Source organism: Anolis sagrei, chromosome Y (assembly GCF_037176765.1).
Source record: "Anolis sagrei isolate rAnoSag1 chromosome Y, rAnoSag1.mat, whole genome shotgun sequence".
NCBI lineage: Eukaryota > Metazoa > Chordata > Lepidosauria > Squamata > Dactyloidae > Anolis > Anolis sagrei.
In genome coordinates, this window is record NC_090035.1 from 71293334 (window position 1) to 71437512 (window position 144179).

Genomic DNA, 144179 nt, shown 5'->3' on the forward strand with positions numbered 1-144179 from the left:
CCACTTTGGAGAGATAAATAATAATAATAATAATAATAATAATAATAATAACTCCTCTGGGACTTTTGAATTCTGACAGATAGTGTTTGGAGCACAATACTCAAGTCCAAACACCTGGAGGGCCCAGGTTTGCCCATGCCTGCTCTAACTGGACTAACCAACAAGACTATCCCTTATAATAAATATCCCTTATAATATATCCCTGGGACTATCCCTTATAATAAAGTCTAGCAGACAGGCACATTGGGCAAAATAATAATAATAATAATAATAATAATAATTATTATTATTATTATTATTATTTGAAACACAACTATATTAGTACACAGCAAGCAAGATCACTATGCTGGATGTTGGACTGGATCACACGTTGGACACTTCTCAAGTGTTTAGGACTGTGCAATGTATCGGCGAATAATGCGTGCAGATCTGAGTAGGGTGGCCTTCTGCAGCTGACAGATTGTAATTTTATCAGCGCCGATTGTGTTTAAGTGCAGGCCAAGGTCTTTAGGCACTGCACCCAGTGTGCCAATCACCACTGAGACCACCTTTACTGGCTTGTGCCAGACTCTTTGCATATTGTGTCAGCTTTTCCAGTTGCTTCTCTTTAATCCTGCTTTCGCCTGGGATTGCAACATTGATGATCCAAACTTTGTTTTTTACCACGAGGTCGGGAGTATTGTGCTCCAAAACTCTGTCAGTCTGAATTCGGAAGTCCCAGAGTAGTTTGATTTGTTCATTTTCTGTAACTTTTTCAGGTTTGTGATCCCACCAGTTCTTTGTCGAAGGCAGATGGTATTTGTGACACAAGTTCCAATGAATTATCTGAGCAATGGTGTTATGTCTCTGCTTATAGTCTGTCTGTGCAATGATGATGATGATGATGATGATTATTATTATTATTTGAAACACAACTAGATGATCCATACTTTGTTTTTTAACACAATCGTGAGGTCAGGAGTGTTGTGCTCTGAAACGTCAGGAAAAAATGCCTCTAGAACATGGCCATATAGCCCGAAAAAACCCACAAGAACCTAGTTGTGCTCTGAATTCGGAAGTCCCGGAGTAGTTTATTGTGTTCATTTTTTGTAACTTATTGTTGTTATTTCTCCTTGTGGCCTCCTGCTCATCCTCCTGCTGATTTACAACCATGCTAAAAACTACAAGACTTTAGTCATAGTACATTTTTAGCTGCACTGTAATGGTTTGAATGTTGGACTCCGACTCCGGAGACCAGGGTTCGGATCCCTCCTCTGCCATGGAAACCCATTGGGTGACCTTGGGCAAACCCCACTCTCTGAGACTCAAAGGAAAGCAAGAGCAAACCCTGCCATGAAAACCCTGCAATAGGGTCACAGTGGGTCGGAAATGCCCTGAAGGCACACAACAACAAAGCGGCCCCGGGTCCCTTGACAGGCAAAAGACGGAGTATAAATGGAATAAATAAGCACAAAGAGACAGGGAGCTGGCTAATAAGGCACTGCGCCCTGAGGGAAAGACCAGCAACACAATCTCCTCGCATCCGAGAAGTCTGAAGCCCAGATGAAACAAAATATAATAACAGCAAATGCCTTCCGCAGAAAAGACGCTACAGGATAGATATAACCTTCCGGTTGTGTTGCCTTTTACTAAACCGGATATCTTTGGAATATTTCTGCCTGTCCCCAAAAGCAAACCAATGAATCTCCAGCAAAATATTCAAAGCCTGATTCCCTTATGATGTCTGGACAAAGCTCCAGAGCAAACCCTCCATATCTCAGGAGTCGTTCCGCAGCTTCTTTGGCAAAAGGATGCAGAGAGTCCGCCACCGCAGCAGCTGTATCTTTCTAGAGCTAATTGGGCCTTGTTAGCGGCCACTAATAATTGCCGTTTCTTTCCCAACTTCCTGTCGGTTTCTGCCAAAGTCTAGGAAGCCATGAACTCGGCTGGCCTTCGGAGTCCAGACGCCGGAGCAGAACAATGGCTCTGCTGGAGTCGGGGAGACCAGAGACGCATGCAATCTCTCTCAATCTCTCGCTTCAATCACAACAGCTTTGGAAGTACGAGAAGAAGGAGACTGTTCCTCTGGGCACATGCAGAATACGTTTTTTCCTCCATTGACTCCTGGGGAAACACAGCCAGAATCCACAAACATCAGCCAAGGAAGAAAGAGTACTTGGCAAGGGGAGGTTACTCTTCTTAGAGCAGTGTTTCTCAACCTTACTAATGCCGCGACCCCTTAAAACAGCTCCTAATGTTGTGGTGACCCCCAACCATAATATTATTTTCATTACTACTTCATAACTGGAATTTTGCTACTGTTATGAATCACAATGTAAATATCTGATATGCAGATGTATTTTAATTGACTGGACCAAATTTGACACAAATACCCAGTACACCCAAATTTGACTACTGGTGGGGTTGGGGGGATTGATTTTGTCATTTGGGAGTTGTAGTTGCTGGGATTTATAGTTCACCTACAATCAACAAGCATTCTGGACTCTACCAACAATGGAATTTAATCAAACTTGGCACACAGAACTCCCATGACGAACAGAAAATACTGAAATTACTAGGAAGACTGCATATTATACAGTTACAGTATGACCCAGGTATCCACACAGGATACATTCCAAGGCACCGAACCCTCATAGATTTCCTGCTTCTTGGCAGAATGGGGTTGGGTTGGATGGCCCACAAGATCTCTTCCAGCTTTAGGATTCAATGATGCTTTATGATCCAGGAAGACCTAGGAAGACTGCTGGATACTAGCAAACCATATATTTTGAAACTGTGGATACTGGCAAATCCTATATCTTAAAACTGTGGATACTAGCAAACCCTGTATTTTGAAACTGTGGATACTAGCAAACCCTATATTTTGAAACTGTGGATACTAGCAAACCCTATATTTTGAAACTGTGGATACTAGCAAACCCTATACTTTGAAACTGTGGATACTAGCAAACCCTATATTTCGAAACTCTGGAGACTAGCAAACCCTATATTTTGAAACTCTGGATACTAGCAAACCCTATATTTTGAAACTGTGGATACTAGCAAACCCTATATTTTGAAACTCTGGATACTAGCAAACCCTATATTTTGAAACTGTGGATACTAGCAAACCCTATACTTTGAAACTGTGGATACTAGCAAACCCTATATTTTGAAACTGTGGATACTAGCAAACCCTATATTTTGAAACTCTGGATACTAGCAAACCCTATATTTTGAAACTGTGGATACTAGCAAACCCTATATTTTGAAACTCTGGATACTAGCAAACCCCATATTTTGAAACTGTGGATACTAGCAAACTCTATATTTTGAAACTGTGGATACTAGCAAATCCCATATTTTGAAACTGTGGATACTAGCAAACTCTATATTTTGAAACTCTGGATACTAGCAAACCCCATATTTTGAAACTCTGGATACTAGCAAACCCCATATTTTGAAACTCTGGACACTAGCAAACCCTATATTTTGAAACTGTAGATACTAGCAAACCCTATATTTTGAAACTCTGGATACTAGCAAACCCTATATTTGGAAACTGTGGACACTAGCAAACTCTATATTTTGAAACTGTGGATACCAGCAAACCCTATATTTTGAAACTCTGGATACTAGCAAACCCTATATTTGGAAACTGTGGACACTAGCAAACCCTGTATTTTGAAACTGTGGATACCAGCAAACCCTATATTTTGAAACTCTGGATACTAGCAAACTCTATATTTTGAAACTCTGGATAGTAGCAAACCCTACATTTTGAAACTGTGGATACTTGTAAACCCTATATTTTGAAACTGTGGATACTAGCAAACCCTTATATTTTGGAACTGTGGATACTAGCAAACCCTATATTTTGAAACTGTAGATACTAGCAAACCCTATATTTTGAAACTGTGGATAGTAGCAAACCCCATATTTTGAAACTCTGGATACCTGCAAATTATCTATTTTGAAACTTTGGATTTTAGCAAACCCTATATTTTGTCTATAGTTTGGGGCAGAAGCATACAAAATAATAAAACTGGGCAATTTGGAGAAGCCCACAAAGACTTCCAGGGTGGAAGATTCTTTGGAGTGTGGATAAGTGAAACCGTGGATACCGAGTCCATGGGTAAAGGGACTGCACTGTGTAGCACTCTGAGGCTAATTTTACTGCCATGGTTCCATCCTATGGAATCATGAGATCTGGTTTTTTTTTTGCAAAAGACTTAGAATTCTCCATCAGTGAGATGTAGTGAACCAACAAACTTGAAATTCCAGGATTCCATAGTTTCAAAGGTGGTATGAAGGGTAAACATTGTGCAATGTTAATGCTTAAACCAGGCCTGGGCAAACTTGGGCCCTCCAGGTGTTTTGGACTTAAACTCCCACCATTCCTAACAGCCTCAGGGACCCCCCCCCCCAACCCACTTAAGCTGTATATAAATGGTTAGGAAACAAGGTAGACCATTGATTTGCCAGAAGGTAACACTATTTCTACTGCTACTAAACACATAAATGGTGAAATATAATGTATCCTTAGATGTATGGATCAAACTTAGTCAATACCTATTAATTTGCTTGTTAATTTGTATACATTTGTGTTACAAATTGACCGTCATTGACTGGAGCGATACATATAATTTTGCTGTTACAGCCAGCCTTCCATATCCACAGATTCTGTATCCACGGGTTCAACTACCAGACTACAGTGCATCTACATCAGCCATGGGCAAACTTGGGCCCTCCAGATATTTTGGACTTCAACTCCCACCATTCCTAACAGCCTCAGGCCCCTTCCTTTTCCGCTTAAGCGGCTGAGGGGGAAAAGGAAGGTGCCTGAGGCTGTTAGGAATGATGGGAGTTGAAGTCCAAAACACCTGGAGGGCCCAAGTTTGCCCAGGCCTGGTCTATAGTAAAGGTTTCCCCTGACATTAAGTCTAGTTGTGTCCGACGCTTGGAGGTGGTGCTCATCTCCATTTCTAAGCTGAAGAGCTGACAATGTCCATAGCCACCTCCAAGGTCATGTGGTCAGCATGGCTGCATGGAGTACCATTACCTTCCTGCAAAAGCAGTACCTATTGGTGTACTCACTTTTGCATGTTTTCAAACTGCTATATTGGCAGAAGCTGGGGATAACAGCCAGAGCTCACCCTGCTCCCCAGATTCGAACCACCAACCTTTCGGTCAGCAAGTTCAGCAACTCAGCGGTTTAATCTACTGCACCACGAGGGGGCTCATACATACATAAATGCCTGGTCTATAAATCTATAAATTGTATTGCTTTTACTGTTAGCCACTTTGGATCTCTTTTTTAAAAGACAGATAAATCAAGATAATAATAAGGAGGAGGAGGGGGGGGGGGAGCTGATTCTGACAGCCCAAGAAGAAGCCATTCGAACCAATGCCATCAAAGCCAGAATTGAAAAGTTGACAACAGATCCCAAAGGTAGACTCTGCAAGGAAGCAGATGAAACAATAGATCACATCCTCAGATGCTGCAAGAAGATCGCGCAGACAGACTACAAGCAGAGGCACAACACTGTTGCTCAGATTATCTATTGGAACTTGTGCCACAAATACCATCTGCCTGCGACAAAGAACAGGTGGGATCACAAGCCTGAAAAAGTTACAGAAAATGAACACTCTGGGACTTCCAAATTCAGAATGACAGAGTTTTGGAGCACTATACTCCTGACCTCACAATCGTGTTAAAAAACAAAGTATGGATTGCCGATGTTGCAATCCCAGGTGACAGCAGGATTGAAGAGAAACAATGGGAAAAGATGACACGATATGAGGATTTAAAGATCAAACTGCAAAGACTCTGGCACAAGCCAGCCAAGGTGGTCCCAGTGGTGATTGGCATACTGGGTGCGTTGCCTAAAGACCTTGGCCTGCACTTAAACACAATTGGCACTGACAAAATTGCCGTCTGCCAGCTGTAGAAGGCCAACTTACTGGCATCTGCACACATTATTCGCCGATACATCACACAGTCTTAGACACTTGGGAAGTCGTGTGACCCAATACAACAACCAGCAGAGTGCTGTGGACTCATCTTGTTGTGTTTCAAATAATAATAATAATAATAATAATAATAATAATAATGTGTTTGGGTTGTTGCAGTTTTTTTCGGGCTATATGGCCATGTTCTAGAGGCATTCTCTCCTGACGTTTCACCTGCATCTATGGCAAGCATCCTCACTATCTTTAAGGATGCTTGCCATAGATGCAGGCAAAACGTCAGGAGAGAATGCCTCTAGAACATGGCCATATAGCTAAAAAAAAAAAAAACCTACAACAACCCAGTGATTCCGGCCATGAAAGCCTTCAGCAATACAATGTCTTTATCACAGACAAACAAATACAATACCATTAAAATCCATATATCAAGATATGCACAACCAAGACACCAATACAAATTAAATTTGCCCAGGCCTGCCTTAGACTATAAGTCCTTCACATACAGAACAAACAAGCAAGTACATATCAACTCAATTCTCTCCAAAATAGAGCAAGGGGAAGCGGCTCAGCACCAACCCAAGACGCTCTTAAAAAGTCAAAAGGAAATAAATGAGATGCCAGTGAAGGGTCAGCCTCTTTGGCTGGCACTCACTCTTTAGGGGGGACTCATTCAGGCCCCCCATTTTCGCCCTGCAAACCTCTCCGCTTTCTTTTAACGCTCTGCCAAGGAGAGGAGCCAAGCTCTGCTCCAAACTCCCACTCACTTGCTCAATCTCCTCCCCGATGATCCATCACAATCCTGGCTGGGTTTTGGGCAGCTCCAATCATTCCAAAGGGTTTTATTTTATTTTATTTTTCCTCCCTTTCTGGCTGCCAAGCCAGGAAACTTCGGAAGCCAGGCACTCAGTCAAGCTCTTGGGGAAGCCTCCAAAAATACCAGAGAAAACACTGACGTGGGAGGAAGAAAAGGAGGCCTCCTTAGCATTATTCACCTTTGAATGTGGGGGGCATTTTTGTTTTTTCTTCGCAGGAGCAACTTGAGAAACTGCAAGTCGCTTCTGGTGTGAGAGAATTGGCTGTCTGCAAGGACGTTGTCCAGGGGACGCCCAAATGTTTTGATGTTTCACCATCCTTGTGGGAGGCTTCTCTCATGTCTCCATGAGGCCTCCTTAGAATTATTTGCCTTTGAATATGGGGGGAAATTTTGTTTTTTCATGTCAGGAGCCACTTGAGAAACTGCAAGTCGCTTCTGGTGTGAGAGAATTAGCTGTCTGCAAGGACGTTGCCCAGAGGACACCCAAATGTTTTGATGTTTCACCATCCTTGTGGGAGGCTTCTCTCATGTCCCCACATGGAGAGCTGGAGCTGACAGAGGAAGCTCATCCATGCTCTCCATGAGGCCTCCTTAGCATTATTCACCTTTGAATATGGAGGGAAATTTTGTTTTTTTCGTGTCAGGAGCGACTTGAGAAACTGCAAGTTGTTTCTGGTGTCAGATAATTGGCTGTCTGCAAGAACCTTGCCCAGGGGATGCCCGGATGTTGAATGTTTTTACCACTCTTGTGGGAGGCTTCTCTCATGTCCCCACATGGGAAGCTAGAGCTGAGACCGGAGCTCACCCCACTGTCGCTGTTGAGGTTCGAATCCGGGAAAGCGGATTCCTGGATTTGAACCTCCACCATGTTGGTCTTCAATCCTGCCAGCACAAGGTTTTAATCCATTGTGGCACCAGGAGCTTGGTTGATCGATTATTATTATTATTATTATTATTATTATTATGTTATTATTAGGAGCCACGGTGGCACAATGGGTTAAACCCTTGTGCTGGCTGAACTGCTGACCTGAAGGTCAGGTGGTTTGAATCTGTGGGATGAGCTCCTGTCTGTCAGCTCCAGCTTCCCATGCAGGGACATGAGAGAAGCCTCCCACAGGATGGTAACACATCCAGGCATCCCCTGAGCAACGTCTCTCTAGACAGCCAATTTTCTCACATCAGAAGTGACTTGCAGTTTCTCAAGTCACTTCTGACATGATTTTTAAAAAATACTATTATTATATTTATTTATGCCTCATTTTTTCTCTCCACGAGGAGACTCAAAGTGACTTCTAGGAAAAACAAAGGGGATACAACTATTGGTTGACTCTCACCGCTAAAATAGTTTTACTAGTTTGGGAAAAGTAAGGAGGTACCACTATTTATTGTTTAAAGAAAATCGGTGTGGTCAGTCTGAGAAAAGTAAAGGGATATCACTATTTGTTGCCCCCCTCCAAAAAAGTTGCAACCGAAAGGAAGAAACCATGAAAATGAACAAAATCTGGTTACCAGTATTTAAAAAACCTCTACAATCTAGACATTAAATAAAGAGCAACACTCAAAAAGCTGGGGAATTTCAGACAATAATCAATCAGGGCCAGCTAACACTTCCCAACAAAGGATTCAACCAGGCAGCAACCAGCTAGGCTTTGAAGCTGCGAGGCCATTAAATGCTAATCAAGGTGGCCAATTGAAACATTCACACCTGTTTCAAGAAGTCAAGAGATATATAAACCCCATTTTCCTAGTTTCCAACAGACCTCACAACTTCTAGGACGCCTGCCATAGATGCAGGAGAAACACCAGGAGAGAATGCTTCTGGAACATCCACAGTCAAAGCACACAATCATTGCAAAAATTTATATTAAAATTTGATCTGAAAGCTGATCTTTGAAAAGTAAAGGGGGTCCCATTATTCTTTGCTTTCTCTCCCCCCCCCCCCCCCCCTTTGAACACCAGTTTGGTCAATTTGTGAAAAGTCAGAGGGAGTACCTGATTTTATTTATGTGGGGAAGAATAAGTGGGCATCATTATTTGGTGTGCCTCCCCCCCCCCCAAATTTGGCTATTCTGGGGGAAGTAAGGGGGTACCATTACTACTAAGGGGAAAGTAAAGGGATGCTATTATTATTATGGGAAAAGTAGCAGGGTATAAATATTATTATTATTATTATTATTAGGAAAGGAAGGGGGTACCATTATTATTATGGGGAAAGTGACAGGGTACAAATATGATTATTATGGGGAAAGTAAAGAGGTACCCTTATTATGCTGGGGAAAATAAGGGGGTACCACTATTATTAGTGAAAATGATGAGGTGTTATTATTCTGGGGGAAAGTAAAGGGTATCATTATTATTCTGGGGGAACGTAAGGGGGTGCAATCATTATTACTATGGGGCAAGGAAGGGGTTCCATTAATATTATTGTTGTTGTTGTTATTGGGAAAGTAAAGGAGTGGTATTATTATTGTGGGGAAAGGAAGGGGGTGCAATTATTATTATTATGGGGCCAGGAAGGGGGTTCCATTATTATCTTTGTTATTATTATTGAGAAAGTAAAGCGGTGGGATTATTATTATTGTGGAGAAATGAAGGGGGTACCATTATTATTATTATTATTGTTGTTATTGGGAAAGTAAGGGGGTGTAATTCATATTATTATGGGGAAAGTAAGGGGGTGCAATTATTATTATTATGGGATAAGGAAAGGGGTACCATTATTATTATGGGGAATATAAGGGGGGGCATTATTATTATTATTATGGGGTAAGGTAGGGGGTACCACTATTATTATGGGGAAAGTAAGGGGTACCATTAATATTATGGGAAAAGGAAGAGGGTATTATTATTATTATTATTAGGAAAGTAAGGGGGTGCAATTACTATTATTATTATTATTATGGGGTAAGGTAGGGGATACCATTATTATTATTATGGGGAAAGTAAGGGGGTGCAATTATTATTATTATTATTATTATTATGGGGAAAGTAAGGGGTACAATTATTATTCTGGTGAAAAATAAGGGGGTGCCATTAATATTATGGGAAAAGCAAGAGGGTATTATTATTATTATTATTATTATTATTATTATTGGGAAAGTAAAGGGTACCCTTATTATGCTAGGGAAAGTAGGGGGTACAATTATTATTAGTGAAAGTGACAAGGTATTATTATTATTATTATTATTCTGGGGAAAAGGAAGGGGTACCATTATTATTATTATTACTGAAAGTGACAAGGTATTATTATTATTATTATTATTATTATTATTATTCAGGGGGAAAGGAAGGGGTACCATTATTATTATTATTATTATTATTATTATTATTAGGAAGGTAAGGGGGTACCATTACTACTCTGTGGAAAGTAAGGAGTTGCAATTATTATTATTCTGGGGAAAGGAATGGGGTGCAATTATTATTATTATTATTATTATTATCCATGCCCTCCCTCCAGAAACAATTCAACATCTTGGGAAAGTAAAGAGGGCATGACTTCTCTTTGCACCCCTAAAAAACCCCCAAGCTTGGCCTGTTTGTGGGAAGCAGAAGGATGCCTCTCTTTGCTGCCCCCCTGAACTGCCCCCCTCAGTATCCGTCCTATTCCTTGCATTCTGGGTGGGGCTGGTTCTGGAAAAGCAAGCAGAGAGGGTCTGTTTTGGGTTGTGTATGTGTGTGTGTGAGGATAGCCACCCTCAGAAGAAACCAAGCCCTTTCCGGGCGGATCTTGGAAGGGAGGAATGGGGGGGGGGTTATGGGAGATGCCTAGAAAGGGTCGATCAAAGGCAAATGGAAGGGAAGATGGGGAGGGGGGGAAGGAAAGGCCTCTCCCCATCTTCCCTTCCATTTGCGTTGGATCCCCCAAAAGAGAGGCCTCAGACAGAGAGAAGACCTTTCCCCCTCCTCCTCCTCCTGCTTCCCAAAAAGACATCCTTGCATTGAATCAAGGAATGGCATGGCTTTCCTTCCTCACCGGGATCCAGCGGGGCGCCCCTTCCTCCTCTTCCTCCTCCTCCTGCTCCTCCTCTTCTGGGCCGGGCAGCATCCACCTCTGGGAGCCCCCAAGGCCCGGATCCCTTCCTCGGGGCCTCGCCCTCCACCACCGCTTTCCGCGGGCTCCCCGTCTTGGCTGGCGAGGCGCCTCCTGCTCTCGCTGCTCCTCCTGCTGCTGCTGCTGCTCCTCTCGATGCCGCTTGGGTTTTTTTTCTCCCGGGAAAAATATCCCTTAGCCACGCCCTATGCAAATCAAGCCACGCCCACACCGCCTCTGGATCAAAAGCAGCCCCGCATCTCCTATTCCTCCAATATGCAAAATATCTATGCTAGCCACGCCCCCTTTTCCGGACTCGAGCCTCCTATTGGTTCCCTGCTGCTTAATATTCCACAACCGCATGCCCCGCCTTCCGAGAACCTACATATGCAAATAAGGACACGCCCACTCCGCCTCGGGATCAAAAGCAGCCCCGCGTCTCCTATTCCTCCAATATGCAAAATATCTATTCCAGCCACGCCCCCTTTTCCGGACTCAACCCTCCTATTGGTTCCCTGGTGCTTAATATTCCACAACCGCATGCCCCTATTCCTCCAGTATGCAAAATATCTCTCCCAGCCACGCCCCTCTTTTCCGGATTCGAGTCTCCTATTGGTTCTCTGCTGTTTAATATTCCACAACCGCATGCCCCGCCTTTCTAGAAAACTACATATGCAAATAAAGCCACGCCCACTCTGCCTCTGGATCAGCAGTAGCCCCGCGTCTCCTCCTCCTCCTCCAGTATGCAAAATATCTATGTCAGCCACGCCTTCTATTCCCAGACTCGAGCCTCCTATTGGTTCCCTGCTGGTTAATATTGCAGGACTGAGACGTCAACTGCTTTCCCCTCTTACAAAAAAAAAACTCAGCCCCGCCCCTAGCGTGCTATTGGACAGCCTCGTTCGAATATGTAAATAACTCTTATCACCATTGGACAGCCTCGTTCGGATATGTAAATAGCTCCATCAGCTTTCCCTTCTCCTACATCAGCTCTTGACATCATGATCCAAGGAGCTCTCCCTTTGTGGCAGGACTGCTGATCCAAAGATTGGTGGTTCGAATCCGAGAAGCAGGGTGAGCTCCCGTCTGTCAGCTCCAGCTTCTCATGTAGGGACATGAGAAAAGCCTCCTATGGTAAATTATCCAGGCGTCCCCTGAGCAATATGCTGACTGAAAGGTCTGCAGTTCATATCCAAGGAGTGGAGTGAGCTCTGGTCTGTCAGCTCCAGCTTCTCATGCAGGGACCTGAAAGAAGCCTCCCACAGGATGGTAAACTATCCAGGGAATGTGCTGATTGAAAGGTTGGGGGTTGAAATTCGAGGAGCAGGGTGAGCTCCCATCTGTCAACCCTAGCTTCTCATACAGGGACATGAGAGAAGCCCCCCACAGGATAGTAAAACATCCAGGCATCACCTGGGCAACGTCCTTGAAGACTGCTGACCAAAAGGTCGGTGGTTTGAATAGAAGGAGCAGGGTGAGCTCCTGTCTGTCAGCTACAGCTTCTCATGCAGGGACCTGAGTGAAGCCTCACACAGTATGGTAAAACATCCGGGCATCATCTGGGCAACTTCCTTGCAGACTGCTGATCAAAAGGTCGATGGTTCGAAACCAAGGAGTGGAGTGATCTCCCATCTGTCGTCAGCTCCACCTTCTCATGCTGAGACCTGAGAGAAGCCTCCCACAGGATAGTAAAACATTCAGATATCCCCTGGGCAACGTCCTTGCAGACTGCTGACCAAAAGATCGGTGGTTTGAATCCAAGGAGCGGGATGAGCTCCCGTCTGTCAGCTCCAGCTTCCCAAGCAGGGACATGATAGAAGCCTCCCTCAGGATGGTAAAACATCCAGGCATCACCTGGGCAACATTTTTGCATACTGCTGACCGAAAGGTCAGTGGTTCGAATCCAAGGAGTGGGGTGAGCTCCCATCTGTCAGCTCCAGCTTCTCGTGCAGAGACCTGAGAGAAGCCCCCCACAGGATAGTAAAACATCAAGACATCCCCTGGGCAACGTCTTTGCAGACTGCAGACCAAAAGGTCAGTGCTTCGAATCCAAGGAGTGGAGTGTGCTCCTGTCTGTCAGCTCCAACTTCTCATGCAGGGACATGAGAGAAGCCTCCCACAAGTATGGTAATACATCTGGGGGTCCCCTGGCCAGAATGTCCAACTCTCTCACATGAGAAGCGACTTGCAGTATCTCAAGTCAAGGAGCAGGGTGAGCTCCTGTCTGTCAGCTCCAGCTTCTCATGCAGTAACCTGAAAGAAGCCTCCCACAGGACAGTAGAACATCCAGGCGTACCCAGGGCAATGTCCTTGCAGACGGCCAACTCTCTCACACCAGAAGCGACTTGCAGTTTCTCAAGTCAATGTGACACCCCCCCCCCCCAAAAAAACAACAAACCAGGCCCTGATGGAAGAATCTCTGTGCGAGAGAACTATCTTGACAATATTATCTGTTTTAGTTCGTGGTGTTTTTCATTTAATGTATTTTTGTATTTCAAAGTTTTTTTTATTTTTAGGCCCCAGCTACTGTGGCCGATGCAGAAGATGATGTTTAATGGCATGACTCGGTGTCTCTCCTTGGAAAAGCACCAGGGCCCTGCCTCCCGTGACATCACAAAGTCCCTAAATCTCAGCTTTTGGCCCTGAAATCTCAAGGCTGGGAGAGGCCTGACCTAGTGCCCTTGTTGATGGGACAGCAGATGGCCGGCAGGAGATCACGAGGATAAAATAACAGCGGTACGATCAAAAAGCAAATTGTTTTCTCTGTTGGAAATATGCACCACATGATGCCCAGTGCAGGACTCTTTACTATCAACCGTGGAAGTCAAAACAAAGCAACGGCTCTTGCTGAAAAGGCAATGCCTGCAATGGATGCAGAATGAATGGGAAAACCAGGCTAGAGCAGTGTTTGTCAACCTTCGTAATGCTGGGACCCCTTAATACAGTCATGCTGTGGTGACCCCCAACCATAACATTATTTTCATTGCTACCTCATAACTGTAATTTTGCTACTGTTATGAATCATAGTGTAAATATCGGATATGCAGGATGTATTTTCATTCACAAATCCCCAATATGCCTGAATTTGAATACTAGTGGGGTTGGGAGGGATTGGTTTTGTCATTTGGGAGTTGTAGGTAGGTAGTCCCCTGACATTAAGTCCAGTCATGTCTGACTCTGGGGTGTGGTGCTCATCTCCATTTCTAAGCTGAAGAGCCAGCGTTGTCCATAGATACCTCCAAGGTCATGTGGCCGGCATGACTGCATGGAGCGCCGTTACCTTCCCGCCGGAGCAGTACCTATTGATCTACTCACATTTGCATGTTTTCGAACTGCTAGGTTGGCAGAAGCTAGGGCTGACAGCAGAAGCTCACACCGCTCCCCGGAATCGAACCTGCGACCTTTCGATCAACAAGCTCAGCAGCTCAGTGCTTTAACCCACTGCGCCACTAATGGGAGTTGTAGTTGCTGGGATTTATAGTTCACCTACAATCGAAGAGCACTCTGAGCTCCACTAACGATGGAATTGAACCAAACTTGGCAAACAGAATTCCCATGACCAGTAGAAAATACTGGAAGGGTTTGGTGGACATTGACCTTGAGTTTGGGAGTTGTAGCTCACCTACACCCAGAGAGCACTATGGAGTTGTAGTTGCTAGGATTGATTTGGCACAAACAACCGATACACGCAAATTTAAATACTGGTGGGGTTGGGGGGACTGATTTTGTAATTTGGGAGTTGTAGTTGCTGGGATTTATAGTTCACCTACAATCAAAGATGATTCTGAACTCCACCAACATTGGAATTGAACCAAACTTGGCAAACAGAACTTCCATGACCAACAGAAAATACTAGAAGGGTTTGGTGTGCATTGACCTTGAGTTTGGGAGTTGTAGTTCACCTATACTGTGGAGTTGTCGTTGCTAGGATTGATTTGGCACAAATACCCAATACACCCAAATTTGAATACTGGTGGAGTTGGAGGGATTGATTTTGTAATTTGGGAGTTGTGGTTGCTGGGATTTATAGTTCGCCTACAATCAAAGAGCATTCTGACCTCCAGTAACGATGGAATTGAACCAATCTTGGCACACAGAGCTCCCATGACCAACAGAAAATACTGGAAGGGTTTGGTGTGCATTGACCTTGAGTTTGGAAGTTGTAGTTCACCTACACCCAGAGAGCACTGTGGAGTTGTAGTTGCTAGGATTGATTTGGCACAAACACCCGATACACCCAAATTTGAATACTAGTGGAGTTGGAGGGATTGATTTTGTAATTTGGGAGTTGTAGTTGCTGGGATTTATAGTTCACCTACAATCAAAGAGCATTCTGAACCCCATTAACGATGGAATTAAAGCAATCTTGGTGTAACGTGGGAGAGAGGACAGACAGGGCAGGCAATATACCACGGGGGCCGTATACCAGGACCTTGGATATCCCACCTCTGTCTACATAGAACATATATGTATATATGTACTTGTGAAGCAATGAGGCAGTACAGGGAGAGTGAAGAATCACAAACTCAGTGACTTGTAGTTCATGCTTAGAACACACTTTCTAGGGGGTTGGACTGGATGGCCCATGAGGTCTCTTCCAACTCTATGATTCTATGACTCTGTGGCACCTTTATTGATATGTGTTTGTTACAGGATGCAATCTTTATATGTCTTCTAAGTATAACCCAAACCTTGGTTATACAATGGTTGGTAGGTTGGCTAATTGATTTACTAGTTAACCATCTCTCTTGACCATGCTCAAAGCCACCCATATCCCAGTTTTCCCAAGTGTGCCCAAACACCCCTAATAGTAATATAGATTTCCATCCTGGGCTACCCAAAGCCTTATCTCTCACCCTCTAAGGGCCCTTCCAGACAGGCCCTATATCCCAGGATCTGATCCCAGGTTTTCTGCTTTAAACTGGATTGTATGAGTCCACACTACCAGATAATCTGGGATAAACAGAAAAAACCTGGGATCAGATCCTGGGATGTAGGGACTGTCTGGAAGGGCCCTTGGATAAGATTTCTAATGTTATAGTATTCCGATTGCAATGCAAATGCTACTCCCTTGCTTGTTCTAACTTGCATTTTGTATGTATTGTATTTTGTATGTATTGCATTATCAAAACAGTTAAAGCAAATCTGCCCGGGGGGGGGGGGGGCACTCAATTGACAATGGTTCCAAGTAGGAAAATGGGGATAGGAGGAGGAAGAGGTAATTGGGAGGAATGATAATCGTTTTCAGATATTTTCAGTACAAAAACATGCCCTCCTTTTTTGGGAACTGCGGTTCTGTTTTCTGGAAAAGCATCCTTAGATTAAAACCAGCTGCTGGAGGCTTGCCAAGGAGAGAGGGAGGCTGGATCTGGACCTATACCTAGGTAGCTGCTATAGCAAAATATAGGGCCCTTACTGCCCTATACTTTGCTATACTGCCATTTAATCTAGATTGGCCATTCCCTGCCACACGTTGCTGTGGACCAGTCTGCTGATCTGGAAAATGTTGGTTTCTAATATATGTCATTTCTTTATACTTTATACTTGATGTAGAGATTCCCTGCTTGGCCTACTCTGGAACATGTAACATAGAATTGTCCTTGTTTAGGGGTCCCTTTCAAATCTATGATACTATATCTCTCTCTGTGTGTGAATCATATCTATCTATATCTATGGCTGGATGGCTCTTTGTCAGGAGGGCTTTGATTATGTTTTCTTGCCCTGGTGAAGGAAGCTGGACTGGGTGGCCTTAAGTATTTTCTTTTGGTCACAGGGATTCTGTGTGGGAGGTTTGCCCCAATTCTATCGGTAGGGTTCAGAATGCTCTCTGATTGTAGGTGAACTATAAATCCCAGTAACTACAATTCCCAAATGTCAAAGTCTATTCCCCCCCAAACTCCATCTTGTTCATATTTGGGCATATGGAATATCCGTGCCAAGTTTGGTCCAGATCCATCATTGTTTGAGCCCATAGTGCTCTCTAGATGTAGGTGAACTACAACTCCCAAACTCAGGGTCAATGCCCACCAACCCCTTCTGGTGTTTTCTGTTGGTCATGGGAGTCCTGTGTGCCACTTTTGGTTCAATTCCATCATGGATGGAGTTCAGAATGCTCTTTGATTGTAGGTCAACTATAGATCCCAGCAACTACAACTCCCAAATGACAAAATATTTTTTTTAGTGATGGTCACTCTTTGGATTTGTAGGTGTCTTGTGTCCAAATTTGGCGGCAATTCGTCCAATGGTTTTTGAGTTCTGTTAATCCCACAAACGAACATTACATTTTTATTTATATAGATTATCAAATAATCCACATTACCTGCTTTGAACTGGATTATATGAGTCTACACAAATATATAAAGATAAAGGTTTCCTCTTGGCATTAATCTAGTCGTGTCCAACTCAGGGGGGTGATGCTCATCTCCATTTAATAAACCAAAGAGCCGGTGTTGTTCATAGACACCTCCTAGGTCATGTGGTCAGTATGACAGCACGGAGTGCCTTTACCTTACCGCCAAAGTGGTACATATTGATCTACTCACATTTGCATGTTTTCGAACTGCTAGGTTGACAGAAGCTGGGGCTGACAGCAGGAGCTCACCCCGCTCACCTTTCGGTCAGCAAGTTCAACAGCTCAGCAGCTAACAGCAAAAAGTGGCTAACAGTAAAAGCAATATAATTTATATTTGTACAGACCAGGCAAGGGCAAACTTGCCTTGTTAGGAATTGTGGGAGTTGAAGTCCAAAACAAAGTCCAAAGGTTGCCCATGCCTGGTATAGACACACACACACTATAATACTATGTTGTACCCTGCCTCTAGCCATAGGGAGAGATGGGTAATAAATTATTATTATTATTATTATTATTATTATTATTAAATAGAATATGAGTTTGTTTGTTTTTTCCCTATGTCTGGGGACTTTGGGGACCCACTACTTTAAAGATAGACTATGGAAGTGGAATTCTGTCAACATCTGGAAGCCCATCCCTAATGGGGCAGTGAGATTGCCATAAATGACATCATGGAAATAGCTGGCAGCCCCTAGAACAGCTGGATGCTTAAATTCTAAATCCAGGGAGGAGTCCTCGCCCAGATGGGATTAATGTACGAACGGAGGATCCGGTGGGGATTAATGCCTTGCGGCACTCAAAGGAAAAGCCTCGAGGGATCAGACACATGGCTGGGGAAAAACACTGGAGATTTTGAGCAGCAGCACCCATCTCAAGCCATATGGGAGCAGTAAACCCCAAAGGCCACTAGTTTTTGGGGACATAAAGGGATTGGGAGAGGAGCAAGTGCAAGGCAGTCATGCATCTGGATGAGCAGAACATTAGGATCTGTAATATGTGGGACAGGGGATGCTCAGTGCATTGGCATGTTTACAAAAATTCCACATCGACACAGCAACGCAAGGCAGGGTATTGAATTGAATCATATTTTTTCTCGGTGAATCTATGTTCGTAACAATACTTTGATTTATTGTCGAAGGCTTTCATGGTCAGAATCACTGGGTTGTTGTAGGTTTTTCCGGGCTATATGGCCATGTTCTGGAGGCATTTTCTCCTGACGTTTCACCTGCATCTATGGCAAGCATCCTCAGAGGTAGTGAGGTCTGTTGGAAGTAGGAAAATGGGTTTATATATCTGTGGAATGACCAGGGTGAGACAAAGCACTTTTGTCTGCTGGAGCTAGGTGTGAATGTTTCAACTGACTACCTTGATTAGCTTTTAATGGCTTGGAAGTGCCTGGGGGGAATCTTTTGTTGAGAGTGAATTGATGTGCCTGATTGTTAACTCTCTGTTGTTTTGCTGTGGTAATTTTTGAGTTTTTAAATACTGGTAGCCAGATTTTGTTCATCTTCATGTTTTCCTCCTTTCTGTTGAAATTGTCCACATGCTTGTGGATTTCAATGGCTTCTCTGTGTAGTCTGACATGGTGGTTATGAGAGTGGTCCAGCATTTCTGTGTTCTCGAATAATATGCTGTGTCCAGGCTGGTTCATCAGGTGCTCTGGTATGGCTGACTTCTCTGGTTGAAGTAGTCTGCAGTGCCTTTCATGTTCCTTGATTCGTGTTTGGGCGCTGCGTTTGGTGGCCCCTATGTAGACTTGTCCACAGCTTAAAAAACTCAAAAATTACCACAGCAAAACAACAGAGAGTAAACAATCAGCCACATCAAATCACTCTCAACAAAACATTCCCCCAGGCACTTCCAAGCCATTAAATGCTAATCAAGGTGGTCAGTTGAAACATTCACACCCAGCTACAGCAGACAAAAGTCCTTTGTCCCACCCTGGTCATTCCACAGATATATAAACCCAATTTTCCTAGTTCCAACAGACCTCACTACCTCTGAGGATGCTTGCCATAGATGCAGGCAAAACGTCAGGAGAAAATGCCTCCAGAACATGGCCATATAGCCCGGAAAAACCTCCAACAATACTTTGATTTACTATCTCATTTGTTTCCTATGAGACTGAGCCACAGCAAAGGGTAGTTGAGTATAGCTAATCATCATCATCATCATAATCATAATAATAAAGCATTGCATGGACATTCCTTGACAAAATTGAAGGAAAGGTTGATAAGGAGAAGACCTGGTTATGGCTCATGAATGGAACACTCTTCAGGAGACAGAAGGCCTGATTCTTGCAGCCCAGGACTCGGAGCAAGCCATCCAAACAAATGCAATTAAAGCCAGGATTGAAAAATCAGCGTATGACCCAAAATGCAGACTGTGCAAGGAAGCTGATGAAACCATGGATCATATCCTCAGCTGTTGCAAGAAAATTGCACAGACGGACTACAAACAAAGACACAACTCTGTGGCCCAAATGATTCACTGGAACGTATGTCACAAAGACCATCTACCAGCAGTAAAGAATTGGTGGGATCATAAACCCGCAAAGGTAGTGAAAGATGAACATGCAAAAATACTGTGGGACTTTCGAATCCAGACTGACAATGTTTTAGAACACAGTACACCAGACATCCTGATTGTAGAAAAGAAAAAAGTTTGGATTCTTGATGTTGCCGTACCGGATGACAGTCGAATTGAGGAAAAACAACAGGAAAAACTCAGCCATTATCAGGACCTCAAAATCGAACTGCAAAGGCTCTGGCGTAAACCAGTACAGGTGGTTCCAGTGGTCATCGGCACACTGGGTGCCATGCCAAAAGATCTCAGTAGGCATTTGAACTCAACACACATTGACAAAATCAAGATCTGTCAACTGCAAAAGGCCACCTTACTTGGATCTGCGCGCATCATTAAAAAATACATCACACAGTCCTAGATGCTTGGGAAGTGTTTAACTTGTGATTTTGTGATACGAAATCCAGCATATATATCTCGTTTGCTGTGACATACTGTGTTTTTGTCATTAAAATAATAATAATAATAATAATAATAACAACAACAACAACAACAACAACAATAACCAGTAAAGGTGGTCCCAGTGATGATCAGCACACTGGGTGCAGTGCCTAAAGACCTTGGCCTGCACTTAAGCACAATTGGCGCTGACAAAATCACAATCTGTCAGCTGCAAAAGGCCACCCTACTCGGATCTGCACACATTATTTGGCGATACATCACACAGTCCTAGACATTTGGGAAGTGTCCGACGTGTGATCCAATACAACAGCCAGCAGAATGATCTTGTTTGCTGTGGACTCATCTTGTTGTCTTTCAAATAATAATTATTATTATTGTTATTACAGCATATAGATCTTATTTGCTGAGACATACTGTGTTTTTGTGTCAATAATAATAATAATAATAATAATTTATTTATATTCTGCCCTCTGTCCCCAAGGGGACTCAGAGCATAATATATTTGTTAGCGGTCGGCCATCCAGGTACAGTCTACAGCTAGCTCTGCTTAGCTTCCAAAATCAGATGAGATCTGATGCCTTTTAAAGTATTTAGGTAATGTTGGGGCAGGAATAAGGTCCTAAATAGAAATGCTAAGAAAACGAAGGGCAGGGGAGCAGACCAAGGCTGTTAGGGTATATTAAAGAGCTTAGGGGTGTCTTAACACTTATTTCACTTATCACAGCATGCCAAAGCCTTTAAAACGCTTGGCGAGATAGTCCAGAACAAAGTGCTTGGATAGATAATGGCAAGGGTTGGAATCGTGCCACCCTCCAGATGTTCCTGGGGAGGGCAACTTTTTGCCTCCTTCACCACTGATTATATGCTGCTACGGATGATGGGAGTTGCAGTCCAACAGCATCTAGAGCAGAGCTTTCCAAACATTTCATGTGGGTGACACACTTTTTAGACATGCATCATTTCATGCTGGCAGGACTGCTGACAAAAAGGTCTGTGGTTCGAATCTGGGGAGTGGGGTGAGCTCCCGTCTGTCAGCTCCAGCTTCTCATACTGGGACATGAGAGAAGCCTCCCACAGGATAGTAAAACACCCAGGCATCCCCTGGGCAACATCCTTGCAGACGGGCAATTCTCTCACACCAGAAGCAACTTGCAGTTTCTCAAGTTGCTCCTAACACACGCACAAAACCAAAAAAACCCCCCAAGACTTGGCTAACTTCAGCCCTCCAGGTGTTTTGGATTTCAACTCCCACAATTCCTAACAGCCTACCGGCTGTTAGGAATTGTGGGAGTTGAAGTCCAAAACACCTGGAGGGCCGAAGTTTGCCCATACCAGTGCTAGACTTTTTTAAAGTTACTTTTTGGACTACATCTCCCAGACTCCTCTTAGGCAGCACTCCCCTCTTCCCGTCCTCCCCTTAAACTTGGCAATTGGAAGAGAACTGGGAACTCCGAGTGCCGGGGTTTCATATTGATCACCACACATTAAACGTTCTTTGCCCTAAATACATTCCCCATTGATCAGCACTCTAGGTCTCCAGATTATCTGCCAACTGTGCAATATTGTTCAGTGACTACTGTTTGCATGAGAAAGCGGCATTACAGGGGGGAGATTGGATCACACTGCCAGCTGAATGCCAATCAGGTACCCAATAGGCATTTAATGCATCCTAGAAGTGCAAAGATGGCAAGAGATGGAAGGGCTAAGAAAAGGCAGAGCTTCATCAGCTGTTTTGGATCTCATCTAAGAGCGGGAAGTGGGATATAATAATAATGATGATGATGTACAAGAATTATTATTATTATTATTATTATTATTATTATTATTATTATATCCCACTTCCTGCTCTTAGATGAGATCCAAAACAGCTGATGAAGCTCTGCCTTGTAATAATTCTTGTACATTTATTATTATTATTATTATTATTATTATTATTATTATTAGATACACAATAAGATTAGTACACAGCAAACAAGATAAATATGCTGGCTTTTGTATTCAATCACTCATCGGACACTTCCCAAGTGTCTAGGACTGTGTGATGTATCGGCGAATAATGCATGCAGATGCGAGTAGCCTTTTGCTGCTGACAGATGGTAATTTTCTCTATGCCAATTATTTTTAAGTGCAGGCCAAGGTCTTTAGGAGCACCCAGTGTGCCAGTTACCACTACGTCCACCTTCACTGGCTTGTGCCAGAGTCTTTACAGTTCGATCTTTAAATCCTCATATTGTGTAAGCTTTTCCAGTTGTTTCTCTTTAATTCTTCTGGTCGCTTCTGTACCTGACGTCCGCCGGGAAGTAGCAGCCAATAGTGAAAGGACCAAGGCAGAGACTTCTCCAGCTCATCCCCTTTTGGGTATCAGCCAGCACGTCAACGACTTAAATCTAGAAATAGTTTTATAAGATCTACAAAGACACTTGCTGGAACACCTCAGCAAGCGAGAGTCCAAAAGTGGCAGGCTCAAACCCAGCACCTCAATCCGTGGGGTGATACCAGATGAGAGACTCCCTCCTGGGCGCACAGAAGACTGGGCGACTTGGAAGGCGCTGAACAGACTGCGCTGTGGCACCACGAGATGCAGAGCCAACCTCAAGAAATGGGGCTACAAAGTAGAATCCACGACATGCGAGTGTGGAGAAGAGCAAACCACTGACCACCTGCTGCAATGCACCCTGAGCCCGGCCACAGTCACAATGGAGGACCTTCTTGCAGCAACACCAGAGGCACTCCAAGTGGCCAGATACTGGTCAAAGGACATTGAATCAACTACCAAACTCGCAAATTTTGTATTTTGACTGTCTGTTTTGTTCTGTTAGAAATGTAATACAATTGACTGGTTGCCCTGACACGACAAATAAATAAATCTTCAATTCTGCTGTCGCTGGGATTGCAACATCGACGATCCATACTTGTTATTTCCCCCACAATCGTGAGGTCAGAAGTATTGTGTTCCAAAACTCTGTCAGTCTGAATTCAGAAGTCCCAGAGTAGTTTGATGTGTTCATTTTGTGTAACCTTTTCAGGCTTGTGATCCCACCAGTTTTTGTTCCAGGCAGATGGTATTTGTGGCATAAGTTCCAATGGATCATCTGAGCAACGGTATTATGCCTCTGCTTGTAGTCCATCTGCATAATCTTCTTGCAGCAACTGAGTATGTGATCCATAGTTTCGTCTGATTTCTTGCAGAGTCAACACTTTGAATCTGTCACTGATTTTTCAAGTTGTTCCAATGGCTTGTTCTTGGACTGTAAGTTCCATTTGTGAGCCACATCCATGTTTTTTCCTTGTCGATTTTACTCTCAATTTTTCCCAGGAACTGTCCATGGAGAGCCTTCTTTGGTCAGTTTTCTCTTTTGCTCTGTATTGTATTTTAACAGTATTCACTTTTTGCCTTTTGCACTTTAAGCAGTTTTCTACTATTGACTATTATAAATGTTGGCTCTTGACTGCCTTTCACATAATCTGCCAGTGCATGTTTCTCTTCTTCTATCGTTTGTTTCACTTGCAGAAACGCTCTGCCTCCTGATTTTTCGGTCAGGTCGTCTGTCGACATCACTACATGGATACCTTGAGTAGTGGATTGTCATAAGTTTTCTTGTTTTTCAGTCCATTATTATTATTATTATTATTCAATTATTATTATTATTATTATTATTATTCATGCCCAGACTTAATTTTGAAATTTTATACTACTACATTTGGCCTGGCCATAGGTTTTTAAATGCATGTGTGTGACTGCTTATAGTTTATTGTTATGTGATTTATATTAATTGTATTGTATTGATTGTTTTGTTATTGCTTTTGTCTATTGATATACTGTGGGCTTGGCCTCATGTAAGCCGCACCGAGTCCCTTGGAGAGATGGTAGCAGGGTATAAACAAAGATTATTATTATTATTATTATTATTATTATTATTAGACTTTTTACTAGTATAATTGAACACATCTATTAGCAGACCTGAATGGGGTGCTTTAATATTAAAAATATGGAAATGTCACTATTACCCTGCCAGTTTTAAGCATGAATTTTAAACTCGTGTCCTTTGTTTAATATCTGTTTTGCATATTTTAATATGTAAAGTAAAGGTAAAGGTTTCCCCTTGACATTAAGTCTAGTCGTGTCCCACTCTGGTGGGTGGTGCTCATCTCCATTTCTAAGTCGAAGAGCCAGCGTTGTCCGTAGACACGTCCAAAGTCATGTGGCCAGCATGAATGCCTGGCATGCCGTTACCTTCCTGCAGAAGCGATACCTATTGATCTACTCACATTTGCATGTTTTCGAACTGCTAGATTGGCTAACAGAGGGAGCTCACCCTTCTCCCAAGATTCAAACCGCCAACCTTTGGGTAAGCAAGTTCAGCAGCTCAGCAGAAATACATTTTAATATGTATCTTTTATAGAAATATATTTTAATATGTGTGTTTGCAGCATTTTTTACAAACATGTTTATATGTTTTCATTATTCCATAACCCACCTTGAGCCCTGAGGAGAGGCAGGTATGAAATTAATAATAATAATAATAATAATAATAATAATAATAATAGCAACAACACATAATCCTGATATTCAGATTAGGCTAAAAATGAGGATGGAAGAAGTTCAAGACTGAGCTGCAAATACATTTGTGCACATCAATTTCCAAGCAATTGTTATTATCTTGCTTATTACCAGCCCGTTTCCTTTCCTAGAAGCAAATGGTAAAGCATTGCGCATCCAGTGAAAGTATTTTCAGCCACACTGGGGTTCTGTCGTTGGAGTTGCCTGGAACAGGATTGGGCATAGCTAAGTGTGGGCCAGTGTGCTCTGCCAACCGAGGCCCTTTGGGCTTCTTCTCTTTTAGCAAAATGGATAAATGCATGAATAATTGAACCTTTGCAGTATTGATTGACACGTGCCTGCCATTAGCTTCGGCAGAAACCAAGCCAATGCTTTTACAATGCATCCGTGGCCTTACGAAACCAATCTGCCTTTTTTTTGCTTGGAAAAAGGACAAATCCAAGCAGGGAAATTTGTTGTGACACATGCTGGATGATGGCCATCATGACAGAGGACGAAGGCAGTAGAAGCCTGGTGAAGATAATGCAAGAAAGCAACTCTTGGGCTATGGACACTCACACTGGAAGCAGACTGCATTAAAATTAATGGCACACATTACCAAGCATCTATGCAGGAGCAACAGCATCTAAAAGGTTTCCAACCCATCTTTCAGATCCCACAAAAAAGGAATATAAAAGGGTTGAATGAAAAGTAATGCCTCCACCTTTGTAACTCCTCCACAGATGGCAATACTGGTATGCTGCAGGTACTGGCTTGTTCAGTAGACTCTCCTCTACAGTTCCATTTTGGCGGGAAGCCTTAGCATTGAACGGTTGTGTTGTTAAAGTGCAAAGTATGGAACCCTGCACAGATGGTTGGTCAATGCAATTTAAGCAACGTGCAGTCATTGAATTCTTAACAGCAGAAGGTGTTACCTCAACATCTTTAAACTTACTCATCCAATGACGCTCAGTACTCACATCAACACAATCACCATAAACAGCTTGCATTCTCTGATGAATCTCCTTTGGAGTGACACCTTCTGCTGTCAAGATAATATGCTGTGTCCAGGTTGGTTCATCGTGGCTGATTAAGGCCATGATTAAAAACTCGGAACCAATCCCTTTTGGGAGGCAGGAGAGACCTTCAGTTTGCTCTAAGACAGTGGTACTCAACCTTCCTAAGGACTCCTTAATACAGTTCCTCATAGAAACATAGAATCAAAGAGTTGGAAGAGACCTCATGGGCCATCCAGTCCAACCCCCTGCCAAGAAGCAGGAATATTGCATTCAAATCACTCCTGACAGATGGCCATCCAGTCTCTGTTTAAAAGCTTCCAAAGAAGGAGCCTCCACCACACTCCAGGGCAGAGAGTTCCACTGCTGAACGGCTCTCACAGTCAGGAAGTTCTTCCTCATGTTCAGATGGAATCTCCTCTCTTGTAGTTTGAAGCCATTGTTCCACGTCCTAGTCTCCAGGGAAGCAGAAAACAAGCTTGCTCCCTCCTCCCTGTGGCTTCCTCTCACATATTTATACATGGCTATCATATCTCCTCTCAGCCTTCTCTTCTTCAGGCTAAACATGCCCAGCTCCTTAAGCCGCTCCTCATAGGGCTTGTTCTCCAAACCCTTGATCATTTTAGTTGCCCTCCTCTGGACACATTCCAGCTTGTCAATATCTCTTCAATTGTGGTGCCCAGAGTTGTTGTGGCGACCCCACAACAGCTACTTTATAACTGTCATTTTGCTACTTAAGAATCGGAATGTAAAAATCGGATAAGCAAAATGTATTTTCATTCATTGGACCAAATTTGGCACAAATACCCGATATGCCCACATTTGAATACTGGTGGGCTTGATTTTCTTTTGGGAGTTGTAGTTGCTGGGATTTATAGTTCACTTACAATCAAAGAGCATTCTGAACTCCACCAATGATGGAATTGAACCAAACTTGGTACACAGAACTCCCATGACTCACAGAAAATACTAGAAGGGTCTGGTGGGTTTGGGAGTTGTAGTTTACCTACATCCAGAGAAGGCACTGTGGACTCAAACAATGATGGATCTGGACCAAACTTGGCACGCATACTCAATATGCCTAAATGTGAACACTGGTGGAGTTTGAGGAAAATCCAACGTGCCGTTTGGTAGTTGTAGTTGCTGGGATTTATAGTTCACCTACAATCATAAAGCATTCTGAATCCCACCAATGATAGAATGGGGCCAAATGTCTCACACTGAACCCCCATGACCAACAGAAAATGCTGTTATCTGATAGTCTTTGGCGACCCCTCTGACACCACCTTGTGACCCACCCCAGGGGTCCCGACCCCCAGGTTGAGAAACAGTGCTCTATGAGTAGAAATAAGATGTTGTATAACATGATCCTGGAGGATGCGGTGCAAAGGCAAAACTGCAGGTCTACCATCTGGAATGGTAATTACAACAACAACAACAACAACAATAATAATCTTTATTTAATACCCCGCCACCATCTCCCCAATGGGGACTCAAGGCGGCTTACATGAGGCCAAGCCCAGCAGCATATTACAATAAAATAAAACCAAAACACAATAGCAACACAATAAAATACATGATGTGAAACTAGTAGAAGTAAACCAGGATCCAAACCGAGCCAGTTTTGCCTCTCAAGAACTCAGAATGTTGGCCTTTCTTCTGCTCATTCAGTACAAGAGGGGATGCAATGGAAGTTTGCAAAGATCAAAGGGGAAAGCTATGTGCGAGACTGATGCATTCAAGTGTAGGTTCTAGGTCCGCACTGATGTTCACATTGGAAAACCCCGCAGCTACATCACTTCTTTCCCCACATTCAGGGCTCGCACATCAATTGAGCTATTAATTTATTTTGTTTTCCGTTTGGGCAGAGGGGCTGGACGCCCGCAATCTGTCGCCACCCACCCTGAAATAATAAAAAATCGAATGCCCACATTTCCCGATGGTTAAGCATCGGAGCCACAAAACTGGGCAGAAACAGGAAGCCCTCCCACCAGGCGGGAAGGGTGCTTTTAAAACAAGGTTAAATCGAACAGCGGTCCACTTCCAGGATTGCGTGGAGTCAGGCACACGCCCTGCAATGTAAACATCCCAAAACAGCAACTCAGCTTTCCTCCGCCCACCCACCTTTCCTCTTCAGCCAATTTGCCCTATAAGAAACCTCCCTTTAGCTTCTCCAGATCTCTGTTTCAGTGCTAGGGAAGCCAAATTATTATTTAACTACCAATTGATGTAGATACCATATGTACAATTGGTATTGAGTTTTTGCTGCAAGGATAGCGCCCCATCGCATTCACTACTATTAAAACCTTTGATCTGGCTATCCCTTACCGCCAACCCATAATGTTATAGGAACAAAGTTTAAAAAGAGAGAGGAGGAGAATTGCATCCTTAAGCAGCACTACTCATGAACAGCTTGCTGACCATGGGCTCTGCATTCTTTCCTACACACTTTTTGACCACATCCTGCTGAACTTGCAACAATCTACTCCATAAGTAATAGCTTATCATATTCTATCCATGTTGTTGATCTCCTAGTTGAGCGCCCAACATTGGCCTGGAGATACAGGGAAGCCAAGAGCTCTAAAAGGGCTGCTGTGAGTTTTCTAGACTGTATGGCCATGTTCCAGAAGCATTCTCTCCTGATGTTTCGCCCGCATCTATGGCAGGTATCCTCAGAGGTTGTGAGGTACATTGGAAACTAAGCAAGGGAAGTTTATATATATGGTGTTGGAACATGTAAAGAAATCAGTTAGTGTGTGTTAACTGTAAAATAAGATGCACGAAACTGGTCGGGCTATGCCAGGGAGCTGGCTGAGCCTGGGACTTTTGGATACTGTTACATTTTTCAGGCTTGAGCTATGCAAGTCCTTGTAGATAAGTAGTGAGACAAAGAGAGACAGTTTGCTCTTGCTTCATGAGCTGCAGGAGGAAGATTTTCCACATGTACAATGAAAGGCCATTTTAAACCTCTCATGAAAGGATGATGCAACCGATCACATGAGTGTAAATATGCTGTTCTGAATTACAAAGAGTAAACTACTTGGTTTATTTTTCTTTCCCTGGCAAGGCACTGTGTGGACTCATCAAATGTGAACTACACGTAGTTTATTATACATTACGCCATATGTGGTAGATCCAGGGTGGCAGAAAAACTCTTGTTTGTTGGAGGCAAGTGTGGATGTTACAATTAATCACCGTGATTAGCATTGCAAAGCCTTAACCAGTATTTTAAAAAAACTCTAAAATTAAGACAGTGCATAAAGAACCACCCTCTAAAAACAGGGGAATTCCAAACATGAAACAATCAGGGCCAGCTAACACCTCCCAACAAAGGATTCCCCCAGGCAGCAACCACCCAGGGCTTGAAGTTGCAAGGCTTTGCAGTGCTAATCAAGGTGATTAATTGTAACATTCGGACTTGTCTCCAAAAGAAGAGTTCTTTCTCCCTCCCTGGACCTTCCACAGATATATAAGCCTCCCTTAATTAGTTTCCAATATACCTCACAACGTCTGAGGATGCCAGCCATAGATGTGGGCAAAACGTCAGGAGAGAATGCTTCCGGAACACAGCCATACAGCCCGGGAAATTCACAGCACCCCAGTGATTCCAGCCATGAAAGCCTTCGACAATACGTCAGGAGAGAATGCTTCTAGAATATGACCACACAACCCGAAAAACCAAAAACAACCCTACGACAACAGTCCTAAAAGGTCCGAGAAAAGACCTCTGGCCTAGCCTGCAAAAGATGGAGGGTCTTCCTGGCTGCTCTTTGGTGCAATCAGCAGTCCTGCAAATCAGATTCATTTCTGAGCTTATTTAAACCATTTGCTTGGGAACGGGAAGTTTGAAAACAAGAAGGCCATCCATTCTCTTTGTCGATCCCACCTCCATATTTCTTTCCTCTATGGCTCAGTGGACTGAACTGCATGTTGTGGCACCATTCACGTAACACAAGAAAGAATAAAGGGTGCCTGGTCCCATTCCCTCCCCCCCCCTCCACCTGCATATTTTGTCCCAATGCATCCACCCTTTATCTACATATATCCCTACCCCAAAGGCAAATGTAAGCTGGGGCTGGAGAGGCAATGGGAAGACACAAAGGATGAGCAGAACTGTCCAATGTTGAGCTAGACGCAGTAAGATTTCATCTCTAAAGATGGAGAGAATATCCATTGTCCACACATTAATATCAGGAAGACATCACAGCACCAACCGAGAGAGTGTAGGAGAGCAACACAGTAGACAGGGATAAAGTTCTCTTGGTTCAAGAGAGGTCCCAGGAGCTTTGAACAGTAAAAATAAAAAAAGGTAAAAGTGGATAAGACAGCAAATGCCAAGGCAGCCCAGAATCCAGTCCTGGAGTGTGTCAAGTCAGCAATTGGTACAAAAAGGGACTGGTGGGGAGAGATTCTGCACCACAATCGACACAATCTACTGTAGGATCAGGCCCAACTATTAGGCTCCATCTCAGTGCGGCAGAAATATTTTTTTCCAATAATCCATTTGAGTATAGCAACATATCACAGCCACAAAGCTGCTGTTTTGCACTATGACCCTTCCGCCAATGCGGCACCTCGTCCTCGTGCAACGTATTGGGCATAGGCCTCTTCGAACATCTCGCGGCAAGGGATGATGGCTCCAAGGCGGGCGCAGATGAGGAAGGAGCCGGCCATCTTGCGGTGCAGGGAGTAGCTCTCCTCCGGTGGAGGGCTCAGGCGGTGCTTCAGCATCACTGGGACGAGGTCCTGGATGCCCCGGGTGGTGTTCTGGGTGCCAAAGTTGAAGGGACCGTGGGTGGAGAAGGCCTCCCCCAGAATCATCACGGCATCCACGTGCGCCTCCTCAAACACCTGGAGAGAACAGGGAAGTCACAATTCCAACCACAGCTTGCAAGGGACACTTTGGGGAAGACTACGCATCCCAGGTCATGGAGATCAACTTTTAACCTGAGATCCTACACCACTGAGATACAAGTATAGTTTTACATAAGGAGTGAGCAAATTAAAGCATGTAGGACTCCAATGTTTTCCTCAAATGCACCCTACGAAGTGTCAGGGACCCTTTTTTCCTTCAGTGCCTTCAGTGATTGAATGTAAGATTCTCCCTGACCACACTTTGCACATAAACCATCTAGGAATTTAAGATCGTCTGGGGAGGCCCTGCTTTCAATCCCATCTGGCAGGGACGAGAGACAGGGCCTTCTCAGTGGTGGCCCCTCGGCTGTGGTACTCCCTCCCTAGGGATATTATATCGGCCCCCTCCCTCCTGACCTTCCGAAAAAAAGTAAAAACCTGGCTCTTTGAACAAGCCTTTGGAAATGCAGTGCAATAGACAAACATGGAATTCTGTAAGGTGCACTTTATTTTATGGGTTGTGCAATGAAATCCTTCCTCATTCCTGGAGCCTTCTCCTTATAAGTTACACTGTCCTATCTGCCAGTGTTTTTAAATTTTTTTATAATTTTATCCATACATCTGGCCCCGCCTAGTATAATTTCCTGTGTTTTTAATGCTTGATTTTATATTGTTGTGTTGTATATTATTTTGATTTTGCATTTTATGTATTTTGCTTGTTTTACTGTGTCTTGTGTTATTGCTTGTATTGTATTGATGGGCATGGCCTCATGTAAGCCACACCGAGTCCCCCTGGGGAGATGGAACAGGGTATAAATAAAGCTTTATTATTTATTATTATTACTTCCCTTGCTTAAAAGGAAAACTGAAGACACAGGTTCACAGCTTGGGAGTGATCCTGGATTCATGGCTGAGCCTGGAATCTCAGGTCTTGGCGGTGACCCAGGGAGCATTTGCACAGTTAAAGCTTGTGCCAGCTGCGCCCATACCTTGGGAGGCCTGACTTGGCCACAGTAGTCCACACTCTGGTTACATCCCACATAGACTACTGCAATGCACTCTACATGGGGTTGCCTTTGAAGACTGTTCAGAAGCTTCAAATGGTCCAGTGGGCAGCAACCAGGTTGCTAACTGGAGCACTGCTCAGGCAACATACAACTCCTCTGTTGCACCAACTCCACTGGCTGCCAGTTTGCTACTGGGCACAGTTCAAAGTGCTGGCTTTAGCCTATAAAGTCCTAAATGGTTCCGGCCCAGCTTACCTGTCCGAATGTATCTCTCCCTATAAACCATCTAGGAATTTAAGATTGTCTGAGGAGGCCCTGCTCCCGATCCGGCCTTCTTCGAAGGCGTGTTTGGAGGGGACAAGAGACAGGGCCTTCTCAGTGGTGGCTCCTCAACTGTGGTGGCCCCTCAAATCCCTATAGATATTCGATTGGCTCCCTCCCTCCTAACCTTCCAAAAAAAAAAGGATTGTTGTTGCTGCTGTGTGCTTTCAAGTCATTTCAGACTTAGGTTGACCCTGAGCGAGGACCGGGTAAATGATCTTGGAGGGCCGTATCTGTCCCCCGGGCCTTAGTTTGAGGACCCCTGGCTTGGACAATGCTACTGGAAAATGATATTAACAGGAAGACACTGGTTATTATATGTTTTAATGTTTTTTGCATGGATTTTATAATGTTGTTTTAAATGTTTTAACTGTATATTGTGGATTGTTCTGGCATCGAATTGCTGCCAATTTGTACCCCCGCCGTGAGTCGCCTTCGGGTTTGAGAAAGGCGGGATAGAAATATAGTAAATAAATAAAAAGGGTTATTTGTGCCATTTTATCTGTTTGGCTTCTTTTGTACCTTTTAGGGAGGTTTGAGGGGAACAAGGAGGCAAACTGCAGCCTTTTCCCATGTTTGGGGGAAATTGGGCTGGTCTGGAAGCAAGAAATTGTTTGAAAAACAGCCTGAAAAAATCTTTGGGAGTCTGAGGGAATCTCATGGATTGGGCCTAAGGTTCTCAGAAAATGAATTTGTTCAACCTCTGCATTCACAGTGAGTGCACAATGACTCTCCAGAACTGAAGACAGATGTTCCTCATCAGAAAAAGTATTCAACCGCTACGACAGGCGAATTTATACAAGTGGAAGACACTAATAAGATTCCGGTCATTGTCATTAAAAAAACATTTCCAAATTCTGGTTGCAATGCATTGTCAAGCCATAGCTTTAAACCACAAACCAACTTCCCATACTGGAAATGTTTTTTTAATCCCCCCCCCCCCAACCAAAATATATTCCATTGGTAACACATGTTTACATGATTCCCCCTCTTTCTCCCTCCCTCCCCTCCCTGGGAACAGTTTGCAATTTTTGCTGTATTTATTACGATTGTTCGATCATGACGATAATCTTGTTTCATTCCTTATATTTATCTTCCCCTTTATTCTGTAAATTAAGTCTTTCCATTTTGTCTCCCATGACTTTCTGATTTGGCTCATCCTGTAGTTACTTTTCCTTTCTCTAATGTAGTCTAGGAGGAGGTAGGCTGCTAAATATTTATACCATGTTTTTGTGTCCCATTTCTTTTGGTCCTTCCAGCCTAAATCAATTGAGGCTTTAATTGCATCTAACATGGAATTTATTAATCCTTCCCATTCTTTAGATCCCCTTTTGCCTTCGGTTTTCTGGAGGAAAAAATGTTACTGCCTCTGCAGAGCCCTCCATTCCACCTATAAGGACTTCTGCATCATCTGCATATAAATTATTTTTATTTCTTCTAAGGGTTCTATCGCTAGGGCGAAGAGTAGTGGAGAGAAAAGGCAGCCTTGTTTGGTTCCATGCTGCAAATGTGATGAGTGAGGAGCATGCAAGGATCGCATCTGTTAAAAACATGAATATGACTTCTTGTGGGGAAGCCACTGAGAAGTTGCAACTAGTTACCCTCCTCCCACATGGACTCGAAATCGTAAACCATGTCAGAGCCATTTTTCTTATAAAAATTAATCTGTACCCACAAGCATTCTATACGCTTCCAATCAACATTCCTGCTCCTCCTCAAACTCAATAAAGTTTAATGATCTGTCACAATACTGGCCTCTCTTGAAAGTTTGGCCAAGTCATTTTTTTCATGATACGATCCACAAAAGTCGCACCAATCCCGAAGCCATCCAAATTGGGATGTTTGGGAAGAATAATATGGGAACACACCCTGGGCCTTAGAGTGATAATCCAGGGGCAAAAGGAATTCCTGGGGGCTTTTTGACGTTACAAAATTACATTGCTCTCATTCCACATCAATGACGCAGTTCTATCCTACGGAATCCGAGGATTTGCAATTTAGGGATATATACTTAGAACCCTCATTTGGAGAACTCTAAGGCCTTCTCAGACCCCAAGAACCTCTTTGATGCAGCTATGGCTGTGAAGCAACCTTTGGTTCTATCCTATAGAATCCTGGGATTTGCAGTTTAGGAATTTTTTACCTTTCTCATCCAGAGCGCACTAGGGCCTCACGAAACTATAAATCCCCAGACGTCATAAAAATTAAAGTGGAATCACAATGCTATGATTATAAGAGCCCTGGGGGAACATCAATGCTATTGAAAAGACAAGGGAGTATATTTACGGGCTTTGTAAACACAACTGAGCTTTGGATTTCCATCCCCATTCCATGATGGAATGACTTGAGCTTCTCAGTTTATGCAGGACCTTGGGAAGCTATCCTCAGCAAACCTCACTTCTCTACTCTGAAAAATGGGGAGGCTAATAAAGGTAAAGGTTTCCCCTTGACATTAAGTCCAGTCGTGTCCGACTCTGGGGGGTGGTGCTCCTCTCCATTTCTAAGCCGAAGAGCCGGCATTGTCTCTAGACACCTCCAAGGTCATGTAGCCAGCATGACTGCAATGAGTGCTGTTACCTTCCCACCAAGGCGGTACCTATTAATCTACTCATGTTTTGGAACTTCTAGATTGGCAGAAGCTGGGGCTAACAGCAGGAGCTCATCCCGCTCCCCGGATTCGAACTGCTGACATTTCAGTCAGCAAGTTCAGCAGCTCAGTGGTTTAACCCTCTGAGCCATTGGGGGATGCTACTATCACCATATTTCACAGTCTTCATATATTAGGACAGCTGAGTTGAAAATAATATTATAAACATCTCTAAAAACTTGGTGCGTCTTAGAATCACAAGTGTATCTTGTTCATCTGTTGCTATTTTTCATGTGGTTTGTTTACAGTTAGGGTGGGGTGGGTTATTTTTTTCTTAGTCTAATTTTTACAGCATTGAATGTTTACTGATATTTGTTGTTAACCTCCCTGAGTTCCCTTGGGGAATAGGGCGGGATATAAATAAAACTTTATTATTATATTATTATGGTACTATTATGTATTTTTGGTGGTAGTATTGAAATTAGGGTGTGTCTTACAATCAATGGCGTCTTACAATTAAAGAAATATGGCCTAATCAAAACAGACCTTAGGATTTATATAATAATAATAATAATAATAATAATAATAATAATTTATATTCCACCCTATCATTCATTCTTATGGATGGCTATAGCTCAGGCATGGGCTGTTAGGAATTGTGGGAGTTAAAGTCCAAAACACCTGGAGGACCGAAGTTTGCCCACACCTGCTCTAGCTTAACATAACCACAGAACAGATCCCAGAAGGTGGTGCTGTTCTATCTAACCATATCAGATACTGGCCAGAGAAGGAAGTCTGTGGCCACTTGCCTTTCGAAAAATTGACAATTCCTGAAGAAAGGCCTTCTCGATGTCACTGAACTTTAACTTTCAGCCTTCTTCACTACTGGGATTCCTGGGAACCAAAGGTCACCAAGTTCTGGAGCATTACACAATTCACACCCTGTTCTAGATTACTCCTGCAATCACGCGCACCGTGTGACAAATATACATAGCCTGGACTGAACAAGGGTCTTGAAAGGCTCTGCGAAAGAGAGGCACAGATGTTCCTAAATCAATAGGATTTTAGATTGTTTTAAGGGGATCATAAATTTCTCCAAACAAGTTGGAAAGGTGTTGATATTAAAAGGAGATATGCTTATGAGAAGAATAACTGCAACCATTACACTTTTTCCCCGTGTCAGGAGAGATGTGAGAAACTGTCCCCTCTGGTGTACACTAATTTAAGGGGATAGTAACATGCAGTATGTTAGGCAGTGGTGGTGTAAATGAGACTCTACCTTCTCTTGAATCCTGCAGCTATCTTGTTGCCAGGCCATACCCCTTCCCTTGGCAGAGTTTCTTCCCAATCTCTGGCAAAGCAGACTTCATCATCCATTAGGCTCAGATGCACTTACCTTGGTCTCAAACCCTGTCATGAATTTAAGGTCTTTGGATTTCTGGAGGACTTTGGCCCTGTCCCCATCAGCAGCTGCTCTCACCACCTGGTCACACAAGAAAAGAATTTGGTCATGTACAGATACTCCTCTAAATCAGCGGTTCTCAAAGTGTGCTCCATTGAACCTTTTTCCCTTGGCCTCCTTGTCTCCAAAAGCTGTTTTTCCTCACTCCCCTTGCTGCCCAGATCCTTTATGTATTATTGTCTGCATGTGGCACTTGGAGCTCTTCTGTGTGCTGCCCTGAGTCCCTTTGGGGAGATGGTGGCAGGGTACAAATAAAGATTATTATTATTATTTTACTGACACAAAAACATGGTATGTCACAGCAAACAAGATATATGTGCTGGATTATATCACAAAATCACAAGTCAAACACTTCCCAAGTGTTTAACACTGGGTGATGTATTTTCAAATGATGCGCGCAGATCCAAGTAAGGTGGCTTTTTGCAGTTGACAGATCGTGATTTTGTCAATGTTTATTGTTTCCAAATTCTGGCTGAGATCTTTTGACACAGCACCCAGTGTGCCGATGACCACTGGGACTACCTGTACTGGTTGATGCCAGAGCCTTTGCAGTTCGATTTTGAGGTCTTGATAATGGCTGGGTTTTTCCTGTTGTTTTTCCTCAATGCGACTGTCACCTGGTATGGCAACATCAACAGTCCAAACTTTTTTCTTTTCTACAATCGTGTCTGGTGTTTTGTGTTCCAAAACTTATTTAGTCTGGATTCAAAAGTCCCACAGTATTTTTGCGTGTTCATTTTCCACTACCTTTGCAGGTTTATGATCCCACCAGTTCTTTACTACTGGCAGGTGGTATTATTATTATTATTATAAATATTATTATTAACCTGTCCGAATGGATTCTCGCCTATGAACCATCAAGGTTGTTATGATCTTCTGCTCTCGGTCCCATCACCTTCGCAATCGTGGCTGGTGGGGATAAGAGACAGTGCCTTCTCAGTGGTGGCCCCTCGGCTGTGGAACTCTCTCCCGACAGAGATTAGATCTGCCCCCTCCCTCCTGACTTTCAGAAAGATGGTAAAATCTTGGCTCTGGAACTTAGCATTCTCAGATTGATGATCGAATCAATAACTGTTGACCACAAGGCAGATGGTGGTGAATTTGTGATTTACCTTGACGAATTGGCTTTATGTAATTCTTGATCTGTATTTTAATGTGTTTTAATGTATTAATGTACTATGATGTTATTATGTTTTAGTTTATTTGTATATTGATTCTCTGTTGTTAGCCGGCCTGAGTCCCTCCTTGGAGGTTGAGAAGACCGGATTATAAAAGCTCTAAATAAATAAATAAAATTTCCCCCCTAGCCTTTTTTGCTTCCATTGAACATGCAGGGGCAGGATAGATGGAAGTAGCAAAGATAGCAAATTGGGCAGTGAATGCAGTTTCCCTCCTGTGTTCAAAAATCTGTGAAGACTAAAGATGAAGCTTCTCTCTTCCTTATTGCAAACCATCAGCTTTCCTGCCCCACCTGGGCATAAATTTAGCACTTACCTCAATGTAATCATCGGTGAACTCCTTGCTGAAGTCTCGACTGGCCCCAAAGTCCAACAGAGTAACCTGGAAAGAGCATGGTGTTAGACATGTCACTAGCATTACATGGAGCTGCAGGGAGGAGGGATTCGAGTCTCATAAACTCAAGGGAAAGGGCTCTTCTTCTCACTGTCAAACCTTGTGCCTCTTAGCATCATAGAAGAAATTAGACCAGTTTGGATCGGTTTGCATGAAACGGAATTCAAACAGCTCCTGGAGACACAGGCGAAGGATGTGTGAGCAGATCTGGAAAGAGGAAAAGACAGACTGAATGACCCTTCAGCATGGCCTGGAAGGAGTTGGCAATCCCTTTAGAGTAGGCATGAGCAAACTTTGGCCCTCCAGGCGTTTTGGACTTCCTAACAGCCAGTGGCCAAAGTTTGCCCATGCCTGCTCTAGAGTAATTTCACAAGCAGCAGTCTATTATATTCAATATAATTATATTATAATATAGTACTACTACTAATAATATGATATTATAATTATATATTTTATATTACACGTAATATTACTAATAACATTACAGTATAATGGAATAGTACAATATAGTAATATATAATACTAATATTGTGCTATGCCAATAATCTAATATTTTGTGTTTACATATTACTTGTAAGCCACTCTGAGTCCCCTTCAGCATATAAATGCCATAAATAAATAATAAATATTCAGTTTCTCACCTCATTACGGACCTCCTGGTCGAGAGCCTGGCACTGGTCAAGGGGGACCCCGTCAATCAGCTCCATAGATAAGACCCTCCTAGTGGAGAGCTCATTAATCACCTTTGGCACCTCAAAGAAGGGGTCTCCTTCCAAAAGCTGCCTGTAGAAAAAAAATAGTGGTCAAGAAGCCTTCAGCAAGGAAACCACATAGTCCTATATCCCAGAATATCAAGGCAGAAAATCCCACAATATGAACTGAGTTATCTGAGTCCACACTCAGATAATGTGGGATTTTCTGTCTTGATATTATGGAATATAGGGCTGTGTGGAAGGCCCCTGAGGCCCTTTCTACACTGCTATATAACCCAGGTTATAATCCAGTCCAAAGCAGATAATCTTTATTTTATATGGTATTGTTAAAGGGATTTTAGACTGCATCTCCGTTGAAGGGAAGCGAAGGACTCAGACAAAGCGCGCATTAGAGTATCTGCTTTGAACTGGATTATATGTCAGTGTAGACTCATATAAACCAGTTCAAGGCAGATAATTTGTATTTTATATGGCAGTGTAGAAGAGGCTTTAGATGGCAACGGAGTGCAAGGAGAGTTAAGGACTGAGACAAAGCAGATACTCCATCAGATTATTTACTTTGAACTGTATTATATGGCAGTGTAGACTCATGTAAGCCGCCCTGAACCCCTTCGGAGAGATGGTGGCGGGGTATAAATAAAGCTTTATTATTATTATTATTATTATTATTATTATTATTATTTAATCCAGTTCAAAGCAAATAATCTGTAATTTATATGACAGTGTAGAAGAGGCTTTAGACTCCAAATCAATGCAAGGGAAGTGAAGGACCGAAACAAAAAAGACAATAATTATCAAAACAGGTAATTCACATTATCTGCTTTGAACTGGATTATATGAGCCTACACTGCCTTGAATTGGATTATATGGCAGTGTAGACTCATATAATCCAGTTCAAAGCAGATAATGGGATTTACCTGTTTTGATAATTATATGGCAGTGTAAAGGGGGCCTTAGTCTCTTCTCAAAACTGGGCAAAGCTGAGGAAGTGAAAATGGTGCCATATTACGAAAAGAGGAAAGGTTGGAAAGGCGAGATCTCATCCAGAGAGACGTAGAAGGAGTTTGGAAAAACAAAGCTTATAGGTCTATGAGACTGGACAAGTAATTATTCAGGAGTAGATCTTAAATGGAGAAGAAGTTAAGAATTATTTTGAGAAATATGAAGGAAGCATCCCAGAGGGAAAGAAAAACCCCATGGATCCTAGAGATTTGTTCTTGGCTACCTGAACCTCCTGGCACAGTCAGCTTCCCGTTCATAGTCACATTCCCATTCCAGCTCCTTCTGCAGGACTTGCAGAGTGTTGTCTGCAAAGAGACCTAGAGGAGGAAGAATATGCTTCCATGAGGTGAGAAGTCTTAGTAGTTGACTATTTTCCTTTGCAGAATAAAGCTAGTGCAAAAGCTCCATATACTTCCAGTTTTACAGGCATAATAATAATAGGGAAAGGTTTCCCCTTGACATTAAGTCCAATCATGTCCAACTCTAGAGAGTGGTGCTCATAGATGTAGGCAAAATGTCAGGAGAGAATGTTTCTAGAACACGGCCATACAGCCCGAAAAACCTACAACAGCCCAGTGATTCTGGCCATGAAAATTTTGACAGTATTTTCTGTTGGTCAAGGGGATTCTATGTGGGAAGTTTGACCCAATTGTATTGTTGGTGGGGTTCAGAATGTTCTTTGATTTTAGGTGAACTATAAATCCCAGCAACTGCAACTCCCAAATGTCAAGGTCTATTTTCCCCAAACTTCACCAGTGTTCACATTTGGGCGTATCGGGAATTTGTGACAAGTTTGGTCCAGATCCATCATTGCTTGAGTTCACAGTGGATGTAGGTGAACTAGAACTCCAAAACTCAAGGTCAATGCCCACCAAACCCTTCCAGTATTTTCTGGAATATCATGGGAGTTCTGTGTGTCAAGTTTGGTTCATTTCCATGGTTGGTAGAGTTCAGAATGCTCTTTTGATTGTGGGTGAAATATAAATCCCAGCAACTACAACTCCCAAATGAGAAAAAATGTATGGGGTATTTGTGCCAAATTTGGTCCAGTGACTGAAAATACATCTTGCATATCAGATATTTATATGATGATGCATAACAGTAGCAAAATGATAAGTTATGAAGTAGCAACGAAAACAATTTTATGGTTGGGGATCACCACAACATGAGGAACCTTATTAAGGGGTCACGGCACTAGGAAGGTTGAGACACACTGCTCTAGGATGTAAGGACCCCAGCAGATTAATGGGGTCCAACCTGAGTAGATCCCTGTCTGGATAAAATAGTTTTCGCAATGCAACAACTCTCATGGCCACAAGAAGCTACAGGATGTTTCCAAACTCCTCCCAATCTTTTCCTTCCCACTCACAGACCACAGGTATTACCTTCGGGGAGTGCGACACTCATCTTGAGGACTGAGAGAAGGTTATCCACATCACTTCGGATACTCTGAGCAATACCTGGATACTGCAGGGAAAGGTAGAGAGAAAAATACCTCTTTACACCAGGACTGGCTAAACTGTCTGCTCAAAGGGACATAGAATAATGGTCTTTGGACTTCAGGCATGTAGCCAGTGTCTTTTCCCACCAACCTCCACTTTGCAGAGCAGTGGTTCTCCACCTGTGGGTCCCCAGGTGTTTTGGCCTATAACTCCCAGAAATCCCAGCAAGTTCACCAGCTGTTAGGATTTCTGGGAGTTGAAGGTCAAAACATCTAAGATACAGAATGGGGGATGCATGGCTCGAGAGCATACGTGTAAAAAAGATCCTCATGGACAACAAGTTAAACATGAGCCAACAATGTGATGCGGCAGCAAAAGAAGCCAATGGGATTTTGGCCTGCATCAATAGGAGTATAGTGTCCAGATCTAGGGAAGTCATGCTCCCCATGCTCTATTCTGCCTTGGTTAGACCACACCTGGAATATTGTGTCCAATTCAGGGCACTACAACTGAAAACAGATATTGACAAGCTGGAATGTGTCCAGAGGAGGATGACAAAAATGATTAAGGGTCTGGAGAACAAGCCCTATGAGGAGCGGCTTAAAGAGCTGGGCATGTTTAGACTGAAGAAGAGAAGGCTGAGAGGAGACATGATAGCCATGTATAAATACGTGAGAGTGAGTCATAGGGAGGAGGGAGCAAGCTTGTTTTCTGCTGCCCTGGAGACTAGGACGCGGAACAACGGCTTCAAACTACAAGAAAGGAGATTCCATCTGAACATTAGGAAGAACTTCCTGACTGTGAGAGCTGTTCAGCAGTGGAACTCTCGGCCCAGAGAGTGTGGTAGAGGCTCCTTCTTTGGAAGCTTTTAAACAGAGGCTGGACAAAGCACCATCTGTCGGGGGTGCTTTGAATGCAATTTTCCTGCTTCTTTGGCAGGAGGTTGGACTGGATGGCCCATGAGGTCTCTTCCAATTCTATGATCTGGGGACCTATAGGTTGAGAACCACTGCCATAGAGAATTGGGGTGTTCTAGACTGTGCACGTATCCAGCCCTCCCAATTCCTTCCCAACTCAGCCTTACCTGGATCTTCATTGCCATTTCCGTCCCATCCTTCAACACTGCAAGGTGCACCTGTCCAATGGAGGCGGCTGCAAAAGGCGTTTCCTCAAATGAGGCCACTTTGTCCCGCCAGTCAGCACCTAGTTCTTCCACCAGCACCCCCTGGAAAGCCAGAAGAAGAGAACCTCAAACAGGGCACCATTCAGAAAGAGCCACTACAACGTATATCAGACTAAGGGCACCACAACTATTTATTTACTGTATTTTTTTTACCCTGCTCTATCTCATCCGCTGGACTCAGAGCAACTTGGTGGTACAGTGTTCCCTCACTTATTATTCTTAGTGTTATGTTCCAGGACCACCCGTGAAAAGTGAAAATCCACAAAGTAGGGATGCTATCTATCTATCTATCTATCTATCTACACACACATACATGTAAATATATATGTAGTAAGAGGGCACAGGAAGACAGTTACATCTTGTCTCCTGTGTTATGCTATTAATATAATATAATATATTGCATATACTGTATATACTCGAGTATAAGCCTAGTTTTTCAGCCCTTTATTTAGGCTGAAAAAGTCCCATTTGGCTTATACTCGAGTCAATATTACTTATTATTTAATTCTATTATTATTGTTATTATTTTACTCTATTATTATTACATTGATTATTTTACTTTATTATTGTTATTATTACATTTATTACTTTACTCTATTATTACTGTTATTATTACATTTTTATTACTTTACTCTGTTATTATTACATTTATTATTTTACTCTTTTAGTACTGAAAGGATGTGCAAACATATTTACACTGAAAAAGGTTGGTATCATGGTTTAATCAGAGTTGGACAGTCTTATCTTAAATTACAGTTTTATGTAAATATTCAAAAACATGTAACCTACTAATGCCTCAATTAATGTCATAGTATTGGAATCTATTTTTATTTTGGAATTTACCAGTAGCTGTTGCATTTCCCATCTTCGGCTTACACTCAAATCAATATGTTTTCCCAGTTTATTGTGGTAAAATTAGGTGCCTTGGCTTATATTTGGGTCGACTTATACTCGAGTATATACGGTACATATAATATTTATGATATTATAATGTAATGTTCCAGAACCACCCACGAAAAGTGAAAATCCATGAAGTAGGGACGCTATCTATCAATCTATACACACACAAACACATGTATATATACGAAGAGAGGGGGCCCAGGAAGGCAGTTCCATCTTGTCTCCTGTGTTATGCTATTAATATAATATAATATATTGTATATACATTTAATATTTATGATATTATAATGTAATACAATATAATACTACTAATAATAATATGATATTATAATTATATATTTTATATTATATGTAATATTACTTATAATATTACAATACAATGGTATAATACAATATAGTAATATATAATACTGATATTGTGCTACGCTAGTAATATAATATATTGTATGTATATTTATCTTGTAAGCCGCTCTGAGTCCTCTTCGGGGACTGAAAGGGTTTGGTGGGCACTGACCTTGAGTTTTGGAGTTGTTGTTCACCTACATCCAGGGAACACTGTGGACTCAAACAAAGATGGATCTGGACCAAACTTGGCATGAATACTCAATATGCTCAAATGTGAACACTGGTGGAGTTTGGGGAAAATAGACCTTGACATTTGGGAGTTGTCGTTGCTGGGATTTATATCAAAGAGCATTCTGAAGTCCACCAATGCTGGAATTGAACCAATCTTGGCACTCAGACCTCCCATGACCAACAAAAAATACTGTGTTGTTGAAAGCTTTCATGGCCAGAATCACTGAGTTGTTGTAGATTTTTCAGGCTGTATAGCCATATTCTAGAAGCATTCTCTCCTGATGTTTCGCCTGCATCTATGGCAGGCATCTTCTGAGGATGCCTGCCATAAATGCAGGTGAAACGTCAGGAGAGAATGTTTCTAGAATATGGCCATACAGCCCGAAAAACCTACAACAACCCAGAAAATACTGTGTTCTCTGATGGTCTTTGGTGACCCCGCTGACACCCCCATCACGACCCCCACAGGAGTCCTGACCCCCAGGATGAGAAACTAAATCAGCAATCCAAATTGTGCTCGGTAGCAAATTGGCAGCCAGTGGAGCTGACACAGCAGGAGAGTTGTATGTTCCCTATGTGCTACTTCAGTGAGCAGCCTGGTAGCTGCTCGTTGGACTAGTTGAAGCTTCTGAACATTTAGCTCTTCTATGTCAGAGGGGACATTCCGGAGCAATTGTGTCAACTGCCTTAGTCATCTCCCCATTCCACAGAGTGACCGAAGCATTGACAGGATCACCTACTGAGGTGGCGGGAAATTCCCCAAGAGCCATCCCAAACTATGACAATTGCTTTGAGGCTGAACATAAGGATGTTCTGAGGCTATACAGAATAACTTCCCAGCAGTAGGCAGAATAACTTCCCGGCAGTGGCCTTAACACTAGCATTTTCTCCTGTGTGCACAAACTTCCTGATTATTGGTCTCTTTTCTTCTCCCTCCATGCCTTGCCAAGGACCAGGATACAATGGCATGTATCCAAAGGTAACCACATCCTGCTTCTATGCTGTACATGACCACAGCAGCCATTCTCAACTCTCACAACGTGCCTTCATGCAACCCCGCCCACAGCTGTGACATGAGATGGCCTACCCTCCCTAAATAAGCACACATGAGTGACGCACCGTCATCTGAGAGGGCGGCATGAAGTCTGCACTCTGGCGCACACGCTCGAAGATTCGCTGCAGCTGAGGACTGATGAAGCTGTTGTCTGTGGGGAGAAGGGTTAAGTGGGATAAGTGGATATTCTGACCATCACTTGTTTTACTGGAATGCAGGTGCACCATCTCCAAGAGATGGCAAGATGGGTTGAGTCATCAGTTTTGTTTTTGTTTTGTTTTTTCAGGTCAGGAGCAAATTGAGAAACTGCAAGTCACTTCTGGTGTGAGAGAACTGACCATCTGCAAGGACGTTGCCCGGGGGGGATGCTAGAATGTTTTGATGGTTTACCATCCTTGTGGGAAGCTCCCGCATGGGGAGATGGAGCTGACAGAGGGAGCTCATCCATGCTGTCCCCAGATTTGAACCTCCGACCTGTCGGTCTTCAGTCCTGCATGCACAAGGGTTTAACCCATTGCGTCATCGGGGGCTCGTATCAATAAGATAGGATAGAAGAAGAATCACCAAATTAAAATCACTACTGACCAAAAGGTCATGAGTTCAAAGTCAGCCCGGGTTGGAGTAAGCTCCTGACCATTTGTCTAGCTCACTGTCACCTTTGCAGCCCGAAAGTTGCATCTGTCAAGTAGGAAATTTAGGTACTGCTTATGCGAGGAGGCTACTTTAACTAATTTACAACACCAGAAAACTCTCCAGCAGCATGCAAAAGAATGAGGAAGTACTCTATCAGTGTCACAAGTGGATGGTGAAATGAGAGCTCCCCTGGTGGCTGGAATTTGAATCATACCCTCATCAAGCTAGAAAGTTAAATAGCCTTTGTGTGTCTGTCTATATATGTTGTGTGTCTGTGGCATTGAATGTTTGCCACGTATATGTGCATTGTGATCCACTCTGAGTCCCCTGCAGGGTGAGAAGAGTGAAATATAAATACTGCAAATAAATAAATAAACCAATCTGCTCTAGCGAGACAAAATGTAACACCATTTTGTTCCTGTGTCATATCATTTCCTAACTGGTTCTATCATAAAAACATGGGGAAAAGTTATGAAAATGTAAAAACTTTGTAGGACATCCTACAGCACATTTTGCTATAGTTTTCCAATGAATATTTCAACCAATTGAACATAGTTTGTGTCAGCAACAAAAACAAAGTTTCTGGAGTATAACAACTACATTCAATGTAAATACTGCTCAATTAAACAGGAAATAACACTCTCAAACCAGGAACAGATTTTTTTCAAATGCAGGTAATGGCTACCCTCTTATCCTACCCTGTCTGGCAGACATCTCACATTGAGAGTCAGAGAAAAACTCTGGACAAACAAGCCTGGATTTCGGAATTTATTCTCATATGAAGGTCAGACCCTGAATCAATTTGTTTCCAGTAGTCTCCTGTATGGAATCACAGGAAGGTATGGAGGAAGAGACGAAAGAGGACGAAGGAAAGGTTCAGTTCATACCTTGAATGCTAAGCATCTGTCCAATCTTGAGGGCTGCCCCACGCATCTTGCAGAGAGTATCCACAATCCGCTCCGCATTGGCCTCTGATAGGAAGGGGCTGGATTCTAATAAGCTGCCATCTGCAGAGATAATTTGTGGAAGATAGGTAGAGTCTGAAGCAAGGTAGCAAACACCTGCCAGGCCCATCAGCATTGCCAGAACTCTTGGTGGCATTTGATTCTTTCTAGAGCAGGGGCTTTTGCTTCCCATTTCTTTTGTTGTTATTCATTCGTTCAGTCGTTTCAGACTCTTCATGACCTCAAGGACCAGCCCACGCCAGAGCTCCCTGTCGGCTGCCACCACCCCCAGCTCCTTCAAAGTCAATCCAGTCACTTCAAGGATGCCATCCATCCATCTTGCCCTTGGTCGGCCCCTCTTCCTTTTTCCTTCCATTTTCCCCAGCATAAATGTCTTCTCTAAGCTTTCCGATTTCCTTACCTTTGGATTTTTGCTCCCCATTAAAAGAGTTCTTTGCCACTTCCACCAAGGCTCCAAGTCCCAAACCCACAGCCAAACCTAAAAATAAAGGATCGGATTAGAAGATAGTCTGGCTACTTGGGTCCTACTTGGGTCCTCAGGAGAACAAAGCAGCTGGTGTGGCCAAGAAGTTACTCCACAGTTGGAGACCCAAAAGCATTGATTTCAGCACCCCTCCAGCACCAAGTTGATTTGTTTGTTAATGTACGAGGGTTGAATGAAAAGTAATGCCTCCCCCTTTGTTACTTGGGTTTGGATGGGAATATTTTAATAAATCAAATGCAGAAATAATCCTTAGAATGTGCTCTTTAACTACCACTATTTACTTTTCCACATAATCACCATACAATTGTATACATTTCTGCCAACAATGAACAAGTTTTCTGAAGCTGTCACGGAAGAAGTTGATACTCTGTTTTTGCAACCAGCGTCTCACAGTTCTCTCATCCTGGGTACCCATCGTGCACAGATCTTCCGATAGCCAAGCAAAGCAATAATGTGGCCCACACGTTCTTGTGAAATGCCAATTATGCTTGAAATTTCTGAGTGATATGACGATCGTCCTGAATCAATCTGTCAACCTTTTGCTTGTGAAACCTGGTGGGTGCTACCACAGGACATCTAACTCTTTATTTGTCACACAAGTCAGATGTTCCCACCTCAACATCTTTAACCTCACTCGCTCAGTGACACAGTCCTCACATCAACACAATCACCATAAAGAGCTTGCATTTTCTGATGAATCTCCTTTGGGGTGACACCTTCTGCTGTCAAGAATTCAATGACTGCACGTTGCTTAAGTCGCATTGACCGACCGTCTGCACAGGGTTCCATACTTTGCACTTTAACAACACAATTGTTCAATGCTAAGGCTTCCAGCCAAAATGGAACTGTAGAGGAAAGTCTAATGAACAAGCCAATACATGCCGCATACCAGTACTGCCATCTGTTGAGTGGTTTACGAAGGTGGAGGCATTACTTTTCATTCAACCCTCGTAGTTTAGACCTCAATGGAGGTGGATGCAGTATGCTTTTGGACTTCAATAGAAACAGATGTCTTTTTGACTTATGCAAGAACAGTTACTACATATTTGCTTTGAGAAGCAGTGAGTACAATTATACAGTTGGGACTTTCTTTATATGCTTAAATAGTTTGGAGTATGGACTATTGATTGAAAATGATGCCTTGTGTTCTCAATACAGAGAAACGACATCCTATCTGTAACTGAACTTTAATAGGAAATGTGTCTATATGCTGAATTAATTCAAGACGTTTATGAGTAAACAAGATATTTTACTTTTAAAAGAAGACTTTTGCTTTTGTCTCTGAGTGCATATTTTTAAACTAAGAGGTTTCAACATTAACCCCTCTCGCATGCGCACATACATGCACATGCTCATCCTCAACTGCTCACACCACAAACCTCACCTCCAAAGTTTGCAAACCGCCCGACGCGTGTAACTGGCACTTTCCGCTCCCGGGCTCTCTCACTAAGCTATGGAATAAAGCAGAAATGAAAGAAACAGAAATCAAAGCCAAGCAGATGCCAGAGAGAGACACCTGTTTGGGAGCTTCCCAGAGGCAACTGCCCAGCAATAGAAACACAATGTGAGGCAGGACAGACATGCCTCTATTCTGCCTTGGTTAGACCACACCTGGAATACTGTGTCCAATTCTGGGCACCACAATTGAAGAGAGATATTGACAAGCTGGAATGTGTCCAGAGGAGGGTGACTAAAATAATCAAGGGTCTGGAGAACAAGCCCTATGAGGAGCGGCTGAAAGAGCTGGGCATGTTTAGCCTGAAGAAGAGAAGGCTGAGAGGAGACATCATGAGGTCCATATATAAATATGTGAGGGGAAGTCTCAGGGAGGAGGGAGCAAGCTTGTTTTCTGCTGCCCTGGAGACTAGGATGCGGAGCAATGGCATCAAATGGTAGGAAAGACGATTCCACCTGAACATTAGGAAGAACTTTCTGACTGTGAGAACTGTTCAGCAGTGGAACTCTCTATCCAAAAGTGTGGTGGAGGCTCCTTCTTTGGAGGCTTTTAAACAGAGGCTGGATGGCCATCTGTTGGGGGTGCTTTGACCACGATTTTCCTGCTTCTTGGCAGGGCGTTGGACTGGATGGACCATGAGGTCTCTTCCAACTCTATGATTCTATTATTCTCTGCCTTCATTCTAACCAAAAGGTAAGTGATGATTTCAAATATTATTCCAGCTCTGATCCAAACAGAAAATTAATTGTTTGGGATACAGATACCACACTTAGTCAGTCCTTATTCTGAGTTTGCATTTAAAGATGCTCTTTTCTTGTTGCTGATTCCAGAATTGCACTCCTGACAGACTCCCCAACCAAAATGCTACTTATATAAGAAAAATTATAGTTTACGGGGAAGAGGCATCGTCTTAGTACACGTCCCTTCCGGCCCACTGGACTGACATTTGCAAAAGCATAGTAGCCTGCTCAGCCACATTCTTCCACTGTCTACAGTCAGTTGGGAAATGGGTGGCGTAATGGAATCAAGCCTCAAGGAGAGGCAGGTAATAACATTTTTATTTATTATTATTCATTATGCAAGAAATAAGCCTTACCTTCTGTCTCACTTTTACCATGCTCTCCGGGTCTTTCTTAGAACGAGATTCCCTGGCTTTCTGGATGTCCTCCTTTGTCAGGCCTCGGGATGATGCAGTCTGGTGAATCAGACGGGGATGCCCTAAACTGGGACCAGCTGACCACCCTGAAGGGTTTGTGATAGGGCTTCTTTCCCATATTGAGCATTTCCCCTGGCAAGGAACACTTTCTTTTTGGAGAGATGCCGACTGCTCCTGAGAGTCCTGTAGAGAAACAAACCACTGCCTGTCAGTTTATATTACAGATATCCTGCTCAGAAGCCCCACTACTTTCCAACCCCATCAATGGCTTTAGGAGCAAAGAAAGAGCCAAATCCAGGGCTGACACCACTCAGGTATACGTGTCCTACCCATTGCCAAACAACAAGGGTTGAATGAAAAGTAATGCCTCCACCTTCGTAACTCCTCAACAGATGGCAGTATTTGTATGCAGCAAGTACTGGCTTGTTCAGTAGACTCTCCTCTACAGTTCAATTTTGGCAGGAAGCCTTAACATTGAACAGTTGTGTTGTTAAAGTGCGAAGTATGGAACCCTGTGCAGACGGTCGGTCAATGCAATTTCAGCAACGTGCAGTCATTGAATTCTTGACAGCAGAAGGTGTCACCCCAAAAGAGATTTATCAGGGAATGCAAGCTGTTTATGGTGATTGTGTTGGTGTGAGTACTGTGCGTCGTTGTGCAAGTAAGTTTAAAGATGTTGAGGTGGGAACATCTGACAAAGAGTTGGACGTCCTGTGACAGCAACCACCGAGTTTCACAAGCAAAAGGTTGACAGATTGATTCAGGACAATCGTCGTATCACTCAGAGAGAAATTTCAAGCATAACCAGCATTTTACAAGAACGTGTGGGTCACATTATTGCTTGGCTTGGCTATCAGAAGATCTGTGCATGATGGGTTGCGGAAACAGAGTGTTAACTTATTCCGTGACGGCTTCAGAAAACTTGTTCATTGTTGGCAGAAATGTATCCAATTGTCTGGTGATTATGTGGAAAAGTGAATAGTGGCAGTTAAAGAGCACATTCTAAGGATTATTTCTGCGTCTAATTTATCAAAATATTCCCATCCAAACCTAAGTAACCAAGGTGGAGGCATTTCTTTTGGAGAGGAGGAGGCGTATTTGCTGTGGGATGGTTTTGCTTTCGTTTCTGCTGGATCTAATCTATTCCAGAAGGATGGCATGGAACAACAGCTGTGAGGCTTCAGGTAGGCTGATCTTGCACACCCCTTTCGATCCAAGGTGGTCCTTTAGGCTCTGAACATTTCCACGAAGAGCCACATCATCATCTTCATAAGATGGCATTCAGTGGTGGCTAGTAAAGCAGGGGCAAACTGCATTAACACAACAGTGTAGATCAGTGGTTCTCAACCTGGGGGTCCCCGGATGTTTTGGCTTCTTACATTGCCTATCTCCCAGTGTTTTAAAAATATTTTAAATTTTTATTCTGAAGTGGCCCTGCCCTGTGGAATGTCTTGTGTTTGATGTTTGATTTTATACTGCTGTGTTGTTTATAATATTGGTTTTTGCATTTTATGTTTTGTGTATACTGTGGCTATTGTGTTGATGGGTGTGGCTTCATGTAAGCTGCCCCGAGTCCCCCTGGGGGAGATGGAGTGGGTTATAAATAAAGTATTATTATTATTATTATTATTATTATTATTATTATCTCCCAGAAATTCTAACGGATTTCTGAGAGCTGAAGTCCAAAACACCTGGAGCCCCAAAGGTTGGGAACCACTGGTGTAGATTAACCCCTAGTCCTTTCATTTCCATCTATGCTAGTGCTTCCCAACCTTTGGGCCAGCTGTTAGGAACTTTGGGAGCTGAAGTCCAAAACATCAGGAGGCCCAAAGGTTGAGAACCACTGATCTATGCAATGGAAAATCACAGACTTTACAGACCACAGATTTATGCAGCCAGCTAAGTATTGTTAGATTGCAATTAATTGGGCCACAGTGGTGTAATGAGTTAAACCGTTGAACTATTGAATGCTGACCTAAAGCATGGCAGTTTGAAGCCATGGGTTGGGATGAGCTCCTGCTGTTAGCCCTAGCTCCTGCCAACCTAGCAGTTCGAAAACATGCGAAATGTGAGTAGATTGATAGGTTTTTTTGTCATGTCAGGAGAGACTTGAGAATCTGCAAGTCACTTCTGGTGTGAGAGAATTGGTCGTCTGCAAGGACGTTGCCCAGGGGACGCCCAGATGATTTGATGTTTTATCATCCTTGTGGGAGGCTTCTCTCATGTCCCCGCATGAAGAGCTGGAGCTGGTAGAGGGAGCTCATCTGCTTCTCCCCGGATTCCCAAGTGTCGAGGACTGTGTGATGTATCGGTGAATAATGCATGCAGATCCCAGTAAGGTGGTCTTCTGCAGCTGGCAGATTATTATTATTATATTCTCGGCAACCTCGGCCAGCTCAGTTATAAAGGTGAGGAATGCTGGGAGGTATAGTTCTGATGAACTGAACACTCCGCTGAGAACGCACACTACAAAGTGAAAAAAAAGAAAGCACTCTGCCAATTGAGCCTGCTGTTTAACTAATAAGCAGTGGGATCTCTATTAAGGCTGGAAGTGTTAATCAGCTTACTTGGGATCATTCGTCTATGGGAGCTGATGTTTGCGAGCAAGCCAGGCAATCTTGAATCAACCGCACAACGGAATGTGAATCACGAATATTCCAAATTAAAATATGAACAATTGTCCTTGGAGGGTGTATCTATACCAGGCATGGGCAAACTTGGCCCCACCAGGTGTTTTGGACTTCAACTCCCACAATTCCTAACAGCCAGTAGGCTGTCATGGCTCAATGCTATGGAATCTTGGGGACTGTAGCTTTAGTGAGGCACTATTTGGCAAATAAGGTTAAAGACCTTGCAAAACTGCAAATCCCATGAGCCATGGTAGTTAAATGGATGTTAAACTGCATTAATTCTACAGTATCTCCATGGGGAATGGAAGGAATTGGCACTTTTTAAGCTAAATATTTGCTTCTCAGTTCCTCCCACAAGTTAGGGCAGGATGCTTGCCATAGATGCAGGCAAAACGTCAGGAGAAAATGCCTCTAGAACATGGTCATATAGCCCGGAAAAACCCACAACAATCCGCAATGTAAATATCTGATATACAGGATTTATTTTCATTCACTCGACCAAATTTGGCACAAATACCCGATACATCCAGATTTGAACACTGGTGGGGCTGAGGGGGGTTGATTTTGTCATTTGGGGGTTGTGGTTGCTGGGATTTATAGTTCACCTACAATCAAAGAGCATTCTGAACTCCACCAATGATGGAATTTAACCAGATTTGGAAGACAGAACTCCCAACACCAACAAAAAATACTGGAAGGGTTTGGGAGTTGTAGTTCACCTACATCCAGAGAACACTGTGGACTCAAACAATGATGGATCTGGACCAAGCTTGGCACGAATACCAAATAATCTTGAACGTGAACACTGGTGGAGTTTGGGGGAAATAGACCTTGACATTTGGGAGTTGTAGTTGCTGGGATTTATAGTTCACCTAAAATCAAAGAGCATTCTGAACTCCACCAATGATGGAATTGAACCAGACTTGGAACACAGAACTCCCAGAACCAACAGAAAATACTGGAAGGGTTCAGTGGGCATTCACCTTGAGTTCTAGAGTTGTAGTTCACCTACATCCAGAGAGTACTGTGGACTCAAACAATGATGGATCTGGACCAAACTTGGCTCGAATACTCAATAAGCCTGAATATGAACTCTGATGGGGTTTGGGGGAAATAGACCTTAACATTGGGAGTTGTGTTGTTGTTCATTCGTTCAGTTGTCTCCGACTCTTTGTGACCTCATGGACCAGCCCACGCCAGAGCTCCCTGTCGGCCATCACCACCCCCAGCTCCTTCAAGGTCAGTCCAGTCACTTCAAGGATGCCATCCATCCATCTTGCCCTTGGTCGGCCCCTCTTCCTTTTGCCTTCCACTTTCCCCAGCATAATTGTCTTCTCTAGGCTTTGCTGTCTCCTCATGATGTGGCCAAAGTACTTCAACTTTGTCTCTAGTATCCTTCCCTCCAGTGAGCAGTCGGGCTTTATTTCCTGGAGGATTGACTGGTTGGATCTTCTCGCAGTCCAAGGCACTCTCAGAACTTTCCTCCAACACCACAGCTCAAAAGCATCGATCTTCCTTCGCTCAGCCTTCCCTAAGGTCCAGCTCTCACATCCGTAGGTTACTACAGGGAATACCATGGCTTTGACTAGGCAGATCTTTGTTGCCAGTCTGATGTCTCTACTCTTTACTATTTTATCAAGATTGGACATTGCTCTCCTCTCAAGAAGTAAGCGTCTTCTGATTTCCTGGCCACAGTCTGCATCTGCAGTCATCTTTGCGCCTAGAAATACAAAGTCTGTCACGGCCTCCACATTTTCTCCCTCTATTTTCCAGTTGCCAATCATTCTTGTTGCCATAATCTTGGGGGGGGGGGGGGGTTATGTTTAGCTGCAACCCAGCTTTTGCACTTTCTTCTTGGGAGTTGTAGTTGCTGGGATTTATAGTTCACCTACAATCAAAGAGCATTCTGAACTCCACCAATTATAGAATTTAACCAGTCTTGGCACTCAGACCTCCCATGACCAACAGAAAATACTGGAAGGGTTTGGTGGGCATTGACCTTGAATTTAGGAGTTGTAGTTCATCTACATCCAGAGATCACTGTGGACTCAAACAATGATGGATCTGGACCAAACTTGGCACGAATACTAAATAAGCCCGAATGTGAACACTGGTGGAGTTTGGGGGAAATAGACCTTGACATTTGGGAGTTGTAGTTTCTGGGATTTATAGTTCACCTACAATCAAAGAGAATTATGAATCCCACCAATTATAGAATTGGACCAAACTTCTCACATGACTAATAGAAAATACTGTGTTTTCTGATGGTCTTTGTCAACCCCTCTGAGAAACACTGACTTAGGGATTTCCTGATTGCATATAAGCACAGTTCCCTTCCTACCCAGACTTACCCTCCTGTGGCTGCTGCTATTGGCACTGATAGGCCGCCATAGGGTTGCCCTCCCATTGGGGACAACCCTGGCCCCCAAACACCGAATCCCCCTTCTCCAAGGCATCTCAGGTGTGCTCAGGGTGAGGGATCTGGGGTCATTGGGAAGCCTGACCCGGAACTGGGTGCATTTCAAAGGAATATTCAAATACTGCCGGTTTCCAGTTGCCTCCCACTCCTTCTGCACCGACTTCCGGTTGGAGGCTCAACGAGCAGGAGAAAGTGGCCAATCACGAGGCATCGCGTCATTCCTCGAGTTCGGAGAGGAGGCAGCCAATCAGGCGCGAGGAGCCGAACGTTCTGTCCCCGCCCACTTTCATTCATGTTCTCATCCTGAAAGCATTCCAGGCTGAATACCAATCCAAGGGGGAGGGAAGGCAGGATTCCATTTTGCATTTGTGGGAAAGCTTTGTTTTGGATCAGATGGCATATACTTCTCTGTGGAGTTGCAATACAATTTTTAAAATTGACACTGGCAATTGAGGTGCATCCACACTGTGAAATTAACGCAGTTTGATACCGTTTTAACTGCCACATGCTTTGGAATCAATGGGAACTATGCTCTAGTGTCCCACCAGCACTCCTTGGCAGGAACCTTGTGAAACTACAACTTCCATGAGCCCATAATTGTTTAATCCCTGCTTTATGCATTTTATAGAAAAGTTTTAATGTTTATTTTATAGAAATACATCTTTAATATGTGTATTTGTGGTATATTCACAATGTTTGTGTGTTTTAATTGCCATGATGAAAGGCAGGTAAGAAAAATATATTATTGTTATTATATTATTATATAATATATAATAATTTATTATATATTATATAATAATATGTATATAAATAAAAATGTAATGTTCGTTTGTGGGATTAACAGAACTCAGAAACCACTGGACGAACTGACACCAAATTTGGACACAAGACATCTACTAAAGCAATCTATGTCCTTCACTCAAAAAAGGATACCTTTATGCCTATATTATCTATGTCTATAATAATAATAATATCTATATACACATATAATATGTATACATCTATAATTATAATATCTATATAATATCTATAATAATGATATCTATATGCCTATAATAATATCTATAGGTCTGTAATAATATCCATACATCTGTTGCCTGTTTTTGCTCAAAAGATGTTTAGCCCTGTGTTCCTTCTATTTTTTATCAGTTTTATACTAATTCATGCAATGCTTTGAGTCCCCCCAGGGGTGAGAAAGGCAGTATATAAATACTGTAAATAATAATAATAAAATTTTGATATGAAATAAAAAATAACATCTATAATAATAATACCTATATACCTTTAATAATAATATTTGTGTCTATAATAATACAATCTATATGCCTATAATAATATCTATATGTCTATAATAACAATAATAATAATAATAATAATAATAATACCTATATAATATCTTTGAACTGGTTTATATGACAGTGTGGACTCAGGTAACCCAGGGCCCTTCCACACATCCATATAACCCTTTGGCCTCGAGGAGACTGAATTGGGCCTGTATTAGGTTGACACTTTGCCACTTCAGTTGTGTATTGATGGCTTAGAAACCAGCTCCTCCTCTTTTCTTTCTTTCCCATTTCTCCACAATGGGCCACAGCAATGCGTGGCTGGGTAGAGCTAGTAATATAATAACATGAAGCCATGGCAGTGAAAGTGGGGTTAAACACTGTAGATCAGGCATGGGAAAAATTTCTAACTTGGGGTTCGCATGCTAGCACTTCCTGCTATGAGAACTGGGGGGAAGGACGAAAGAGAGGAAGGGAAGGATGGAAGGAGAAAGAGGGAGAGAGGGGAGGAGCGAAGAAAGAGGGTAGGAAAGAAAGGGTAGAAGGGAAGGAAAGAAAGGGTAGAAGGGAAGGATAGAAGGAAGGAAGGGGAGGAAGGAGGAAGGAAAAAGAGAAGGAAGGGAGGAAAAGAAGGATGGATGGAAGGATGGGAAGAATAAAGTAAAGAGAAGGAAGGAAAGACAAAAGGGAAGGAAGGAAGAAGATGGAGAGAGGGAAGGCAGGACAAAAGGGTGGAAGGAAAGAATGGAAGGAAGGAGAAAGGAAAGAGAGAAAGAAGGAAAAACAAAAGGGAAGGAAGGAAGAAGGAAAAAGGGAGGGAAGAGTGAAGGTGGGACAAAAGGGTGGAAGGGAAGGATGGGTGGAAGGAAGGAAGGGAATGAAGAGAAGGAAGAAGGAAAGAGAAGGAAGGAAGAATGAAAGGGTGGAAGCAAAAGATGGAAAGTAGGAAGGGAAGGAGAAAGGATAGAAAGAAGGAAGGGGATGATAAAGGAAAGAGAGAAGGAAGGAAAGGCAAAAGGGAAGGAAGGGGAAAGATGGAGAGAGGGAGGAAGGAGGGAAGGCAGGATGAAAGGGTGGAAGGGAAGGATGGATGGAAGGAAGAGAAGGAGGAAGGAAAGAGAGAAGGAAGGATAAAGGAAAGAGAGAAGGATGGAAAGACAAAAAGGAAGGAAGAAGGAGAGAGGGAGGAAAGAGGGAAGGCAGGACAAAAGGGTGGAGGGGAAGGAAGAAGGAAGGAAGGATGAAAGGGTGGGACTGAAGGATGGTAGGAAGGGAAGCAGAAAGGACAGAAAGAAGGAATGGGAGGATAAAGAAAGGAGAGAAGGAAGGACAGACAAAAGGGAAGGAAGGAGAAAGATGGAGAGGGAGGAAAGAGGGAAGGCAGAAGAAGGAAGGAAAAAGAAGGAAGCAAGGATGAAAAGGTGGAAGGGAATGGGGGAGAGGGAGGAAAAATAGAAGAGAGGAAAGTAAAGTGATGGAAAGAAGGGAAAGAGAGAAGGAAGGAAGGATGAAAGGGTGGAACCAAAGGATGGAAGGAAGGAAGGGATGGAGGAAGGAGAGAAGGATGAAAAGATGGAAGGAAGGAAGGAAGGAAGGAAGGAAGGAAGGAAGGAAGGAAGGAGAAAGAGGAAAGTTAGGAAGGAGGGAGAAAGAGGGAGGGTAGGAGGAAGGAAAGAGAGAAGGAAGGGTAGGATGGTGAGAGAGAAAAGAGCCCAAGGGGCCTGGGTTTACTCATAACTGATGTCGATACATCCAGCAATCATTTCCTGGTCCATTTGAATTGCAGATATCATTGATTGAGCCCTGGTTGCTCAGTGCTTAGGGAAAGACACTCTGTACATGCTCAGAGGCACTGTTTATTACTATCTCAGAGCAATCCAGGGCTGAGAATTGACATTAACAATGGAGTTTGGGCTACATTTAGGATCAGAGTAAGACTTTTGGAATTCTGATCCCAGTTGACCTTGGGTTTTTCCTTGTCTGAGTCATCATACAATCACACTTTCTGGCATTCCTAGACTGATCTAAGGAAGCAGTTTCCTATCTGGGGAAAGGAAACAAAAGAAAGGCAAATGAAGCTGTCTTGGGACCAGCTCTTGAGCAACTTGGGAGATGAGATGACAAATTCCAAAACAGATGGAAAATGTTGCGCGCAAATGGGACAGAATCACAGGATGCTCTCAGTAGTGACTCAAAGGGAGAACAAACTGTTTACTGACAGCAATAGGACACAATGCCATCCACAATGTTTAGAATAGACATTCTAAACTGATTCCAAATGAAGCCATGAGCTTCTGACTACACCTGGAATACTGTGTCCAATTCTGGGCATTGCAATTGAAGGGAGATGTTGACAAGCTGGAATGTGTCCAGAGGAGGGCGACTCAAATAATCAAAGGTCTGGAGAACAAGCCCAATGAGGAGTAGCTTAAAGAGCTGGGCATGTTAGTTTGCAGATTAGAGGGAGAGAAGACAGGACGAGGGCCATGTATAAATATGTGAGGGGACATCATAGGGAGGAGGGAGCAAGCTTGTTTTCTGCTGCCTTGGAGATTAGGACGTGGAACAATGGCTTCTAACTACAAGAAAGGAGATTCCATGTGAACATTAGGAAGAACTTCCTGATTGTGAGAGCCGTTCAGCAGTGGAACTCTCTGCCCTGGAGTGTGGTAGAGGCTCCTTCTTTGTAGGCTTTGAAACCGAGGCTGGATGACCATCTGTTGGGGGTGCTTTGAATGTGATTTTCCTGCTTCTTGGCAGAGGGTTGGACTGGATTGCCCACAAGGTCTCTTCCAACTGTACGATTCTATGATTCTATGATAGTCTCCTTCTCTGGAGATTTTAAAGCATAGACTGGATGGCCATCTGTCATGAGGGCTTTGATTGTGTTCCTGCATCGCAGGGGGTTGGATTGGATAGCCCATGGGGTGTCTTTCAACTATATGATTCTATGCAAATATGAAGCCTGGATGGATCAGTTCTTTAGATCTCAAGAAGTGAATGATTTCTTCTTATTGTTGTTGTTGGTCGTGAAAAGAGAGCTCCATGTAGTGATGCTGGCCACATTACCTTGGAGATGTCTAAGGACAACGCCAGCTCTTTGGCTTGAAATGGAGATGAGCACCACCTCCCAGAGTCAGACACAATGTCAGGGGAAAACCTTTGCCTTTTTAATATATATTATTTGTTGCATTTGTATTCTGCCTTTCTCCCACAGTGGGTCAAAATGCTGCTTTCAAAACTAAGAAATTAAAACATTCCTGAAAACCATTAAAACCACATTTGTAGAGTTAGACACCGATTTCTCCTTTCCTTTCATTATGGAATGTTGGGAGTTATATTTTGGTGAGGCACCAGCATTTTTGGCATTGAGCCATAGCAGTTTAAGTGGTGCAAAGTGCATTAATTCTACAGTGTAGATGCACCCGCTGACATTCTGAAGCCGGACGGAGAAATTGCAAAATGACGCAGGAAGATATTGTTCTCGCTGCCAAGCTGTGCAATAACCTCTTGCACAAAAGGTGGGTGGGGAGGGAAAGAGAACTCTGCTCCCTTCATCTCATTTGTTTAGCGTTGTACTGGAAAGTATGCGCACACATGTGTGTCTTTGCATGCGTCTTTCTCGTGGCCAATGTCCTCACAGTCGTTGTGCAAAGATTGCCTTGATTTCACAGCAGCCTGATTTGAAACATTCGTCTGGCTTTTGATTTTCAACATGCCTCTGGGTAGGGTGCATCTACACTGTCGAATTAATACAGTTTAAGACCACTTGGACTGCTATGGCTCAGTGTACACTTTAGTGACATAAACCCAGATTGAAGTAAGCTGAGGAAAATGCCAGGAGAGGAGGTGCATCTAAACTGCAGCATTAATGCAGTTTGGTATAGCTTTAACTGCTGTAGGTGAATGTTCATAGTTTGGCAAGGCACCAACACTCATTGACCCTGTAAAACCATAACTTCCAGCATCCCATAGCATTGACCCATAAGAGTTAAAGTGGTATCAAACTGCATTAATTCTACAGTGTAGATGCAATCAGTGTCTCACAGTCCATATGTTGTTCCATATTAATAACATTAGCCTTCTTATCCACACTCTGATGTTGTTTGGCCACATACGAGGGGCATTCATTAAAGAATTCCCTTGACCCACTTCTATTTATCACAGGATGCTGAAACTGCACATGTATAATGCTTACTTTTTTACTTAGGCAATCTCTCGTAACTCGAGGATTATTGTCTTCCAGATGTGGTGTCTTGGTGGTGGGTGCGTAGGTGGCTGTGGAACCCTATTCTTGATCTGCATGTTCTCCAGCAGTGAGGACATTGGTTTCCAGACGGAAGGCGTTCCCGGTCAGAGTTGGCTTGATGTGCCTTCCTCTTGGCACGTTTCTCCCTTTCACCCTCCATTTGTGCCTCTTCAAATTCTGCAGCACTGCTGGTCATAGCTGACCTCCAGCTAGAGCACTCAAGAGCCAGGGCTTCCCAGTTCTCTGTGTCTATGCCACAGTTTTTGAGGTTGGCTTTAAGCCCATCTTTAAATCTCTTTTCCTGCCCACCAACATTCCGTTTTCTGTTCTTGAGTTCGGAGTAGAGTACCTGCTTTGGGAGATGGTGATCGGGCATTCGGACAACATGGTCAGTCCAGTGGAGTTGATGATGGAGGACCATCGCTTCAATGCTGGTGGTCTTTGCTTCTTCCAGCACGCTGACATTTGTCCGCCTATCTTCTCAAAAGATTTGCAGGATTTTTCAGAGGCAGCGCTGATGGAATCGTTCCAGGAGTTGCATGTGATGTCCATCTAAATGTTAGGAAGAACCCATCTGAACATTAGGAAGAACTTCCTGGCTGTGAGAGCCGTTCAACAGTGAAAATCTCTGCCCTGGAGTGTGGTAGAGTAGAGGCTCCTTCTTTGGAAGCTTTTAAACAGAGGCTGGATGGCCATCTGTCGAGAGTGGTTTGAATGCAATTTTTCTGCTTCTTGGCAGGGGGTTTGACAGGATGGCGCATGAGGTCTCTTTCAACTCTATGATTCTATGACACTCCACATTTTGCAGGCACATAGCAGGGTTGGGAGAACGATGGCTTTATAAATAAGCACCTTGGTGTCCCTATGGATGTCCCGATTCTCAAACACTCTCTGTTACATGTGTAATGATATAAGTCTCTATATGTTACGTGCCAATTGACAACTCAGAACTGAGAACAGTCTTGATTTGACAGGTTCTGAAGTGGTGTGAGGTTTGATAATGGACCCAGTGGAATACAGAGCTGTCATCAAGTTCCTTGATTTGAAAGGCTGCACGCCAAAGGAGACATTCAATAAGATGAAAGAGGTTTATGGTGATGATTCCCCATCACAGGATGTAGTCAAGAACTGGTATCATCCATTCAAATGTGGCCGAACTTTGGTGCTAACAGCTCCAATTCCAGGACGACCCCACTCTGCTATTGATGAGCACACCATCCAGCAAGTGGACATCACCATTTTGGAAAATTGCTGCATAACCATTTGCCACCTATCCCAAAATGTCAAGATTAAGGTGGGATCCGTAGAAAAAAATATCCAGTACCATTTCCACATGCATAAGGTATCCACTTGCTAGGTCCCCTGGCTGCTCACACCTTTCCAGAAGCAGGAATTAGTTGAATGCTCTCAGGCTCTATTGACAATGTGCTATGGAAACTAGAAGGACTTTTTCAAAAGACTGATCACACAGGGTGAAAGCTGGGTCCATCACTATGATCCTGAGACTAAAGTCCAGTTGATGCAATAGAAGCATCATGACTCACCGCCTTCAAAGAAGGCACGTGTCCAACTCTTGACAGGAAAAGTCATGCTCACAGTCTTTTGGGACCAGCACGGAGTAGGATTGATGGATTTCCTAGCAAAGGGGACCATAATCACTAGGGCATACTAGGCTTCACTGTTGTGGAAATTGCAGGAGGGCATCAAAACCAAGAGACGTGGCATGCTCACCAAAGGTGTCCGCCTTCTGCAAGACAATGCACCAGTTCACAACTCACATGTTGCCCAAATGGAAGAAGCATGCTCCTGTGGTTTTGAAATTCGACTGCATCCCCTTTATTCACCCGACCTTGCACCATCAGACCTGCACCTCTTTCCAACAATGAAGTTATTATTGAAGGACAAGCATTTTTCAGATGATGAGACTCTGATTTCTGAAGTCACAATGTGGCTTTTGGAGCAACCTGTCAACTTCTACAAGCGACGTGTTTACAGTTGCTTCAAAAGATGGGAGAAGTGTGTGTCCCTAGGTGGCACCCATGGAGAGAAGGACTCAGAACTGGGCCAAGTTTCATTGCTCTCAGTCCACAGGAAATGGGTCAAGGGAAATCTTTAAAGAACGCCCCTCATATGTCCATCCAAATGTTGAAGGTATAGCTAATTACAACGAATGATGGCAGCTGTAGTCCAACAACAACAACTCTTCTAACTCTCCCATCTGTTCCTGGTTTACATCCATCCAAATTTTCAAGGTATAATCACCTCTCAACAAAAGTTTGCTCCAGGCACTGTCAGGCAATTATATGCTAATCAAGGTGGTCAGTTGACACACCTAGCTCCAGCAGTCAAGAACCCTTTGTTCCACCCTGGTCATTCCACAGATATATAAACCCATTTTTCCTAGTTCCAACAGACCTCACTACCTCTGAGGATGCTTGCCATAGACGCAGGCGAATCGTCAGGAGAGAATGCCTCTAGAACATGGCCATATAGCCCGAAAAAACCTACAACAACCCGGTGATTCCGGCCATGAAAGCCTTCAATAATACTTTCAAGGTATAGCTAATGACGACGAATGATGGGAGCTGTAGTCCAGCAACATTTCTTCTATCTCTCCAACATCTCTTCTAGATTTGCAGTTCATTGCTTCTGTAAACTGCATGGCTTTTAAAAATAATACTGTCAGGAATCTAACCCACACATTTGGCCACTCACTGTGTTTGAGTCTTATCTTGCTAAAGCAAGGGCATATCTTTCTCTTTTTTTAGAGGAAGTGTCATCTCTTGGGGGTGGGTGACACAGGACAAACTGACATATGACAAAGAGTGTGTGGCACAATCGCTGACGCCAGAACGAAAGGGTGAACACAGTCACGTTCTTGTTCTGAGGGTCTGTGAGTCACCCAAGCGCAACACGGGGGGAACAGAAGGAGGCAACTCAGAACTTTTGGCATTCCACCCATGAAAACTGGGACACAAGCACCATCAGAGTGTGCTCCAGACAACAAAGGCCACGAATGAGGAAGAATTCCTAAGGTAGAAGCACTGCAGCTGTTTGCTTTTGCCTGAGCCTACTGGGAAGGGCAAGGTTTTGCCACCTCCTCTCTTGGGCTCCAATTTTGTGCCCATCAGATACAAGCATTTCTTTGTTTCCCAGAATCCTGTCAAGGCCAACAGCAAAAGCTGATCTATCTATCTGTCTGTCTGTCTGCACACAGATATACACACACACAAACACACATATATATTTGTGTGTGTGACACACACATACACTAGCTTGGAGACCCGGCAATGCCCAGGAAAAGCTGGTCTGTCTGTTTGTCTGTCTATCATCTATCTATCTATCTATCTATCTATCTATCTATTTACACACAGATACACACACACATATACTAGCTTGGGGACTCAATGATGCCCAGTTTACTTGAGAAAGGCATTGCTTGTTTTGGGAAGTTTGCTAATATTTCTGGATGCAGGGTGAACTACAACTCTTCTCAGCACTTGGAACTATAGCCCATTTGTGGAGTCAGGAGGCTGTCTGTGTAAGTGGACACCTCCGCCACATATACACATACACACATTTTCACTGTTATTATATGTATAGATTATACACACACACACACACACACAGGGACACATATATCCATACATATACACTATGGATAAACATGCATATGCAAACATATGTGTGCTTATGTCTGTATAATATGTATTCACATATTATATGTATATATGTACACACACACACACACATCTATAATGTATATATATGCACGCACACACACACACATACTGTATATACCAACACATTTACATATCTTTCTGTGTGTGGAAAGAAATATATATGCATTTTGTGCATACACGCTATCCAGAGATAGATATGTGTGCGTGTGTCTGTATATATGCATGTATACATATATACACAGATGAAATAAGCTGATATTGACCCAGTACATATACACACATACATATGGATAGATATGTATTTATACATGAATACAAAACATACACTACATATACACATGTATATGCATACATGTGTATTTATGTATGTATAATATGTATTCACATAGTGTTTAGGTATGTGCTGTCCAAATTTGGTGTCAATTGGTTCAGTGGTTTTTGAGTTCTGTTAATCCCACAAACGAACATTACATTTTTATTTATATAGATTACGTGTAATATAAAATATATAATTATAATATCATATTATTATTAGTAGTAGTACTGTATTGTAATACATTATAACATTATAAATATTATATGTATATACAATATATTATATTATTAGCATAGTATATAGCACATACATATATGCTTGTATACAGAAATACACAAATAACATAAACACGAATACATACATAAACATACAGATATATACACAAATATATGTGTGTAAACATATAGACACATACAGAATCAGAGACTAAACTGGGCATCATTGAGTCCCTAAGCTAGTATATGTGTGTGTGTATCTGTGTGTAAATAGATAGATAGATAGATAGATAGATAGATGATAGAAAGACAAACAGACAGACCAACCAGCTTTTTCTGGGCATTGCCGGGTCTCCAAGCCAGTGTAAGTGTGTGTGTATGTCTTTTCCAAAACAGGCTGCTAGGAAGCTGGAAGTTGTAGTGTGGTACTTGGAGCACTACAACTCCCATGTTCTCTTATAACCATGATCACAATGTGTGTGCATTTTCCAGAGCGGGAAGCTGGGAGTTGTAGTGTGGTACTTGGAGCACTACAACTCCCATGGTCTCCTATAACCATGATCACAATGTGTGTGTGTGTCTTTTCCAAAGCAGGCTGCTACGAAGCTGGGAGTTGTAGTGCGGTACTTGGAGCACTACAACTCCCATGATCTCCTGTAACCGTGATCACAATGTGTGTGTGTGTCTGTGTGTGTGTCTTTTCCAAAGCAGGCTGCTGGGAAGCTGGGAGTTGTAGTGCGGTACTTGGAGCACTACAACTCCCACGATCTCCTATAACAGTGATTACAAGATACCGCATGGGCCATCTAGTCCAACCCCTTGCCATGCAGGAAAAGAACAATCAAAGCATCCCTGGCAGATGGCCATCAATACCCATACACGCATATATAATATACCTATTACATATATATCCAAACACATCTGCATGTCTATCTCTGTGTATATGCATTCCTATACCAAGCCTTCCCTCTTCCATAGGGCAAAATCCCATCTGGGGCGCCTCCTCCTCCTCCTGCCTGCTGGAGCCTCCCACCTTGGAGGGGCGGAGCACGCTCTCTTCCCAGGAGGCTGGCTTGAGCTCCGGCTTGGCCTTGGAAGCAGGGCCGGAGGAGGACGATGCGCCTGGAGAAGGGCTCCCCCGTGGGACCTGCAGCCGGACAGAGTTCCAGCTGCCCCGCCACCGCCGGGGACGAGGCCCGGGAAAAGGTGAGCCTTGTTGCAGGGGCGCCTTTCTTAAAGGGGGCCTCAAGCACGAGGAGGTTTGGGGGAGAAGGGCTTCGGCCTCGAGCGGTACTTGGAGCACTACAACTCCCATGATCTCCTATAACCGATATCACAATGGGTGTGTGTGTTTCTTTTCCAAAGCAGGCTGCTGGGAAGCTGGGAGTTGTAATGTGGTCCTTGGAGCACTACAACTCTCACATTCTCCTATAACCGTAATTACAATGTGTGTGTGCGTCTTTTCCAAAGCAGGCTGCTGGGAAGCTGTGAGTTGAAGTGCGGTACTTGGAGCACTACAACTCCTATCATCCTGACCGAAGTGTGTGTGTGTCTTTTCCAAAACAGGCTGCTAGGAAGCTGGGAGTTGTAGTGCGGTACTTGGAGCACTACAACTCCCATGATCTCCTGTAACCGTGATCACAATGTGTCTGTGTGTGTCTTTTCCAAAGCAGGCTGTTGGGAAGTTGGGAGTTGTAGTGCGGTACTTGGAGCACTACAACTCACATGATCTATAACCGTAATGACCTGTATGTGTGTGTCTTTTCCAAAGCAGGCTGCTGGGAAACTGGGAATTGTAGTGCGTTACTTGGAGCACTACAATTCCTGTGAACTCCTATAACCGTAATCACAATGTGTGTGTGTGTCTTTTCCAAAGCAGGCTGCTGGGAAGCTGGGAGTTGTAGTGTGGTCCTTGGAGCACTACAACTCTCATATTCTCCTATAATCCTGACCGAAGTGTGTGTGTGTGTCTTTTCCAAAACAGGATGCTGGGAAGCTGGGAGTTGTAGTGCGGTACTTGGAGTACTACAACTCCCACGATCTCCTATAACCGTGATCACAATGTGTGTGTATCTTTTCCAAAGCAGGCTGCTGGGAAGCTGGGAGTTGTAGTGCGCTACTTGGAGCACTACAACTCCCATGATTTCTTATAACCGTAATGACAATGTGTGTGTCTTTTCCAAAGAAGGCTGCTGGGAAGCTGGGAGTTGTAGTGTGGTACTTGGAGCACTACAATTCCCGTGAACTCCTATAACTGTAATCACAATGTGTGTGTGTCTTTTCCAAAGCAGGCTGCTGGGAAGCTGGGAGTTGTAGTGTGGTCCTTGTAGCACTACAACTCCCATATCTCCTATAATCCTGACCGAAGTGTGTGTGTGTCTTTTCCAAAACAGGATACTGGGAAGCTGGGAGTTGTAATGCAGTACTTGGAGCACTACAACTCCCACGATCTTCTATAACCGTGATCACAATGTGTGTGCATTTTCCAGAGCGGGAAGCTGGGAGTTGTAGTTTCCCCTCCAAACAAAGCCCTCCCCATCTGCAGTACATTGTGGACTCCCACAATGCAGTTGAACTTTATTGCATGACTCTACACTGATCATATAATGCAGTTTCAAACTGCATTACATGGCAGTGTAGACGGGGCCAAAATAGGATCCTAATAATCCCAACTAAGAGCTCAGAAAATGAAAATAATGGAGGACTACAATTCCCAGAATCCCCCTCTCCCCTTAGTTCATAGAAAAGTTGCTCCAAAAGAAGCAGAACATTTCCCTTTTCCCTGAAACAATTAATGGTTTCATTCCTTCCTTAGTCTTTGCATCTACACTGTAGATTTAATGCAGTTTGACACCACTTCAATACCTATGGCTCAAGCTATGGGATCCTGGGAGTTTCACAATGTTTTGTTGAGCCTTCCCTGCCAAAGAGTGCTGAGGTCTCATCAAACTACAAATTCCTATGGTTCCATATAGTACATTGCCTCTAAAGTGGTATCAAACTGCGTTAATTCCATTGTGTAGACCAGGCATGGGCAAGCTTTCTAACTTGGAGGCCGCATGCTTGATAGGAGGGCTGGCTGCCCGGGCATGGAAGGAAGGAAGAGAAGAAGGAAGGATGGATGGAAGGAGATAGAAGGAGAGAGGGAAGAAGGAGAGAAAGAGGGAAGAAAGGAAGGATGGAAGGAGAGAGAGGGAAGAAGGGAAGGAAGGATGAAAGGGAAGGAGGAAGAAAAAAGAGGAAGAAGAGAAGGAGAAAGGGAAGAAAGAGGGAAGGAATGAAAGACAAACGGGAAGGATGAAAGGGAAGGAGGAAAGAAAAAGAGAAAGAAGGGTAGGATGGAAGGAGAAAGAAGGAAGGAAGGATGAAAGGGAAGGAGGAAGGAAAAAGAGAAAGAAGGAAAGAAGAGAAGGATGGAAGGAGAAAAAGGGACTGAAGGAAGAAGGGGAGAAAAAGAGAAGGATGGAAGGGAAGAATGGAAGGAGAAAGGGAGAGAGGGATGAAAGGAAGAATGAGGGAAGGAAGGAAAGACAAAAGGGAAGGAATGATGAAAGGTAAGGAGGAAGGAAAAAGGGAAAGAAGGATGGAAGGAGATAGAGGGAGAGAGGGAAGAAGGGGAGAAAGAGGGAAGAAAGGTTGGAAGGGAAGGATGGAAGGAGAGAGGGACGAAAGGAAGAAAGAGGGAAGGGAGGAAAGACAAAGGGGAAGAAAGGAAGGATGGAAGGAAACGAGGAAGGAAGGAAAAAAGGAAGAAGGGAAGGAGAAAGGGAAGAAAGGAAGAAAGAGGGAAGAAAGGAAAGACAAAAGGTAAGGAAGGCTGAAAGGGAAGGAGGAAGGAAAGAGAGAAGGAAGGGAAGGATGGAAGGCGAGAGAGGGAAGAAAGAGGGAAGGAAAGAAAGACAAAAGGGAAGGAAGGATGAAAGGGTGGAAGAGAAAGAAGGAAGGGAAGGATGAAGAAAGGGAAGACAAAAGAGAAGGAAGTAAGAGAAAAAGGGGGAGAGGGAGGAAAGAGTCAAGGATGGATGGATGGAAAAGGTGGAAGGGAAGGATGGAAGGAGAAAGAGCCAAGAGAGGGAAGAAGGGAGGAAAGAAGGAAAGACAAAATGGAGGGAAGTATGAAAGGGTGGAAGAGAGAGATGGAAGGAAGGAAGGGGTGGATGAATGAATGAAGGGAAGGCAAAAGGGAAGGAAGGAGAAAGATGGAAAGAGGGAAGAAAGATGCAAAGAGGGAAGGACTGAAAAGGTGGAAGGGAAGGATGGAAGGAGAAAGAGGGAGTGAGGGAAGGAAAGACAAAAGGGAGGGAAGAACTAAAGAGTGAAAGGGAAGAAGGGAGGAAAGAAAAAGGAAGGACGAAAGGGTGGAAGAGAATGGAGGGAAAAAGGAGGGGAGGGTGAAGAGAGCAAAGGAAGAAAAGACAAAAAGGAAGGAAGGAGAAAGAGGGAGCGAGGGAAGGAAGGACAAAAAGGTGGAAGGGAAGGCAAAAGAAGAAGATAAGAGAGAAGGAAGGAAAAATAGGATGGTGTGAGAGAGGAGGGCCTGAGAAAGGAGCCCAAGGGGTCATATCTGACCCCCGGGCCCAAGTTTGACTATACCTGGTGTAGACGCAGCTCTGTTTGGCTCCATGCAATTTCCTTTTGAGTAATAAACCAGATTGGTGTAGATAGAAGATATTCAAATGGGATTCAATGGAAACAGTGGATTGTGGTTTGTCTTATTAAAATATAACTCACTGGAATGTGTACATTATGGCCAGTCTTGTTCTTCTATTAGCTGCAGCCTTAGCAAAATTACTTTGAAGTAAACCCTTTAAACCAATGGAAGTGGTTTCTAGATAATCTACTAACATGAGCGCATGAAGCATTATATTGTTATTATATGCCATGATTATGATAATGGAGCACATTTAATTTTATGCTGGAATAATATTTTCAGAAGCGACTTGCAGTTTCACAAGTCATTCCTAACACGAAAAAAAAAGTATTTTCTGGGATGGACTTATATACCAAATAATTTATTACAGTCAACAATTTATTATAATTTAGTAGAATTTATTATTCTGTACTTATATACTAAATTATTTTTTATGATCAACATATCAGACAAAATGTACTGCTCATGTGTGATTAAACTTCAAAGTATTCTAATAACCCATAATAGCCCTACAAATCCAAATTGTTGCTGTGTTGTCGAAGGCTGGAATGAGTGGGTTGCTGTGAGTGTTCCGGGCTGTCTGGCCATGTCCCAGAAGCATTCTCTCCTGATGTTTTGCCCATGTCTATGGCAGGCATCCTCAGAGATTGAGGGGTCTGTTGGAAACTAGGCAAGTGAGGTTTATGTATCTGTTTATATATCCTTCCACTGTTTGCTCTGTTTGAGACGGTGCTTTGTTTGCACTATTATTATTATTATTATTATTATTATTATTATTATTATTATTTGAACAACAACAAGATGAGTCCACAGCAGACACTCTGGTTGTTGTATTGGATCACACATCGGACACTTCCCAATTATTATTATTATTATTATTATTATTATTATTATTTGAAACACACTCTGCTGGCTGTTGTATAGGATCACACGTCGGACACTTCCCTATTATTATTATTATTATTATTATTATTATTATTATTTTGAACCACAACAAGATGAGTCCACAGCAGACACTCTGCTGGCTGTTGAATTGGATCACACGTCGGACACTTCCCAAGTGTCTAGGACTATGTGATATATCGGCGAATAATGCGTGCAGATCTCAGTAAGGTGGCCTTCTGCAGCTGGCAGATAGTAATTTGGTCAACGCCGATTGTTTTTAAGTGCAGTCCAAGGTCTTGAGGCACTGCACCCAGTGTGCCAATCATCACTGGGACTACCTTTATTGGCTTGTGCCAGAGCCTTTGTAATTCGATCTTTAAATCCTATTATTATTATTATTATAAACACAACAGGATGAGTCCACAGCAGACACTCTGCTGGCTGTTGAATTGGATCACACATCGGACACTTCCCAAGTGTCTAGGACTGTGTGATGTATTGGCGAATAATGCATGCAGATCCCAGTAAGGTGGCCTTCTGCAGCTGGCAGATGGTAATTTTGTCAGTGCTGATTGTGTTTAAGTGCAGGCCAAGGTCTTTAGGCACTGCACCCAGAGTGCCAATCACCACTGGGACCACCTTGACTGGCTTGTGCCAGAGTCTTTGCAGTTTGATCTTTAAATCTTCATATCGTGTCAGCTTTTCCAGTTGTTTCTCTTCAATCCTGCTGCCACCTGGGATTGTGACATCGACAATCCATACTTTGTTTTTAACATGATCGTGAGGTCAGGAGTATTGTGCTCCAAAACTCTGTCTGTCTGAATTCGGAAGTTCCAGAGGAGTTTGATGTGTTCATTTTCTGTAACACTTTCAGGCTTGTGATCCCACCAGTTTTTCGTTGCAGGCAGATGGTACTTGTGGCAAAAGTTCCAATTGATCATCTAAGCAATGGTGTTATGCCTCTGCTTGTAGTCTGTCTGCGCGATCTTCTTGCAGCAGCTGAGGATGTGATCTATTGTTTCATCTGCTTCCTTGCAGAGTCTGCACTTGGGATCTGTTGTCGACTTTTCAATTCTGGCTTTTCTATTATTATTATTATTATTATTATTATTATTATTATTATTATTGGGTTGTTGTGAGATTTCTGGCCTGTATGGCCATGTTCCAGAAGCATTCTCTCCTGACGTTTTACCCACATCTATGGCAGGCATCCTCAGAGGTTGAGAGGTCTGTTGGAAACTAGGCAAGTGAGGTTTATGTATCTGTGGAATATCCAAGGTGGCAGAAAAAAAACTCTTGTCTCTTTGAGGCAACTGTGTATGTTGAAATTGACTACCTTGATTAGCATGGAATAGACTTCAAAGACTGGCTGAGGGAATCCTTTGTTGAGAGGTGTTAGCTGGCCCTGATTGAGTCTTACCTGGAATTCCCCTGCTTTTTTGAGAGTTGCTCTTTATTTACTGTCCTGATTTTAGAGTTTCTTTTAAATACTGGAAGCCAGATTTCGTTCATTTTCATGGTTTCCTCCTTTCTGTTGAAATTGTCCACATGCTTGTGGATTTCAATGGCTTCCCTGTGTTGTCTAAGATGGTGGTTGTTAGAGTAGTCCAGCATTTCTGTGTTCGCAAATAATATGCTGTGTCCAGGTTGGTTCATCAATTGCAACATTCACACTTGCCTCCAGCAGACAAGAGTTCTTTCTCCCACCCTGGACATTTCACAGATATATAAACCCTACTTGCCTAGTTTCCAACAGACCTCACAACTTCTAGATGCAGGCAAAACGTCATGAGAGAATGCTTCTGGAACATGGCCACACAGCTCGAAAAATTCACAGCAATCCAATGATTCCGACCATGAAAACCTTCGACAACACAATAATAATTTTATTTCTTACCGTCCTCTCCACGTGACTCGAGGTGCTTTACAACGTAGCTAAAACACACACAGTTATCATAAACATTATGTAAAATACACATAATAAAATCTATTTCTACAAAATACACAAATTAAAATACGCAGAACGAGGATTGCAATATAGTAAACACAAGACGCAAGTTTAAAATCCACAGTTCGTTTACATTTCACGTATACCTTACACACATAGCCTGAAGATAATATTATATAATAGTTTACATAAGCCTGTGTACATTGGATTCTCGGAAAGCAAAGGTGTCACTGTCTCAGCCACGCATTTGGATAATACTCGATTTTGGAGTCTTCTGTATTACTCAAGTATTACCAAAGGCAATGGAATGTGGATTCCTGGCTGGGCTTTAAATGTTTCCAGAGAGAACTTACTCAATCTTTTTTTGCTGATGCCAAAGAAAGTGGGCAAACAAATTTTCCCAAGGCGAGGTTGAAACCTAAAGGCTGACGCAAGCCTCCAGTTTGATCAAGGAAAGTATAATTAGCTGCATCTAATTATAACCGAGGAGGTGGCATAATACATAACAGGTCCTTTACGTTTGCCTGGAGATGCACCACTTAACTTTATACTTTTTTCTTGCTCACTTTTTCTAGCTTCAGTCTAGTTCACACCTGGGCAAACTTGGGCCCTCCAGGTGTTTTGGACTCCAACTCCCACCATTCCTAACAGCCTCAGGCCCCTTCTTCCCCCCCCCCCCCCCTCAGCCGCTTACACAGTATTTTCTTTTGATCTTGGGGGTTCTGTGTGGGAGGTTTGGCCCAATTCTATCATTAGTGAAGTTAAGAATGCTCTTTGATTGTAGGTGAACTATAAATCCCAGCGACTACAACTCCCAAATGTCAAGGTCTATTTCCCCCAAATGCCACCAGTGTTCACATTTGGGCATATTGAGTATTCGTGCCAAGTTTGGTCCAGATCCATCATTGTTTGAGTCCACAGTGCTCTCTGGATCTAGGTGAACTACAACTCACAAACTCAAGGTCAATGCCCACCAAAGCCTTCCAGTATTTTCTGTTGGTCATGGGAGTTCTGTGTGCCAAGTTTGGTTCAATTCCATTGTTGTGGATTTCAGAATGCTCTTTGATTGTAGGTGAACTATAAATCCCAGCAACTACAACTCCCAAATGTCACGGTCTATTTCCCCAAACTCCACCAGTGTTCACATTTGGGCATATTGAGTATTCGTGCCAAGTTTGGTCCATCATTGTTTGAGTCCATGGTGCTCCCTAGATGTAGGTGTACCACAACTCCCAAATGTCACGGTCTGTTTTCCCCAAACTCCACCAGTGTTGACATTTGGGGCATATTGAGTATTGGTGCCAAGGTTGGTCCAGATCCATCATGTGCTCTCTGGGTGTAGGTGAACTACAACTCCCAAACTCAAGGTCAATGTCCGCCATACCTTCTCATTATTTTCTGTTGGTCGTGGGAGTTCTTTGTGCCAAGTTTGGTTCAATTCCATTGTTGGTGGAGTTCAGAAAGCTCTTTGATTGTAGGTGAACTATAAATCCCAGCAACTACAACTCCCAAATGAGAAAATCAATACCCTCAATCCCACCAATATTCAAATTTGGTCCTATCTGGGATTTCTGCCAAATTTGGATCAGTGAATGAAAATACATCCTGCATATCAGATATTTACATTACAATTCATAACAGTAGCAAAATTACAGTTGTGAAGTAGCAACGAAAATAATGTTGTGGTTGTGGGTCATCATGAGGAACTGTATTAAGGGGTCATGGCATTAGGAAGGTAGAGAACCACTGGTGTAGATGCATCTTTAGTCAATCAATTCCCCTCGAATAGATTGAGTAATAATTCGATTTGAAAACTCATTTCCGTTTTCTGCAAAATAATTTGTTCTTTGACCCAGTTAAGTAATGGCTATGTGACACATTTCCATCTTCTGTGCTCGAAGCACTGAATGCCACTGTAAAAATAGCCTAGCTATTCTGAATCTTGAACCTTTTACCCATTCCTGTCAACACGCAGTCACACTTTCCTGTTTTTGAGAGATGTTGTTCTTCGCAAAGGTCGGGGCTTAAGCAAAATCAGCGACGACGACAAAGAGGGAAATCTGAGTCCCTGAGATTCCACTCTGAAAAATGAAAGCACTTTAGGAGTTAAGCAAAATCAACAGGGTTTCCCCTCATTTGCTCCTCTGTAGTTTCAGGAAAATATTAATTGCAAATTTATTAAAAGTCTACAATGCGTCTTTGACAAAAAGCTCCATCAAAGTAGTAATTGATTTTTTTCAACCCTCAAGTTGGAGTTTGACTTTCGACTTCTCTTTTGGCAGAGAAGTCTAAAGACCTTGCAAAACTACAACTCCCAGGATTCCATTGCATTGAGCATGGCAGTTAAATTGATGTCAAATTGCATTAATTCTACATTGTAGATACATCATGTGTCTAATGAAATCCTGGCATTAGTAGTTTTGCAGTGTGTTTAAAATTCTACTGCCCTGCCACCTGCCCGCACTACAAATCCCAGGATCCTGTAGGATGGAATCACAACAATTAAAATCATACCAAAATGTTTATAATCGTACCATACGAAAGGGACCTAATAAAAGACCTGTAATTGCTATAGACAGAAAAGAGCCAGCTTAGCCTTTCACAGTTTAGGATACATCTACATTGTAGACTTAATGCAGTTTAGCCCCACTTGAACTGCCATGGCTATTTCAATGCTATGAAATTCTGGGATAAGATACTTACACTTCATTGGGTGCATCTACACTGCAGAATTAATGCAGTTTGATCTCTCTTGAGCTGCAGTGGCTCAATGCTGTGGAAGCCTGAGAGTTGTAGTTTGGTGAGATATTTACCTTTCCTTGGATGCATCTACACTGTAGAATTAATGCAGTTTGACAACATTTGAACTGCCCTGGCTCAACTCTCTGGAATCCTGGGAGTTGTAGTTTTGTGAAATGTTTACCCTTCCTTGGATGCATCTACATGTGTAGAATTAAAGCAGTCTGACTCCATTTGAACTGCCATGACTCAATGCTATGGAATCCTGGGAGTTGTAGTTTGGTGAAATGTTTACCCTTCCTTGGATGCATCTACATGTGTAGAATTAAAGCAGTCTGACTCCATTTGAACTGCCATGGCTCAGTTCTCTGGAATCCTGGGAGTTTTAGTTTGGTGAGATATTTACCCTTGCATGGGTGCATCTACACTGTAGATTTGATGCAGTTTGGCCCCTCTTGAACTGCCATATCTCAATGCAATGGAATTTTGGGAGTTGTAATTTAGTGAAATATGCACCCTTCTGCGGGTGCATCAACACAGAATCGATGCAGTTTGGCCCCACTTGATCTTCCGTGGCTCAGTGATATAGAAATCTGGGAGTTTTAGTTTGGTGAGATATTTATTCATCCATGGATCATAGAATCATAGAGTTGGAAGAGACCTCATGGGCCATCCAGTCCAACACCCTGCCAAGAAGCAGTAAAATTGCACCCAAAGCACCCCCGACAGATGGCCATCCAGCCTCTGTTTAAAAGCCTCCAAAGAAGGAGCCTCTACCACACGTCAGGACAGAGAGTTCCACTGCTGAACAGCTCTCACAGTCAGGAAGTTCTTCCTAATGTTCAGATGGAACATTACATCTACAATGTAGAATTAATGCAGTTTGACCCCTTCTTGAACTTCCATGGCTCAATGCTATTGAATCCTGAGAGCTGTAGTTTGGAGAGGCACCAAACTCTTTGGCAGAGAAGGCAAAAGGCCTTATCAAACTACAACTCTCTTGATTCTATAGCAGTGGTTCTCAACCTTTCTATTGCCACGGCCCCTTAATAGAGTTCCTCCTGTTGTGGTGACCCCCCAACCATAAATCATTTTCATTGCTACTTCATACCTGTCATTTTGCTACTGATATCAATTGTAATGTAAATATCTGGTGTATTTTCATTTACTGGAGCAAATTTGGCACAAATACTCAGTACACCCAAGTTTGAATACTGCTGGGGTTGGGGGGGGGGGTTGGGTTGATTTTGTCATTGGGGAGTTGTAGTTGCTGGGATGTATAGTTCACCTACAATCAAAGAACCTTCTGAACTCCACCAATGATGGAATTGAACCAAACTTGGCACACAGAACTCCCATGACCAACAGAAAACACTTTGGTGGGACATTGAGTTTGGAAGTTGTAGTTCACCTACATCCAGGTAGAGCACTGTGGACTTAAACAATGATAGATCTGAACCAAACTTGGCATGGATACTCAATATGCCCAAATGTGAACAGTGGTGGAGTTTGAGGAAGATAGACATTGACACTTGTGAGTTGTAGTTACTGGGATGTATAGTTCACCTACAATCAAAGAGCATTTTGAACCCCACCAGTGACAGAACTGGGCCAAACGTCCCACACAGAAACCCCATGACCAACAGAAAATACTGTGTTTTCTGATGGTCTTTGGCGACCCCTCTGACACCCCCTCGCGACCCCTCCAGGGGTCCCGACCCCCAGGTTGAGAAACACTGTTCTATAGCATAAAGTAGAGCCAGACTGCATTGATATTACAGTGAAGATGTGGTCATGGTTTCATCCTATGAAATCCAGAGACCTACAAGTCCAGGAAAGGAAAAATGTTTAGCTAGCAAATCTTGAGTATTTCCTCAAAATTCAAACCCTTTATTGGTTGTTGATGATGTTTCCCTGAGGATGTGCAGAGTGCATTTCGTTGCCTTTTGGAGGATTCGTAGATTGCAACGCGGCTTCCAGAAAAGGCTTGACTTTCTATGTGTAATTTCCGGGATGCTTCATCTGCTCCAGGTGGAATTGTTCACTCGGCCAGAGAGGTGCTTCATTTCCTGCCTTTCCAAAGGCAAGCTGAGCGAATGCCTGGGTGAGTCACCTTGTTATGGGTTGCTCATCCTCGCTGGGATTGTGTTTTGTTTCAACAAGGCACCGAAACCAACGGAGCTGAACACAGCTGCTCTGCTGGAATGACACACCTCAGCGATACCTGCTCTCCCAAAAGATACTGCTCCGCTCTGTGGTTGTAGTTGTGCTGTCCTGTGTTTGCAAACTTTCTGGTAAATCCCCGACTGGCATTGGCGGGATTTTGGATCATTGGGAGATCCAAGGCGAAAAGGAAAGTCTTCTTTTGCCTCCTCCTGCAGCAGTTCTCGGGCTCCGATTTCTTTGTTTATGATGGCCACGCCACATTTGTGGCTTTGACCTTTGCTAAAAAGCAGTCTAGTGACACAAAAGCCGACTTATAATTCCAGTCCTGGAGTGCCAATTTCAAAAGCGCGTTGCCGTTTGTAAACATTGCCTTTTTAAAATTCTAAGACACACTTTCCCCATATAAACATCTTTACAAAGGGGTGCATCTTAGACCCCATCTACACTGCCATATAATGCAGTTTGTGTTAGAGCATTTCAAAAAATAAGTTGGTGAGTGTGTTAACTGAAAATGCAAAGCATGAAGCTGATTGGTTGGGCTATGCCCAAGAGGCTAGCTGAGCCTGGGAGTTTTGGTAACAGTTACATAGACAAGGTTTTGCTTTTGGGATGCTGGAAGAAGTCTAGTCTGGCCACAGTGGTCCACGCTCTTGTTACATCCCGAATAGATTACTGCAATGCGCTCTACGTGGGGTTGCCTTTGAAGACTGTTCGGAAACTTCAATTAGTCCAATGGGCGGCAGCTAGATTACTCATCATACAGGGAGCATACCACCCCCCTGCTATGTCAGCTCCACTGGCTGCCGATCCAGTTCCAAGCACAATTCAAAGTGCTGGTTTTGACCTACAAAACCCTATACGGCTCCAGCCCAGTGTACCTGTCCGAACGTATCTCCTTTTACATCCCACCTCGGAGTTTAAGATCTTCTGGGGAGGCTCTGCTCTCGGCCCCACCTTTGTCACAAGTGAGACTGGTGGGGACGAGGGACAGGGCCTTCTCGGTGGTGGCCCCTCACCTGTGAAATTAACTCCCCGGGGAAATTAGGTCATCAACATCCTTCCTCTCTTTCAGAAGGAAGTTAAAAACCTGGATATGGGACCAGGTCTTTGGGTAAGCTGGCAGGTGGATAAAAGACAATGACGACCAGAGTAGGAAAGGACAATGACAATGCTGGATGGATTATGGATTTATGAATTGGTGAACGCTGACCACAAGATGCTTTTATTGCTGCTATTGTATTAATTTTTTTTAACTAGTTATAACTGTTGTCGCTATATTGTAATTGTTGGGCATCGAATTGTGCCTTTGTAAGCCGCCCTGAGTCCCCTCTAGTGGGTTGAGAAGGGCGGGGTAGAAGCACTTCAAATAAATAAATAAGAAGATCTTCCACATGGACACCTAAGGACCATTTGAATCTCTCTTAAAGGGCATTGTGTGAGTCAATTGAACTGTTCACATGACTGTATATATGTTGCTCTGCATTTTAAAAAGTGAACCTTTTGTTCTTTACTGATCATCTGTGTGGCATATCTTTTCTATGGCAAGACAGTGTGTGGATTGGTAAAAATGTGAACTATGCGTGATTTTCATTCCCCCACAGTTTGAAACTGCATTATATGGTCAATGTGTAGACTCATATCACGTAGCTCAGTGCATTACAAGCAGTCCCCAAGTTACAAGCACCCACATTATAAACAACTTATAGTTAAGAATGGGTCTGAGACAACAGGAAGTAAAATAAATTTGCACCGGGATTGTGGCACAGCTGGCTGAGTGTCAGCTGCATTAAGATCACTCTGACCAAAAGGTCATGAGTTGGAAACCAGCCCAGGTTGGAGTGGGTTTCCAACCAATTGCGTGTAGCTTGTTGTTGACCTTTGCAACCCAAAAGACAGTTGCATCTGTCAAGTAGGAAAATAAGGTACCACCTTAAAGTGTGGGGAGGCTAAATTAACTAATTTATGAGGGCATAAAGAAGACTCCGGCAAAGCATTCCCGCGGGGAAGCGTGCGGGGAATGCGGAAGTGCTTCATCAGCGTCACAGATGGACAATGAAAGTGACAGCTCCCCTGGCGGCCAGAAAAAAGTTAAATAGCCTCTGTGTATGTTTGTATGTCAAAATTGGCATTGAATGTTTACCATGTATGTGTACACTGTAATCCGCCCTGAGTCCCCTGTGGGGTGAGAAGGGCGGAATATAAAAGCTGTAAATAAATAAATTAATCTCTAGGAAGGGAAATTAACTCCTGGAAGAGTTATTATCATGGGGAAGAAAGGCGTATCCACCAATCCTTTTACCACAACAAGCCGTGTGTGTGTTTGTGTATGTACGTGTTCCCACTTACAAACAAATTCAACTTAAGAACAAACCTACAGAACCTATCTTGTACATTCATAACTAACTTGGAGACTGCCTGTATATGGCAGTGTAGATTAGGTCTTAGAATTGAAGGCAGTATCTATCTCTATATTTTGAGGGTGGTATTCAAATTACTGTGTGTCTTACAATCTATGATGCTTAAAATCAAAGAAATATAGTGATTGTATAACAAAAATTAGAATGATGGCAGAGATGTATTTTTTATTTTTGCCAATTCCTGGTGGGTTCAGACTTTCCAGTCTCCTCGAATGAGACTTCAAAGGCCGAAAGGCAAGTGTGAGACAGGCGCATAAAAAGGCTCGGTGCAGAAGAATTGTGTCAGGACTTTCATTTTCCCTTTTCTGACTCTTCAAAGAAGTGCGCTGTTGCTTGAACCTTCATTGGAAACAAACAGTTCGGGTTCCATCTGCCCCCAGCCTGGGACTTTGCTCATAAAGAAATGGGGATTTGCACCTCTGTGTCATGCAAGGAGAGTAAATGTTGTTTGCGATGATGGGAACTAGCAAAACAAGTGGAAAGTCTACTCATATCTCCTGTTAGAAAGATTTTTCATCTTGTTTTGAAAATCATTGCAATCTTGTACTGTCTTCATATCTGTGGGTTGCACTTACCTACACTTGCATGGTCTGGCTGTTGTTGTTGTTGTTGTTGTTGTTGTTGTTGTGAGTGCATTAGAAAGGCGAGATCCACAATATAACCTTGCCGTGTTCATACCAATCGTTATGGCTGGCTCTAACTTACAGGATCTTCAGATTTGATGAGGCACTAATACGGGATGGGAATCACGCAGCCTTTCAGATGTTGTTGTTCTGCAACTGCCAGAATTTCTCATCATCGGTTATCCTGGCTAAGGATGCTGGGACCTGCCGTCCAAGAAGAACTCCCTATCTCGTTTAGCATTCTCTTACCAAAGTAAGCCCCCGGTTGCACAGTGTGTTAAAGCGCTGAGCTGCTGAACTTGCTGACCAAAAGGTCATAGGTACAAATCTAGGGAGCGGGGAGAGCTCCCGCTGTCAGCCCCAGCTTCTGCCAACATCTGGGGCAAATGTGAGTAGGTCAGTAGGTAATGTGAGTAGGGCAAATGTGAGTAGGTCAATAGGTACCACTCTGGCAGAAAGGTAACGGCACTCCATGCAGTCATGCTGCCCAAATGACCTTGGAGGTGTCTACGGACAACACTGGCTCTTCGGCTTAAAAATGGAGATGAGCACCAGTCCCCTGAGTTGGACATGATTGGACTTAATGTCAAGGGAAAACCTTTACCTAGCAAAGTACAAATTCCAGGAATTGATAAAATGGAATCTTGGCAATTAATGTGGTTTCAACCAGCTGTAAGTGTATGGTGTAGATTGTCCCTGGCTTCTGAATGTAATCGGAATAAGTCGGATGGATGAAGTTTGGTGCTAAAGGAGGAAGGCAAGGAACAATCATGGTTAATACAAAGGTATAGGCTGTTAGGAATTGTGGGAGTTGAAGTCCAAAACACCTGGAGGGCCGAAGTTTGCCCATGCCTGATCTAGAGCTTTCAGTGTCAGAGTCCTGTTGGAGAACCTAAACATTCCTAGAGAAAAATTCTCTCAAATCAAAATTTTTTGCAATTCTTGTATATCTGCAATGTTCCCACTTTCATAGGAGTTTGTACCCCTCATTGCAGTGACTGTAGAGACTGGGAACCAGCTTCCAACATGCCTGCCTCAGTCTTTCTTCCTTCCATGTGACTCTTCTTTTCTCTCTCTCGAGCTTTGCTGTCATGGAAAATGTCTTGCAAGATTTCCTCCCGCCGGGTTGCTTGGCATCCTTGCTGGCATCATCATTTGCTGTGCCCATTCTTTCTCTTCTCCCCGCCTCTTTCAGACAAAAAAAGGAAGAAAAGGGAAGGGCCTCACGTGGCGTAAATATTATGGGTGGGGAGTGGCGTGGGAAGCGCATAAAAGGGGCAGGCGGTGTGCTCGCCCAGAGACGATTATGCTCACGCTTCCTCTTGCTTCAGAGCTGGGACAGCTCAGTTGTTGGGTTAACGCCGGCCTCGGGGAGGCCATGAGAAAGCTGGAGGGGGGCTCCTTTCGGGTGAGTAGTTGACACCAAACGTAGCTTTGTGGCAGGTACTTCCTTCCCATGTGGGTCTTGAGTGTGGCCAGAAGGGAAGCAGACTTCAGGACATTGTTTTTATTCGTGGAAAGGGTCATTTCCAAAGCACAGAAGGAGATACGATTTAACTGTGTATTGTGAAAGCTATGCAGGAGTTCTTTTCAGATGAATGCTTCATTGCAAATATGACTTCCTTTGGGCTTTGCGGCAGGTGCTTCTCTTAAATAGCAAAGCAGGGCAGCATGACCAGACTTTGGGGATATTTCTTTTATTTAGGGATAGAGTTGTTTGCAAAGCACATAGGTGAAGGTGAAGGTTTTCCCTGATATTAAGTCTAGTCGTGTCCAACTCTGGGGGGTTGGTGCTTATCCTCATTTCTAAACCAAAGAGCTGGCATTGTCCGTAGACACCTACAAGGTCATGTGGCCAGCCTGACTGCATGGAGCACTGTTACTTTCCCACCGGAGCAGAACCTATTGATCTACTCACATTTGTATGTTTTCGAACTGCTAGGTTGGCAGAAGCTGGGGCTGACAGCAAGATCTCACCTCACTCCCTAGATTCAAACCACCAACTTTTCAGTCAGCAAGTTCAGCAACTAAGTAGTTTAACCTGCTGTGCCACCAGGGGCTAAGCACATAAGGAGATGTCATTTATGACTTATCTGTTTTGTGGCAGCTGGATAGAGACTCCTTCCAGGTGCATACATCACTCATAATGTGGCAGCAATGTAAGGTAGCACATTCGACTTTGGGATATGACTTTTATTTGAGGAAAGGCTCATTTCCAAAGTACATTTCCAAAGGAGATATACTCTATGGCTTCTCTGCTTTGTGGAAGCTGGACAGGGGTTCATTTCGGGTGAGTGCTTCACCCGAAAATGTGGCTTTCTGTGGCCTTTGTGGCAAATGCTTCCCTTGCATGGCTGGATCTGAAACCAGTCAAGTGTGGTTAGAAGGAAGTCAGACTTTGGAGAAAGCAGAGAAGAAGATGAGATCCGTGGGTTCTCTTCTCCGTCAACCTATGAGTGAGCCATGCTTATCCTGGGGTTGTTTTTTTCAGGCTCCCCCAAACTGCAGAACGACCTGCCAATGAGGTTTGACAGCTGCATACATTCATTTGCCTTTAAAACAGCGCTAAATGCCAATCCCTATTGGCAGATCTATCCATATGGTTTTTAAAGTATGACTTGATTGATTTTCATATGTATTGATTTTATATACTGATACTAAGTGCTTTTAACAGGTGCTACCTGTCTAATCTGTGGTTGCATTTTAATCAGCTGGGATTCTCTAGAAGCCATGGCCTTGGCATATCCAGGCCAGGAATGGTTATTTAGCAAAATATAACATATCCTATTTTGTGCTGGTTAGTGACCGTAATAATGTTTTGTTGTTGTGGTTATATAATAAATAATAATAAACTTTATTTATATCCCCCACCATCTCCCCCAACGGGGACTCGGAGTAGCTTACATGAGGCCAAGCCCAAGCAATAAATTACAGCAAAATAAAACCAAAAACACAAGCAACAAACATCATCTGTATAAATAAAAATGTAATGTTCATTTGTGGGATTAACATAACTCAAAAACCACTGGATGAATTGACACCAAATTTGGACACAAGACACCTAACAACCCAATGTATGTCCTTCTCTCAAAAAATTGATTTTATCATTTGGGAGTTGTAGTTGCTGGGATTTATAGTTCAACTACAATCAAAGAACATTCTGAACCCCACCAACGGTGGAATTGAACCAAACTTGGCACACAGTTCTCCCATGACCAACAGAAATTACTGTGCTTGGTGGGCAGTGTCCTTTGGTTTTGGAGTTGTAGTTCACCTACATCCAGAGATCACTGTGGACTCAAACAATGATCAATCTGGACCAAACTCTACACGAATACTCAATATGCCCAAATGTGAACACTGGTCGAGTTTGGGCAAAATAGAATCTTGATATTTGGGAGTTGTAATTGCTGGGATTTATAGTTCACCTACAATCAAAGAGCATTCTGAACCCCACCAACGATAGAATTGGGCCAAACTTCCCACACAGAACCCCCATGTGAGCCACAGCAACACGTGGCAGGGGATGGCTAGTAATCACATAAAAACATATGAATACATTAGCTATATAAAATTACAATAACACAATCACAGTGACAATGATTAAAAAACTTGGGTGAGATAAAAGGAAGAGCAGGTTATTTGAGAAGGGGAGCTCATAAAAAAACATGGGGTTGTGGGACCAAGCTTTCCTATGAGGGGGGGGGCATGTACTCCAGTGAAAGAAACGTTAAGGGTGAGCAATAATGTGATTGTTGTTGTAACATGTCCTTTGCACATGTTCAGAGGCAGTTTCCTCCATGTGGCAAGTGTGGACTTCGTAAACTGCACTGCGGGCTGATTAAATCCTTCTCTTTCATCACCACCTCCTTCTCAAAATATTGGAAGTCATAGTTTGCTGGAGGAAAAGGGGGGTGTGCTAAGCATTGAATGCTCTCGCCTTCTGAGGCCCCTTTTACACTGTTATATAATCCAGATTATCTGCTTTGAACTGGATTATATGTGTCTACACTGCCATATAATCCAAGTCAAAGCAGATAATCTGGATTTTGTTTGGCAATGTAGAAACGGTCTGTATTCCTTTGCGGAGTCTCTTTTGGATTCTGGTAATGCTTGGTTTCTGCTGAACTCTCGTCTTTAAAAATTTGGGGTTCTAGAAATTCCTACGAGGAAGAAGTTTGAGGTTTAACCTCCAATGCTAGAAAAAGGATAATTCCTAGAATATTTGCCCCCTCCAGTCTTTAGCTTATGAAATTGAGATGTTTGTGGCCCGCCTTTATTCAGCTGCTGTTATGCCTCAGTTTCTCCTTGTGGAAATGTGTTGCTCTGGCTTCTCCCACCCTTAGGAGCTTGACCTACTGCTGCTTTATTTTCAAACAACAGGTGGGAAACTTGGCATCGTCCATTCATTCCTTGGCGCTGCCCGCAGCCTGTCCTGTGCCAAACCCACCCAACCTGTCAGGGCAGGTGGAAACGCTGAGGTTTCTCCTGTTGCCATTTCCCATGAAGATGTCCCCTTCTCTTAATCCCATGCCTGGGTTGTGACCAGCCTACAAGCAGCTGTGGAGTTCCAAGATGTGGATGGTGGTGGCTGTGGGTACAGGATCCGTGGAGACGGAGGGTCGATTGTAATTATATGGTGATTAACTGGGAAGGAAAGGCATAATGCACAAAGCCACCCTCCTGAACAGAATGGAGTGGCAGAAAGGAAAATTAGATCTTTTATGGAAATTATCATTATCATAAGAGAGCTATTTTTCCCTTCCTGTTACTCCATTCTGTTCAGGAGTGTAAATATTGTAGTTTTGTGCATTGTAGGTTTTCCTCTCTCTGCATTGAGCTCTGGTTTGATGTTATTTAGGCAACAAAGGAAGAAAGCTGTCAAGGAAGAGACTGAATTGTTGAGATACTCAATGCTGGGTTGTTGTGAGTTTTCCGGACTATATGGCCATGCTCCAGAAGCATTCTCTCCTGACATTTCACCTGCATCTATGGCAGGCATCCTCATAGGTTGTGAGGTCTGTTGGAAACTAGGAAAATTGGGTTATATATATCTGTGGAATAATGTCCAGGGTGGGAGAAAGAACTCTTTGTCTGTTTGAGGTAGGTGTGAATGTTTCAGTTTCAACAGAAAGGGAAAACCATAAAAATGAACAAAAACTGGCCACTATTATTAAAAAAAACTCAAAAATTATTATTATTGTTATTATTAAACTTTATTTATACCCCGCTAACATCTCCCGAAGGACTCAGTGTGGCTTACAGAGGCCGAGGCCAAATACAACAGCAAAACAACAGCATAACAAATACAACAATAAATAAACTCATAAAACAAAGCAATAAACATTAACTGATAACAATAGACATTAAACAATAACACCACGACGCAATAAAAAACTATATAACAGTAAATAAAGAACAACACTCAAAAACAGGGGAATTCCAGACAAGAAACAATCAGGGCCAGCTAATCACCTCCCAACAAAGGATTTCCCTAGCAGTAATCTGCCAGAACTTGAAACGGCAAAATGTTCAAGTAGCATTCTCTCCTGATGTTTCGCCTACATCTATGGCAGGCATCCTCAAAGGTGGTGAGGCCTGTTCCAAACTAGGCAAGTGAGGTTTATATATCTATGGAACAAAATCCAGGGTGGGAGAAAGAAACTGTCAGGGCCAGCTAACACCTCCCAACAAAGGATTCCCCCAGGCAGGAAGTAGCCAGGCTTTGAAGCTGCAAGGCCATTAAATGCTATTCAAGGTGGCCAATTGCAACCTGCCTCAAGCATACAAGAGTTCTTTATCCCACCCTGGACATTTCACAGATATATAAACCCCACTTTCCTAGTTTCCAACAGACCTCACAACCTCTGAGGATGCCTGCCATAGATGTGGGCAAAATGTCAGAAGAGAATGCTTCTGGAACATGGCCATACAGCCTGGAAAACTCACAACAACACAGTGATTCATGCCATGAAAGCCTTCGACAATACATACTTGCAGTAGACGTTTAAGGTAAAGGCAGATGAAGAAGGAGGCATTCTATGCTGGAACAAGTTTGCCAAGGAAGAGCTTGCCTAGATCCTTGATGGACAGAGAGAAAGGAACTCTGTGTATGCTCAGGAGCACCATGTCTGCATATTATGTCAAGACTGGAGCCTTGGGACTGAATATCCTTGAATCTGTGTTTATCTGGATGGAGAGGACATCTTTTTGAGCATGCACAGAGTGCCCTAGCCCAGACTTGTGCCAACTGAGTAATGGGCTTGACTTCTAAACAGAAGTGAACCTTAGGAAACTTCTCCGCCTTGGAAACTCTGCACACCTGAAGGAGGATCTTTGCTTTTGAGTGTGGTTAAGTCTGCCAAACCACAATAGGAGCTCGCAGTGGAAACTCTGTGTCATGCTGTGGTTTTGTGTTGCTTGTGATAGCAGGGAGGGGCGGAGGAGGCTTTGCACAATAAGATGGAGATGATATTTGTGATCCAGAAGGTAAATACCTAGGGATATATTGGGGCTCAAAAGCACCCAGTGCAGTCTTTCTCAACCTGGGGATCAGGACCACTGGGGGTCGCGAGGGGGGGTTTCACAGGGGTCGCCAAAAACCATCAGAAAATACATATTTCTGATGGTTTTAGGAACCCTTAGGGAGCCCCCTTGTGCCGGTAGGACTGGTGACTGACAGGTTGCAGGTTCGAATCCCGGGGAGAGTGTGGATGTGCTCCCTCTGTCAGCTCCAGCTCCCCATGCAGGGACATGAGAGAAGCCTCCCACAAGGATGGTAAAACATCAAAACACCCTGGCATCCCCTGGGTAACATCCTTGTAGACAGCTGATTCTTTCACAATAGGAGCGAATTGTAGTTTCTAAAACAAGAAAAAAAGGAACCCCTTTGGCAGAGAAGGCTGAAGATCTTTCCGCTTGTCCTTCCCTTCCTTTTTGGTGTTGGTGACCTACAACTCCCAGAATTCAAAAACAGCCCCCCAACCCCACCAATATTCAATGTTGGCTATGTAGGTAGTGTGCCAAGTTTGGTGCAGATCCATTGTGGGTTACAATCAGAATACTCTTTGATTGTAGGTGAACTATAAATCCCAGCACTTACAACTCCCAAATGCCAAGCTCTATTTCCCCCAAACTCCACCAGTGTTCACATCTGAACGTATTGAGTATTGGTCCATATCCATCATTGTTTGAGACTACAGTGCTCTCTGGATGTAGGTGAACTACAACTCCCAAACTCAAGATCAATGCCCGCCAAACCCTTTCAGTATTTTCTGTTGCTCATGGGAGTTCTGTGTGCCAAGTTTGGTTCAATTCCATTGTTGGTGGAGTTCAGAATGCTCTTCGATTGTAAGTGAACTATAAATCCCAGCACTTACAACTCCCAAATGCCAAGCTCTATTTTCCCCAAACTCCACCAGTGTTCACATCTGAACGTATTGAGTATTGGTCCAGATCCATCATTGTTTGAGACTACAGTGCTCTCTGGATGTAGGTGAACCACAACTCACAAACTCAAGATCAATGCCCACCAAACCCTTCCAGTATTTTCTGTTGCTCATGGGAGTTCTGTGTGCCAAGTTTGGTTCAATTCCATCGTTGGAGGAGTTCGGAATGCTCTTTGATTGTAGGTGAACTATAAATCCCAGCAACTACAACTCCCAAATGACAAAATCAACCCCCTCCCCAACCCCACCAGTATTAAAATTTGGCCGTATAGGGTATATGTGCCAAATTAGGTCCAGTGATTGAAAATACATCCTGCATGTCAGACATTTACATTACAATTCATAACAGTAGCCAAATTACTGTTATGAAGTAGCAACTAAAGTAATTTTATGGTTTGGGGGGTCAACACAACATGAGGAACCGTATTAAGGGGTCGTGGCATTAGGAAGGTTGAGAACCACTGACCCAGTGAGATTCAACAGACCTCACAACCTCTGAGGATGCCTACCATAGATGTGGGCAAAATGTCAGAAGAGAATGCTTCTGGAACATGGCCATAGAGCCCGGAAAACTCACAACAACACAGTGATTCTGGCCATGAAGGATTCAAACTTTGGTCCTCCGGTGTCCTGGATCAACTATTACTCCATATTGGTTCTCAATCTGAAATTACTCTGTGCAAAAATGTATTTGAGTTTTGCAGCGTTTTTTTGCACAGACAGCAGCCTTTACTAGGCAGGAAACAAGTTCTGTGCAATAACCCCAACATTTTCTATATAAAGATGATTTTTTTTCTGTCCAGGAAATACTATTTTGTGCAGAAAGGTTCAGAGTTTTCTGCACTTTGAAGATGATTGTCTGTCTCGGAGTTAACTTATCAAGGTTACCTAACAGCTCAGAAGTCAAGTTTTGAATATGTTTTTGCACCCTGCCTTCCAGAAATCCATATTATCTCTCCATGTGTGGGACTGTGACCTCTTTCTAGTCACTGCAGAAGGGAGATATAGTTCTTGGGTCATTCCCCACCCACTGGGAAGTTTGCGATAAAGCCTGTCTGTGCTTGATCAGCCTTTCTACCATGTCAGGTCAGAGGGAGCGGAGGAAATGTCTGGCAGGGAAGTTGGCATTTAATGTCCTAATATTATTTTTGTGCCAAGGGAGATCCGTTCCAAATGAAAGCTCTACTGGCTAGTAAATGTTTTTGTTGTTGTTATTTGCCATCGAGTCAACCACAAGTGAGACCACCAAGAGCATTGGCTACCCTGCTCAAGGTCTGCAAACTCTATCCATCTATAACAGGCATGGGCAAACTTCGGTCCTCCTGTATAACAGGCATGGGCAAACTTTGGCCCTCCGGGTGTTTTGGACTTCAACTCCCACAATTCCTAACAGCCTACCGGCTGTTAGGAATTGTGGGAGTTGAAGTCCAAAACACCCGGAGGGCCAAAGTTTGCGCATGCCTGATCTATAATGCTATCTCCATCTTTTCCTACTGCCTTTCTCATTAGCAAACATTACAGGGTTAGTCAAAATGCATAGGCCAATAAGCCATTCAATTGAATGGCTTATTGGCCTATGCATTTTGACTAACCCTGTATTTTGCCTTTTCCAAAATAATATTTTGCCTGCTTCTCTACTTGATGAGTCACGTTGCCTCATTATATATCCAAATCCAAAGTATTTTGGGCTTCAAGGCAGAATTCAGGCCTGATTTGCACACTCAGCACATCTGCTAGAACAAAAGGCCAGCTTTCTTTTGTCTTGTTTGCCAGTCTGTGGTATCTGTAGAAATCTATACGCTTATCAATGCAGCCGAGAATCGTATTGGCCTTTTTAGCTGCCGCATCACACTGTATGTTCCTCTTATGGTCTATTACAGGGGTGTCAAACTCATGTTCATGGTGGGCCACATCAGCCTGTGGTTGCCTTCAAATGGCCACCGAATCCATGGATGGATAATAATGCTATATTTATATTTTGCTCTATCTGCCTGGACGGACTGAAGGCAGATCCATAGAGACAGAAGACCAACTGTGTGTGTGTGTTTGTGTGTTTGCATATGTGTGTGTGAGTGTGTGTGTGTGTGTATGGTTTTGTGCATGTGTTGTAATTTTTGTTTTTTGGCTTTATAAGTCTCTTCTGCTGTGTTTTTCAGTGTTTTTTATGAGTGACGGTCACTCGTTGGCCAGATAAATGTATTGTGTCCAAATTTGGTGTCAATTCGTCCAGTGGTTTTTGAGTTATGTTAATCCCACCAACGAACAATACATTTTTATTTTTATTGTTAATATATACTAGCCGTCCCCTGCCATGCGTTACTGTGGCCCAGTCTGTGTTTTATGTGTGTATAGTGTGTATATTTGTGTGTATGTGTGTTTTCGTATATATATGTAGTTTTGCACATGCATGGTCATGCGTTTTTAAAAGCTTTTAAAGTCCCTTCCGTGGTGTTTTTCAATGTTTTTATGAGTGATGATCACTCGTTGGCCTGATAGGCGTCTTGTGTCCAAATTTGGTGTCAATTCGTCTGGTGGTTTTTGAACCACAAATGAACATAGCATTTTTATTTATATAGATATGTGTGTGTGTGTGTGTGTGTGTGTGTGTGTGTAGCATAGTTGTAGGGTTTTGAAGGTTTAGACCAGGGTTCCTCAAATTAAGGCCCGGCTCAACCTAAGTCTGAAATTACTTGAAAACACAACAACAACAACAACAACAACAACAACAACAACAACAACAAGAACCCTATCTCATCACCCCAAAGCAGGTCCACACTTCCCATTGAAATATTGAAAGTTTATATTTATTAAAATTGTTCTTCATTTTAATAAATATAATTATTGCATTGTTTTTTAAGTGTTTTTGCACTACAAATAAGATATGTGCAGTGTGCATAGGAATTCACTCTTGTTTTTTTCAAATTATAATCCGGCCCTCCAACAGTTTGAGGGACTGTGACCTGGCCCTCTGTTTAAAATGTTTGAGGACCCCTGGTTTGGACCGTATATTATGCAGCTGTGGACAAATCTACATAGGGACGCCCAAATGCAGTCCAGATACGACTCAAGGAACACGAAAGGCACTGCAGACTAATTCAAACAGAGAAATCAGCCATAGCAGAGCACCTGATGAATCAACCTGGACACATAATATTATTTGAGAACATAAAATGCTGGACCGCTCCAACAACAAGAGAAGCCATTGAAATCCACAAGCATGTGGACAATTTCAACAGAAAGGAGGAAACCATGAAAATGAACAAAATCTGGCTACTAGTATTTTAAAAACCTCTAAAATCAGGACAGTAAAGAAAGAGTAAGACCCAAAAAACTGGGTGGAGGGGTTTGTAAACAATTGGTCCCATGCTCCTTTAATTCTGAGCCATGTGAAGCCTCAAGGAAGACTTTGCTATCGAGACTTCCGGTTCTATTTTGGAGCAGCTGCTTCTCTACTTGATGAGTCAGCCCTCCTTTGACACGGCTCTGGGGTCCAGCGCTTAAGTAATGCATTTCCTTGGCCATGGCTGAGCAATGTCTTCTCTTGATTCATCCCTCACTCTTCGCAGTGACTCCTGCAAGAGAGTTTTCTCCCGTAAATACTTAACTTGAGGACTTTCTCTACCTTCCTTTCCTCTTTGGACAGTGCCCAGAGGGTTGGGAGTTCCTATAAGCATGATTTACTATCTGTTCATTGAGGAAAGAATTTGGGGATTCTTTCCTCAATGAAGTCAGGATGGCCTTGTTCTTGCTTCTCCTCCTTCTCTCATTCTTGTACCATTTTCCACAACTGATTGGGATGGGCTTTTATGACGTTTTACAATTTGCATATTGTCCTTTAATAGGTTTTAGTGTTTATTTTTTTAATGTCACAAATTGTTTAACTGTCTTTTGCATAATTTTTAGATGTATATTTTTGATGTCTTTCTGGGGTTGGAAGACCCCCGCAAAAGTGGAAAGGTGACAACTTTTGGGTTGGATAACCACCCTTCTCAGGCTGGATCTTAAGGTAAAGGTTTCTACTTCACATTAAGTCTAGACATGTCCGATTCCAGGGGGTGGTGCTCATCTCCATTTCTAAGACAAATAGCCGGCATTGTCCATAGACACCTCCAAGGTCACGTGGCCTGCATGGCTGCATGGAATGCTGTTACCATCCCGTCAAAGCGGAACCCATTGATCTACTCACATTTGCATGTTTTCGAACTGCTAGGTTGGCAGAAGCTGGGGCTGACAGTGGGAGCTCATCCCTCTCCCCAGATTCGAACCGCCAACTTTTCAATCAGCAAGTTCAGCAGTTGCACCACCAGGGCTGGATCTACACTGCACTATATTCCAGGATCTCATCCCAGATTATCTGCTTTGAACCGGATTATATGAGTCTACACTGCCAAATAATCCGGTACAAGTAGATAGTCTGGAATCAGATCCTGGGGTATAGGACAGTGTAGATCTAGCCTAGGGGCCGTGGTGGTGCAGCGGGTTAAACCACTGAGCTGCAGAACATGCTGACCAGAAAGTTGGCGGTTCGAATCTGCAGGACAGGGAGAGTTCCCATTGTTAGCCGCAGCTTCTGCCAACCTAGCAATTTGAAAACATGCAAATGTGAGTAGATCAATAGGTACCACTTTGGCGGGAAGGTAACAGCACTCCATGCAGTCATGCTGGCCACATGACCTTGGAGGTGTCCATGGGCAATGCCGGCTCTTTGGCTTAGAAATGGAGATGAGCACCACCCGGCATAGTCGGACTTGTCTAGACTTTATGTCAAGGGGAAAACTTTAACTTTAGATCTGGCCTAGGACCTCTAGGTTCTCCAGTGTAACACTATCATCAACTTCTAGTCTTTTGAACAACTTTTAGATGTTTACTTTTCATTGACGTTTTCCTAGAATCAGTTTCCACATTCGCTTGGGTTGGGGGACCTCCATAAAAGTGGGGTGGGTGTGCATTTTTGAAAAGGCACTCCTTTAAACCTGAAAGGACATCATTCTAGCCATCTCTGAGTCCTCCAGTATGATTCAGTGGTTAAGATCTAGTAGACGTTCGCTATAGAATTGCGCTGGAGGAACTAGATTCCCAAAGATAACTTTTTAATCATATCTGTGAACAATCAGGTTTGCAAATGTGGAGGTCCAGAGGTAGTTTTTAAACTTGATTTTGAAATATGTTGGAACGACTTGCAAGAGCTGTTCAGCAGTGGAACTCCCTGCCTCAGAGTTTGATGGAGTCTCTTTCTCTCAAGTTTTTAAAGCAAGGGCTGGATGGCCATCTGTCGGAAAGGCTTTGATTGTGTTTTCCTATCTGGCAGAGGGGTTGGACTGGATGAATCACATTCTATTGGGAAAAAGGCAGGATATAAACAAGCAAAATAATAAATCAAAACAACACTTTTTGATCTACAGAACAAGCCCTGGAAGAAGCTGAAAAACATGGTGCATTGGTCCCCTTGTGTCGTGTCTTTCCGGAAACGCTACCCGTGGGTGCAGCTTGCTGGTCATGCAGGTAATAATTAGTGGTGAAAAATGTCAAGAGCAGGAAGGCAGCATTATGCAGTGGGGAATGTGCATGGGCTGCTGTGGACTCAGTGACCTGCAGAATCTGAGGGGAATCCACAGCAGGGTTTCTCAAGCAGAGTTCCCTGAAAACAAGGTGTTGCGCAACAGACTGTGTTTGGGAGAAAAAGGAACCCTTTTAAAAAAGTTATAGCTATTCTTTATGCAAGAGCCCCAGGAGACTGGTGTGTGTGTGTGTGTGTGTATGTATATACCTCAAAGACCTGATTATAATGTTTATTTATCTGGTTATCATTTCGGTTTTGTTTTTACATTATTTTAAATTGCAGCTTTAGCCAAAAAAAAAAATTAATAAGTGGATCTAATATTTTTTAAAGTGATTATTGTTTCAAAGCTTAAAATAAAGAAAATGAATTTATTTATTTATTTATTTACCATAATGATATCCTGCCTTTCTCACCCTGGAGGCAGAGCCTCCGGTGGCACAATGGGTTAAACCTTTGTGTTGACAGAACTGGTAAGAGCACGGATGAGCTCCCTCTGTCAGCTCCAACTCCCCATGCGGACACATGAGAGAAGCTTCCCACAAGGATGGTAAAACAGCAAACATCCAGGAGTCCCATGGGCAACGTCCTCGCAGACGGCCAATTCTCTCACACCAAAAGTATATAATAGTAGTAGTATTTATTTATGTATTTATTTGCGACATTTATATGCCACCCTTCTCACCCCGAAGGGGACTTAGAGTGGCTTACAAGATATATATACATACAATATATAACATTATTAGCATAGTACAATATCAGTATTAAATATTACTATATTGTACTATACTGTTATATTGTAATATTATTAGTAATATTACATGTAATCTATATAAATAAAAATGTAATGTTTCTTTGTGGGATTAATATAACTCAAAAACCACTGAATGAATTGACACCAAATTTGTACACAATACACCTATCAGGCCAACAAGTGACCATCACTCATAAAAACACTGAAAAACACAGCGGAAGATACTTAAAAAGCCCAATAATAAAAAATACATTATAACGTATGCGCAAAACCACATTAAGAAGAACTTCCTGACTGTGGGAGCTGTTCAGCGGTGGAACTCCCTGCCCCAAAGTGTGGTGGAGGTTCCATCTTTGGAGGCTTTTAAACAGAGGCTGGATGGCCATCTGTCGGGGATGCTTTGAAGGCAATTTTCCTTCTTCTTGGCAGGGGGTTGGACTGGATGGCCCATGAGGTCTCTTCCAACTCTATGATTCTATGATTCTATATACGTAAACGCACATATATACACAGATACATAAATATGTACACAGAAAAAACACATATACACAGACTGGGCCACAGACTACGCCACAGCAACGCATGGCAGGAGACGGCTAGTATAAATATAGAATTATAATATATTATTATTAGTAGTAGTATATTGCATTACATTATAATATTATAATATAATGTAGTAATATAAGTAGCAGTAGTAGTAATAGTTACCTCCTCTGTCTGTTTCCAAAGGGAACTTCAAGGCTGGTGACTTTGGACGCATCCTGAAGAAGTATTGCCCCAGCGAGCAGGAATGCTTGGAACGCCTGCTCTGCGATGCCTTGCAGCCCTACGTCCCATCATACTACGGGGTGGTGGAACACGATGGAGAGACCTACATCCAGATGGAGGATTTGCTGGCCGGCTTTGATGGCCCGTCCATCATGGACTGCAAAATGGGAGTCCGGTGAGGCAGCCTCTCCCTTCCTATTCTCAGCTGGGCACCTCTGGTCTCCCAGCTAGAGGCTATCTAACCTGACCTCCTCTCGAAGAGTGTGATGCTTGACGCTGGGCTTTCTCGTCTTTCTGTAGGACGTACCTCGAGGAGGAGCTAGAGAAAGCGAGGCAGCAGCCTTGTCCACGCCGGGACATGTATGACAAGATGGTGGCTGTGGACCCAGAGGCTCCCACAGCAGAGGAACATGCCCAGCAAGGCATCTTGAAACCTCGCTACATGCAGTGGAGGGAGACGCTCAGCTCCACCACTTCCCTTGGGTTTCGTATTGAAGGTATCAAGGTAAGAACATGAAGGGATCGGTGAAAGTGGGAACAGCCTTGGAAACGTATTTATTTTTAGTCTATAAAATGTATAGTATAGTAAAGTTTGGTTGGGAGTCAGCTACATTAAAATCACTACTGACCGAACGCCAGCCTGGGTTGGAGTAAGCTCCCAACCATTTGTCTAGCTAGATGTCGACCTTTGCAGCCCTAAAGACAATTGCATCTGTCAAGTAGGAAATTTAGGTACTGCTTACGCAGCGAGGCTAATTTAACTAATTTTCGATGCCATAAAACTATCCAGCAGCGTGCAAAAGAATGAGGAAGTACTCAATCAGTGTCACAAGTGAACGGTGACGCAACAGCTCCCCCGGTGGCCAGAATTCAAAGCATACCCTCATGAAGCTGGAAAGTTAAATAGCCTCTGCGTGTCTGTCTATACATGTTTGGTGTCTATGACATTGAATGTTTGTCATGTATATGTGCATTGTGATCCACCCTGAGTCCCCTGCAGGTGAGAAGAGCAGAATATAAATACTGTAAATAATAATAATAATAATAATAATAATAATAATAAATTTTTACACCAGTATTAGTATTGTGATACAATTTATAAAGGCAATAATTTCCCCATCTGTGACCTGTCTCATTATATACCTCAATTCAAACTAATTTCCCTCCTCCTCCCCACTAAAAGCAATAACGCTATGTAGCACGATTTTTGTCGCTGAGCTATAAATATCATTTCCTAATTGATTCTGTCATAAAAACATGGTAAAGGTTTATTGAAATGGAAATGGAGGGACATCTCGCAGCACATTTTGCTATAGTTTTTCTCGAGTCTCAACCAATTCATAGTTTGTGGCAGCCACAAAAACAAAGTTTCCGAAGTAGAATAACTACTTTAAAAGTAACTTCCACATAATTAAACAGGAAATAGCTTGGCACAAATATTCAATATGCCCAAATGTGAATGCTGGTGGAATTTATAGAAAATAGACCTTGAAATTTGGGAAATGTTGTTGCTGGGATTTATAGTTCACCTACCATCAAAGAGCATTCTGAACTTCACCAATGAGGGAATTGAAGCAAACTTGGCACACAGAACTCCCACGACCAACAGAAAATACTGGAAGGGTTTGGTGGGCAGTGTCCTTTGGTTTTGAAGTTGTAGTTCACCTACATCCAGAGATCACTGTGGACTCAAACAATGATGGATCTGGACCAAACTCTACACGGATACTCAATATGCCCAGATGTGAACACTGGTGGAGTTTGGCAAAAATATAATCTTGACATTTGGGAGTTGTAGTTGCTGGGATTTATAGTTCACCTACAATCACAGAGCATTCTGAACCCCACCAACGATAGAATTGGGTCAAACCTTCCACACAGAACCCCCATGTGGGCCACAGCAACGCGTGGCAGGGGACGGCTAGTATTAGTAATAAAACAATAGATTAAAGCACGTCTATTAAAAATCAGAATCCAAAATCCAAGTCCAGGTCAATTCATTGTCACGAATTGCTTAAGTCTTCTTTCATTTGTTGCCATTTTCTTGCATAGCGTAATCTTGCTACAATAATCATGTAATGCACTCACTTGGAGTTTGTGGTTTTCTCTTTGTTTGTTTGGAATTCCCAGGAGAAATAAAGCTGGATCTATCTGTAATCTGGTTTAAACTATCTATATCATTTTGTAGACATCCTCTTTCAAATCAAAACCTAGAATATTCCCATTGCTCTGATTACTTTCAAATCCTGGAAAGTATAGTTTTATGCCTGTCTCTTTTTATCACCCTTCTGATTCATTTCTTCCCTTTATTGTCTTCCGCTAGAAGGCTGATGGCACCTGCAATACCAGTTTTAAGAAGACCCGGCAAGCAGAGCAAGTAATCCAGGCCTTTTGGGACTTTGTGGATAATAGCCAAAGCACTCTGGTAAGCAGCTGGCTTCTGCATGAGAATATTGTCCTGCCTGGTGCTGTTTCCATCAGTGGGAGACTGCGACCTTTGCAAGAGCTGGCGTCAACCGTTTTAATGAGGCGCGGAAGGCCTGGTTGCAAAGGATGTGGGAATGAGGCCAAGGCCCAACCACGTCATTTTCTGTGATGCACAGCTTGTTCTCCTGATTTGCCAATTGAGAACATGCTTCATGTAGGTGCTGTTCCACCAAATGCTTGTGACTGGGTGCTGTGTCACGTTGCCATATTCTGCAAACACATCCAGGCTCAGATCTTTTGCACAATCGTTTCACTGTTGGCACGAGCCAAGAACAGCAGCTGCTCTCTCTTATGACACATCAGACCTTTGGTTTGCTTAGTCCATTGTTGTCAACTTGGGTTGGCAATGGCTCTTCAGGGACAGGAGTCTCTTTCAGATGGAACAGCTCCAGATAAACTTGGGACATTGAAAGAGTTGTACCTTGCTTTTCCACTTCCTGGAGGAAATACACAAAATGTTTAGCACCAAATCAGCTATGGATCCCATTGGTTGTAATGTTGTTTGAGGAGAGTATGAGGAAACAGACGGTTCTTTATTTTTTCCTCATTAAACTTAATAACCCAATATTTGCCCATTGAGTTCAAGGTGGACTTCTCCTTCCCACCATCTGTGTATCTTCATTGCAGCCCATGGGACCTTGGTAGTGGAATATGCTGCCTGCAAGTGTGGTGTAGTCTCCTTCTGTGCTGTCACGCGCTGGGCCTGTGAAAGAGTCTGTAGACAGGACGTGTTTTCTGTATACCCAACGGAACGCCGGGGGTGCCTCGGATTAGAGGCCCTATAGATTTCCCTAAAAAAAGTCTTTAGAAACTTGGAAAGTTTAGCAAAGTTCTTTATTAGTGCTTAGGTCTTCAATAAATCAAACAAATACTTCAAGGCTTTGAATCAACTGGTGGCTTTCTTAATCTTGTCCACAAGGGACAGGCAACTATCTTCATGAACTGTTTCTTCACTATCAGGGAAATCCTTGACCCCTACCTGGGCAATCTGTCTTAGGCTCTGTTGGTGTGGGCCCCTACACCCGGTCCAAATTGCGTTATGGCTGCCGCGAGTGGTCCTTACCAAACAGAGTCCTTTTGTAGATTTCCAAGAGGAAAGAAGGTCTTCAATTCCCCGCGAAGGCTGGCTGTAAAGCTCTGGGACTGGATTCCCTCCAGCAAAGGCTATGCTTCTCTGTAGAGCTGTGGGACTGAATTCCCCCCAGCAAAAGCTATAGTTCTCTGTAGAGCTGTGGGACTGAATTCCCCCAGCAAAAGCTGTAAAAGACGAAGCTTTCTACAGGTGGAACTGATTCACATCCTGTACGAAAGGCTTCTCTGTGTCAACTGAACTAGAGGTCCCCTTTTTCCCTCCTAAATCCAGAAAAAGGGGCGGAACTAAAGAACCTAATGATTATTCGTAGGTCATTGGCCCTATAATTGCAAACCAAGGGAAGCCGCCTTATTGCAAAATGCATGGAACCTTGGAATACATGCAAACACTCAAAGAAAGAAAAAGAAGTTGGAGCTCCTGGTACAGCTGTACCAGAACACCTTCTCTAGAGGTTTTTGAGCAGAAGCTGGATGGCCATCTGTCAGGAGTGCTTTGTGTGTTCCTGCTTGGCAGGGGGTTGGATTGGATGACTCTTGGGGACTCTTCCAACTCTATAATTCTATAACATTAAGATGTCTTGTTTTCTAAGGCACTTTTCTCTTTTCCTTCTAGAAAAGCTACCTGGAGCGGCTCAAAGAAGTGAGGATGGCACTTGAACAGTCAGAGTTCTTCAAAGTGCATGAGGTAGGTCTCAATTACGTGTCAACTTCTCACAAGGGCAACCTGACTGAGGACTGAGGAGAAACTGCTAAGCTATGGGAATTGTTTATCCCGCATAGTGATTGTAACTTTCCTGTTGTCTCCTTGTTATTAAACCTAGAAAACGACTGAGTTTTCTTTTGTTGGGTGAGTGGGCTTATTAACAAAAGACCCTCCTCATAAATGTACAGCAGATAAACTTATTAGTAGCAGCGTGACCCAGCACCAGTAGTCCAAAGTGACAAAAAGATATCACTTCCTTAGGAAGCTTTTCTTTAAAGTAAAATAATATAGTTGCACTATTTACAAGAACAAGGTTTCCATAACACAAAGAAAGTTCTTTATACTTTCTTCTTAGTTTCCACGCTGGGCTTCTTTCTCATGCAGATAAACAGCTTCGCTCCCACAGTGCCTTCTCTCGCACCGAAGTTACACAGGAGCTTCACACAATAGCTTTTTACACACAGCAGCCTTCACACTGGAGCTTTACACATGATGGAGCTTCTTTCACTGAATCTTCTCACACCAGGCATTCTCAAATTGAGGCCTACTCACACTGAGGATTCTCTCAGACAGAGGCTTTTCTCTCACTGAGTCGAACTAACATTGAGGCTCTTCTCCCACAGAGACCTCTTACAGACTGAACATACTTCAGACTGAGGGATAGTGAGCTACACGCACACCTGCTTATATTGATCCAGCCAAAAGTGATAAAAGAACTAAAACACACAGACCAATGTTATATCTTCTATAGGAGGCATTTCTTTATAGCAAAATAATATGGTTGTACTATTTACAAGAACAAGGTTTCCACAACACAAATAAAGTTCAACCTTCACAATGAAGCTTCACACGAGGCCTTCACATAGACTAAGGCCTACCTCACAATCAGGCCTACTTCCATTGAGACCTATTCTCCCATTGAGGCATTCTCTCACACAGAGAGGCTCCTCTCACACTGAGAGCTCTCTCAGACTGAGGCATTACGAACAAAACAGGCATGCCTTCTTAGTTTTTGCTGAGTCATTGTATCCATTTAACCCTTTCAGTGCTTGACTCACATTTTTGTAATTAAATATTAGTTAATTTTTAATATTTCTGGCATTTTTCTCTTGCTTTCAGGTGGTTGGCAGCTCCCTGCTCTTTGTCCATGACCACACAGGCCTGGCTCGGGTCTGGATGATCGACTTCGGCAAGACTGTCCCCCTTCCAGAAAAACAGACGCTGACGCACCGCTTGCCGTGGGTGGAAGGCAACCGGGAGGATGGCTACTTGTGGGGCTTGGACAACCTCATTGCCATCTTGGAGAACATGCTAGGGGAGTGAGCAAGCCGTAATAAAAGACACATATCTCTGACAAAACCAGATGAAGACGAGACTGCCGGCTCGGTCCCAGTGACTTTGCCTTTAATTTATTCAGCCAGATATGCTACCAAACCTGGGGAAGCCCTGAAAAATCCTGGAGGAAAACTGGAAAGCACCAGGGCTACCGCAGAAGGACTTCCAAGTTCCCAGAAGTTTGGAAAGGTCCTGGTTTTGCACAACCAGAGCCGTTGCATCTCAGAGTTATTTATTGTTGATCTGGTTGGGACCCTAACTCTGCTCCAGAATCTCTCTGTTTCTGGAAAGGAGATTGCAAAGGTTTCAGATAAACCTTACCCCAGGAACCAAACCAGAACAGAGGCTCTAAGGGTATCCCGTGTCAAGGTGGACCATTACTAGGATGCTGAGTATAGTATTTCTGCAATAAGGACTCAAGAAAGTGGAAAGCAAAAGGAATGAGGTTTATTGAAAGCTGTTCCCTAAGCCTCACCTTTGTCAGAATTTCATCCAGACCAAACGAGTGGTTTCTCTTCCAAGAAGCTGTAACTTTCAAAATGTATGCTTCAAGAAAACCAAAACACTTGTTTTATCATTTGATGCCTCTGTGATAGGTCTTTTTTTTTTAAAGAATACTTCAGCAATGGCCAGGCTGCCTGTTTTATGGTGCTGAAAGTACAATGGTCTTCACAAGCAGTAAATACTTGGGTAGAAGTTTTCCCGCTGAACTTTTCTAAAATGTGGTAAACGGGGAGGGAGAAAGCCCCATTGCACCCCACTGGAGAACAGAGATGTTCCTCTGTTATTGCTATGTTTTGGGTTTCTTTGGGTTTCCTATGTAAATATGGAAATGTAAAACTTGTTTTTTTAAAAGGGATGTGACTAAGAAACATGTGCAGTGCCTTTTTGACTCCTTTCAAAGTGAAACGCTGGTCTTATATGAGTGAGAAAGAAAAATATTTCGATGATGTTGAGTTGCTCTGGGAGAGAGATCACTTCGGTCTTCCTATTGCTTCAGTTGTCACACTTCACATTGTTGGACAAGCGAGCCTATTAACGAAGGGCCCTCCTCATAAATGCACAGCAGAATAACTTAGCAGCAGCACTGTGACCTAGCACAAGTAGCCCAAAGTGATAAAAATAATAAAAACACAGCCCAATGTTACCTCTTCCATAGGAAGCTTTTCTTTATAGCAAAATAATATGGTTGCACTATTTACAAGAATAGGATTTCCAAAACACAAATAAACTTCAACCTTCACATTGGAGGCTTCTCTCACATAGAGATTTACCTCAAACTCCTCAGGACAACACTAGCTTTGGACCACTAACTCTAACAGGCTTCGGCCTGCTCACTCTCTTTAGAACACACCAGCTTTGGCCCACTGACTAACAAACTCACATGAGGCTTCACTCATACGGAGGTTTACCTCATACTCCTCAGGACGACACTTGCTTTGGCCCACTAACTGTAACAGGCTTCAGCCTACTCACTCTCCTCAGGGTGACACTTGCTTTGGCTCACTGACTCTAACAGGCTTCAGCCTACTCACTCTTCTCAGGATGCACTATCTTTGGACCACTATCAGGATTTGGCCTACTCAGTCTTCTCAGGACGCACTACTTTTGGACCACTGATTCTAACAGACTTTGGCCTACTCATTCTCCTTAGAACACACCAGCTTTGACTCACTGACTCTAACAGGCTTCGGCCTATTCACTCTCCTTAGAACACACCAGCTTTGGCCTACTGACTGTAACAGGCTTCGGCCTACTCACTCTCCTTAGAACACACCAGCTTTGGCCTACTGACTGTAACAGGCTTCGGCCTATTCACTCTCCTTAGAACACACCAGCTTTGGCCTACTGACTCTATCAGGTTTCAGCCTACTCACTCTTCTCAGGACACACTACCTTTGGACCACTGACCAGGCTTCGTCGTACTTACTCTCCTCAGGACACACCAGCTTTGGCTCACTGACTAACAAACTCACATGAGGCTTCTCTCATACAGAGGTTTACCTCACACTCCTCAGGACAACACTTGCTTTGGCCCACTAACTGTAACAGGCTTCGGCCTACTCACTCTCCTCAGGACAACACTACCTTTGGACCACTGACACTATCAGGCTTCAGCTTACTCACTCTTCTCAGATGCACTACCTTTGGACCACTGATTCTAACAGGCTCCGGCCTACTCACTCTCCTTAGAACACACCAGCTTTGACCCACTGACTCTAACAGACTTTGGCATACTTACTCTCCTCAGGACACACTAGCTTTGGCCCACTGACTCTAACAGGCTTTGGCGTACTTACTCTCTTCAGGACACACCAGCTTTGGCTCACTGACTAACAAACTCACATGAGGCTTCTCTCACACAGAGGTTTACCTCACACTTCAGGATGACACTTGTTTTGGCTCACTAACTGTAACAGGCTTCGGCCTACTCACTCTCCTCAGGATGCACTACCTTTGGACCACATTCTAACAGGCTTCGGCCTACTCTCCTTAGAACACACCAGCTTTGACACACTGACTCTAACAGACTTTGGCCTACTCACTCTTCTCAGGATACACTAGCTTTAGCCCACTGACTCTATCAGGCTTCGGCATACTTACTCTCCTCAGGACACAACACTCCTCAGCAAAGTGGACAACCATAGCAGACCTGGGGTGTTGCCTTTATGCTCCATGCCTTTCTTGGGACTTCATGGATGGCCAAAAAAGCGAACCAGAAAGCCCTGAACTGGCTGGAAACCTATTGCTTCTCAAAAGAGGATTAAAAATGTTAAACCACCTGGAAAGGCAAACTATTCAAAAGGCGAACTGATGCACTTGTAGACCTTTTCTCGAAGCAGGTCTCTTGTCAACCACTCCTTCTTCATGTTGACATTAATTGTTCTCCTCAGCCATTGCTGTTTCTAAATAAACTTTTGTGGGAAGGTGTGGTAGGCCACTGTCACGCTGGTAATAAACACTAAAGGGAACAGGGAAGGTATCGTTATTTTTAGAGGCGGCCACAAAAGATGTTCGCTTCCTGCCGCCGTGGTCGGGCAGCCTGCCAAGGAAAGGTGGGAGAATGGGACAATAGCAGCAGCGGAGGGAGAAGGAGCTGGAAATAGGACTAAGGAAGCGGGGAGGAAGGTGGGCCTGACGTCAATGGGCCCCACAGATGCTGAGGAGTACAACTTCTAGGTCAGAAAGGCTCTGGGACCGGTGCCATCTGATAAAATTAGGAGCCATTCTTGCAGCCTTTCATCCTTGGGCAAAGGGCAAGGACTCTTGCACTCTGAGAATAAACACACAAACTGTTCTTAAAAGCAACAAGATTTTAATCACTTCCACAACAGTGTTAATATTCAAAGCCCTTTGCAATCGTTGGTTTTGTTCTGCACTGGAGAAAAACTGAAGGATTTTGTTTTTGTTCTCGTATTATAAACGAAAGGAATGATGCTGAAAGGCAGCCACAATTTGCATTGCCCAAGTTTACAACATTGTAAATGCACATCATTTCTCCAGATAAATAAAAAGGAGAGCAAGGCGGTTTGGATGTGGAGTTAGTTTCATTAGGAGAATGATTAAGAAACCGGAATTTTGCTTTTGTTTGTAAGTTTCTTTTGCCTCCTTGGAAGAGAGGGAAAGGGGATCAAGAAACTTGAATCTTGGAGTTTGGTGAAGTTTATATCGGAGGCCCCGGTGGCACAGCAGGTTAAATCACTGAACTTGCTGACCGAAAGGTCGGCGGTTCGAATCTGGGGAGCGGGGAGAGCTCCCACTGTTAGGCCCAGCTTCTGCCAACCTATAATAATAAAAATCATCATCATCATCATCTTTATTTATATGCCGCTCCATCTCCCCGAGGGGATTCAGAGCGGTTTTCAGGCAACATTACAAAACATACAAAGTAAAAACAACATAACCATAAGATTAACAAAACGAAATATTAGCATAAAAATTGTCGACATGACACACATATATTAAAAAGTAATCCTGCCTGTTCAAGCAGTTTGAAGCATACAGATGTGAGTAGATCAATAGGTACCGCTTCGGCAGGAAGGTAACTGTTGGGTGAGTGGGCTTATTAACAAAAGACCCTCCTCATAAATGTACAGCAGAGTAACTTAGCAGCAGTGTGATCCAGAAGAACTAAAACACACAGAGTAATGTTATATCTTCTAGAGGAGGCTTTTCTTTATAGCAAAATAATATGATTGCACTATTTACAAGGACAAGGTTTCCACAACACAAAGTTCAATCCTCACAATGAAGGCCTTCGTATAGACTAAGGCCTACCTCACAATCAGGCCTACTGCCATTGAGAGCTATTCTCCCACTGAGGCGTTCTCTCACAAGCTTCTCTCGCACTGAGAGCTCTCTCAGACTGAGGCATTACGAAAAAACAGGCACACCTCCTTAGTTTTTGCTGAGTCATTGCATCCATTTAACCTTTTCAGTGCTTGACATTTTTGTAATTGAAAATATCTAGTTATATATATATTTCTAACAGTAACTGCGCTCTATACGGTCATGCTGGCCACATGGCCTTGGAGGCGTCTACGGACAACGTTGGCTCTTCAGCTTCGAAATGGAGATGAGCACCACCCTACAGAATCAGACTTAAACCTTTGCCTTTACCTTTATTGATAGTGGCCTGAGAAATGGCTAAATATGGGAGTACTTTGACAGAAGCCAGGCTGCAATGCTTCTGTAAGGAAACAACTCCCCCTCTTTGTGTCAATTTACACCACAAATTGAGGGACGCAATATTAATTGAAAGACCTGTCAGTTGTTGGCCGATCCTCCCGATCCTTCCAAACAATTATTTTATGAAGGAGGGACTTTTTCTCTCTCTCCACTCATATAGATTCATGTATTTTGTCCACCCATCTAGATCACATAAACCCTCCAATGTGAGCAACAGACTTCAGTCTCAAAGAGTACAGATTTCCCTCCTCTCCAAGATTACCTTCTTTTAAAAAACCACAATTTTTTTGGCCTTTAACTAGCCTGGCTTTGAAACCAAAGGAAATTCCAGACATTTTTTCCCCTAATGCCTTGCTATTCTGGGAATGTAGCAATGAATGGCTGTTTATTCTTCCTTTGTGGGGAGGAAGTCAGAACCTTAGAATATTCCTAAAGGCCTTGCTGGTGTTTTTTTTTATGTGCTTTTATCCTAATGATCCTGCACATTATGTGGAATTTACTATTAGTGGTACAGTGGTTTAGGGACACAGAGGTCATATTTTCCTGGTCAGAAGGTTTGCAAGAGCCTCCTTTCCAAAGGTAGGATCTGCCACACTCTTTTGGAGAAAACACGAAGGGAACTGGCGTTTTGCTAACTTGAGCATGCCTACCCTAAATGAGGACTGAAGGCAGGTTCCTCTATTGCAGTGTTTCTCAACCGGGGGGTCAGGACACATGTGGGGGTCGTGAGGGGGTGTCAGAAGGGTTGCCAAAGACCCCTCTGATATGGAGGTCAGATGGGTTGGTCATGGCGATTCTGTGTGGAAAGTTTGGTCCAGTTCTATCGTTGGTGGGGTTCAGAATGCTATTTCATTGTGGGTGAACTATAAATCCCAACAACTACAACTCCCAAATGGCAAGGTCTATTTTCTCCAAACTCTACCAGTATTCACATTTGGGCATATTGAGTATTTGTGCCAAGTTTGATCTAGATCCATATTGCTTGAGTTCACAGTGTTCTCTGGATGTAGGTGAACTACAACTCCAAAAACTCAAGTTCAATGTCTGCCAGACCTTCCCAGTATTTTCTTTTGGTCATGGGAATTCTGTGTGCCAAGTTTGATTCAATATGGAATTGAATCACCTAAAATCATGGAAGTTCACCTAAAATCAGAGAGCCTTCTGAACTCCACCAGTGATGGACATTGGTGGAGTTCAGAAGGCTCTTTGATTTTAGGTGAACTATAAATCTCAGCAACTCCAGCATTACCAAATGACAAAATCAATCACCCCCAACCCCACCAGGGAGACCCTTCTCTCAGTCCCACCAATGTCTCAAGTGCGGCTGGTGGGGACGAGAGAGAGGGTCTTCTCTGTAGTGTCTCCCCGGTTCTGGAATACCCTCCCAAAAGAGAATACGTTATCCCTCACCCTTGAATCCTTCCGTTCCAGCCTTTGGCCTCGAGTAGGCTGAAATGGGCCTGCATGCGGTTGACACTTTGGCACTTTAGTTGTGTATTGATGTCAGCTAGTTTTAACCATAGTGTTTTTAAATTGTGTATTTTATCTTATTTTATGTGTTGATTGTGGTTGTTTATAACTTTTATGTGATATTGTTTTACACTCATGTACTGTTGATGTTTATACTGCACTTGCGGTGCAGTCACTCCGAGTCCCTTTTTTGGAGATGGAGGTGGGATATAAATAAAGTTTATTATTTATTATTTGATACATAACAAGATTAGTACACAGCCAACAAGATTACTATGTTGGCTTGCTTTTGTATTTGATCACACGTCGGACACTTCCCAAATGTCTAGGGCTGTGTGATGTATTGGTGAATAATGAGAGCAGATCCGAGTAAGCTGGCCTTTTGCAGCTGACAGATGGTAATTTGTTTTTAAGTGCAGGCCAAGGTCTTTAGGTACTTCACCCAGTGTGCTAATCACCACTGGGACCACCCTTACTGTCTTTACAGTTCTATCTTTAAATCCTCATACTGTGCAAACTTTTCCAGTAGCTTCTCGTCAATTCTGCTGCTGCTATTGTTATTGTTATTATTATTTTACTGACATAAAAGCACAGTATGTCACAGCAAACGAGATCTATATGCTGGATTTCGTATCACAAAATCACAAGTCGAACACTTCCCAAGTGTCTAGGACTGTGTGATGTATTTTGAATGTTTGCCTGTGTCTGTATATATGCTGTACACACACACACATATATGATGCGCGCAGATCAAAGTAAGGTGGCCTTTTGCAGTTGACAGATCGTGATTTTGTTGATGTTTATTGTTTCCAAATGCCGGCAGAGATCTTTTGGCACAGAACGCCAATGACCATTGGGACACCCTGTAATAATAATAATAATAATAATAATAATTATTATTATTATTATTATTATTATTATTATTATTATATAAGAATGGAACATAGACTCAGCCAGAGTTGCTACAGGCAGCCTTCTTGGTGATTAGGGAATGAGATCATGAAAAATTCTCAACTTCTTACAAAACATACACAGCTTTCAAGTTGAGAGACAGTCTGCTGGTTTTATTTTCAGAAGGAAGGAAAAACAGAGGACACATAAACATTTCTTCTTCCCAGATGATCACAAAACCTGTCTAGCAACCAAGGAGTTTCCCTGCTGAGTTCGCTGGGGTAAGTGAGCAGAGGATCGTATTGCTACCATACGTAGACATTTGAAATACCACAGTATGGATGATGCTGACTTAATGGTATGTCTTTAATGATACATCTCAATGCTTGAGGGGGAATACAGGCAGACAGCGTGGCATAATGGTTTGCGTGTTGGACTAGGTCATTGGGAAACCAGGGTTCAAATTCCTTGTTTGGCCGTGGAAACTTACTGGGTAACCTTGGGCGACTCAGACTCTCAGAAGAAATTGTTGGGTGAGTGGGCTTATGAACAAAAGACCCTTCTCATAAATGTACAGCAGAGTAACTTATTAGCAGTAGCGTGACCTCACACCAGTAGTCCAAAGTGATAAAAAGAACAAAAACACAGACCAATGCTATCTCTTCCATAGGAGGCTTTTCTTTACAGCAAAAATAATATGGTTGCACTGTTTACAAGGACAAGGTTTCAATAACACAAATAAAGTTATTTATATATTGTTGAAGGCTTTCATGGCTGGAATCACTGGGTTGTTGTGGGTTTTTTTCGGGCTATATGGCCAGAGGTAGTGACCTCACTACCTCTGAGGATGCTTACCATAGATGCAGGCGAAATGTCAGGAGAGAATGCCTCTAGAACAAAGTTATTTATACTTCCTTTTTTGCTTCTTTCTCATGAAGATAAACAGATTTGCTCTCACAGAGCATCTTTTCACACCAAACTTACACAGGAGCTTCATACAGTAGCTTTATACACAGCAGCCTTCACACTGGCGCTTCACTCATGAGCTTTACACACAAAGCCTTCAACCTGGGGCTTCCTCTCACTGAAGCTTCTCACACGAGGCCTACTCATACTGAGGCCTACTAACACTGAGGCCTATCTCATATTGAGGACCCTCTCAGACTGACATCTCTCACATACTGAGGCAAACTAACACTGAGGCCTACACATATTGAGGCCTACTAACACTGAGGCCTATCTCACACTGAGGACTCCCTCAGACTGAGGGCTCCCTCAGACTGACATCTCTCACATACTGAGGTGAACTGAGGCCTTTTCATACTGAGGCCTCTCTCACTCTGAGGCCTATCTCACACTGAGGGCTCTCTCAGACACGTCTCTCACATACTGAGGTGAACTGAGGCCTTCTCATCCAGAGGCCTCTCTCACTCAGGCCTCACACTGAGGGCTCTCTCAGACTGACGTCTCTCACATACTCAGGTGAACTGAGGCCTTCTCATTCTGAGGCCTCTCTCACTCTGAGGCCTATCTCACAGAGGGCTCTCTCAGACAGACATCTCTCACATACTGAGGTGAACTAAGGCCTTCTCATTCTGAGGCCTCTCTCACTCTGAGGCCTATCTCACAGAGGGCTCTCTCTGACATCTCTCACATACTGAGGTGAACTGAGTCCTTCTCATCCTGAGGCCTCTCTCACTCTGAGGCCTCTCTCACTCTGAGGCCTCTCTCACACTGAGGGTTCTCTCAGACTGATGTCTCTCACATACTGAGGTGAACTGAGGCCTTCTCATCCTGAGGCCTCTCTCACTCTGAGGTCTATCTCACACTGAGGGCTCTCTCAGACTGACGTCTCTCACATACTGAGGCCTTCTCATCCTGAGGCCTCTCTCAGACTGACGTCTCTCACATACTGAGGCCTTCTCATCCTGAGGCCTCACTCTGAGGCGAACTAAACCTCATACTGAGGCCTACTAACACTGAGGCGTTTTCCCCACAGACACCTCTCACAGACTAAGCTACAATCAAACCTGCTTATATTGCCGAGTCATTGCATCCATTTAACCCTTTCAGTGCTTCATTTTTGTAATAAAAATACCCAGTTAATTTTAAAAATTTCTGAGAGATTCTCTTCTGAGCATATCTTGCCAAGGAAACATTGTGAGAGATTTACTTTAGGGTTGACACAGGGTAGTAAACAACTTGAAGGCAAACAATTCGTAAAAACCCTACAAAAAGGCAATCCCTGGTACTGGAAGTTCCATGAAGATCCCACTTTTCTTATAGTTCTGTCCCCTATGAATCTGTGTCTTTAAAACAACAGTCCTGTAAAGGCCATGGCTGTCCAAAACCTTGGAAAGCACCCCCTGCACCCTTCCAGTGATAAACAATCAATTTGGCTTGTGGATCTCTGATACTTCTGGCCGTAGCAGCACTGCCTTTCCACACAGCCCTTCCCGCACACCGCCTGCGGGCACAATATAAACCTTGCCATCCGCTGCCCTTTTGGGGCTGAAGTCCGTCAGCTGGGCATTGCTCTCTTGCAGCAGAGTGTAGTTCCATAGCTGATATCGGCAGCTCTTGCCCTGCTTGGACAGCAAATAGGTCTCGGCCACCGAATCCAAAGGGAAGGATGACGTAGAAGGGCTGGCGTGGAAAAGTCCCGGGATCTCTTTGTCTTCCTGGCAAGGAGGGAGCTGGGAGCCACACTTCAGACCAAGCAAAGCTCCTGTGGAAACAACACGAGAGAGACAAGTACGCACGTTACCTAGAAGCAGCTGTCATTAGGAGTGTTTGGAAAATAATTGGAGAATGTGAGATTAGAGTCATAGAATTGAAGGGCCCCCCAAGAGCAATGTAGTCCAACCCCTGTTCTGCAGAAATATGCAGAATGTTTTAAATATAGTCACAGGATCACCCCTCTTTCTCTGCTGCTCATGATCAGATTCCTGCTCCTGAATAACCCTTTTTCCCCTTCTGGCACCCATACTACTGTTTGTAACGTTACTCACAGGCTCTACTACAACACCATGGTTACCGAAATCCATGGATGCTGTGACTGTGGCACAGCTGGCTGGGAGTCAGCTACATTAAGATCATTAATGACCAAAAGGTCATGAGTTTGAAGCCAGCCTGGATCGGAGTGAGCTTCCGACCAATTTGTGTAGCTTGCTGTCGACCTTTGCAGCCCGAAAGTTGCATCTGTCAAGTAGGAAATTTAGATAAAGCTTATGCATTCTTTAGATAAAGCTTATGCATTCTTTGCATGCTTGCTGGAGATTTTTATGGCATCATAAATAAATAAATAATTTATGATGCCATAAAAATCTCCAGCAAACATGCAAATAATGAAGAAGTACTCCATGAGTGTCACAAATGAACGATAAAGCAACAGCTCCCCTGGTGGTCAGAATATCCTCATGAAAAAGCTGGAATGTTAAATAGCCTCTGTGTGCCTGTCTATATATGTTGTGTGTCTATGGCATTGAATGTTTGCCATGTATATGTACATTGTAATCCGCCCAGAGTCCCCTGTGGGGTGAGAAGGGTGGAATATAAATACTGTAAATAAATAAATATATAATGCTCAAGTTCTATTACATACAATGGGGAAAATGTTGTCCCTAATGTAAAACGTGACATTATGTAATGTAAAATCCTGAACATGTCTAGTTCTGATCACATGGTCTGCAGCCCCTCCCACAACAAAGAGGTTAGGTAAAATTGCAAACCAATACATACATACAATACAGTAAGCAATTACACACATAACAAATAACTAGTGGAGGTTTGAGAAGGTGGCTATTTCCAACAGGCTGACTGTATCATCCTACTCTTGGGATTGTTGTAGAACAATAATGAAATTATATCCTTTTTTTCTCAACTGGCAGCATTCAGTCCTAACTGTTTCTTCTGACCAAGACTGTCCTTCCTAATTGGACTCCCCTTCACTGCACTCTATTTACTATACCAGCTACTCCTGCAGCTGCTGCTGCTGCTGCTGCTGCTACTACTACTACTACTATCCTGCTTTATCTCTCCTGAAGGAGAAATATACAAATATGCAAACATTAAAACATAATTAAATATAAACAGTACTAAGCTGCATCACAACAGGGTGTATGTGTAACACCCTGAAGTAATTATAGACAACAGAATGCTCATTTTGTAATATCTCTGAGCACATGTTTATGTGCTGATCAGTAGGTGGAAGGTGATCCACATCTAGTTTGATCCATTTGCAATGATGTTATGAAATTAAATGGGATGTTTTGCTCTCAAAATAAGGAGCACTTTGATTTTAAAAAAACTGCAAATAATTGTTTACAAATAGTTTTGTAAATACTTCACTTCAAATAAACAGAGAATGGTGCTTTATATATCTAAGTTGGAGACCCCGGTGGCCAGGCTTGTAGCCAGGATTTTGATTTTGGGGGGGGGGGGGGGGGGCTGAGTTAGATTCGTGGGGGGGGGGGGGGGCTCAGGATCTACCCTAGCAAACCTTTTGTATCATTATCCCAATACCCCCATGCATAGGGGATATATTGAGCACGGTGATCAGATTATATGAATAAACATAAGTTTAAATAATGTACCAGTAAGGCCTTCTCATGGACCACCCTGAGAATTGGGGGTGGGGGGGGCTGAAGCCCCTCAAGTCCCCGTCCCCCCAACTACGGGCCTGCCGGTGGTGCAATGGGTTAAACCCTTGTGCTGGCAGGATTGCTGACCGAAAAGTCGGCGGTTTGAATTTGGGGAGTGGGGGGAGCTCCCGTCTGTCAGCTCCAGCTTCCCATGCGAGGACATGAAAGAAACCTCCCACAAGGATGGTAAAATGGCTAAACTCTTGTGCTGGCAGGATTGCTGACCAAAAAGTCGGCAGTTTGAATTTGGGGAGCGGGGGGAGCTCCCGTCTGTCAGCTCCAGCTTCCCATGCGAGGACATGAAAGAAGCCTCCCACAAGGATGGTAAAACATCTAGGCATTCCCTGGGCAACATCCTTGCAGACGGCCAATCTCTCACACCAGCAGCGACTTGCAGTTTTTCAAGTTGCTACTGACATGAAAAAAAAACCTAAAAGTTTGAAGTTAAAGTCTTCTCCAACACAGGCCAAAACATGAAATGATTTTGCAGACTGCCCTTGGTAGACCTGGTCTAAGATTGTATATTATTGAGCACAGTGTAATGGTTTCACTGGTTGAGCTACTCTATGGTTTTCATCTCACCATCCCTAGGTTCAATGTTTTGCTGCAAGAAACCCCTTTCTCCATAGTTACTGAATAATCAATGAAGAGTTCATAACGAGAACCCTATGTCCATAAGCACAGACTGATGACATCACCCGCTGAAATCCACTGGGATGTTTGGGAGGTTTTATGAAGTCATCATTTCATACCTGGCTACGGGAACATAGCCAGATACTTCTCCAATCCTGCCTACTCTATACTAGCTATGGAGGGGAGGGTAGTGAGGCAAAAATGTAAGTCTGGAGTGGAGTTGGTCACTGCAGAAGGCGCAAGAACAACAACCTTTGCAATAAGTCAAAAAATCAATAATTCAGAGTGTGTGACATTGCAGAAATAATGTATTTTGCTGACCTTGGATAGCGATGAAGCCTCACCAAACTATTCCTCCTAGGATTGCAAAGCTCTAAGAAATGGCAGTTACAGTGGTATCAAACTGCATTAATTCTGAAGTATGGATGTAGCCTATGACACAGGCATACTATGGACTTAATATTTCCTTATGTGACTACCAGGATGCCAGCAGAGGCTTCTCAAGGGAGCTGTCCAAGGTCTCAGGTTTCAGTCTGGGAACTACTGCCCCCTTGTGGCTAATGTTTTGTGACCTGGAGGAATAATTTTATTTATGTTTATTTATAGCTTGAATCACTGGGCTGTTGTGAGTGTATGGCTGTATGGCTATGTTCCAGAAGCATTCTCTCCTGACGTTCTACCCACATCTATGGCAGGCATCCTCAGAGGTTGTGACATTTGTTGGAAACTAGGCAAGTGGCGTTTATATATCTGTGGAATAATGTCCAGCGTGGGAGAAAGAACTCTTGCCTGTTTGAGGCAAGTGTGAATGTTGGCATCTGATCACCTTGATTAACACTGAATAGCTTTGCAGCTTCAAAGCTTGGCTGCTTTGTTGGGGTTCCCTCAGGCAGGAAGCAATTAAAATGTCAGACTACACAGAGAAGCCATTGGAATCCACAAGTATGCAGACAATTTCAACAGAAAGGAGGAAACCATGAAAATGAACAAAATCTGGCTGCCAGTATTAAAATATTATTTTATTTATTTACGATATTTATTGCCCGTAAGTAAATAATGAGCAACACTAAAAAAACAGGGGAATTCCTGACATGAAACAATCAGGGCTAGCTAATCACCTCCCAACAAAAGATTCCCCCGCACAGGCTACAACCAGCCAGGCTTTGAAGCTGCAAGGCCATTCAATACTAATCGAGGTCATCAGTTGCAACATTCACACTTGCCTCAAACAGATAAGAGTTCTTTCTCCCACTCTGAACATTATTCCACAGATAAACACCATTTGCCTGGTTTCCAACAAATGTCACAACCTCTGAGGATGCCTGCCATAGATGTGAGTGAAATGTCAGGAGAGAATGCTTCTGGAACATGGCCATACAGTCCGGAAAACTCACAGCAACCCAATAATTTTATTTGTCTGTAATCTCATAGAAGCATTCAGTTGAAACGTACTTGAGAGCCATCTAGTACAATTGGCCCTTCATATCCATAGTTCTACACCAATGGTTTCAGCCAACCACATTTTAAAAATATTTTTTTAAAATCCCAAAAAGCAATGATTGATTTTGCTGAACACCATGCTGATGCTACATATCCAGATGTAGCTTCTCACTATTTATCAGATACTCAGGCAATATCTGGATTCCTTTGAAGTGGTCAGGAATTCATAGAATAGCAGAATCATAGAGTTGGAAGAGACCTCGTGGGCCATCCAGTCCAACCCCCTGCCAAGGAGGAAAATCGTGTGTTATTGTATACTAGCCACGCCCTCAAACCACGCATTGCTGTGGCCGTCAGTGTATTTGTGTTTTGTGTGTGTATATATGTGTGTGTATATATATATATATATATATATATATATGTATATGTATATATGTATGTGTATATGTCCAGGGTGGAAGAAAGTGCTTTTGACTGCGTGAGGCAATTGTGACTGTTGCAATTGTCCACCTTGATTAGCATTAAATGGCCTTGCAGCTTCAAAGCCTGGCTGGTTGCTGCCTGTCTGGGGGAATCTTTTGTTGGGAGGTGATTAGCTGGCCCTGCTTGTTTCTTGTCAGGAATTACCCTGTTTTTTGTGTATATGTGTGGTATTGTGCGTTTTTTGGCTTTTTAAGTCTCTTCTGCTGTGGTTTTCAGTGTGTTTATGAGTGATGGTCACTCATTGGCCTGATAGGTGTATTGTGTCCAAATTCGGTGTCAATCCACCCAGTGGCTTTTGAGTTATGTTAATCCCACAAACGAACATTACATTTTTATTTATATAAACTAGCCATCCCCTGCCACGAGTTGCTGTGACTCAGTCTAGTGATCTGAAAAATAAAGTAATGAGAAAATGTTGGCTTCTAATCTATGTAATGTCTTTCTGTTTGTGGGTAAACAGTATTTCTTGTTGTTTCTTCGTCAGTGTTGATGTGGAGATTGCCTGGTTTGCCTACTCTGGAACATGTAACATATCATAGTCCTTCTTTAGGGGTCCCTTTCAAATCTATGATAATATATCTGTGTGTGTGAATCATATCTATATTTATGACTGGATGGCTCTTTGTCGGGAGGGCTCTGATTACATTTTCTTGCCCTGGTGAAGGGAGTTGGACTGGATGGCCTTAAATATTTTCTGTTGGTCATGGGGGTTCTGTGTGGGTAATTTGCCCCAATTCTGTCATTTGTGGGATTCAGAATGCTCTTTGATTGTAGTGAACTGTAAATCCCCGTAACTATAACTCCCAAATGTCAAGGTCTATTTCCCCCAAACTCCATCTGTGTTCATATTTGGGCATATGGAGTATCAGTGCAAAGTTTGGTCCAGATCCATCATTGTTTAAGTCCACAATGCTCTCTGAATGTAGGTGAACTACGACTCCGAAACACAAGGTCAATGCCCACCAAACCCTTCTAGTGCTTTCTGTTGTTTATGGGAGTCCTGTGTGCCACATTTGGTTCAATTCCATCGTTGGTGGAGTTTAGAATGCTCTTTGATTGTAGGTGAAATATAAATCCCAGCAACTACAACTCCCAAATCACAAAATCAACATTTTTTGAATGAAGGACATGCATTGGGTTGTTGTGTGTCTTGTGTCCAAATTTTGTGTCAATCCGCCCAGTGGCTTTTGAGTTCTGTTAATCCCACAAACGAACATTACATTTTTATTTATATAGATAATTCAAAAGGGACGTTGAGCCAAAGCCCAAGCAGATGATGAGGGCCGCCTGTACATCCTTTTGCCATATAGGAACACACAGCTAAAACACTGTTGAGAAATGGCTTCCAAACCTGTTGAAAGGCCTCTGGTGAAAGATAGCCCAGCACAGACTCACTGCTAGGGAACCGATGGAACGGCCAGGTATGGAGACATCTCCACTAGTCCTCTTTGAGGCTCATAGCCAAGAGCACAACATACCTGAAGCGATGGCCCAGTGAGCCTTGTAGCCACCCCGGAAGCAGGGTTCATGGTTGGAGTCTTCATCATAGCTGAGTCATATGTTAAGGCCTGTGCTAAGAGATTCTTGGTCAGGTGCAAATGGAAAGGGAGGAATTATAACCTTTAGCATATTACACCTCTTGGGAAAAGCTGTTCTTCCACATGCTGCATTAAATTGATCCTGTATGTCCAACAATGCCAAGGAGAGGAACCCTGGCTGATTCCAATGCCTCCAATGTGAAATGCATTTTAAGTAGGAACAACAAATATATTGCAGTGAAATAGGAACAATAAATTTATTGCACAAGACATTTCATCATCGCCGCTATGTGAATCATCAGGCAACTTAAGGCCCCTTCTACACTGCCATGTAAAATCCAGATTATCTTCTTTGAACTGGATTATAAGGCAGTGTAGACTCAGTTAATCCAATTCAAAGCAGGTGTGGATTATCTGTTTTGATAGTCTGGATTATATGGCAGTGTAGAAGGGGGCCTAGATTGATAGAACCTAAATATATTTCCATTTCAAAAAAAATTAATGTATTTAATGTATTTGTTGCTATAGTGGCATGCTTTTGTGTTATGTCCAACTAAGGCAAACCTATCATGGAGCTTCTAGGATCGAAAGAGTAGGACTTGCTCAAGGTTTCCATGGCCAAGCAGGGAATTGAACTTTGGTCTCTGGAGTTGTAATTTAATGTTCAAACCATTACGCTATGCTGGCCATCATGTAAGTGATAATCTTATATGTTTGCCCATGCCTGATAAATACCTATGCATCAGCATAGTGTCCATATAAATAATAATAATAATAATAATAATAATAATAATAATAGGGTTGCTGTGAGTTTTCCAGGCTGCGTGGCCATGTTCCAGAAGCATTCTCTCCTGACGTTTCACCCCCACCTATGGCAGGCATCCCCAGAGGTTGTGAGGTCTAACAACCTCTGAGGATGCCTGCCCTAGATGTGGGCAAACATCAGGAGAGAATGCTTCTGGAACATGGCCATGCAGCCCAGAAAATTCACAGCAACCCAGTGATTATGGCCGTGAAAGCCTTTGATAACACATATTGATAATACTTTATTTATCACTTGCTATATCTCCCCAAGAGGACTCAGGATGGTTTCCAACAAAAATAGCAAAGTGGCAAACATTCAATGCCAAAATGGACAAATCAAATCAAAACAATAAATACATAAGCACCGGGACTGTGGCTTACCTTGCTGGGTGTCAGCTGCATTAAGATCACTACTGACTGAAAGGTCATGAGTTTGAAGCCAGCCCGGGTCGGAGTGAGCTTCCGGCCAATTTTGTATAACTTGCTGTGGACCTTTGCAACCCGAAGGACAGTTGCATCTGTCAAGTAGGAAAATCAGGTATTACCTATGTGTGGGGAGACTAAGTTAACTAATTTACCAGGCCATTAAAAAAATCTCCAGCAAAAGGATGCAGGGAATGAGGAAGTACTTTGTCAGTGTCGCAGATGGACGGTGAAGTAACAGCTCCCCTGGTGGCCAGAAAAGTTGGAATGTTAAATAGCCTCTGTGTATATGCGTTTTGTGTCTATGGCATTGAATGTTTGCCATGTATAGGTACATTGTAATCCGCCCTGAGTCCCTGCGGGGTGAGAAGGGCGGAATATAAATACTGTAAATAAATAAATAAAATAAATATCTCAACATAAACTTATAAAACTGAAAAAAAACCCAAAGATTAAACATATATAAACATAATATGACATCATCTTAGAAGTTTTCATTTGAAGTTGGAGTCAATGTAAGTACATTTTTTACCAACTCTCACATTGAATCTACTCAGACTGAGAGCTTCTGACTCCATGACTCTGGTTCGACAGTCCTGCTTGGAAAGAGAAATCCAAACTTCTTTCTTTCTCAGCTTTTCCAAAACACAGGCAAATCACCTCCCCAATATCCTGTATTAGACCAGATTTCAAGGATACGGGATAAGCACAGGGAAGCCAGCACTCAAATGTCGAAGGATCCTGTTCCGGTTCTCTCCCTCCAACCCTCCCGACAGCAGCTCCGTTTGGCAAGGAAACACCTCCAGAGCCAATTTGGCCATGTCAGCAGCTGAATCAGGGACAGGACACAGGGAAAGGTGATGAAATAAATGCCCTACAATTTCCCATTTATTTCTAGGTGGTTTCAAGTGGTCAATTGAAACATTTTTACCTAGCTCCAACAGACAGGAGTCCTTTGTCGCACCCTGGTCATTCCACAGATATATAAACCCTTTTTCCTAGTTCCAACAGACCTCACTACCTCTGAGGATGCTTGCCATAGATGCAGGCGAAATGTCAGGAGAGAATGCCTCTAGAACATGGCCATATAGCCCGAAAAAACCTACAACAACCCAGTGATTCCGGCCATGAAAGCCTTCAACAATACATTGTACTGTGGTTGTTTTTATGATGCTAGCATCGTATGATGCTTTTGTTAGGCCGCCCTGAGTCCCCTTTCGGGGGGAGAAGGGTGGGGTATAAATATAGGAAATAAATAAATAAAAATAAATAGATGACCACCATCTGGGCATGTTTGCAGGGTGCATTATTATATTCTCTGCCCCTCCACAATTACAAACCTGAGAACATTTCCCCCTGAGCCGTGTAGCCTCTTTCCAAAGCCACCTGCACAATTCTCTCCAAAGAAACTGGTCTGGGCAGAGAAAGCAAGGCACCAGCCATCCATAGGGCGACCAGACCACACCTGGAGGAGGAAAGCGGAAACCAGAGAGCGGCACTGAAGGTGAGTAATTTTCAGAATTCAAAACTATTCCCCACATATTTCTAACTTTACATAAAGATGAAAATTCAATACTCACTGGGGACCCTCCTGGATCAAGGAAGGCACAGGATTGTTGAAAAGAAGCCACTTTAAATGCTCACTAAAGCTGGAAGATAAGGAGAGAGAGAGAAAACAACATTAGCGACACTTGGCTTCCTTCCCCTGCATAATTAATAAAGCTCTCATCTCCAAACTCTTAGGAGGAATGACTCAGGAAACTATCTCAGCTGCCTCTGGAGTGGTGAGAAAAGGCAGGTAGATGGAAATGGAAGACCCAAAGGGGAAAAAGAATACACTGCAAACCAAACACATTCTAGGGGAAGATAACACTTCTGTAATTAACATATATTATCTGACCCTCCTATAATCATAGAGTTGGAAGAGACATTGTGGGCCATCCAGTCCAACCCCCTGCCTAGAAGCAGGAATATTGCATTCAAAGCATCCCTGACAGATGGCCATCCAGCCTCTGTTTAAAAGCTTCCAAAGAAGGAGCCTCCACCACACTCCAGGGCAGAGAGTTCCACTCCTGAACAGCTCTCACAGTCAGAGAGTTCTTCCTAACCTCCTTTCTTGTAGTTTGAAGCCATTGTTCTGCGTTCTAGTCTCCAAGGCACCAGAAAACAAGCTTGCTGCCTCCTCCCTATGACGTCCTTTCACATACTTATACATGGCTATCATGTCTCCTCTCAGCCTTCTCTTCTTCAGGCTAAACATGCCCAGCTCTTTAAGCCGCTCCTCATAGGGCTTGTTCTCCAGACCCTTGATCATTTTATTTATGTATTTATGACATTTCTATGCCGCCCTTCTCACCCCAAAAGGGACTCAGAGCGGCTTACAAGATAAACATACATACATACAATATATTATATTTTTAGCATAGTGCAATATCAGTATTAAATATTACTATATTGTACTATACCATTATATTGTAATATTATTAGTAATTTTACATGTAATATGTTATATTATATTATTAGCACGGTACAATATCAGTATTAAATATTACTATATTGTACTGTACCATTATATTGTAATATTATTAGTAATATGACATGTAATATAAACATATAATTATAATATCATGTTATTATTAATAGTATTATATTGCATTACATTGTAATATTATTATTGTGGAAGTTGAAGTTCAAAACACCTGGAGGGTCAAAGTTTGTCCATGTCTGTTCTATCGTCTACGCAGATTCTGTATGTGTATATGTACAGAATATAACCTGTTTTAGCACAGCAGGTTAACCGCCACCTGTAGTAAATCTTGCCAACCAAAAGGTTGACAGTTCGAAGCTCAGGTCAGGGTGAGCCCCTGGCCTTTAGCCCAGCTTCTGCCTACCTAGCAATTTCGAAAACAGCAATGTGAGTAGAGAAATAGGTACTGCTCAAGCGGGAAGGTATGAAGGTACCCATAAAGAAACGCCAGAAAAGTGTGGCCAATTTGATCAAGGAGCATGTTTACAAACAAAGCTCTTTGGCAGATAAAGTTGAGCAATAGCACCCCCCTCCCCCTAAATGGCTGTAACTGAGCACAACCTCCAAGATGCCGGAGATGGCAAAGCTTATGAATACCTCTATGTATAGTTGTCTGTCTTGTCAGTGTATAACGGCATTGAATGTTTGCTGTATATGTGTTCTGTGATTAGCTCTTGAGTCCCCTTCAGGGTGAGAAGGGCCGAAATACTATAAATAAATAAATAAATGTGTGTATATCCACATCACTGAAATCATATACATTTCTATTATGATTTAGAAATATTAACCCGTCAGTTATCTTCAATCTTTTGAGTTTTAGAATTCAGAATATATTAATATATTATACTAAAAAATATGTTTTGCAAGCCTATATCTAGGAGGGACCATTTATTTATTTACTATATTTCTATACCACCATTCTCAGCCTAGGGGCAACTTATGGCGGTTTACAGGACGGCACAATTTGATGGCCCATCCCCTTCCCAGTTTAGTTGGGGACCCCTGATAAACTCCCACCTGGCTTTCCTATGCTTCAGGAGCTCCTGAATCCCATCATGGTCCCCAGGATCAGTTTGTTCCAAGGCTGCTTTCAGTAGCTGTGGCCCTTGCAGCCCAGGGGCAGGTGGCGGAGGAAGAGGGGGCGGAGGGGGCAGTATCGGAGGCGGCGGCGGGGCCGGTGCATTCTCCAAGGCTTCAGACATTTTTCTTCCTGGAGCATGGAGTGGCTCAGTAGCAAGTAATCAGACCCTGCAGAGGTCCAGGGGTCCTTTTGCTGCAGGGCCTTCCCAGGGGCGGCCCCAGAGATGACAAAGTCAAAGCTTAAATTTGGAGGCTGAAAATCAAAGGTCGAAGCCAGAGTTCCAATCTTGGGTCTGCAGGTTAAAGGTCGAAACCAGAGTTCAAGGCTCAAGGCATCAATCAAAGCCAGAGTTTGAGTTTGGAGGCTGCCAATCAAAGATCAAAACCAGAGTTCAAGACTCTAGGTGTCAGATCAAACCTGGAGTTCAAGTCCAGAGGCTGCCAATCAAAGGTCCAAACTAGAGTTCCAATCTTGGGGCTGCAGGTCAAAGATTGAAAGCAGAGTCCAAGGCTCAGGGTGTTAGATCAAAGCTACAGTTCAAGTCCAGAGGCTGTCAATCAAAGGTCAAAACTAGAGTTCCAATCTTGGGGTTGCAGATTAAAGGTCGAAACCAGAGTCCAAGACTCAAGGCGTCAGATCAAACCCTAAATTCAAGTCCGGGGGCTGCCAATCAAAGGTCAAAACCAGAGTTCAAGGCTCAGGGTGTCAGATCAAAGCTAGAGTTCAAATCTGGAGGCTACCAATCAAAGGTCAAAACTAGAGTTCCAATCTTGGGACTGCAGATCAATGATCGAAATCAGAGTTCAAGGCTTAGGGTGTCAGATCCAAGCTGGAGTTCAAGTCCAGAAGCTGCCAATCAAAGGTCGAAAGCAGAGTTCCAATCTTGAGACTGCAGGTTAAAGGTCGAAATCAGAGTTCAAGGCTCAAGGCATCAGATCAAAGCTAGAATTCAAGTCTGGAGGCTGCCAATCAAAGGTCAAAACCAGAGTTCAAGGCTCAAGGCGTCAGATCAAAGCTAGAGTTCAAGTTCAGAGGCTCCCAATCAAAGGTTAAAAACAGAGTTCCAATTTTGGGGGTGCAGGTTAAAGGTCGAAACCAAAGTTCAAGGCTCAAGGTGTCAGACCAAAACTAGAGTTCAAGTCTGGAGGCTGCCAATCAAAGGTTGAAACTAGAATTCAAAGGTCAAGGAGTCAGATCAAAGCTAGAGTTCAAGTCTGGAGGCTGCCAATCAAAGGTCGAAACCAGAGTCCCAATCTTGGGACTGCAGATCAATGATTGAAACTAGAGTTCACAGCTCAGGGTGTCAGATCCAAGCTAGAGTTCAAGTCCGAAGGCTGTCAATCAAAAGTCAAAACCAGACTTCAAAGCTCAAGGTGTCAGATCAAAGCTAGAGTTCAAGTCCGGAGGCTGCCAATCAAAGGTCAAAACCAGAGTTCCAATCTTGGGACTGCAGATCAATGATTGAAACTAGAGTTCACGGCTCAGGGTGTCAGATCCAAGCTAGAGTTCAAGTCCGAAGGCTGTCAATCAAAAGTCAAAACCAGACTTCAAAGCTCAAGGTGTCAGATCAAAGCTAGAGTTCAAGTCCGGAGGCTGCCAATCAAAGGTCAAAACCAGAGTTCCAATCTTGGGGCTGCAGATCAATGATTGAAACTAGAGTTCACGGCTCAGGGTGTCAGATCAAAGCTAGAGTTCAAGTCCGGAGGCTGCCAATCAAAGGTCGAAACCAGAGTCCCAATCTTGGGACTGCAGATCAATGATTGAAACTAGAGTTCACGGCTCAGGGTGTCAGATCCAAGCTAGAGTTCAAGTCCGAAGGCTGTCAATCAAAAGTCAAAACCAGACTTCAAAGCTCAAGGTGTCAGATCAAAGCTAGAGTTCAAGTCCGGAGGCTGCCAATCAAAGGTCAAAACCAGAGTTCCAAAACCAGGCTCAAGGCGTCAGATCAAAGCCAGAGTTTGAGTTTGGAGGCTGCCAATCAAAGGTCGAAACCAGAGTTCAAGAGTCTAGGTGTCAGATCAAAGATGGGGTTCAAGTCCAGAGGCTGCCAATCAAAGGTCGAAACCAAAGATCCAATGGTGGGGCTGCAGGTCAAAGGTCGAAACAGAGTCCAAGGCTCAGGGCATCAGATCAAAGCTAGAGTTCAAATCCGGAAGTTGTAAATCAAAAGTCAAAACTGGACTTCAAGGCTCAAGGCGTCAGATCAAAGCTAGAGTTCAAGTCCAGAGGCTTCCAATCAAAGATCAAAACCAGAGTTCCAATCTTGGGGGTGCAGGTTAAAGGTCGAAACCAGAGTTCAAGGCTCAAGGCATCAGATTAAAGCTAGAGTTCAAGTTTGGGGGCTGCCAATCAAAAGTCAAAATAGAGTTCTAATCATGGGGCTGCAGATTAAAGGTCAAAACCAGAGTTCAAGGCTCAAGGCGTCAGATCAAAGCTAGAGTTCAAGTCCGAAGGCTGTCAATCAAAAGTCAAAACCAGACTTCAAAGCTCAAGGTGTCAGATCAAAGCCAGAGTTCAAGTCTGGAGGCTGCCAATCAAAGGTCAAAATCTGAGTTCCAAACTTGGGGCTGCAGGGTACCAGTTGAAATCAGAGTTCAAGGCTTAAGGTGTCAGATCAAAGCTAGAGTTCAAGTCCGGAGGTTACAAATCAATGGTCAAAACCAGAGTTCTGGTCTCTGGCTGCAGGCCAGAGGTCAACATTAGATCTCAAGGCTCAAGAGTGCAGGTCAAAATCTTGGTGCTGCAGGTTTAATCCAAGGCTCAGGATTGAAGCCTCAAAACTTCAGGTCAAAGCTAGACTTCCAGTCTTGGTGTTGCAGGTCAAAGCTAGAATTCAAGCTTCCAGGTTAAAAGTCAAGGCTAGAACTCAAAACTCAAAGTTTGAGGTCTGGATGCTGCCAACCAAAGGTAAACAGACTTCCAGTCTTGGGACTGCTGCTCACTCCTCCATGCATTGCCTCTACTAGGCAAAGGTACCACTCCTCCTTTCTGCGCAGGCGCGTTATCTTCCAGAGCCGGCTTGACCAAATACAGGCTTGATTGGTACCCTTCTTCGGACTTGAAAAAGCTGTCCAATCCGGACAGCTGAAGAAGCAATCCTACGTGATGATTGGCCAGCGTTGGTACGGAATGGCGGGAAAAACGACACTTCAATCTCTCATTGGAAGAGAGAGGGATTTCATTGGTTCGCTGGTCGGCCAATGAGCGCGCGCGTCGGGCAGACGGGAACGCTGCGTCGCGATTGGTGGGATTGGAGTGAGGGGCGTGGCTTAGTCAACCGGCGCGGTTTGTGGAGAGCGCAGTCGCCCGGGAGATGCGGCCTGAGTAGAATCCGTCGGGAATCAACCTTGAGGCGGATCATCCGGGAGAGAATCGTGACAGAATCGGAAGTCAGGGATCTCTACTTAATTTTGGCACTGCGATCTTTGTTGGGAACCACGAGGTAAGTACCGATAATGGGCAGAAGAAAGGCACACCCACTAGGAAAGGGCGGTACATCCGGGTCTTTCTTCTTCCTGGGCCTTCCAATATCCGGGCATTTAGTCCTCCATATTAGTGGTTTGGGGGCGTGGCTTAGGGCAGAACTCAGCTATAGCATATGGACTTTGGAAAACTTCCTTAGACTGCAATTTCCATAATTTGCAATTTGCACCACTTTTTTTCAGAGTTTATGTTCCCCAAAGTAACTTTCCCAGACTTTAAAAGGGGAGAGGCAACAGCAACATATTCCTTATTGTGCTTCCTCTTGGAATTATGATCCACAAGGTAATTTGAGGGGTGCATCTACACTGCTGAATTAATGCAGTTTGACACCAATTATCAGAGCCCCATACTATATATGTAATATATGTTATATATGGGTCATAATTCCACTTTTCAGGGGTGCATCTACACTGCTGAATTAATGCAGTTTGACACCATTTCCAACTATCAGGGCCCCATACTATATATGTAATATATATTACATTTAATATTACTAATAATACTAGAGTATAGTAATATATAATGCTAATATTGTGTTATGCTAATAATATAATATATTATGAATACATATATTGGTAATAATATTATTTATTTTATTTATCTATCATGTCAAGGGCAGACCAAACAGTTGCAATGCATTTTTAACAAACAAACAAACAAAACACAAAGTTTGCAAGCTTGGTAATTGAATAAATGTCCTTTGACCAGTAGCTGGCCACTTGGAGTGCCTCTGGTGTTGCCGCAAGAAGGTCCTCCATTGTGCATGTGGCAGGGCTCAGGTTGCATTGCAGTAGGTGGTCTGTAGTTTGTATAATGTAATACAATAAAATCCTGATAATAATACAATATAATAATCTTAATTATATATTATATGTATCTATATAAATAAAAATGTAATGTTAGTTTGTGGGATTCACAGAACTCAAAAACTACTGGGGGAATTGACACCAAATTTGGACACAAGACACCCAACCACCCAATGTATGTCGTTCACTCATAAAAACACTGAAAAACGCAGCAGAAGGGACTTAAAAAGCCCCCAAAAGCTCAATGACGGAGAGCTAAATGACAATACAGAAAAAAGGGAAGAAAGAGGGAGGGAAGGGGAGAGAAAAAAGAAAGAAAAAGAAAAGAAAGAGGGAGGGAGGGAAAGAAAGAAGGAAAGGGAGAAGGAAAGAAGGAAAGATGTAGAGAAGGAAAAATGAGAGAAAGAGGGAGAGAAAGAAAAAGGGGGAAGAAAGGAAAGTTAGAGAAAGATAGAAGGAGAGAAGGAAAGAAAAAAGGGAAAGAAAGAAGGAAAGAAAGAGCAAAGGAAGGGGAAGATGTAGAGAAAGAGGGAGGGAAGGAAAGGGAGAAGGAAGAAAAGAGGTAGAGAAGGAAAAAGGAAAGAGGGAGGGAAAGAAAAAGGGAAGGATGGAAAGTTAGAGAAGGAAAGAAAAAAGGGAAAGAAGGAAGGAAAGGGGGAGTGAAGGAAGGGGGATATGTAGAGGGAAGGAAAGCAGGAAAGAGAGACAGCAGAAGAGAAAGACAGCAGAAGAGAAAGAAAAAGGGGGAAGGAAGGAAAGATAGAGAAGGAAAGATGGGAAGGAAGGAAGGAAGAAAGGAGGAGAGAAAGAGGGAAGGTTGGCCACAGCAAAGCGTGGCAGATACAGCTAGTTACTAATAATATTACAGTATAGTGGTATGGTACAATACAGTAATGTATAATTACTTGTGTTATGCAACATATAATATTGGTAATAATATTTATTATAATATAATACAATAAAATGCTAATAATATTAATGATGGTTGTGAGGTCAGTTGGAAGCCAATTTCAGCGGAAAGGAGGAAACCATGAAAATGAACAAAACCTGGCTACCAGTATTTAAAAAAACCTCTAAAATCAGGGCAGTAAATAAATAACAGCACTCAAAAAGCAGGGAGGAGGGAGCAAGCTTGTTTTCTGCTTCCTTGGAGACTAGGACGCGGAACAATGGCTTCAAACTACAAGAGAGGAGATTCCATCTGAACATTAGGAAGAACTTCCTGACTGTGAGAGCCGTTCAGCAGTGGAACTCTCTGCCCTAGAGTGTGGTGGAGGCTCCTTTGGAAGCTTTTAAGCAGAGGCTGGGTGGCCATTTGTCAGGGGTGATTTGAATGCAATATTCCTGCTTCTTGGCAGGGGGTTGGACTGGATGGCCCATGAGGTCTCTTCCAACTCTTTGATTCTATGATTCTATGAATTTAAACAAAAGACGTTAAATATTAAATAACCCCCCAAAAATAAAATAATGTGTAAACACTAAAGTAATCTGGAAATTTGCTACTGCAACGCATCCAGTGAAGTGGTATAAAACCAGTATAAAAAAAGATTAGGACTAAGTACATTCCATTATTTTAATGGGGGTCTTCTCTTCCCTTTCTAGAGTCTGCTGCTGTTCACAGTGAGGTCACCATGGCTGTCCCAGAATCCCGGCCCAACCACACGATCTACATTAACAATCTCAATGAGAAAATCAAGAAGGATGGTGAGCTTATATACCCACATCCATGTTGCCGGGCCCAGTTCTCTGTCTTGTTCCAAATCCCATTATGTTGAGAAAAAGGGGTTGGATTGGGTTCCTTTTTGTTTCCATTCTGAACATCTGAACTTTTGTACATGTCTCTTAGAATCATATAACATTTAGGTCAGGTCCTTAAGACTTTTAAACCAATTGCTGCATTTTAAACTCATGTCTTGTGTTTAATCTTTGTCCAGGTGTATTTTAATATATGTATTTTGTAAAAATGTGTATTAATATGTGTATTTAAAATAACGTTTGTTGTTGTTATTATTATTTCCAAAGTTGCACACTTTATAATATAACTATTGGTATATAAAGCCATCAATTAACTAGTTATTTTGCACGTTCTAATAATAGTATCTGTATCTTATTTGAATGAAAACTTCCCGACCCTACACCGAGATAAGAGTCTTAGAATAATTTGTCCTATCAAGCAATGCATATTTTTATATATGTAAATTTTATATAAAGTATTCTAACGTGACCTAATTGTACAATATTTATCATAGTATCATAGAATCAAAGAGTTGGAAGAGACCTCATGGGCCATCCAGTCCAACCCCATTCTGCCAAGAAGCAGGAATATTGCATTCAAATCACCCCTGACAAATGGCCATCCAGCCTCTGTTTAAAAGCTTCCAAAGAAGGAGCCTCCACCACACTCCGGGGCAGAGAGTTCCACTGCTGAACGGCTCTCACAGTCAGGAAGTTCTTCCTAATGTTCAGATGGAATCTCCTCTCTTGTAGTTTGAAGCCATTGTTCCACGTCCTAGTCTCCAAGGAAGCAGAAAACAAGCTTGCTCCCTCCTCCCTGTGGCTTCCTCTCACATATTTATACATGGCTATCATATATCCTGTCAGCCTTCTCTTCTTCAGGCTAAATATGCCCAGCTCCTTAAGCTGCTCCTCATAGGGCTTGTTCTCCAGACCCTTGATCATTTTAGTCGCCCTCCTCTGGACACATTCCAGCTTGTCAATATCTCCCTTCAATTGTGTTGCCCAGAATTGGACACAATATTCCAGGTGTGGTCTAACCAAGGCAGAATAGAGGGGTACCATTACTTCCCTAGATCTAGACACTATGCTCCTATTGAATGCATTGTTGGCTCATGTTTAAGTTGTTGTCCACGAGAACTCCAAGATCTTTTTCACACGTACTGCTCTCAAGCCAGGCATCCCCCATTCTGTATCTTTGCATTTCGTTTTTTCTGCCTAAGTGGAGTAATCATAATCTTGCTCTTCTTTTGACAGTGCCTTTCTAATCACTCAAAGCTATTATAAACCAGTCTTTAAATGTTCTCTCTATATGTCCTGCAAAGGGCTTCCAATTATTTTGAACACATTGTATTGTTTCATTTCTAAGAAGACAAGGTAGTTTATCAAATTCTGCAAAATTTAGCAGTTTGGTCAACCATTTGTTTACAGGTGGAATAAGTATATAATGTTTATGATTGGGCCCCCTGGTGGCGCAGCAGGTTAAATCGCTGAGCTGCTGAACTTGCTGACCGAAAGATTGGCGGTTCGAATCCAGGGAGTGGAGCGAGTTCCCACTGTTAGGCCCAGCTTCTGCCAATCTAGCAGTTTGAAAACATGCAAAATGTGAGTAGATCAATACATACCACTCCAGCAGGAAGTTAATAGCGCTCTAGGCAGTCATGCTGGCCACATCACCTTGGAGGTGTCTATGGACAAAGCTGGGTCTTCAGCTTAGAAATGGAGATGAGGACCACCCCTCCAGAGTCTGACACGACTAGATTTAATGTCAAGGGGAAGTCTTTATCTTTACTTTATCTTTACTTATGATGATTATGCCACAAATACAAATGGGTGAGAAATATATGTATTTTTCACACACAGCAAACAAATAATCCAATTATTATAAAATACCAAATAATGCAACATTAAAATACTACATAAACTAGCTCCTGAATAGTTAGAAGCCAAGCAAAATTCAATATTATTGAAGACTTAAACATAAGAAATATAATTATTATTATTGTAGGAGTGTATAAAGGCTGCTTTCACTCAGTGTGTGCTTCTGTCTCCCTTAGAGCTGAAGAAGTCCCTCTATGCCATTTTCTCTCAGTTTGGCCAGATCCTGGACATCCTGGTGTCCCACAGCATGAAAATGCGTGGCCAGGCCTTTGTCATCTTCAAGGAGGTCAGCAGCTCCACCAACGCCCTGCGCTCCATGCAAGGCTTCCCCTTTTATGACAAGCCCATGGTAAGAGGGATTAAAAACACCTTATTTCCCTATATTTTCCTGCAGAGAAACAAAATGTCTTGGTCGAACCTTGTGGGAACAAAACGAGATGCTATTGCCATTGTGCAATGGGATGTCAGCCATGCACATTTACTCATTGCTGCTTCCATCACCAGAGGATCCAGTATGCCAAAATGGACTCTGACATCATAGCCAAGATGAAGGGGACTTACGTGGAGCGGGACCGCAAGCGGGAGAAACGGAAGCCCAAGGGCCAGGAGGCTCCGGCTGTCAAGAAACAGATCCCAGGAGCAGCCCCTGTGGCCCCTGCTGTACAAGGCGCAGTACCTGTGAGTGTTTGCCCAGTACATACACTGCCTGACTCCAATGTGAAGGGTTCGGGAGAAAGGCATCAACATCTGTATTATTTTAATATTATAATTATATAGTAATGTACTATAATATTCAGGGAAGACAGGTAGCAAATAATGATAGTAATTATTTAAATCTGAAAGTTTATGTGTTTTTTTCCTATGACTTTAACATTTCTAAAAAATTTATATCTTTACTTGTCCAGGAACTCTATTTTTACAAAGTACCTCTAAACCAGTGTTTTTCAACGTTCTTAAAGCTGCAACCCCTTAATACAGTCCCTCATGCAGTGGTGACCCCCAACCATAAAATTATTTTTGTTGGTACTTCATAACTGTCATTTTGCTACTCTTATGAATCATAATGTAAATATCTGATATGCAGGATGTATTTTCATTCACTGGACCAAATTTGGCACAAATACCCGATACGCCCAAATTTGAATACCGGTGGGGTTGGGGGTATTGATTTTGTCATTTGGGGGTTGTAGTTGCTGGGATTTATAGTTTAGTTACAACCAAAGAGCATTCTGAACTGCACCAACAATGGAATTGAACCAAACTTGGCATTCAGGACTCCCATGACCAACAGAAAATACTGGAAGGATTTGGTGGGCATTGACCTTGAGTTTGGGAGTTGTAGTTCACCTACATCCAGAGAGCACTGTGGGGTCAAACAATTATAGATCTAGACCAAACTTGGCACAAATACTCAATATGCCCAAATGTGAATACTGGCGGAGTTTGGGGAAAATAGACCTTGACATTTGGAAGTTGTTGCTGGGATTTATAGTTCACCTACAATCAAAGGGTATTCTGAACCCCACCAATGATAGAATTGGGCCAAACTTCTCACACAGAATGCCCATGCCTTGTGAGACTCGTAGTGAGCCTCCCTCCAGCCTTGTATGCTCTCCCGCATATGTGCATCACGCTGCCATGCTCCAAGCACGGTTGCTCTCCCCTCTCCACTTGGAGTCTCAGCAACAGCCCTCCCCTTGGCTGAGAGGCTGGCCAATAACAGCGGAGGTGGGCATTTGGTGGGAGGACTCACTGTCTGTTTCCAAAAAGGAAGAGAAGGACAGGCAGAGAAATCTTCAGCCTTCTCTGCCAAAGGGGTTCATATGTTTTCTGATGGTCTTTGGCGACCACTCTGAAACTCCCTCACGACCCTCAGTGGTCCCGATCCAGATTGAGAAACGTTGCTGTAAACACTGATCATAATTTGGTTGGGTTTGTTCCTTTTCTTCCTTTGAGCTCAACTCTTCTTTTTGCAAATGGGTTGTTGGAGCTCTCCATTGCACAGGTTGACCGGTGGAAGTTTGGGGTGGCTGTTTTTTTGTCCTGGGTCAACATTTGACACCGTGTATGCCTTTTCTTTCTGTCCAGGGCATGCCTCCCATGAACCAAGGCCCGCGCATGATGCACCACATGCCAGGTCAGCCCCCCTACATGCCTCCTCCGGGGATGATGCCTCCACCTGGCATGGCCCCGGGGTCCATTCCTCCAGGGGCGATGCCGCCGCAGCAGATGCTCCCTGGGCAGATGGCTCCAGCTCAGCCGGTGAGTGACAGGGCACAGCAGGTTAGAGGAAACTCTGTGCATATACAGTGGGCTCTTGATTTCCATGGGGAATTGAATCCAGGATCCCTTGCAGATACCAAAAATTATTGAAAACATAATATAGTAGCAGTAGAGTGGGCAGTAAGCCCTGCCTGCGAAGTGCACTGCAGATTAGCTAAATCTAATACAAAGCTGGGAGGTTGCTGCAAGCCAGTTCCTTCCTGTGCTTGCATTTTTGACGGCCTCTTGTTTCGTTGCAGCTCTCAGAGAATCCTCCCAATCACATTCTGTTCCTCACCAACTTGCCTGAGGAGACCAACGAATTGATGCTGTCCATGCTTTTCAACCAGTAAGTGCCTGGTTTGGGTCCTGTTGTGTTGACTACTCTCTGGGGAGTTTGGGGAAAGAATTTTCTCAGTTAATGTAAGGTTGGGATTTGTGAAGCTGGCCTCTTGGATCCGTACTCACAGGGATTGGGATGTGGTCCATCAGGGTGGGCAGAGAGCTTCTGTGGGTTCTGTGTGGCCCTTGGGAGTCTTGAGTATCTGGTTGGTGGTGCTAAATACCGTTGATGTCTATCAAGCTCTCAAGATAAATGGGTAAATAGATATCCACTTTGGTTCCCAGTCCTAGGGTACAAATGCAATAGATAGATAGATAGACAAATGGACGGATAGAGTGATAAATCGATGGATGGATAGATAGATAGATAGATAGTAGAATAAATATATGATAGGACAGAAGATGGATGGATGATACATAGATAAGATGTAAAGATTGGGCGGATGGACAGATGTGATGAATGGATAATTGGATGGATGGATAGATAGATAAGAGATAGATAAGATAGATGATAGTCGATGGATAGATACGATAGATAGATAGATAGATAAGATAGATGATAGAGTGAATGGATGGATGGATAAGTGGATGAATGGATAGATAGTACAATAACAACTACTAAACTTTATTTATATACCGCTCTATCTCCCCACGAGGACTCAGAGCGGTTTCCAAGTAACATAATCAATACATACAAAGAGAACAGCATAAACATAAAATTAACAAGACAATATAAACATTAAAAACCACAATAGCACATAGATGCTAGAGAGGACAGAGGATGGATGGATGATACATAGGATGGAAAGATTAGGCGAATGGACAGATAGATGTATGGATGGGATGAATGAATAATTGGATGGATGGATAGATAGATAAGATAAATGATAGAGTGAATGGATGGATGGATAAGTGGATGAATGGATAGATAGTAGGATAAATAGATGATAGACAGGACAGAGGATGGATGATAACATAGGATGGCAGGCCTGGGCGGATGGACAGATGGGTGTATGGATGGGATGAATGAATAATTGGATGGATGGATGGATGGATGGATAGATAAATAGATAGATGAGATAGATAGATAGATAGATAGATAGATAGATAGATAGATAGATAGATAGATGAGATAGATAGATGAGATAGATAGATGAGATAGATAACAGTGGATGGATGGATAAGAGGATGAATGGATAGATAGTAAAATAAATAGATGATAGAGAGAACAGAGGATGGATGGATAATACTTAGATAGGATGTAAAGATTGGGTGGATGGGATGAATGGATAATTGGATGGATAGCTAGATAGATAGATGATAGAGTGGATGGATGGATAGATAGATAGGATAAATAGAGAGAACAGAGGATGATACATAGATAGGATGGAGAGATTGGGCGGATGGACAGATGGGTGTATGGATGGGATGAATGGATAATTGGATTGATGGATAGATAGACAGATAGACGGGCGGACAATTAAGTAGATAACTGGATGTGCAGATAGATGGATGGACAGACAGTTAAATACATGAAGGGATGGGTGGCTGGACAGACTCGTAGATGGATGGGCGGACAGAGCAATCGATCACTGTATGTGGCAATTTACAAGTAAAAGAAAAACCAAAAACAGCCATCGATGTCAGGATCACCGTATCAGCCTGGGATTGGCTGCTTCAGTTCTCTTGCCATAAGAAGGGAGGTGGGGGGAGGGAGGCTGGGTACAGTTGGGGAGGGTAGTGTAAATAGGACATCTGCATTGTGAGGGAAATTGAAATTGCAGTTAATAATAATAATACAAGAAACAACTGGAAAAGCTGACATGATATGAGGATTTAAAGATCGAACTGCACAGACTGGCACAAACCAGTAAAGGTCGTCCCAGTGGTGATCAGCACTGAAGACCTTGGCCTGCACTTAAACACAATTGGCGCTGACATGATTACCATCTGCCAGCTGCAAAAGGCCACCTTACTGGGATCTGCATGCATTATTTGCTGATACATCACACAGTCCTAGACACTTGGGAAGTGGCCGACGTGTGATCCAATACAACAGCCAGCAGAGTGTCTGTTGTAGACTCACCTTGTTGTCTTTCAAATAATAATAATAATAATAATAATAATCTTTATTTATACCCTACCACCCATCTCCCCAGTGGGGACTCGGGGCGGCTAACATGAGGCCAAGCCCCCCCAAAATACAGTACAACACAATAAAATGCAGAATGGAAAAAAACCAAAAAGAAAAACAAACCTTACATCAGAAAATAAGTACAGTAGCAAAACAAAAGTTAACAGACTGCTGGCACAGTGTTTTGCCACTAGTGGGCAGGAGGGAGTTGGAGCTGATATATACAGCAGGTTTGAGCGGGGAAACTTTTGGGATTATGGAAAGCAGGAATAAACCACTTGCCTCCAGAGTTTTATTGTTGTGAGATTGATTTTAATTCCAAGATGTTTTCCAATCTAAAACGCACACACACACACACACACACACACATATAGGGGGAGGAAGAATCAAATAAATATACAACTATGAAATACAGTTGCAAAACAAAGCATCCAGAGGAGGGAAAACAGTGTGGTTAAATATAAATGAAACTGCCGAATACATATAAACCAAAACTTACAAAACTATCAAACAGTATTAAGCTACAATCCCTGAAGTCTTGGAAAACAAAGAAGGAATTTCCATTTTAAAACAACTCACTATATTATTTCTTTCTACTCTGTCCAAGCAGCTGGTGAAGATGTTTAGGCTGCCTCCTCTCCCTGACATATTGTTAAGCAGAAACATAGAGCCTTAGTCTTCCTCTCCTGAGTTTCTTTGCTTTGCCTTCCCTCAGGTTCCCAGGCTTCAAGGAGGTGCGGCTGGTGCCAGGCCGCCATGACATTGCCTTTGTGGAGTTTGATAACGAAGTGCAGGCCGGAGCGGCCCGGGACGCCCTCCAAGGCTTCAAGATCACGCAGAACAACGCCATGAAGATCTCCTTTGCAAAGAAATAAGGCCTTCTGTGGCCCTCAATCCATGCAATGCTTATTACCCCTTCTCTTCTAGTTCAAGCATGTAAAATGGCTTTTCGTTGTGTGAGTGTTTTTTCATGTTCTGCTCTGTGAGGTAAGTGCAGAGGTGTGTGAAAAAGAGAGAGAATGAAAAGCTGTGGAAGAAAGGCAGAGAGATGTGTGCCTGGGTTTGTGTGCACCGTTCGAAAGTGGCAGCCGGTTCTCTGTCAAAAGCATTGCACCCAGGGTCTGACGGCCAGACATTGCACCTGGAGCTTTTCTGTTTTGGAATAAAAACATGTTTATTTTCTCTCTTTGGTTATGTGTCTTATTACTTGAATTAAGAGGAGAAAACTGGTTTGTATGCCCATCGGCCTAGCAAGGGGGCCTTTTCAGGTTTCCCTGGCTCATTCACTGAGGCCAGACTTAGGCCTTCATCACTAAAAAGAAGAGAAGCAGCATGGCATAGTGGTTTGAGCATCAGAGACCGGAGTTTGACTCTCTACTCAAATTATAGAAACCCCACTGGTAATTTTAGGCAAGTCACTCTCTCTCAGCTTCATAGGCAATGGAAAATCTTTTCCAAACCAATCTGGCCAAGAAGATCTCGCATAAATTGGTTGCCATAAATCAGAAATTACTTAAAAGGTGTCATATAATAATAATAATAATAATCTTTATTTATACCCCGTCACCATCTCCTCAAAGGGAACTCGGGGCAGCTTACATGAGGCCAAGTCCAACAGTACATTACAACAAAATAAAACCAGAACAACAAAAAAATCCCATCACAATTTAAAGAAATAAAAACATAACAATACAATAATACAATGCAAAATCAATCACAAAGGGCAGGCCACATGTGCAAGGTAAAATGATAAAAACTCAGGATGAGTTAGGGGTGAAAAAAATATTTGTATGGGAGAAACTCAATAATATAAACTTTATTTATACCCCGCCGAGTCCCCATCTCTCCAATGGGGACTCGGAGCAGCTTACAAGAGGCCAAGCCCAAACAACAATAAAGAAAAACCAAAAACCGAAAACGCGAACAATAAACAACATTAAAGGAAAACACAATAAGCACAGTAACAATGGGTGGGCTACATGTAATGATTAAAAGATGAGCTAATTAAAACTAAATTAAAAACTAAGGCGAGATAAAAGAGAAACAATATTTGCGGAGGAGGACTCATTTTAGCGGGAGTTGTGGGATCAAACTTTTCTACAAAGGGGGGGGGGGATGTATACTCCAATGACAGAACCTTGTTTTTTTTTCATTCGTTCAGTTGTCTCCGACTCTTCGTGACCTCATGGAGCAGCCCACGCAGAGCTCCCTGTCGGCCGTTACCACCCCCAGCTCCCTCAAGGTCAGTCCAGTCACTTCAAGGATGCCATCCATCCATCTTGCCCTTGGTCGGCCCCTCTTCCTTTTTCCTTCCACTTTCCCCAGCATAATTGTCTTCTCTAGGCTTTCCTGTCTCCTCATGATGTGGCCAAAGGACTTCAACTTTGTCTCTAGTATCTTTCCCTCCAGTGAGCAGTCGGGCTTTATTTCCTGGAGGATGGACTGGTTGGATCTTCTCGCAGTCCAAGGCACTCTCAGCACTTTCCTCCAACACCACAGCTCCAAAGCATCGATCTTCCTTCGCTCAGCCTTCCCTAAGGTCCAGCTCTCACATCTGTAGGTGACTACAGGGAATACCATGGCTTTGACTAGGCGGATCTTTGTTGCCAGAATCTATCATGACCTTATTTCCTGGTTTTTTGTGTGAAGCCAGGAAACGGCCATGACTTAGGCCTGCCCTGTGTATATTTGAAATCAGGGAGAGGGTTGCCATGGAAACGGGAGCAATTCAGCGGAGGGACCAGGGTGAGGGAAATAAACTGTCAGTTGGAACTTTGTTGCGTTCCCTAATGCATGCTTTTGAATTAAAGCCTTCCAACTTTGTGAGGTAATTTATTCACCAGAAAGCTACAGATCTGGACAAAAGGCACACAACAACAACCTTGAAAGATGTGGCCTTACCCTCTCCTCCTGATTACTTGATGGCAATTCCCAGCTTGCCATGAGCTGCTGACTAAGGCCTCTTCTACATTGTCATATTTTGTGGTTTGTTTGTACAGTCACTTCCGACGCTTCGTGACCTCCTGGACCAGCCCACGCCAGAGCTCCCTATCATATAATCCAGCTCAAAGCAGATAATTGGATTTTATATCGCAGTGTAGAAGGGGCCTAAACTAACCTGAAGATTTTCCCTATTGGCTCCAAATGACACATTGCATACTGAGGGAAAGGAGCCCTGGATGTGGGATAGTGGCAAACACTGGAATAAAAGCCAGGCAATCAGTCAGGGGCCTTTTAACTGCCTTACATCCTTGTGTATACATTGATTCTTCTTTCTTTTTTTAAAAAAATAGAGTTTTGGTACAGTGTTCACACTGATCCTTGGATAAGTCCAGATTTTTGAGTTGATTGTTTGACTAAAATGTATAGACTTACACACGTAAATATTAATTTTGTTGAGTGGCTCAAGATAAAGAGTATAACATAGTTAAAATACATTCAATAAAATGCCATTGCTGTTGCTCGCTTTTGGTCAAAAGATATTTAGCCACCTGCGCTCCTATTTTTATCAGTTTTATACTAATTTATGCAATGCTTTTGATATGAAATAAAAAAACCCGCCTTTATACCAAAGGGGACTTGAGCCAGCTTACAATTAGAATTCCAGTAACATTAAGATTAGATTAAATTAAATTAAAATGCATTAATTTTATTACGTTTATCATTTTACTCTATTATTTTATTACATTTATTTTACTCTATTATTATTATTACATTTATTATTTTACTCTATTGTTATAATTACACTCCCACTATTTACTTATTATTATTATTACATTTATTTTACTCTTATTATTGGAAGGATATGTAAGCACATTTATATTGAAAGTTAGAATAATGGTTTAATCAGAGTTTTATGTAAATATTCAAAAACATTTAATCTACCGATGCCTCAATTAATGTAAATTTACAAGGAGCTGCTGCATCTCCCACCCTTGGCTTATACTCGAGTCAATACGTTTTCCCAGATTTTTGTAAAATTGGTTTCCTGTCGTAGTCAACTACGAATTGCACACATGGTATTCCTGCGCCTGCGCAGACCCAACTTCGGAACCTTCTAGAATTAAAAAGATGACATTTATGACATTGCCTGGCCCCGCCCCCCCTCCCCCCTCCCCTCTCGAGTATATATAGCCCACGCGGGGCCAGGCCCCCTCAGTTCTCTTTATCCGCCAGCGATTCAACTAGAGAACCTTCTTCGTGATCGACTCATAGGTAGACTATTGGTTTTTGACTCGGACTGGCCCTCGTTTATGCTCTAATTCTCTGACCCGGACTGTACCTGACTTCTCCTCTTGTCTTCTGCCTGGCTAATTGACTCGGACTGTCTTCGACCTTCCTCTGGCCTACTCCCTATCGGCTGTTTGACTGATCGCCTTTCTAAAACATCTATGGCGACCACGTCCTTCAAGAAGTGCACTCAGTGCCCAAATACTCTCCCGGACACGGACGGACACTCGCTGTGCTTGGCCTGTTTGGGAGAGGCCCATCTTGCTCAGCCATGCAAGATTTGTCAGGCCTTCACGCCCCAGACCCGAAAGAACAGGGTATCCAGGTTAAAGGCGGCGTTGTATGAAAGGGCCCTCCTCCCGCCAGCGCCTCCGGCCCAAACCGCCAGGCCTCCCAACTTACCGGGCTCCAAATTGCCTCAACATGGCGGACTTGCCAAAAAGAAAGTTAAAAAGGCAAAGGAGGCTGCCCTCCAAGATGGCGCTCTGGCTTCTCCGGGCCTCCAAGGACCGGGCAAAAAGGCGGGAAGTGAGACAGCCCTTCACTCACCTCCGACTCGCCTCCCTCCCGCACAGCAACGCGGTGAGCGAGCGCCCCCTCTCGAGGCTGCGCGACTCTCCTCTCTCCAGCCTTCGGGGCCGATGCAGCCGCTCGGCACAGGAAGCCTGCCGCCATCGGCGCTACCTGGGGAGGTAGCGCTTGCGCTCACGCCTTCAGAGCCTCCCGAGAGCGATAGGCAGGCAAACCCGCCTCTGCCGATGCCTGCCCTTACTCCCCCGATGTTGGGAGACTCAGGGACAGGAGGAGCTGCCCCGCGCGATACCGAGGGCGCGCTCGAGGACCAGCTGCTTCCTCCGATGCCGGCTCCACCTCCGGGAGGGGGCGTGGCCTCGCCTCCACTGCAGATGGCTGGCCCCTCTTCCTCGATCTTTGGAGGAGCGGCGTTTCAACACTCCTCCCCTCCTTCGACATCGGCTGCCCTTGAGGGCGCGGGCGAGGAGAGAAGGGCTCAGCGTATCGAGCCGCCGCGGCGCGGCTCCCGGCGCTCGAGACGTGCGCGCTCCCCGTCGCGATCTTCAAGAGGATCTGGGCGCCGCCGGCGCAGATCGCCCTCTTCATCCTCCTCATCATCCTCCTCCTCTTCAGGGTGCTCGAGAAGGAGGCGTCGCTCGAGGTGGTCCCGGTCCGCCTCACGCAGGGGACACCGGATGCCTGCCCCAGCGCCCCCACCCCTGCCTTTTCAAGGGTTTTGGCAGCTGTCTTCAACGGGGCAATATGTGTTTGTGCCCACAATGGGGCCTCCTCAACCATCTTTCCCGATGTCTTCGACACCGGCCATGCCCCTTCCCATGCAAAGGATGATGCCGCCGGCTGCCCCTCCCCCTCCCCAGGGGCCTTTGACTGTGATGCCTGGCAACTCTCTTCAGGGGGCGCATACTCTGAATGTGTCAGCAGGTAGGGGAGCTAACACTGTCCCTCCCTCCATTCATGACACCCCCCCTCTCCCAATGCTGTGTGAGGGCGAGCTGCAGCTCACTGAGGTCCAGCCAGATACCCTAGAGGGACAGGAGCCTGGACTTAGAGTCGAGGACATTGACAACTACGACTCAGCCCCCGACTCTCCTGATCCGGCCCAAGCTGCGGGGACTATAGACGAGACTATGGACAGATCTCCTGACTTCAATAAGTTTGCTTCCCTCGTTAGCAGAATGATAAAGGCTCTGGACCTGCCGGCCCCAAAGCCATCTGAACACGTGGAGGACCCGATGTTCCCCTCGGATGAGCAGAACATCGTGTCCCCCACTGCGTTGCCTCCACTTCCTTACTTACTTAAATTGGCCAGGGTATCTGATGTAGCCCCCCCGCTGGTGGCGGCTGTACCTAGGAGGGTAGATGCCCTGTATAAGATTGATTTGTCATCCGCAAAATGGGTCTCCAACCCTCCCAGACCAAACACGGTGGTGGCTGAGGTCACCAAAGCCAAACGACAGAAGGGCGCTTTGACTACTCCTCCTGATAGGGAGGGTAGAAAGGTGGACGCACTGGGAAGGAAGGCCCACCTTTCAGCAGGGTTGTTCACAAGGATGTCCCATTTTGCCACTTACATGAGCGGCTATCAAAAATTCCTGTGGGAGCAAATCCTACCTTATTTGGACTCCTTGCCGCCAGATAGCCAACGCTTCCCTAAAGCCTTGCAGGAGGAAGCCGTCGTATTGGCACGTTTCCAAAAAGATTTCGCCAAGCATCTGGCCGAAGCAGCGGGCAATCTTTTTGCCATCGCCACTTCGATCAGGAGGCACGCTTGGCTTAGGGCAGCCAACCTCTCTGAGGAGGGTAAAGCCCTTGCAGAGGACCTCCCACTACATGTGGATGGGCTTTTCAATCCCGAAACAGACGAAAAGTTGAAAAGCAAACAGGAAGTTCGCCAAGCGGCGAGCAAGTTTGGCTATTCGTGGCAACCAAGTCCCCAATCGAAGCCCAGATGGCAACAACAGCAGTCCTCTGGCTTCCGCAGGAATTATTCAAACTCCTTCGCGGGCCCCTACAGGAACCGCAATTCGGGTTTCTCTAGGTTCCAATCTGGCCGGAGAGCCCCCTATGGGGCCAGATCCAAATTCCAGTCTTTTCAAAACAAGCCTAGGACCCAACCCGCATCCAAGAAGCGGGTTTGACACGGGAGTGGAATCTGGGGCAACTCAGCCGGGGCCCGTTTGCTCCTTGGTCTCACTATCACCCTGTTCGCCGGCTGAGGTCACAGGGGCACGTTGCCCGTCCCCACCATTGTTCTATGAGAGATTGGCCCCATTTTACGATGTTTGGGCGCAAATTACTTCTGACAAATGGGTTCTTTCTATTGTTAAGAATGGTTATAGGATTGAATGTGAGAATGTACCTCCTACTGGAGAGCCTATATCTACGCCTGTTTCCCTGCCCTTGTCTGAAGAAGTTCAAGCCTTGTTGGCTAAGGGGGCCATCTCTGCTGTTAACCCAATTATGTTCAAATACTGTTTTTTCTCACGATATTTTTTGGTGAATAAACGAAGTGGGGGCTTCCGGGCCATCATGGATCTCAGATCCCTCAATAAACATATTCCCCTAAAGAGATTTAGAATGGTCACTTTGTCTATGATCATGCCGTTGTTATTCCAGGGCGCTTGGTTCGCTACGGTTGACTTGAAAGATGCCTATTTTCATATCTCTATAGTACCGCATCACCGTAGATTTTTGGCGTTCATGATTGGTCATCAGGCTTACTGTTACAACGCCTTGCCATTCGGCCTTTCGACAGCGCCTAGGGTCTTCACAAAATGCATGTCTGTGGTTGCGGCCCACCTCCGCACCAGGGGAGTAACGGTGTACCCCTATATTGATGACTGGCTGGTTGTTGCCAGCTCCCCTGAGCAACTAGAACATCATGTTTCTATTATTTTGTCTTTGCTCCAGTCCCTGGGTCTGGTCATCAATCCGGAGAAGTCCTCTCTCACTCCTGCCAGACGGATTCAATTCATCGGGGCGCTGCTGGACTCTGTCTCTCAGAGGGCCTACCTTCCTCCAGACCGTTTCAGCAAATTGCAGGAGTTGGTCAGACATGCTGTCACTGCCCCCAGAGTAACTGCGAAGCAGATTCAGGTCTTGCTGGGGCACATGGCCTCAACCACGGCTGTCACTCCCTACGCTCGGCTGAAGATGCGGCCCCTTCAGTTTTGGTTTCTCTCGGTGTTCAACCCCCTTGGGGACCACCCGTCCACCACACTTTCCATCCCACCCAATATCAAACTCTCCCTTGCGGAGTGGATGGACAAGCGTTGGGTATGCCAGGGCCTCCCTTTCCAGCCTCCATCTCCTGTCAGGTCTATGACTACAGACTCGTCCCTGTCGGGTTGGGGGGCTCACTCTCAAGGTTTAATCGCCCAAGGGATGTGGTCCGCAAACGAGGCAGGCATGCACATAAACGTACTCGAACTGCTCGCGGTGGACAGGGGTCTAAAGTCTTTCGAGAGGGTAGTGTCAGGGAAGGTCATCCAAGTACTCACCGACAACACCACGGTGATGTACTACTTGAACAAGCAAGGGGGCACTCACTCGGGACCCTTGTTAGACCTCTGTCTAGAGATATGGAATTGGTGCATCAGCAGGGGGATACATCTCGTAGTCACTCACCTTCCGGGGGTGGACAACGGTCTTGCGGATGTGCTGAGCAGGAGTCCCATGGCCCACCACGAGTGGTCCCTGAACGAGGAGGTATTGTCCGACCTGTTCAGACTCTGGGGCGCACCGGAGGTGGATCTATTTGCAACCCCTCAGAACACCAAGTGTCGGCTGTTTTGCGCCCGTTGCCATCCGATGCCACAGATAGGCTGCCTGGGAGATGCGTTCCTCCATCATTGGGGGGGCAGACTACTTTATGCATTTCCCCCCTTCCCTCTGTTACTCCGAGTGGTTGCGAAAATCAGGAGGGACAACGCACACTGCGTCCTAGTGACGCCTTGGTGGCCCCGTCAGCCCTGGTTTGCCCCCCTTCTCCAGTTATCACAGAACAATTTTCTTCAGCTTCGTCACAGGTCAGATCTGTTGACGTCTCAAGGGGGTCAGGTGTTATATCCCGGGGTGCATCAGCTTGGACTGACAGCATGGCTCGTGCTGCCGAACCATTGACTGTTTTTGCTGAACTATCTGGTCCGGTCCGCGCTATTATTGAGGCGGCGCATAGACCTTCAACAAAAAGATCATATCTATACAAGTGGGCTAAGTTTAAGAACTTTGTGGCACAAAAGGGTGTCACACCTGAGGAAGCATCTATTTCATTAATACTTGATTTTTTGGTTTCGTTGTTAGATGCGGGCCTTTCGGGCTCGTCTTTAAAGTGTTATTTGGCCGCCATTTCTTGGTTTCGGCGGAAAGCAGGTCTTCCATCATGTTTTGGGGACCCAATGGTTAGAATTTTTCTGCGGGGTATTGCCAATACTAGGCCCTGTGTATCCCCTGTTTCCCCTTCCTGGAGTTTGGAGTTGGTGTTAACAGTTCTGATGAGACCTCCGTTTGAGCCATTGGCGACGATAGATTTGTCGTATCTTTCTTGGAAAGTGGCCTTTTTGGTGGCCATAACGTCGGCTCGGAGGGCCAGTGAATTGTGCGCTCTACGGGTTGACCCTCCTTATCTTAAATTTCATAAAGATAAGGTTGTATTGCGCACAGACATTGCTTTTCTTCCCAAAGTTTCAACGACTTTTCACATGTCACAGGAGATTGTTCTCCCTTCCTTTTTTCAAAATCCTACAACGTCTTTGGAAAAGGGTTGGCATTGCCTGGATGTCCGCAGGGCACTGGCGTTTTATGTGAATAGAACAGCTGAAATTAGAAAAACGCCAAGATTGTTTATTAAGTATCGCAAGGACGAAAGGGGATTGCCAGTATCCTCCCAGCGTTTTTCTTCCTGGGTAGTGTCTATTATTAAATTGTGTTACAAACTGTCTGGCAAGGACTTACCTCAACAGGTTAAGGGTCACTCGACCCGGTCGGTGTCGACGTCGGTTGCCTTTATGAGGGGTGTGCCACTGGACGCCATTTGCAGGGCTGCCATCTGGACAACGCCGTTTTCCTTTGTATCGCACTACAAGGTGGATGTTGTCTCCAGGAGAGCTGCGGAATTTGGGAGATCGGTTTTGTTCTCAGCGGTGGCATGACGCCCACCGTCCACGGTTAGTAGCTTGCTAGTCTACCATGTGTGCAATTCGTAGTTGACTACGACAGGAAATTATAAGTTGCTTACCTGTAACTGTAGTTTCCTGAGTAGTCACCTACGAATTTGCACAACCCGCCCTTCCTCCCCTCGAGTGTCATGCCCCCGCCTTCTGCTGCTTGGCGGAAGAGAACTGAGGGGGCCTGGCCCCGCGTGGGCTATATATACTCGAGAGGGGAGGGGGGAGGGGGGGCGGGGCCAGGCAATGTCATAAATGTCATCTTTTTAATTCTAGAAGGTTCCGAAGTTGGGTCTGCGCAGGCGCAGGCATACCATGTGTGCAATTCGTAGGTGACTACTCAGGAAACTACAGTTACAGGTAAGCAACTTATAATTTTTTTTTTAAAATTGGGTGCTTATATTCGGGTCAGCTTATACTCAAGTATATACGGTAATTTAATTTAATTTAGGGCTATCTACTCCAACTCCTGCAATATGCAGGGATACACAACTAAAGCATTCCTGAGAGATGGTCACTTGACCTTTGCTTAAAACCTGGATATTCTAAAACAGTTGAGAAGTTCTTCCTAATGTTTAGGTGAAATTCATTGTAATTTACAAAAGCATTTGCCAAACTGGAGCATCAGCCGCTTACTACGGATGGCAATTTAGGGATCAGAAATGATAGGAGTTGGATGTTTGTAATTCAGACCTGAACGTGGTCCTGGAGCTGCTATGAGAAATTCTATTATTTGGCTGTGAAATCATAGAATATGGAATCACATTTGAAAGTACAGCCAAGCCTTCTTACGTTAAAGGCGGAACCTCACCGGCTGAGAGATTCCCAATAGCGTGAGAGGTCTATGTCTTGGATGCTGGAAACCATGATTCTTGGCTCCTTTTCAGCCTCTGGTTGCCCACTTCCTTACCCTACTAAGAAAAAAGAGGACAGAGTCAGTGACGCACAAAGATCTTCACTGTGTTGCAAGGGAAGGTTAATTTCAAGGGCCAGCTTGTTCTCCTGGCTTCCTGTTTAGCCAGGCAAATACCCCAATTTGGAGCTTCCCGTCCCTAATTTATTTTTATGGTATTAGAATTCTTGGGTTGCACAAGTTGTGCGGCAGGGAGCAAAATTTGGAAAATATTAAACATGCTGGATCCCCAGATGAACTATATCCTATTCAGGAAAGATGAAAGGAGACAAAATAATTTTAATTCTGCAAGGCAAAATGTCAGAAACATAAAAACATCCTGTGTTTTTGGAACCAGTTTTGCATGTGTGAATTGAGAACTTTTGGGAACATTATGGCATCCCACCAGCAGGTATGTCTCAGTGACAAGGGGGCAAAATTGATGAAGGCAAGGACCAGAAACACAGCAACTTCTGATTCAGATGCTGACCATCGAAGTGCTGTATTTCGTTCTGCAAAAATGAGGGGCTCGGTGTGGTGTCCTTTCTCAGTAGGGCTGCTGCTTTGCAGTTTTGGGGGTCCTGTGTGGAGTGGACGACAAATGGACAAACTGGCAGAGAAGAAGCTGTGCGCGGATACTGAGTGTGACCGTGAGTGTGTCTGCTCGCTTTCC

At 43.5% G+C, this 144179-nt stretch overlaps 6 protein-coding genes across 7 annotated transcripts in view; 3 read left to right on the plus strand and 3 right to left on the minus strand.

Annotated features, from left to right (window-relative positions):
* LOC137095192 (numb-like protein) overlaps positions 1 to 10978 on the minus strand; it is a 53895-nt gene extending 42917 nt beyond the window's left edge. The window contains exon 1 of the mRNA XM_067461569.1: positions 10737 to 10978. The gene's annotated coding sequence lies outside the window, so the exon portion shown is untranslated. The remainder of the gene's footprint in view (positions 1 to 10736) is intronic.
* A 16147-nt stretch (positions 10979 to 27125) lies between these two features.
* Positions 27126 to 54274, minus strand: LOC137095246 (atypical kinase COQ8B, mitochondrial-like). Its single transcript, XM_067461700.1, has 14 exons — positions 54035 to 54274; positions 48994 to 49236; positions 47826 to 47892; positions 46358 to 46435; positions 45880 to 45999; positions 44425 to 44510; positions 41731 to 41871; positions 40590 to 40671; positions 39428 to 39521; positions 38131 to 38272; positions 37589 to 37696; positions 37412 to 37477; positions 35852 to 35938; positions 27126 to 30537 (listed from the first exon to the last, which is right to left on the minus strand). The coding sequence occupies exons 1-14, from the start codon at positions 54137 to 54139 to the stop codon at positions 30235 to 30237; spliced, it is 1722 nt and encodes a 573-aa protein (XP_067317801.1). The 5' UTR covers positions 54140 to 54274; the 3' UTR covers positions 27126 to 30234.
* A 10622-nt stretch (positions 54275 to 64896) lies between these two features.
* On the plus strand, positions 64897 to 100293 carry LOC132780115 (inositol-trisphosphate 3-kinase C). Its single transcript, XM_067462164.1, has 7 exons — positions 64897 to 65054; positions 92128 to 92227; positions 93766 to 93979; positions 94105 to 94309; positions 96128 to 96229; positions 97997 to 98068; positions 99206 to 100293. The coding sequence occupies exons 1-7, from the start codon at positions 64965 to 64967 to the stop codon at positions 99407 to 99409; spliced, it is 987 nt and encodes a 328-aa protein (XP_067318265.1). The 5' UTR covers positions 64897 to 64964; the 3' UTR covers positions 99410 to 100293.
* Positions 100294 to 106623: 6330 nt separating this feature from the next.
* Positions 106624 to 123082, minus strand: LOC137095258 (actin maturation protease-like). Its single transcript, XM_067461713.1, has 6 exons — positions 119980 to 123082; positions 118016 to 118084; positions 117776 to 117900; positions 117135 to 117264; positions 115149 to 115219; positions 106624 to 109199 (listed from the first exon to the last, which is right to left on the minus strand). The coding sequence occupies exons 1-6, from the start codon at positions 120162 to 120164 to the stop codon at positions 108862 to 108864; spliced, it is 918 nt and encodes a 305-aa protein (XP_067317814.1). The 5' UTR covers positions 120165 to 123082; the 3' UTR covers positions 106624 to 108861.
* A 201-nt stretch (positions 123083 to 123283) lies between these two features.
* On the plus strand, positions 123284 to 133867 carry LOC132780112 (U1 small nuclear ribonucleoprotein A). Of its 2 annotated transcripts, XM_060783651.2 has the most exons (7): positions 123284 to 123485; positions 125935 to 126036; positions 128124 to 128296; positions 128452 to 128625; positions 130036 to 130209; positions 130470 to 130558; positions 133401 to 133867. In XM_060783651.2, exons 2-7 carry the CDS (start codon positions 125964 to 125966, stop codon positions 133558 to 133560), a joined length of 843 nt encoding a protein of 280 aa, XP_060639634.1. In that variant the 5' UTR covers positions 123284 to 123485; positions 125935 to 125963; the 3' UTR covers positions 133561 to 133867. The 2 variants fall into 2 exon arrangements, with proteins under 2 accessions (XP_060639634.1, XP_060639635.1); XM_060783652.2 differs by lacking the exon at positions 125935 to 126036.
* Positions 133868 to 143874: 10007 nt separating this feature from the next.
* LOC137095438 (melanoma-derived growth regulatory protein-like) overlaps positions 143875 to 144179 on the plus strand; it is a 4383-nt gene continuing 4078 nt past the window's right edge. Inside the window, exon 1 of the mRNA XM_067462111.1 lies at positions 143875 to 144156. Within this exon, the coding sequence (XP_067318212.1) occupies positions 143901 to 144156 (256 nt within the window). The 5' untranslated portion in view covers positions 143875 to 143900. The remainder of the gene's footprint in view (positions 144157 to 144179) is intronic.

Coding starts and splice junctions, on each gene's coding strand:
- LOC137095246 (XM_067461700.1), bottom strand. CDS start 54,139: ATGCCTTGGAGAAGGGGGATTCGGTGTTTGGGGGCCAGGGTTGTCCCC. Junction 41,872..44,424: donor TGCCGCCCTCTCAGATGACG/GTGCGTCACTCA, acceptor CTGGCTTTCCAG/GGGGTGCTGGTGGAAGAACT. Junction 39,522..40,589: donor GAGTGTCGCACTCCCCGAAG/GTAATACCTGTG, acceptor TTCCTCCTCTAG/GTCTCTTTGCAGACAACACT.
- LOC132780115 (XM_067462164.1), top strand. CDS start 64,965: ATGCGCCTGGAGAAGGGCTCCCCCGTGGGACCTGCAGCCGGACAGAGT. Junction 93,980..94,104: donor GACTGCAAAATGGGAGTCCG/GTGAGGCAGCCT, acceptor GTCTTTCTGTAG/GACGTACCTCGAGGAGGAGC. Junction 96,230..97,996: donor ATAATAGCCAAAGCACTCTG/GTAAGCAGCTGG, acceptor TTTTCCTTCTAG/AAAAGCTACCTGGAGCGGCT.
- LOC137095258 (XM_067461713.1), bottom strand. CDS start 120,164: ATGTCTGAAGCCTTGGAGAATGCACCGGCCCCGCCGCCGCCTCCGATA. Junction 118,085..119,979: donor CTGAAGCATAGGAAAGCCAG/GTGGGAGTTTAT, acceptor CTTATCTTCCAG/CTTTAGTGAGCATTTAAAGT. Junction 109,200..115,148: donor TCACTGGGCCATCGCTTCAG/GTATGTTGTGCT, acceptor TTGTTTCCACAG/GAGCTTTGCTTGGTCTGAAG.
- LOC132780112 (XM_060783651.2), top strand. CDS start 125,964: ATGGCTGTCCCAGAATCCCGGCCCAACCACACGATCTACATTAACAAT. Junction 128,626..130,035: donor CTGTACAAGGCGCAGTACCT/GTGAGTGTTTGC, acceptor CTTTCTGTCCAG/GGCATGCCTCCCATGAACCA. Junction 130,559..133,400: donor CTGTCCATGCTTTTCAACCA/GTAAGTGCCTGG, acceptor GCCTTCCCTCAG/GTTCCCAGGCTTCAAGGAGG.